We start from the raw sequence: 121,896 nt of genomic DNA, 5'->3' as shown, positions 1-121,896 counted from the left end.
AGCTCTGTCCAGCTATCAGTGGTGGAGTGACTGATACTTCCAAGCCCTACCATAAGCATGTCCTTGAGAAGGTCTGAGACATTTCCTTCCAGGCTGCCGGATAAATGAAAGGCATGGCAGCAGCTGCACTTTCCCAGAGTAGGTGGCGCTCGAGGGGATAATATACCTCTGGTGTGGATCATCCATCAGCTGCCTAAAACCTGTGTCCTCATCCTCCACCTGTTACAAAAAAGGCTGCAGACTCAGTGCCAGCACCTGTGTGACGTTCAGCTGCACAGCCATGGGAGAAGAAAGAGCTCTCCTTGGTCTTGACTGAAAGGACGGCGTCAAGGGGGATTATTAGGCAGGGACTGGCAGGCTCTAATGCTGCTCCTACTGCTCCTGCTGCTACAGTACTGTGCCTCATCAGAGGGGATGCAGAGGCGTAGCGGGAGAGCAGCAGGAGAGTAGGATGCCACATGGTGAGGGGGAGGAAAAGAAAGAGGTGGAAGAGGAGGCAGACGGGAGATACAGTTTAATGTGTCACGCCAGGCCTCCACTGCTGATTTCGTCTCTCACGCACGTTCATTATGCACTTAATTGGTGGAGTGGGGTGGAGGAATGTTGTTAGCGTTATTGTGTTGTTATGTTGTGAATTCATATATAGGGTAAGCATTGGCAGCATGCGCCGCACTGTACCTAAAGGAAAACATGGTCCTTTCCCTGAGGAGTTGACATTAAAGGCCATGATTCTGCCAACACGAGTGATTTTATGCCCACGGGATCCCACAGTATGACTACCCATATACGTAAAGTTACTCATGATTTTGTCTTCACCTCAGAAGGGTTCGTTTTTATGTCATGGCAGCTCACTCAAGCTAATGGAGACAAAGGGCACTGTAGATTTTACTTCAGTGTAGCTAGCTGAGATAAACCCCAGGTGGGGGGTATAGCATTGAGCTCATCTGTAGCTACACTGAGGTAAAAACCCTGGTGCCTGTCTTCACTGGGATTTTACATCAAGATGCACTTTTTTGTACTGAAGACATAGTGTTTGCAGAGTTGGGCTCCAAATGACAGTTAACAGCAGACACCCAGAGGATGTTTCCATTTCTGAGGAGAAGAGAAGCACTTATGGATCTCGCGGAGAGAGCCACTCATTGGTTTGGGAGGGTAGTTTGTGGGACAATTGTTTCATTTGCCTAAGGTTATTAATTTACTCATTTAAAAATTATATTTGGGGAAAATGTGGGTCCAATCTTAGGGTGATTTATACTCAAAAAACTGTTTGGTTTCCTGCCATTTTGGGGATGGATTTTGAATTCTGGGGGAGCTGGGATTGGGGTCAGTTTTAAAAAAAAATATCTGATTGTTTTTAAAAAAAGATTTGAAAACCTAACCCTGGCACTTGCTGCAATTGCCATCACCTCTAGCAGGGGTTTCTTGGTCTTGGTAGCTGCAACAGCATCACACAAAATCTACCTACCATTCAAAAGCAGCCCTTAAACTCGGACCAAAAGTGCATTTTGGTTGCATGCTTTTAAAGGCTGCTTTTGATGAATGGATCTGAATTTTTCAGCTCCCCACCATTCATTACATGCTGCTGTTGACCCCTACCTACCTTTAACTTTAGAACTTAGTTTTCATTTCTATTTCTTTAGTATCGGGGCTGGTGATGGGAATTTTATTTTTAAAACAAACTGCTGTGTGCTATTGCACTGTGGCTGACCCCCTGCCTACCTTATGTTTCCTGCCATAAGTGTTTCCAGATCCAAATAAGCCTCCATATCTACTGAAGAGTAAGTGAACTTGAACCCATATATCCTGAAAATCGGAGACTTAGGAGACTGGGGTTCAAATCCCTGCTCCATAACAAATATCCTGTATGACCTAGCACATGTTATTTAGTCTCGTTGAGCTTCATTTCCTCAGCTGTGGAACGGGGACAATAGCCCTTCCCTACTTCACTGGGGTGTTGTGAGGATAAATCGTTAAAAGATGGTGAGGTGATCAGATACCATGCTAATGGGGGCCATGTAAGTGCCTAAGATATTTGAATATTGACGTATTCACCCATCTTCAACACGCCAGTCCAAATACATGCACATATCCAAACTTTCTGCAGTTGTCTGACTCTCCACCTTACACATCACATTCTTCTTGCCAATACTTTTAGGATTTATCTGCACTACTAAAAAGGTGCATTTTTACTATGGGGGTAACTAACACACATGAGCTATCTTGAGATAAAAACTCAGTGAAGACAGGCACTTTAATTTTACTATGAGATAAGCAGCCCTCTATCCCCTCCAGGGGTTGACTGTGGTGAATTTACCTTGGGGTAAAACTATAGTGCCTGGTCTTCACTGTGTTTTTACCTCAGGATGGCTGACATGTGTTAGTTACACTGAGGTAAAAAATACACATTTTTCTTTTAGCAGTGAAGACAAGGCCTCAGATACTTCTTCTTTATACTGCTCTTTTCCTTCACACAACTACTACCCCACTGTGCCCCAAACCTGTTTCCTTCCTCTTTCCCCTAACTGTGGTTGGTTTCCTGTCTAACTCCACTGGCTTGGACTTGAAAGTCCACATTGTCAGTCTCAGCACCCCCCCTTTTCATTCCCTCTGTCTCTCTCCCAACCAAGTCTGATCTGACCCTCTGATTCCTCTAGTTTCCTGATATTCCATCAGGGCCATTGGAAGGTCCTCTCAAAAAGTTTCAGAAGTCCAGGAGGCTGGCTGCAGCAATGCATGCTTCAGGGCATTCTCAGACCAAAGGATTTCAAAGGGCAAGTCTACACTACAGCACTACATCGGAACAGCTGCACTCATGCAGCTGTGCAGGGCACTCATGCAGGGCACTCATGCAGCTGTGTCGCTGTAAGCACATCTGGTGAAGATGCGCTATGCCGACAGGAGAGTTCTCTCCCGTTGGCATAATTACTTCACCTCCTCAAGAGGCAGAAGGTATGTTGGCAGGAGAGTGTCTCCTACTGACATATCGCTGGTGTGGACAGCCCTTAGGTCACTGTAACTTCAGTCGCTCAGGGAGTTGTCTTTTTCACATCCCTGAGTGATATAAGTTACATCAACATAAGCGGTAGTGCCCTGACCTGCAGTAATGGCAATGGAAGCAGAAATAAAGACAGCAATTGGCCAAGCAGAGCCTTCCAGACCAGATGAGACCTCACAACGGGCACCAGCAAAAACAGAATAAGCTGAAGGAAGAACAGACCTTGGGTGCAGGGCATGTGTGTAGCTTGGGAGAACGTACCTGAATCAGCTTGTATCATTGAGTATGTTCCCATTCACTTGCATCATGGCAGGGTTCAGGTTTAAGCCAGCTCTTATTGCTTGTCAACCAGTTTGCCCATTCATAGATCCTGACTGTATTGTTTGTAATAGGAGCTATAATGATAGTGGAGATAAACATTAATTGCATAAAATCGGGCAATTAAACAGCAATTCAACTGCCATTGTTTAAAAGGAAGGCTCATCATGATGCCACTGAGAAATAGGATTATTGATTAGAGCAGTGGTTCTCAACTAGAGTTACATGTACCCCCTGAGGGTATTCAGAGGTCTTCCAAGGGGTACATCAACTCATCTAGATAGTTGCCTAGTTTTACAACAGGCTACATAAACAAACTAAAATGTCATACAGATAATGACTTATTTATACTACTGTATATATTATACAATGAAATGAGAGTACAATATTTATATTCCAATTGAGTTATTTTATAATTATATGGTAAAAATGTGACAGCAAGCAGTTTTTCAATATTAATGTGCTGTGACACTCTTGTATTTTTATATCTGATTTTGTAACCAAGTAGTTTTAAGTGAGGTGAAACTTGGGGGTATGCAAGAGAAATCAGACTTCTGAAAGGGGCACAGTAGTCTGGAAAGGTTGTGAGCCACTGGATTAGAGCACAGGACTTCGCCTAAATAAGCCTAGCCTAAATAATCACAATTCTGCCACAGACTAGCTATGTGGCCTTGCCCAGGTTACTTACTCTCTTTATGCCTCATTTGTCTCACCTGTAAAGCAAGTATTTCAATCCATAACCACACTTGTAAAACACTTGGAGAGAAGAGTGATATATAAGTACACAATAATATTACTGACTTATTACTGTTATTTCCAGTGGAATTACTATGTACTTGCCACAAAGTAACACATACGGTTTCATGTTAACTATGTAATAATTGCCTTGTGTCATGACTGTAGGTAGGACACCGACCCCTCTCTTCAATAATGTCTCTCTTGTCTTTAATTAAAGGTGAATCCTTTGTGTTGGAACATATTCAGTGAGTACACGTGTTCACAACCTTCCAAGTAATTTACCATTCAACACACTAATGAAAATCAATGGCCTCAAACAATTTATTTATTTTGTCCTGTACATGCTTGCACCTCTCTCTTTTAAGTTCCAGTTTCTATTTTTACAAATTAAAGTGTTGAATTAAATATGTTCAGAAATATTTGCTCCAACCATCTCTCCTTTTGATCTAGGGACATGTACCCATCTTTCTGTATGCCCTTCCCTGGAACAGTAACCCTGGGGGATACAATAGAGCATAGAGATGATACAATTTAATAAAGTCACAATAAAACATCCAAGGCCTTTCATACTTTTTCACTTTCTTTAACTCAATTTATTTTTCATTTCATGGACAGAGATTTAGTCCTGGTATTAGTTTATGATTTTGCTGAGAGAATTACTCAACACATACAAAAGGAAATATTATTTTTATTATTTATTTTGGGCCATGTATACCATAGGAAAAAAAACAGAGTTGAAATCACTTCAGTACCGCTGTGTTTTTCATTACAGAGTTATTACATATAGAAATTACCTCCAAATTATCTGAAATGAATGGAAATTATGAGGTTTAAATTCCCCAGGTTACTGCAAGCACAGCACTGGAAATTTATTTTGTCATCTTGCTGAACATAATTGCTACAACAAAATTTCTTCCATTTTACTACTGCAGCATAACTTATTTATACTAGTGTTGTTGTAATTTTACATCAATACGATGCATGGGAAGGAGTACACAGGTGGTAATTGAAAACAATAATTTGTAGTGTGGTCCAGGTGGAACAGTTGGCTCAAAAAAGACTCCAGTTACTGTTGTGTAAAAGCTTTGCATCACTGTGTCCTTTTACCATGGTATTATCAAACCTCTGGTCCATCAGGCACTGAGGTTGCCTAATTATCCTAAATTACATTTCAAAGTGTCAGCTGAGGTGAGGGGAACAGGAGGTCTATCATTATGGCATTGACCTGCAGACCACAAGCAGGAGGCAAAAACAATGTGTTTGGGGACATTGTAAAACTGGAACCGGAAAAACCATAGACCTGATCCAGAAATCAGTAGGGACTCTGGTAAGTCAATGAAGTTACCCTGGTGGAAAACTGCAGTAAAGGGAGATCAGAATCCAGCCCCACATGAAAAAAAAGGTGACAAGGAATCCCAAACACTGCTCCTTGGTTTCCTAAAATACTACTACTTCCTATTAGCATGAAAAATGCCTGCTTTTTGGTTGTAAAAGGAAGTACCATTATTTGATCAGTTTCAATTAAGAAACACAAACTTTATGTTGAAGTGTTAAACCCATTGATGTTTCATACATCGCTCCACTCCTTACCAACAAGAATGTGCAGTTTGGGTGCAATATACAATCACTCCCAGGCCAGACATCCTCACTTTTAAGTTCCCTAATTGTTGATAGGAATAATGAAGCTGCAGATGTTTATACTGAATCTAGAGGCTGATGAATTTGCCAGTTTGAGTTCAGTTGTCCAAGTTAAAAAAAAAAGATAAAAGAATTACCATAAATCTGCCCTATTTAAAGACCACAAAGCAGGGAGATTTTAGAGAATACAAGAGAAAGACAAATGAGACGTCTTTCTTTTGTAATGTCCGCAGTCGAATTTTCATGATCCTTAAGAGACAGGCTGAAATGTTTTCTGTCATAAGTTTAAGTGGAAGATTGTATTGCCACGTCGATATCCTAGAGGCCTTTGTTGTTTCAAACAATCCCAAGGAGTTTAAATCCCCGTGAAATCATGGTTGGGGGAAGCTGATTGAAACTAACATTAGAAAGCAGAGGACGACAGGAGCATCGCTCTGGTTCCCAAATTTCAAGGAATGCATCCGATGAAGTGAGCTGTAGCTCAGGAAAGCTTAAGCTCAAATAAATGTGTTAGTCTCTACGGTGCACAAGTCCTCCTGTTCTTTTTGTGGATACGGACTAACACGGCTGCTACTCTGAAACCTGTCAGTGCCGGGTTGAGGAGGGATTCCCTCCTGCCCCCTGCAAACGGAGTCCCGAGTGCGCCTCCCAACCGAGATAATGTTCGATATAGTTACACCACGGGACAACTTTTTTAAACGGGCTCTCGCCGGGAAGACACCAGCCCGTCTCTAATCGCGTCCCAGCTTTTCGCACACTTGTGCCAAGTGCAGCCCCGGGACCTCACGGCGTATCTGTCCTCGATCTATTCCCTGCAGCCATGGCACTTAATGCGCAGCGTTTTGCAAAGACACAAGCAGCAATCCCTGCCTTGCATTCATTAGCAAGAGCGAGCACGCCAGCTCTGCTGATACCCCCCCCCCCACACAAACACAACGGAGAACTTTACCGGCCCCCCCTTGTTCTTTGGGTTTCAGTTAGATTCGGAAACCCGGGTGTTCATTTCATGGCATGAAGGAACCCAAGTGGCATCTTCTCGTGCTTCACGCACTGAGTCCCTTTCACTGTGTGTGTGTGGGGGGGGGGGAAGAGAAAGTGTCTCCCCCACACACACTCCCTGTCGTTCATCCCATAATACACGTTGTATTGCTTTTGCCTGGAAAGTGGTACAGAAAAAAACAAACACACAAACACAATCCCTAAGTAGGAGAGACAGAAAAGGAGCTGCCTTCTGGTTAGCAAGAGAGGCGCTCGGTCACAACTATCCTACCCCCTTTCAAGTCAGTGGAAGTTTTGCCACTGCCCTCACGGGGGGGGGGGGGGCAGCATCGACCATTCAGTGCTTGGGTCCAAGATCCAAGCAGGCTGCCGTTCCGTCTGCAGGGACATGCCTCCCACAGATGCGGAGGGCCCCATTCTGCATCCCTCACTTAAAGCAACGCTCCCGTCTGCTCCAGACTGAGATGGGTGGGTTTTTCTTCGTTGGTTTGTTTGGGGTTGCGTGGCTTTCCCCCCTCCCCCCTCCCCTTGATGCGGGAGGGGGGGCAGGATCAGGCCCCCACATTTCAGCTGTCACTCAGTGACTGTTCGGAAGGAGGCTGGGGGCACAGAGCTCAGCTGGAAAGGCCAAGGGGCAGAGCACTGGGGATGACAATGTTGCCGGAATGTTACTTCCCAAATCCGGTCCCGAAGAGGTCAGCAAGTGACGGAGACAAAAAGTGGGACACCCCCAAGTCTAAAGAAAGAGCGAACTTTGCATCCCTCGTGGCTCTGCCAAGAGGTTCTGGGGAGTGGTAGCAGATAATGCCTCATCCTCCTCAGCGTTCATTTGACTGACAGTCTGAAATACACCAGGGTTCCCACGTAAGGCTCATCCTACCTCACTCACGACAAAGCAAGTAAGGTGATTTAACGATGCTCTCCCTCTCTCATATTAATGGCTAACAACGCCACAAATGAAAGAGACCCACCAAACTGCTCCTCTGATTGATGTTTTGCAGCCCCGTTTACTGCTGCAAAGTGAGTTGCTACAAAAATATATATATATACACATGTCGAGTTATTATATCACCCACAAATTTGGTGCTACAATTAGCTAATTTTCAGAAATGGTGTAAAAGCATTGCAGACAAACATACAAGGAAGCCCCAAAGACCTCTTATCTTTTTTTTTTTTTTTTGTAATGGATCTGAAATGAGACCTCATAGAAATACTTGTACAATATGTGAAGGCAGAGCTGTCACCACGGGAGCTTTATTAATATGTATGTAAATATGATCTAATTAGATTCTGTGTTTCTATATGTCCTCTCAAGGCAGAGCGGCTAACTAAGCCGATCGGATCAATGCCCTGTATTTATACTCCTTTTCACAAACACCACCACTTTCAAAGGAACGAGTAGACTTGTTTATGCTGAGGTTGATTTCTCCCCCCACTCTGCCCAGATCTGTATAGAAAACCATTTACTCCTAACTTAGCACGAGCTTTTCAAGTGAATAAACCTAAAGTTACACCAGACAGAATCTGCTGCAGAAATTGTTATTCTGCTGAAAAGTTGTTTGGCCAAAAGGGAGAGCGTGGAAACGGATTTAAAATGCGTCCAAGTGACAGATTCATCTCATCCTCTTGCAAGAATATTGGGAGTTCCTCTTTTTACACTGAAGTTACAGTTATTTATACCCACGCCAAATTTCAGCAGAAGACATCACATGCTTTAAAAAAAAAAGGGGGAGGGGGGGAAGAAACTCAGAAGCTAAACCACGTATGCATGCCCAAAGCTCTTCAATCGCCCTGCCTTGTTGTATATAGAATAAAATCGAATATTTAAAACTGTATTGGTTTGTTTTCCCTTAAAGAAGATATTACTGGGTGAGAGCGATTTGTTATGATCCATGTTATAATAGGAGCAGAATGATCAGCACGTTGGGGCAGGATTTTTGTTTGGTTCTGTTTCTAGTTTAAAATAAAGAAACTAACATCTTTAAAGCCTGTACAAAGACAGCGCTTCTTTTTTCAATTATTGTTCTGGTTCCTTTTTGTTAGCTGCCTTTCCTAGCTTTAATGTTTGCGTGCGTGTTTTTGTTATGCGTTAAACCAGTGCGATGGGGGGAGAGAGCGAAGAGAAAAGGAACTTGGACAAAGCAGTAAAATAATCAGTGGGACAGAAATCCTCTGACCATAGCGCTATTGTGGCTGGCCGCCTGGGGGAAGGGAGGTGGGGGGGCAGTTCAGCTAGCCCCCAGAGAGAAGCAAGCCCCTCTTGTTTGTCTGCTGTCACCGACTGTGACTTGGATATCGACAGAGAGGGAAAACAAAACAGTGGGCCAGCTGCAGATGGAGGCGGGGTCGAGGGATAGGTCAAGGTTAGAAAGAGACTGCTATTGATCTGGCTTTGAACGCGAGACAGGGAGAGCAAAGAGACTAAAGGGGGAGCTGTGAGACAAGACATTAACAGCTTTCAGTGCTAATGATCACAAGTGCCAGACGGGAGAAAAGAGGAGACTGAAAAATCACTTTGGAATTTTTTCCTCTATTGGGATATATTTTAGAAGGAGGTGGAAGAGAAGGCAGGCTTTAAAAAAATAGTTCAGATAAGCTGTGTGTAAGACAACGCCAGCTCTTACACTAGTCCTGATCTCACTTCAAAGGAAGAAAGACCGCGTCCACCCCAGGCTAAACCATGAGAGGCAATAAGGGAACGCAACATGGTCAATCATTTATGTGTCCTTATCTTTGATTTGAATGCCCACTGTAAGACAGTGGTGAATCAACAAATGATGCCCAGGAACTTCCTGATAAGGCTCGCTTTAGATACGTGCAGCTTCCTACAACGATCTGAAACCGGCCAAAGTAAGGCGAGATGGACTTTGCACCCACCCCACTCCCCTGGCTGCCAGTAACGCCATTCGCGCTGCACCTTTACACCAGGAGCAGCCAGTGGGTTTGCAAATGCCTCCCCCAGAATCGCGAGACACGTTTTGTATGAGAGTCACACACTCAAAGCCTGTTTGCCACGCCAAGCAAAGTGCAAGGATATGTGTGTGTGTGTGTGTGTGTGGGGGGCATGGAGGGACTGAGAAAGAAAGAAAGAAAGAAAGAAAGAAAGAAAGAAAGAAAGAAAGAAAGAAAGACTCTTCTTGGAATTAATGAAAGCGAACCCTTATAGGAAATGGCCGTAGAATATGACTCAAGTATCTAGAAATGCATAAAGTGCAGTGTGTGTGTGTGTGTGTGTGTGTGTGTGTGTGTGTGAGAGAGAGAGAGAGAGAGAGAGAGAGAGAGAGAGAGAGAGAGAGAGAGGGAGAGGGAGAGAGCCGGAAGAAATATTTTAAACTTTTTTTGTTTGTTGCTTTTTTGTCTTTTCTTGGGACTTTCAGCTGCATTCCTGGAAAGGCTACAACCGACGCCTGTGGCATCCATCATGCTGACACCAGGTGGGGCTGGTGCTTTTCAAGCTTTAGGCAGAACGGGGGTGGAGCTGCAGGAAGAATGGTTCAGCAAAAGATCCCCTGAAAGGCACAGGAGGGGACACTGCTGCTCCCCCAGCCCAGGTTCCGCGGAAGGCATTTTCCCTCCCCTCTCTCCAGTTGCAGGCTACCTCGGACCTTTTTCCAACTCAGGCCCTTGCTGTGCCCCCCATTTCTCACCCGATTGTTTGCACAACTTTTTGCCAGGGCTCCGTGTGTGTTGGGGTGTGTGTGTGTGTAAGGCAGCCAGAGGATCTCTGAATTCCCGCCCAGCCGCTGCGAGTTGTGTTACAATCACAATGTTAATTTTCTTTAACAAACAAACGCCAGGAAGAATCTAGGCAACGTGCTAGGGGGTGAACTGGCTTTTCCAGAGTTGCTATTAACGGAGAACGATGGCCGAGCCAGGGAGAAGAGGACAAGGCAAGATTGGCCCTGTGTCCGCCCACAAAACCCATCCCCAGGCCTGGTGGTGGGATTTCCTTGGCTTTCCCCATGTGACATCCCCAGGTCAGAACTAGGATCTATGGAGAGAGTGGGGCTGACGAAGTAGAAATCATAGATCTGAGAGGGTCTCTCTCTCTTTCTGTAGGGGGAGGCAGATTTCCCGACAGTTGCTGGAGGAGGCGAGTGTAGCTGGTTAGCCAAATTCTGCTCCAAGCAGATTAAGGGCACGGAGATGAATTTTGGTCCCCTAAGGCTCCCCTGCGACTTCACACACAACAATATTCATTCAGCGTAGAAAGCGAATGACACGAATGCGGAATGTCTTGCCCAGCGTGCGCAGGGGGAAGGCTGATGATTTTTCTTGGCTTTCACTGTACTCCCCCTATGTGGCTTCAAAGTGCGCCCCCCACACGTCCCTCGCTCTGTCCAGACCTAGTGCTGAAAAGCACTTCGCAACGAAGAGGTTGCTTTTCTGGGGTGGGGGAAAACAGGGGAAATACGGGGGGCGGAGAAGAGGGGAAGAAGGAGAGGGCGGGGAAAGAAAAGTTGGTTTCCAAGAATCTTAAAGTTAGAAGCGCGCTCAGCCGGGCATTTTTACCTGCCTGTGAAATCAAATGAAAAGTACATGCAGTGTCTTGTCCCGCAGTGATCTAAATGCCTCTGGATTCTCCCTGTCTTGGGCGAGTGCCACTAACTCACACAAAGCTCTTCCCTGTCAGGAATTTTCACACCAACAACCACCATCGCCACAAACAAAGGCCGGAGAGGTGTGAGTGCGTGAGAGAGACAAAAAGAGCCTCTCGGTGTGTTTCCCTGTAGTTTCCCGGTCGCCTCACTCATAGATCAGGGAGAGCAAAATCTCTCCCTAGCCCACACAGATATTTGTATTAGTGACAAACTGCTTGAAATACAGTGGGGATGTGCCTGCAGCTGAGTACCTGCGGTGCCGTCTGAAGGAAAGAGGAGCCCGTCCCAGCCCTTTACGCCAGTGATCCTAGAAATGGACCACAACGAAGCAAGACCCAGAATCGAGCCCGGACCATGGAGATCCTATGCCATCATTAACAACAGAGCGGAACGATCACCCAGCCTCAGCCCCGCTGCCTGCGTCGCCCTGGGCTGTCCACTCCGATCCTGACCTCTCTTAGCCCGGGCGGCGGTGCCACGCTGCCTGCCATAACCCCCCTGGCCGATTTAAGTCCAATCAAGGCACTTTGCCCCAGGGAGATCCCCAAGTCACTCCCATAGTGAGTCCCCAGCCGCGGTGCACCACCCGCTAGACCCTCACCTCCCCAGCCCCACGGGCGCTGGTCTCAGCACAGACAGGTCACTCAGAACAGGCTAGGGGGGAGTTCAGTTTGAATGATTATTGTTTATCACGATGGCGATTATTGATCATTATTATTTCGCTGGCACTCGGCGTGCCGGGGAAGGAGGCAACGCACAAAGCCCGGAGCTGCTCCCAATCCGTGCATGTGCTTTAGTTTGTGTGTGTGTGTGTGTTTCTTGTTCTCTTGCAGGGTACAATGTTAAAAAGCCACCGCTAGTCGCCCCCAGTGCTCCTACTCTCTGGGTCTTTTTGTCTCTAGTGCAGATTAAACGTCACGTCCGCACTTGAACTTGAATTTTATCCCATTGTACAGAGGCAGCCCCAGCCATAGAGAGACAGAGCGCTCCCAGAGAACCAGGACTCCGCCATCTTCACATTGCAATATATAATAGTAATAGCCAGCACCAACCCAGCTGCACTGGGGGCTTTCTTCCTTCCAGTCCCAGTGCCAGGCGAGGGGGAGCAGTGCAAAGTGGTGCAGAGGCATTGGCAATCCAAAAGCACTTGGGCAAAGCAGTGCCACTTGAACTGGGAAAGAGGAGACACAGTTTTGGCTACCCCTTTAAAAAAACCCAGCAAGGGTCAATCTCTGAAAAAAAATATTTTTGGGGGCATTTTTGTGTGTGTGGGCAATCCCCATTCTGTACTTAAAAAAAAAAATCCTGATTTTTTACCCTCCTGGTGGAAGAAGTGCACTTGCCAATTTGCCAAGCACTCTGGAGAGAGAGAGAGAGAGAGAGAAAGTGTCACTGTTGGTGCAAATCCTCCTAAGTTCAAGAAGAGATTTGGAAGTCCAAGTGGCAGAAGCAGAGGAGAAAAGACAGTGAGAGAGAGAGAGAGAGAGAGAGAGGAAAAAAAGAAAGAGTTTTTCCTGATGATGATCTTTTTTTAATTCAGGGGGATATCCCACCCAGTGCACCAGAACAACAAAAAAAAAGAGGGTTTTTCTTGTCTCCATTTTATTTTTTAAAAAGAAGAAGAAATCAATAAAGAAGAAGACGAAAGAGTGAACGAAAAAAAGAGGAGGAAGATCCACTCCCCCACACATCCCCCCCAACCCAGTACAGCTCTCCGGGCGATGCCAGTGTAAATGCCAGGGCAATGTCCCGTCGCAAGCAGGGAAACCCGCAGCACTTGTCACAAAGAGAGATTATCACACGTAAGTTTGAACTTGAAACAAGAACGATCAGAAATCAAGGCTCAAAAGGGGGGAAAAGTCCAGGAAAAGCCAAGTCTAGTAAGTCACTTTAGAGCCAGAAAGAGAAGGGGGGGGGGGGAGAGGAGAGGAGAAGGGAATTAAAGGGGGGAGGGTGTGTGTGGATGGGAGGAGGGGGGAACTCGAGAAAACCAAAGTTTGCCGTGAATTTGCAGGCTGTGGCGGTGCGGGAGGGAGGCGGCAGGCGGCGTGGGGCAGAGAAGGGGCCGGGGAAGGAGCTGGCGGTGGGGTCTCGGTGTTTTGGTTTGCAAAGCGCGCGTGCTGGCTGCAGTGGGAAGAGCCGGGGAAAGTTGGCGAGCACACGCGGCGGTGTGACAGCCGGCCGGGGGAAATGCGGGCAAGGGGAGCCGGAGGGGGGGGGGGGGAAGGCGGGCAGTGAAGGAGAGCGGCGGGAGGACGGAGGGGGGGACGGGGGACCCCACGGAGCTTGCCGCCGGGGAGCCCCTCTTGGCCGGCGCGCCCCAGGAGGCGAAGCCGGGACCGTCCCCGGCACGATGCGGGAAGATCGCCGGCTGGGGGGCTGGCGACCGGGGCAGCCCTTGGGACGGGGGCTGGGGGAGGCGAAGGCGGAGAGCAGCGGCCGCCCGAAACGCTTGTCAGGCTCCAGGTAGCTGGGAAGGCGGCTGTCCTCCCCATGCCCCGTACGGAAGGAGCTGCCCAGGTGCCAAGGCACGGGAGGGGGCTCCTGCCCCTCCACGAGGAAACCGGCCACCGACCCAGGCATGGCAGCGAGCGGGCCGGCGAGAGCCAGGACCCAATTTGCAAGGGGGTGAGGGTGGGGGAGAATTACCCCACGAGGATTCAGCTGCAGCAAATAACAATAATAATAATAATAATAATAATAATTAATAGTCACAATCACAATGAAGCAGGAGCTTTAGGTCCACGCTGGGAACCCCCCCGCCCCCGCCACACAAAAGCCCGGGCAGGAGTGAGAGCTGCACTTTGCAAAAGCTCCCATTGTAAAAGAAAGAGAAGATAATAAGATGTAACAATCTCTACGAAGATCCGGGGGACAGCGCAGTTTGTGTGTGGAGATGTGTGTGCGCGCGTGCTACAGAAGCGGCTGCAATTGCACCTTCTCTGTGCACGTTTTCTTCCCCTCCCACCCCCGTTTTTAGCGTTTATTTCCCTAATTCTCCATGCACAATTTTAGTGCAGTAAAAATCAAACCTCTTCTAGGTGCAGTGAAGATTGCAGGCAGGGTTTTCCCTTGCATGGCTCTCCGAAATCCCACAGTCTGAGGTGGGGAAAAAAATTTAGCCAAATAACAAGCAAACAGCAACAACAAAATAAGTCCCGAACTTGCTTTTAAAGGAGTGTTGCGCATGGAGCAAGCCAAGGGCTGAGTCTCTAACGCTGCAAATCCGAATATTTATGTTATATTTTAAAAAATTTAAATAAATAAATAAATAAATAAATATATACGAGAGTCTCCCCTCCCCTGAAAACCAAGAATAGAAGCCATCTGCCAGGAGCATTTGGTGCTTGCGATCTCTCCTTTGTTACAGCTGATACATTTTGTTTGTAAGAATTTATTGGAACTTTTTTTATTAGATATTTTGGGTGGCGTTTGCCTTCTGAAATTTCAATTTCTTATTTTTTTTAGCTCATCTGGTTACTTCTTTTTTTTAACCCCCCATTTCTCCCCCCCCCCAACCAACACCTGGTGCAACAAAATGAAGATGCATCTGATATTTGACTCTTTTTTGGGGCCGGGGTGTTTTTAATTCATTGTTATTTTTCATTGTTATTTTGCAACCAGATTTGCATGCCCATAAAAAAGGTGACTCTCCCCCCCCCCTTTTGTTATTTGCATTTAAAAAAACCCAAACATCTGGTTTGGAAATTGCATTTTCCTTTTTTGTGGGGGGAGGGTGATTGTTGATTTTTAAAACCATCTGCATCACCTATTGCAATTTGTACTACTTATTTTCTGTCTCATTTGCAAGGAGATATTTGGTTTTGAAAGGGGCCGTGGACTGTGTGGATAATCTGGTTTGTTGCGTACGTTTGAATTTGCTTAAAAGGGCGAAACATATTTTTGGGGGGGAGGGAGGGGAGCCAGGTAGGTTCGCTCTTCAGTTTCATCTTGTTTTCATATCGCCTTATTTGAAAGGATATAATGAGACAGGGAATCATTAATAGGGGTTCCAAGAAGCAGCGGGCACAATGGGTTTGGAGGGGAGCCTGCGAGGAATGGAAGGCAAAGCTGCATGCAGTTTCCCTCCCTCCCCTCTTGTATTTATCTATCTCTCCATCCTGAGGAAGCTGGCGGAGAAATCAGGATGCATATTGAATAGTGGCAGAAAAAAATAAAGGTATCAACTGGGGGGGCGGAGGGAAGCAGGAAATGCGGGCATTTTAGCACACATACACTGAGCCTAAGCTGCAGACTTTCAGAAGGGTGCTTTGCCAGACAGGAGTAGTCCTACCAGTTTTCAGGAAGCTTTAATTCATTATTAAAGAGCCAGTGTCTGTCCTGTGAAAAGGAGAGTTTGGAGAGTAGCTGGGGGGAGGGGGGAAGCCTAAGCTAATAACCAAAACAACAACCCGGAATGAATTTGATATTGTTGACTGAGATGCATATTTTTGATGTTTAGCTCTGCCTTTTTGGCATCCGCCAGGAGAAATGGTTTGCAGGGTGGATGGGAGTCCTGTGCCAGGCCAAAAAAAAAAAAACAAAAAAAAAGGAATTTCTTCCATTGAGGCAGGTTTTCTGACACTGTTCCACTGCTATTTATTGGGTTTCACGTTGGTGTTCAAAGAAACATGTAGACAGTGAATGCAGATAAGCAGGCTGCACTATATATAAAATATTTGTTTATTCCAAAATTGGAACAGTTATTATTATTGATAATCTTCAAAATTGAGTGGCCTATTTGCCATTCTCTAGGTTCCTCAGACAGTGTTGCAATAGATTTCCTTGCAATGCAAATAAGAGAAAAGAAATTTAAAACAAAAGTCTGGACCTTTATCCAGTGATGGAGACAAAAAACTTGTACCCGAGCTAGTTAAATTTATAGACAAAGTGAAAAAAAGGTGTTATACAGAAGAGATGATGATATGCTGTAGAACTGCTCCAGATCAAGAAAGATTATTTTGGTTTAACTGCTTATTTTTCAGTTTAGCAATTTTTAAACTAGAGAAATGTGTTTTAAAACCTGAACTGTATTTTGGAGTTGAAGGAAATGTGAAAGAGACTCTATATGAAAAGCCTGCTTCTGCCAGTTTTGCAGAATAAGGCAAAATAAGCAAAATGAATAAAACAGTAGAAAATATGGAGGAGAAAAGCATAGTAAAAGAATAAAATTCCAGATAGAGAACTAGAGTTCCCCAATGAGATTTCTTCCATAACTGGTCAACAGGTTCCCTAAGAATATTAATAATTTACCCTATCAATTCGTATGTTGTCAAAGTAATTTAAGCAAAAGAAAAAACTAATAAAATTTCTAGTACATAAAAGTTTTGCAAATTGCTTCTAAGTGCAAAGAACTCCACTTAAGATGCATGTAGATTTGCTGCAATTAATGTGCTTTTTGCTGTCAAAGAAAACAATTTCACCTAGTGTCACACATTGAGAATGTAAGATATTACTAAAGAATTAGCTAGGAAATGATTTTTGGAGATGGCTGCGTTTTTCTTAATACCCGCATAGCTGTGCATACAAAAGCATAATGTGTTTTTTAAAGACATGTTACATGACAGCTTTAAATAAGACAATACAAAAGATACGTTCTTTATCAGTCTCTGGGATGCATTTTATTTAAATTTATTCATAATTTACTCATGAGGTAAAAAACAGTTCATTTTCATAGCCTTCCTGGCTTCAAAAAATACCATATTTTAAAAAGCCAACATGTTGTGGCTGTGTGTTATGAATCTGTATTGCTTCCTAGTTTTCGCTTGATTTGCTTAGTGATTTAAATAGCTGTACGATAGATTAGAAGGTGTTTCATGTTGTTTCGTTGGTAGACAAATACAGAGAATATTTTGTCAAGCTTATTTAAACATTTAGCAAACAAGTCTAAGGTTTTCCTACGTGGCTGTGTTTAATAATAATGGTTTGTTGAATCCTTGTCTAGGGCAAAATGTATCTTGCTATGTTGAACAAAAGGATGTCTTGTGGCATATCTGACAATAATTATGATTTAGATGAGTGTGTGCTAGGTAAAATAGTGCAAATTATAGATATCAATGACTGGCTTCCATTGACACCTATTCTGTTGTTTTTATCAGAACTGTTTGCTTTTAGCGTAATCTTTTTGTTTAAAAATGCTTTGCAAAAGGCATTTATTTCCCTTTCACATTTCCTATCTAGATTGCTTTGCGCTGTGGATTGTTTGTTGATATAAAATACTTTCCAAAATAAACTTTGCTGGCTTTTAGTTGAATTGCAAGTCTCAGTTGTGCCCTCTGGGTTTAAGTGACATGTGTTGACAACTAGGGGGAGCTCATAGCCTGTATCATAGTAGATTATGGTTTGAATCATCCAGTACTCTAGTGCTGGTGGGTGGGATACAATAGCTTGGGAAATAATAGCTGTATCTGAGGCAGTTTATGTTGCTGCAAAATATTTTAAGTGTAAAGTTGAAATATTGATTTTTATGCAAAGATCTATATGGTACTCGATGAGTGGGATTGCAAGTTAGATAAATCTATTTTTAAACAAATCATGACTGGTTAACGGATTCCTGCAGTTAGAAGTCTTTAATTAAAACAAGTTTTTAACAGTGTTTTTTATCATCAACATATAATCTTTAAATTCTCAGTTTGTTTTTGTCAGATAGTGACCAGGCTGATGATAGCCATAGGTATGGATTCATTGTAAAAAGACCTGTGCATCTATTTATCTGCTTCCAGCATATGTATAAGCATACAGCGAATATTAGATAGAGAAGAAGACCGTGTACATTAAAAATGCACATGCACATTCATACAATTGTATGTGCTTACATGTCATAAAGCTTGAAATCCCACTCGATTGTATCAAATTTTGGGGATAGCTTGTATTGCTTTTGATCCTTGAGTCCTTTTAACGTACAGGCTGCAGTTCCTGTAAATAAAAATATGCCTTTCCCTAAAGAAATAAACACAAGTCATATACAACGTTTAAAACTTTCCGTGGAATGAGCGATAAGCTAATATACAGGGCTTCTACCATTCACTGTTTTAGTTTGCCTGTGCATTGTTGATAGACTTTAGTGGGAAACTTTCTTGCCCAAACATATAATTTAATGGCATACACATGGAAAGCTTTGATCATTGGATGTTAGGATATAAAGTTTACCTCACCAAGTCCGAGAAATTCATCAAGTTATAGTTTTGTTAACATAGCAATGACTTATTCTTATTTTTGGGCACAATATGTGGGTGGAGGTTATCCCGTGACAGGAAAGAGTGTTTTATTCTAACCTGAAAGAGAAATAAATTAGGTCAGACAAAAGATCAGGGCTGTCATCAACTGTAGAAAAAGCCTTCACTCTTGAGTACAGAGGGCCAGCAATTTATCTGATGATTTCTCTACTTCATTTAATGTTTGAATTGAGCTAGTTGGACGACAGCAGCCAGCTCATTTGACAGACCTGGAAGATGAAGAGCACAGTGGCTCAAACACTGATGATGCTACCATTCTCCAGCTCTGGGAAAACCTTTTCTGCAGAAACCTCAAACTTTGCTGATTGTGGCTTTGCTTCAATTCCACGACTGTAAATTTTTACTAAGAGACATAATACGTCCCCCCCGCCCCCCCCCTTTCCCCCACATACATAATAGTTGGGTAGAAACCCTCTGAGATTGAAAGACGTTTTAAAAAGTCTCGCTGAAGAGACTTACTACAACCAAAATGGCTCTCCACTTCCGCTGAACAGTTTCTCCTTTTGGTGGTTGTTCTGCAGCGCAGCAGTCCTCTTTGGTTCTCCGGGCCCAACACATTGAGTTAGAATTGTCTGTAGCATTTGGTCTTTCAGGGTTAAGAGTCGGGTAGCCTCAGAGAAGGCTAGAGGAAAAGTAAGCTGCCTTTTGGGGCTGAATCATGCTGCACAGTAAAGTTACGGGTGCCATAAAAGCGCCTTGCGAAGTGTGTGCCGCTGTTCTATGCGGATAGATTTATATATATCTTTGTCATGAGGGGGAAAAAAGACATCAATAACTGTGTGAAGCATTGATAAATGTATGATTCATTCAGCTGCTGCTACCACATTACCTTCCTCTTTCATGTTTATTTACTTTCATAAAATGTGTCTATGCAGGCTGCACACTGCGCACTGTTCCTCTGCACCCTCAAAGGCAGTTGTGTATTCAGAGTAAGTTACAGCTTCTAAACATCAGTTAAATTTGCTCACTGCTTTCCTCCCCAAAAAGCTGTTGCCTAGCCTATACCGTATCCCCTTGATAGAGCTCTAAGCAGCAGCAGCTTTCCCCAAGGAATATATAAAAAATGCCTAAAGCAGGCTATTCGAAAACAAATTAAAGCAGAGGGACGCACTTCACGCATCGCAGGCACGCGCCAATGGAGGGGGTTAGAAGAATACCATCATTTTACGGGCAAAAGTGACACCAGATCGGGGATTTGATTAATGGTATGGCATTCACAGGGACTGAGTTCTGTATTTTTGACATATGCAAGTCTTTTGTGTAGTTGCCTCAATGGAAGAAATTCAATTTTTTTTTGTCTGAAGCAGCTGATAATTTGTGTGTGTGCTGTTATGTGCCCAGGGTACTTTCCAGAGACTCAGTACTAGACAGCACATTATAAAAAGGGAATCCAAAGTTAAGGGGGAGAATAAAAAATCACTAGTTTACCTAACTTTTTTATGACCCCTTCCACTAAGCCACTGGCATAAGCCATAAATTCATTGAATGTTGTAATGAATATGCTTCAATGAAAGTCAAAAAAATGGCTCGAGAAAGTTGTATACGAGTAACAGTGATTTATGCCTCATTCAGAACACAATCCCTTTGGAGACTGAAATTTTAAAAGACAGTATAGCTGTGTGTTTAAATCCACACGGGAAACAAAATACCTAATTTCGACCATGCTTTTTAAATATTTTGTTAAGCGTCTGTAATTCAGGGATTCTTTTCCAGTACAGTTAAAAGATTGTACTTCAGTACAGTTTTTTTTTTCTTTTCTTTTGTGTATCCAGTATCTTTTTTGTATGTGTGTTTAGTTTTAAATAAAACAGATCTATTCACTTGGGAACAAAGAATGCTTTTACATCACATCATCACAATCCCTGTTTTATCTGTGAAGATTTACAGCTTTTGTGGTCTGTAAAAGAACCGATGCATTTTAGGCTCTCAGTAGCAGTGAATTTTTTTTTTCAAGAGCATCTAGTTTATTTAGGAAAGCATACCTCACCCCTTTCTGTAACATTATGTGTGTGTAGCTTCTGATTAAATTACATCTGAGAAATGCCCAAGATTCAAGTACGCATTTGGATATGCCTGGCTTTTGTTTTGTTTGGTATTTTCATTGTTATTACTATTTCATTTCCATTTGCATTTTTCTTATAATGTAATCCTTATTACATTTTCTGCCGTGGCAGAGAGGTTTGTTCTGTCTCAGGTGTGGACTGAGGGTTAAGCTGCGCTCTGAGAGGTTCAGGATACTCCTGAAATAGGTGTTTGATGTACTGTGTTGCAGAAGAGCCCTGAAACTCACAGCTGTGTGTTCTGTTTGCTAATGCATTAGATCTAAATGGGTTATTCCCCTCTCCCCTCCCCGCATACTAGTCCCTGTGCTGTCTAGTGATCAAAAATCATTAACATCTGAAGGCTGTGCAGTGGGCTATGTGAAGCAGGGATCTCTGTCCAGTACCTAGTGGACAGGTGTTCATATCATAGCAAAAAACGCCCCTCTCTACCACAGTTGGAACTAATTGGCATGCTTGTGTGACTGTCTTAGCAGACTGAATGGGTCAAAGAGACTAAACTGTCCTCTACACCCAGAGATTGTCCCTTCAGGTCAAGGTTGAGGAACATTGGCCGGGCAGCTTGGGGAAGCTCATACAGCGGCTGCCTTTGCTGTTCTGTGGATAAGTGGAGAATTTGAATCTCTTGGGCTGTCATCATGGACTTTTCACAGGCATGAGGTTCACTTAAAAGTAATACAAAAATATGAGTCTCTCTGTCAGTAGAGCTTTATTCCCCGTTGCTGTTGTTTTTCTCTTTACTAATCCATCCTCAGCTTTCTTTTTATGAAGAATTGATCTTTAATCGTGTGGATCAGAAAAATTAAATATTGATGGCAGCTAAAACCAGCCAGTGCTGCTGAGTGTGATGTTAGTGCAATTTAGACATCATACAATATCTAAACACTGCAATTCACAGCTGCGAAGATGAAAATAATCTGTATGCAGGTTATTGCTAGACTTTGGATGGTGAGGAGATGAAGCCTTTGCTTTCCAAAGTATTAGTTGTAAGCAGGTAAAATCATGACACTGGGTGCTTCCGATAACCTAGCCAGTGTGTGTTGTCTGCTCTATTTCTATAAGTGCAATGATATTACAATAAGAGTGACATGCAGGTGTTGTCAGTGGGACATCATTCTAAAGTCTAGTTTGTGGGTAACACCTTAAGGCAGTGGTTTTCAACCTTTTTTCATTTGCAGACCTCTAAAAAATTTTGAATGGAGGTGCAGATCCCTTTGGAAATCTTAGGCATAGTCTGTGGACCCCCAGGGGTCCGTGGTCCACAGGTGGTAAACCACTGTTTTATGGTTATGACTACCTTTCTCGGATCTGTTAGACATAGTTTGCGGACCCCAGGTTGAAATCCACTTCTTTGAGGGCCCAGTCTTTCCTTTGTGCCTTTTTACCAGGATGAGGGTAAAACATTAAAAGTAGGGATTTGGTTTCAAAGCACTGTAGAGTTGCCTGGGTTTCAGTGCAATGACTGTCACATGGATCATGCAGCTGGTAACTCCACGTACATGGGGCATAGGCAGGAGGGAGCGTTTGCCATACCCTTGAAGGTAGAATTTCCCTGTAGGTGGGGTGCAGCTGGCAAGTCGCAGTCAGATCTGGTTAATCTGTGCTCTGCTCATCTGGGACTGTGGAAGATTTACATGGTAACCGATCTTACAGTACCCATGGCAATTGGGGTACCTGCTAGCGCCTCTATAGTGAAGGCTGTGGTGTGTTTCCATCAACCTCTGCTTTTATGGGTTTGCAACTGAGCTGTAGAAACGATTCCTGGGGAAGAAATTTGACATGCAGGACCTTGTTCCGTGATCAGTTTTTTTCTCTCCCACTTCTTTAAACAAAATAAAATATATTAACATATCTTATGTTTTATGCTGTATGATAAGGGAGGGAATATAAGAAGAAGGGCAGTTTATTGCTTTTGGGTTCTTTTGTATTTTTAGTACTTAAGTACAACTAAAATATAGAAAGAAATGTAACACTCCCTATTATAGGCCTCATCCAAAGCCCAGTGGGAAGTCTTTCCATTGAGTTCCAGAGCCTTTGGATCAGGCCCAGGCTGCAGTAGCTGAAGCTCTCTTGGTATTATGAATGAGCTTGAAGCATCTGAAAGTCAGAAACCATTGCAAGTGTAGTAATTTTAATATTGTGTGTTGCATAATATACACATGTGTATAAATGCTGTAATGGTGCCACCGTGCTAAAAAGTGTCGTGTCACTGGTATTGTGATAGAGCCGTTGCAGTCTTGGATGAAAAAGCACTTTATTTTTAATGCAGATTGGTGCGATAGATAGTAACAGTGCTTAGAGATTCCGCTAGGAGTCTGACAAATACAGTGCTGTGAATGAACATTGTCTAAGCACATGAAACCATTGAATGACACCAGTTTCAGAGGGTTCCCACTTTGGACACCATCTCTGCTCCATGGATCGCAATATTCCCCGTGAGCGATTACTGACGGGTTGCTTGGACAATGCATTGGGGTGTGGTGAGAGGCTGGGCACACCTTAACCCACCTGGCTGGAAGCAATTAGTTTTCACTTTGCCCTTTTCCATGTGAGGGCAGCAGGCGTTTTTTAGTTCCTTTCTCTTTTTTGTGGTTCAGCTTTTCCTCCTTTTTAACATTCTATTTTAAATAAATAAAAATTAGGGGGAAAAGAACAAACAAAAAACGAATGGTGAAACCCAGCAGCCCAGCAACAGAAATGAAACCACAGAAAGCAAAGTTCAAATAGTGCGAAGGAGCGTCTCATTTTAAACCCACAAGCAGAGTCAGAGTTTTCATTCAGAGTCTGGCCTAAACTGCCCAGTTGAAACTGCAGGGATCTTAAATGGTGGAGGACTTTACTTGTGGTGTTGTCCAAGCTTGGCACATAAGTTAAGGCTGGATGTGTAGCCTTTTCTGTCCTTACCTTTGTGAGTTTACATCTGTCCTGTAATGCTATTTGAATATAGGGTTTTAGTGGCTTATCTTTGTTGAGAGGAAGCTTTTTTTGTTGTTTTCTGAGTAAAAAATTAATATGCAAATTGATTGGGATAAAACGCATTTGAAGATATAGTCAGTGTTTTGCCTGACATTATTTTGTGACCATTTCCGGGCCCCGTAGAAAGCTGTGTGTGTGTGTCTTACATCGCTTTGGATTGATAGCTACGATACCAATCTTGTTCCGGACGATTTGTTAAACTAAAATCAGAAATACAGTTGAGTGAGAATCTTTGAATACTTTGGAATCCAATTACTACCGATCACGAGGGTTTAGTGCACCCAGAAAATGAAAAGTTGATTTTCTGTAACGTGAAGACTGCCAAAATACGAAAGAATACCAGATGTTATTTTAAAAAATACCAGTGTAGAATCCTTGGAAAAAGAGATAGAGTATAAATGAACAGACATATGTGGACGTAACTAATATTCAGATTTATTGTTGAATTGAAAAGAAGGAATTTTGAACAATTTTAGCAGCTAACAACTAAAAGATACTTCGTCTTTTCCACCCAAGCATAGTCAGAACCCTTATCAAATGAAGCAGTTTTGCTATATTTTCTGAAACAGCAGAGGAAAAAAATCCTGTACATCAAAAAGATAATAAAGTTGAGATCCATATGTGTTTTTATTTATCAGTGACATATATCAGAGTTAAACCTTTGTAATTTGAGAGGCATATTTAATCTGAAAGCTGAACAGGGATGTTATATGAACCTGGTAACAGGCATTTCCCCCCCTCCCTACCACTTTTCCTTAGTTCAGTTCAGCTCTCATTTTTATTTTGTCTTTTGCAGGTCTTTGTCCCATCTCCCTTTAGTGTGTCTATGTTTTAATATTTTGACACTCTGCTCCCATTAATAAGAATTCTAGCCAGAAGTGGTACACATATTTCTTAAAGATCTTTTTCACAGTCCTTTTTGTTTGGCTCTAAAATTATATATGCAATTGGTAATTAAAGGTGCAATCTTTCTTCAATATAAACAGTATTGCTCAATGTTAGATCATTAATGGGAACAGAAGCACTAAATAATTATCTTTTGCATTCTGACACACTGTTCACAGAAATTCACTCTCTCCCCAGCAATCTTTGTTCAGCACAGGGTTATGATTACATATTCACTATGGCATAGCATCTTTTCAGAAAATAAATTGGTAAATTAATTATGTAGCATTGTCTTTAAACTCCTTTTAAACTTAGATTAAGGGGGGGAAGTAATTAATGGTTTTCAGAACGTGTATTATGCCTAGAGTTTAGTTACCTTGTAGATTTATTTTGTTATAAGTTAGTAAATTCAGAGCCCTACAGTATATATCTTCTGTCAATAGGATGTGACTTGCTCAGACATTTTTGTTTCATAGGATGCTAGTCCTGCTCTTACTACCGTAGATATACGAAGCACAGTATTTGTTCTCATTTTGCATACTCTAAGCCAGTGGCTCTCAACCTTTCCTGTCTACTGTACCCCTTTCAGGAGTCTGATTTGTCTGGCGTACCCCCAAGTTACACCTCATGAAAAAAACTACTTGCTTACAAAATCAATCATAAAAATACAAAAGTGTCTCAGTGCACTATTACTGAAAAATGGCTTACTTTCTCATTTTTACCATAATCGTAAAGTAAATCAATTGGAATATAAATATTGTGCTAACATTTCAGTGTATAGTATATAGAGCAATATAAACAAGTCATTGTCTGTATGAAATTTTAGTTTGTACCGACTTTGCTAGTGCTTTTTACGTAGCCTGTTGTAAAACTAGGGAAATATCTAGATGAGCTGATGTACCCCACCCTGGCTGAGAACCACTGCTCTGAGCTGGTTGTGAATCCTGATGCAACTTGCGATACAGCTGGTGGAGGTACTAATCAGCAGTTTATCTTGTAAGGTGAAGGCAGGGGAGAAGCCTCCTCTAAACTTTTTCTGTGGCTCAGAATGCTCAATAACTTCCTAATTATAAAGCATATTTCCCCTGTTCCTTCATCCCTTTTTGTATACTTTTTCTGCAGTTTGCTATGTATCTGGGCAAAACTCCCGTTGACTTCAAGGGAGGAGGATCCAATTCTATATTATGACATGCTGTTTACCCACTGCTTTGAGAGATTTGCACGCCTTCCCTTCTCCAGGAAACTGAAAAACAAAGCACTGATGCTAATGTAGAACTTTTTCCCTACTATTCCCTACTCCAGATTCAATAATGTTGTCTCTCTACTTGCTGATTTACATACTGCTAGTTCCCTGTGTACTGTTTGGGCCAAATCCTATACTCCTTTCTTAGGTAAAACTCCCTCAGGTAAAAGTCAGTGGAGATTTTTGCCTGAGTAAAGACTAAGGTTTGTGGGATTTGTCAGTTCGGCTGTAGAACAAACAAAACAAAACAAAACATTTTGCTCTAGAAGTGGTTTGTGAACTACAATTATTTTAGATGTATTAATTAGCTTAGAATACTTAGTGATTGATTATGAAACTAATAGAAATTACATGTTCCTTTGAAACTGACTTGGGTGATCAGATAAAGAAATATTTTCTGAGGCTGAAGGTTTTAAAGTAATTATTTGAAACCCACACACTTTAATTCTCTATCAACTTAATAAGAAAACATTCTGTAACCTGTAGAACCATACTGAAATTTGGTAGTAGAATAATGAGCAGAAGATTTAAAGTCCAGCTAATATTCCTACATGGAAATAAGTGAGTTTCTCTCTCTCTCTCTTTCTCTCTCTCTCTCTCTCTGCAAATGCTTTTGAAAAGTCCCTGACTTCTCACCACAGGCCATATCACCTTACTCACATGAGTAGGTTAATGTAACTAGTGCTATTTGGCTGCCACTTAGCCTTGCTGCTATCTGTGTGTTTGGATAAGTGCTATTTGTGTGTGCCATAGGGAGCCCAACCATGCATTCCTCAAAGCACCCAAACACCCATGGTAGTCAAGTGAGAGTTTTGAGTGTATAAGGATTGCTGGACAGGGCCTGTGCTGGATGGCAGGGAGATGCAGTAGGAATGAGAAGATGAGACAAAAAAGTAACCCTTTCAGAACGAAACTTGAGCATTGCAAAATGGCTCTTTGCTGATATTATTGCGGTGCTGGCAGCAGTTAGAAGGAGCTGTCAGTAAAGCTACGTCCCCAGGTCAGCCTATCGTTTTGTTTCACAGACAGTCTTGGTTGCAAAATATATTGAAATCATTATGGGGAGGGGAGGAAGATATGGAAAAGAAAAGAAAGATGCAACCAGGCTGTTTTGGCTGACCTCATGGTGCATCATTCAGATTCTATGAACGTTCAAACCAATCTCTCTCTCCTCCCCACCCCCTTTCCCTCTTTCTTCTTGTCCATGTAAAGCAGAGGCTGACCATGTGGAAACGGTGCTTGCCGACGAAGATGAGAGCCTGGCAATAGCGGAGCCGGGTGGCATCAGCATCACCCCAGGTGGGACAGACCCCGATTTGTTAACCTGTGGACAGTGTCAGATGAACTTCCCCCTGGGAGACATCTTGGTTTTTATAGAGCACAAGAAGAAACAGTGCAATGGCACTGGTGGTGTCTGCTATGAAAAGAGCCTGGATAAGAGCAGCCCTCCCCCCTCCTCCCGCTCCGAGCTCAGGAAAGTGTCAGAGCCAGTGGAAATCGGGATCCAAGTCACACCCGATGAAGAAGACCGTCTTCTCACGCCTACAAAAGGAATTTGCCCCAAGCAGGAGAACATTGCAGGTACAGCATGTTTTACACTCAATCCACTACCTAGGTAATCTTTTAAAGCAAGCCCTCTAGAAAGTGCTATGAAACGAAGTCTTCAATAGCAGGTCTTTATAGGAGCCATTTGCCTGGAGCAACCTCACTAGTCAGGGCTGTGGCAATAATATTGACCAGTTTTTTAATATGGCAATACCTTTCTGTGAAGGGCCAGCTGTCAGTGAGAAACGACTGTTTTCAGTGTTTGAAGTTGGTCTTCTGGGATAGCTGTAGGTACGGCCTGTACACACAAAAAAAGCTTAAGTCCCAGGGTCAGAGAGGCCATTTTGGTGGTGTCTTCCCCAAGTCGGAAGGCAGATAGTTACCCAGGAAAGACAACAGAACATTACACACTTGGGAAATTCATCCCAGTGCAGAGGCCCTATGCAACACTTAAAGCCTGTAGAAAGGGCCAAATCCTGATCCCATTGAAATCAATGGCAATTTTCCCATTGATTTTAATGGGAGGAGGATTTGGTCCTGAGGAATAAAGTGGGGCTTACCTGGTATATAGGGCCTTCCTCACTCCTCTGCAATGAGGTGAATTTCAGTCTCATTATCCAAATGACCTGTTGTTGGGGATGTGTTTACCGATGCCCTGTATATCCTGGATTTTCATAGGTTTAGGCGGAAAGGAAGGGAGCTATTCAAAAACATGCCCCCAAAGGGGTTTTTGAAAGTAGAGATGAACCCACGCTGGCCTGTGAGAGCAGATTACAAACATTTTCTTTTCTAAAATGCTTGAATTTCTTGGAGAAATTGGATGGGTAGATTAAAGCTGCCCTGAGGCCAGCACTTATTCGGCAGATCACCAGCGGTCTCGCTGACCAGGACATTACAGGGGACTGTATCTACCTGGATGAGCTGTTCTGAAACTTTTTCTGCAGCGTACACGGCACGGGAAAGCTTTTCTGTAGCATGAAGTATATATAGTGCGTTCCTTTGCTCTGCACCTATGCTTCCCTCGGTTACTAAGCACACACTGCTTATGACAGTTATGTGACTTGCTCTTTCTCTTAGTGCGCGTGTTTCCTGTACTATCTCAGCATGGGATCTTGAGTCAAACTTGTCTTCTTGGTGGACTCCACTTTCTCCATCCAATACTGAAGAGCAACAGGATGTGGTTATTGCTTTCAGTATGCTGGTTTCCTTAGGAATTGCCATACTGGATCAGATCCGCTGGCCCAGTATCCCTTCTCTGCTAGTGACCACAGCACAACCCCAATGGTCGGTGAGTGTTACGTGTCCTCAGCAGGGCTTGATCTACAGAAAATGTGTGTCGGTTACATCTGCTAGCTATAGCGGCTGTCTGTTTAGTCTGAGCTACAGAGACTTATGCTTTTAGCAGCAGAGGCTGCTGGTTCAAGCCCTGGTGTCTGCTGTTACATAAATGGGATTTGAACCGGTGTGCGCATCGGATGCTCCAGATGAGCTTTCTCTGTTGAGAGGAAGTATGTAACCACTGCTGGTGTGTGCTATGCCGCTCGCCCTGTGACAGCTGCTATCTTGGCTGACACTGGAGAGCGAATCGGGGAACCTCCAAAGCCAAACACATGAGTCTCTATCAGATGATCTGAAGAGCCAGGCTCTGTAGCTAGGCACTGTAACAGACACATGTCTTCCGCTCAGTTAATGCACTTAGCCCCCAAGTTAGATCTTGAGCAGGTACTTTTCTGTCTTTCCCGTTGGAATGTGATTAGTCAGAACATGCTCTCACCCCATTTCCTCACAAGAGTGCATTGGCTTTTGAAGTGGAGCATGTGAAGGTGGCAGGTTTTTGGGCATCAGAAGTGGCAGCATCATGAGCAGGTTGCACTGTGGTAGTTCTCCCACCCATGATTTCCATGATTCCAAGAGCCCCCTGTGCATGCATTTCCTGGCAGATAGGGCTTCTTTGTGGTCTAATACCTTATTAAAGGGCCAGATCCCATTGAAATCAATCGATTGAGGCATTGACTTTGATGGGAGCAAGAGAGAGCTCAAAGTGTGCACTTGGCACCCGATTTTGCAGCCACTGAACCCATAAATTGCAAGGTGCTGAGCACTCTGAACAACCATTAACCTCCGTGGGAGTTGAAGGCTTTTGGCACCTTGCAGGAGTTGCGTAGTGCCTGACAGGATTGGGCCTAGAGTCTTTTCTGTAGCTGTACGTTTCCAAAGTCATGCCCAAATGTAATCCAGAAAAAAAAAAAGCAAGCCAATCCAGAGCTCCTTATCTCTTTCACACTAACCTGAAGATCAAATGGAAATGTGTATGGGATATTCTGAATTTACAAAAATAAAAGGGGTTTATAGATTGATTGGGATTTTCTCTGCACTGCACGCAGATAGGGACTCACCACTAAATACTGCGGTAATAATGCTTTCTCAATTAGGAACTGAACTCTCAGATAAAAAGGTAGTGTCCTTCTATTTTTTTAAATAGCAGAGGATAGTTTTCAATAGTAGGATAAAAGCCTCACATTACAGCCATGGAGGGTAGCCATGAAAAACCCACAGAAGTCATTCACTGGAAAGGCTTTAGTGGGATATACCAGGCCCCTTACTTATATTTCAATAGAAAGGCTTTCTGCATTAGCCAAGAAAATCAGAATCTCCATTTAACATTAAAGGTATTTCCCAGTGAGAGGCTGTAGAGCATTGTTGTTAGATTTGTTAAAAAAAGAGGCTAAATACGATTTCGTAAAAGGGAAACTTAATCTCGAAGGCGGCTTTCCCCCACCCCTACCCCCTCCCGTTATTTTATTTTTTATTTTTGGGGGAATAATGCAGCAGCCTACAGTATTTTTACTTTGTATGTGACGAAAGATATTCTTAGCCCTTCTGCACGGTGACAGGAAGAATGAATTTTTTTATTCCACCAAGAAATATGTAAAATAATCCCTTAGAAGTACGGGGAGATATGTTTGTTCAAAGCATTTAAAATGCTATTTTAATCAAAGGCACCAAACACTCTACATGCTGTGTCAGCTAGAGGAGACCATTACATTTTAACAGCAAATCATGCTCCTTTTCCCCCCTCTTAACCAGCCCCCCTCCACACACACTTTGAAACAAACTTTTTTTTTTATTAAATAAAAAGGAAAAGATTAAAGAATAAAAACTTCAGTGGCTCAAATGTATAAAGTAATTTAATATGGCAGAAGCATTAATTATTTTAGCTTAATTGAATTTGGAGGACTGCAATAGTTGCATTTTTGTAGACAAGCTCTGTTTATTATTTCTTTGTGTAGATTAACAGTAAAGGAAACATAGATAACTTTCAGTTATTTATTGTAAAATAAATGTGTCAATTCATGTGTAAAGCAAGCTGTTCAAAGATAATTGAGTCTTTATATTTGAAGAGAGAAACCAGAAATCACCCGCTCGCCACTCCGACTCCCTGAAATATGCTGCCACCGCTGCTGCCCTCAGATAGGTCTCAGCTACTCTCCTTGATCCTGTGTTGTTTTCATAGACCTTCTTATTCAGTCGAAATGATTTGTGTGGCCTTCTGCTGCGTGACTAAGCTGCACGACATTACAGCCCTCCATGGCTGAGCGTAGCCAAGGTAAGTCAAGCAACGAGCTTGGCTGAGCCACAGAACCCTCTTACTCTCTGCGGGCGTGGGTGTTTCCGCCGGAGTGCCAGGAGGCAGCGCATTGTAAAACTTTAATCCTAATTCAGGGTGCTCTGAAGTTGTGAGATTTTTTTCTTTTTTGGAATGGTTGGGTTACAAAGTTCCATATTGCAAATTTCCAGCTGGATTTATGGCCTCAATTTCCAAAGCCCTGAATTTTGTTCTGTAACATTCCATGATTTAGCCAAGTTCTTCTTTCTTTGATAGACTCATGGATAGCTTTCTTTCGTTCTTTCTTTCTTCACAGCCAGGTGTGACTCCACTTAATATGCTCAATGAATCCTACTTGACCACATCACGGGTGGTTTTAGAATACTTGCATAGCTAACAAGAGCCAGTGGATCCTGGGGATCTGCAGGAGAGTGTGTGTGTGTGTGTGTGTGTGTGTGTGTGTGTGTGTGTGGACATGTGTGTGTGTGTGTATAACACAAATCCAGAACGTCTAGACTGCCATAGAAGAGGAGGTAACTTTGTCTCCTGAATCAGGATAGATTTAAAAGACCTTTTGATATTGAAATCTGTAGTGTTCTCTTAACTTGTAATTTGCTAGGCCAAACTTTGGCTGATCAAAGAGCTTTCTTTTTGTTATCACTGTCTATAAGGTATGCTTTTGAATGTTACATGGCCAGTGTAAAGACATGACTTGACTACAGGCAGTTTATTCTGCAAAATATTTGTTTATTTTAAATTGGCTAACCTGTTTAGAAACCCGTTCTCGCTCTTCTGCAGAAAGCACTGTATTAACAGATGCTTCAGATTGTTCCACAACAAAATGAAGCCAGGCCAGTGAATTAGCTAGGAGTTGTCAATCACTGTTGCATGTATTTTATAAATGTCAGTTGTTTTAGAAGAAGTACGAGAAATACAGTGGTGTTTTGTAGCTTGTCTTGCCTTCCCTGGATAGGTTCTGTGGTGTTTGTCTCTAGTTCACAAGTGTAGACCAGGAGCCATACATTTCCAGACAATGAGACCAAAACAACAGCAGAAATTCATTAAGACAGTGGAGTTAATTTCTGCAAAGACAGTGCTGGGAGTAGGAGTTAATTTGAATTCCTCATTCATCCAGTTCAGGCCACCAGTGCTGGGCTCCATCCATTACGGACTCAAACTAGATGTGCAAGGTGAAAAAAAACCCTCCCTGTCAAATGTGGGATTTAACTGCAACCCCTACTCCACGAATGTGCATTTCAGGCTTTTAAATGGTAAAACTGCCTGTAGAGAAACTAAATAACCGGCATGTGCTGGAAGCCAGAGATAAACACTGCTGCAGGTTGCCATGAAATAGGCTATTTGATATATTTAGAATTGTTATTTTTCTCCAAATTAAGATTAGTTAAATCCATGTGTGTTGTGTGAGTGATTGTTAACTCAATGGCATGGATTATCCTTTTTTCAAATCATGACAGCTAATTATTATTGCTGTCTAGTCTGAGACATTCACTTACAATGTACCATTATGGGCCCGTGCACCCATATTAACTATAGGACTCAGCCAGCCATCACCATGCCTTAGTACACCAGCGAAGGAAAATGCAAGCTGAGAAAACCTAGTTTGATCGCCCGTGATGTCAGACAGGTTGGGAACAGGTGGTCTGAGCAACACTGAGCTGGCATACGGTGCTGGAAACCAGTCAGCATTGGCTGATCTCTTTAGGAAGTCTGCTGTGGCACCTGATCCCACCACCAGTAGCTCTTCAATACAATAGCTGTAGCATGGATAATTTATCAGAGCAAGGAAAGGAGATGGCTAGAAATAGTGTTAAACAGGAAGAAAAGGCTTCCGAAACTAAATGATATGAGGGCCTAAGAAAACCAGCTTACTGTAGGAATCTTTTCCTTAGGCTTCTAGAGAAAACATTATGGGCTTGATTCTCCTCTCATTCTTGCTGTTTTCCCCTGGTGTAACTCCAGTGAGGTGACTGGAGTTACCTTAATCTACCCTGCTGTAAGACCAGAATCAGGAGCTATGATTTTATCAGACATTTATGAATATATTTTGCTAATTTGCATATCTAACGTTGGAAAACAGAAACCCCCCACCCCCAAGAAACAACAAAACAGCCCAGTCCTATCAGCCCCAAACCTGATGAGAGCAGCGAGTGCAGTGTTGCAATGGTTTAAAGAACAAATCTTTTGCCTCTGGAGACCTCGGTGGAGGCCCTGACTTGGGTCACAAGGGGAAAAACAAGTTGAATGATCTCATCTTTGTTTGTGCACATCACCAAACGAGTGCAAAATAAAGCATGTTAGGGAGTCTCTTTAGTCCAGAATGGAGAAGAGAAAATCAGTCCTGAAGTGCATTTATACAGCAAAGTGAGAACAATTGCACAGTGCCTGCCTGCATTATTCCTTGCTCTCTCCAGTGCCATAACTGTGGTTCCACTCATCTGTCAGCTGTACACACTAATTCTGAGAGGGGAATTTCTCCAGTAGCAACTGCAGAAATATACTACAGCATTAAGGGTTTAAACCAGTTTCTAACTGTGAGAGACCAGAATCAGGCCTATGTGAAAAAGGCAGATTATCCCACATCTGCCTGTTGTGGGGTTCTTACACTTTCCTCTGCAGTCTGGTGGTGGCCACTGTCAGTGACAGGACACTGGCTTAGATGGACCTTGAATCTCGTCCAGTATGGCAAGTCTTGTGTTCCTAGAATAGATTTCTTATTGGTTCCTCTTTGGCAGGTTAGCTGCTCAAAAGTATAAAACCTTTTGCCTGGTTCAGTTTCCACCGCCGTTGGCTTGGTCAGGAATTGTAACTCCTAATGGATGGGTTTCCACTTCTAAACACAATGCAGAAGTTGTCCCTTGAGGGGACAGGAAAGTTAATGGGGGAAGTTCAGAGATGCTCTTGAGCTACTTTCTGCTATTGAAGTAGAATAGCCTGCAGTAGTCCATCCTATCAAAGCAAACAAGGAGGCCAAATCATACTCTCCTTACTCTGACAATGACTTCTCTTGATTTCAGTAGGGGCTACTGCTGAGAAAGATGAGAAGGATTTAGCCTGGATGGCTGAAATTTTGCTGTTTAGATATTTTGGAGCAAACATTTTTTTAAAAGGATACTGCTGTCTATGAATTTGAAATCTAGACAAAATAAAAAAAGTAATTTCAGGTAAAACATCCACCTCAGATTCTCCCTGACAATTTTTGTGGTTTTATAATCTCATTTTCTTATATTTCATAAATGTTTTTGTCTCCTGTTGCATCATGATAGACCCACACAAACAACAAGGGAAACTGGCTATCTGACTGACTGGGCAGGAGGAACAGTGAAAATGATTACTCACAAAAGGCAGGTACATCACTGTGTTACTCCACTTTCACAACAGGGTAACTGTTGAAACCAGTGGTGTTACACTGAGCTGAGTGGGATAACGGAGCAGTGACTCAAGCCCAGCATGCTGTCAAATGCACAAAGTAAAAAAATGAAAAAAACAGGAACAAATATAATTTTTCCCTCAAACTCTTTCAGTTACAGTTATCTTGTGACTATGCTAGGTAAAACTTTTTCAGACAGAAATGTGATTTTTTTTCAAGTTGGAAGAAGGTCGTACTGTACTGGAGGTCAAGTTCTGTTCTGATACCAATGTAAATCTCGAGTAAATCCTCTGTGACGTTGGTGTCAGAGTAGTATTTGCACATTTTTTTTAAAAGCAGTGGGCTTGAATCCCCCTCATTTACATCAGCTTTACACTGGTATTACTCTTTTAATTTCAGTGGAATGACTCCTGATTTGCCCAGGACTAAGCAAAATCAAAATCTCCCCCCATTAAAATGTTTCTCTGCCTTCATTGGGACCTCTTTTACAGTTACATCGGGCGTGTGTGTGAGACAAGTGAGCATGTCTGATAATTATTACTACTGACAGGTTGATAGATTTTTAATGACAATATGATGGCAAAAGATGAACAAGTGCTGGTCATCCAATCATAAGTCATTTTCCTGGTGTTCTTGCAAAAAACCAGTCCATTGCAAAATAAAGACTTGCCCAGTAATTATAAAAACCTGCTATGACATTTGTTACTGCATTGAAAATAATAATAAAAATACTTGGTATGATTAGTGGAGTATTTGATCGTAGAAGTGAGTTTGCTGAGGAATTAGAGGCTGCGCTGAAACCTAGTTGGAAAGAACATTTACAGGCAGACCTTGTGTTGTAGAAAAGCCAGCCTGCAAGTACAAATTATTGGACTGTTTGAGAATGATGGATGATCAATAAAAACCACGGTTATGGTTTTATGATAAATAAGTAAATAAAAATAGATGCTCCTTTGCCTTTGCGGGACAGGACTGCCGTACCACAAGAGTAGGCTCCCATCATGTCTTGTGGAAGAATGTTATGATTTCTCAGTCCATGTCTGAACCTGTGCTGCCTAAACACACCGTGACCAAATCAGGTCACCGAGACACAGGTTGCCCTTTCCCAGGGTTTCTGAGATTGAAACATTTTTCTATCATAGCTAAAAATCATGAAGTAATCATACATTTTGTACTAGAAAGACTTAGATTTCTGTGTCATGTTATCTCATCTCACTCAGAGGGCATTGATTTTAGGCTGAATTTCAGACCTGCGAGCATGTAGGCGAGTAGGGAGTTGGGGGCGGGGAGGGCAAGAAGCAGAAGAAAAAAAGTCATATATATGAAATGGCGTTGCTTAATTGACAAGGCTGGAAATAAATCCAGAGCCCCAGAGAAACTGAGTAGTTTGCAGTTTGAGAGACGGGCACGTTGATTTCAAGCAAAAGCATCCGTCTTTAGCATCACTTCTTGTCCCCATTCCCTCCCACCTTCAGATTGGTAATCGGTGGGCTGTGCTGTATAAATCTTTAGAAAAAGTGGGTGGGGTATCTGGGGACTTAATGTCTAAGCTCAGGAGCTAAGCCGGAAATCCCAGAGATGTAATGAAAACAAAACGGACTTTTCACTCGCGCTGTGGCATTCTGGCAGTGAGAACGCTTTCGTGAGCCAATGTTTTCATTGTAGGTTTTCTCGAGAGAAGTAGTGGAAACGAATCGTTAACCCCTTAACAGGAATAAATGTGGTTGCAGCAGATGCAAAGCATTCTTGGCTCTCAGTTGGCATGTTGGAGGGCTCCGGGTGGGTGAGGAAGTTGGGAGGAGACGCCACTTGTAAGAAATTTAATAATTTTAATGGCAGATGTGAAGTGGTTTCTTGGTGGTTGCTATTTTTTTCTTTTTTCATTTTGCATGTTTGCCTTTGCAGAATATTTGAGCATGCTCAGCACTAACCATTGCTGAGTCCAACATCTCGGGACCTTCAGTATTGTGTTCTTGTGCTCGTTAGCGTATATCTTGAGCGAGAAAGGTGGGGGACACTGCTTGTTGGTCTCTCAGCAGGGTCATGAAAGTCACAGATGGAAAAGACCAAGCTGTTGATCCTTGTCCCCTTTGCAAGAGCAGGGTATCTCTATCTATTGCATCCTTGACAAGATTACAGGACCAAGGACTTCCATAAGAACACATTAGCAAAAAGAGGATTTTTCCCGTCAGTAATTAAGCTAATTTACCTTAGCAGCTGGTTTTTGTGAAGAAATCATTCCCCTCTCTCAGCTGATTGTACTGCATTTTATTTTGATATTTTCTTTCACCTTTTGATCACGGGTGGCACTTACCATACCGCTCTCTCTCTCCAGTCTCTCATTAGGGTCTTTTATCTGCATTTATTCTTGCAAACAGTGTGGCGCATCAGACCCTTTTCTAGCTAGAGAGCATCTAATCTAGCCTTTAGAAACTTGCAGAGCAATTAAAATCATTAGACATCTCATTCCTGCTGTCCTAGATCCTCCTGTCCAACCTCGCCATGCAGGTTCTTGTAAGCTCCGTCAGTGCCATGCATAATTTGGGCATAATTGCACAGCTGCTGCAAGGGGGCTGTGTCTCTGCAGCTGACCTTGGTCAGTGCGTCTGGCCTCTGAATAGATGTTCGCCTTCTTTCTTTCCACTTTGACAGCTCCCCCCCTTCTCCTCTCCACACTCTTGCCCAGCCCACTCCTTGTCTGTTCTCATTTGATACACACCAAAGTGGAAAGGTATTCGTGAAGAAAACTGCCTTTGCAATGCACAAGGGCGGCTGGCGGACGGAGCGTTCCAGCTTGCTCTCTCTCTATGTGCTTCCCTTTGGAACATTTAAAAAAAGACTAAACGTTGTTATTTAATAAATGACTCATCTGGATTTTTACACCAAGCTGATGTTTTTTACTGGTCATTTAAAGAGGGCGGGGTGATGGGGGAGGAGCGGATACAGTAGAATAGCAAACAGGGATTAAACTGCCAGTCTCCTTTTAAGACATTTATTATTTTCAGAGTCAAACTCGTAGCCAGCTAATATAACTGTAAAAGTTGCTGTTTGAATTATTGGCTAGGAATCCTGAAATATTCGATTATAGCTGCTATTATTCTGCGCAGACAAATCCAGATTAGAATTTAGCATTTACTTGTTTTGTTTTATTTATTAAAAGGACTCTCTGCTAATTTTTTCCCTCTTAACCACCCCCCCCCCCTTCCCATTTTCTAGAGTGCCCTGTTACTAGCTCATAAAAAGAGTTTGAAACTGAAGCGAAGTTTCCGGAGTAAGGTTTGCTTTTTCTTTCACGCCCCCTCCCCCCCCCGCCCCATGGTGGTAGCTAGACTTGGCCCAGTGCCAACCTGTCTTTCATCAAGTAAAGAGCCATTCCAAGTTGAAATTTATAGAGCAGAGTCCAGGTTCAAGGGCTGAAGCCCGCCAACCGCTCCAGCCTCTTTGTTACTGATTAATTCTGCAAGCAGTTCAGCTGGTTTGCTCACTTTTGCCTCCTCTTCACAGCGCTGCTGCATTGCTTCCTAGGCAGCAAGCGGTGGCTGCAGCTGCTTCACCCCCACTTTTCAGCAGCGATTCCCCCGTCTCTGCTTCGTTGTTTTAACCACTTGAGGGCTGAGTTGTGCAACGATGTCTTTACACTAAAAAACAAAATTTCTCTGCCTCCTGTTATATTACCACAGCTAGTTTTAAGTGTCTGGGGCTTCCCCTTTCACATCAACTTCCATTAACGACTGCTTCTTGGAAGCATTTGGACCCAAAGTTCCCATGCTTTAATTAGTATATTCAAACGCATGCAGCGGGGTGAAATAGTTTCTTTCAGCTTTACCTGCAAAGGATGTTTCCTGTCACAGCGAGCAGTTTCCTGCATGGCCGGGTTTTAAAGAGGGACCTCGAGGTGGGAAAGGGGCATAGGTCAAAACAGCAGCAACAGAAGGACAACTGCAGAAAGGTAGCTTAAAATGGTTATGGCCCCAATCCTGCAACAACGTTAGTGTGAAAACCTGGCCCTTGTGAAGTCAATGGGAGCTTTGCCATCAGCTCCAGTGGGGCCTCAATTTCATTCTTAGCGTGCACTTAGCTTTCTGAATGTGAGCAGCGTCATTGAATTCACTGGGATTACTCGTGCATAAAGCTAAGCACATCCATTAAGTGTTTGCAGGATTTCTGGCCTGCGTTCGTATTTTCAGCCCAAGTGGACTGTGTGTGGGAAATGCATGGGGGTAGATAAGGAAGCTGTAGCGGGGCCGTCATGTTTAAGCGCCCTGGGGAAAACCCTGTGCTGCTATTACAAATATCCGAGGACTAACGTGTTGCGAATTGTGACACGATTAAGTTCTTAAAAGTATCCCAAGAAAATAAAAGACTCAGATGAATGGCTGGAGATTCATACCTGTTTTTCACTTCTTTTTGTCTTTTACATTATTCAGAAATAAAATGGAGTGTAGGTGGTCATTTTGTTGTGGGTCTTCTTTACCCCCAGGCACAAAGAAAAAAAATGTCTACTTTAAAATAGTAATTTAAGGAACTCAAGAGTCCTTAAAGAACCGCCCACCCAAAAAACCCAACCCCCGCCACCAACCCCAAAACAGTAGCTGTCTGAATCCCCTGTATGCATCCTTACAATGAAGCTCTTAAATTCTTGTTTAAACATTTCCCCAAAGCTGTTCCTTAGGAAATAAAAAGGTACTCTGTTTGCCTATAGCAGATTAAAAGTTTTCCTTCAATGCGACAGCTTCTCAAGTCTAGTGTCGGAAGCATGTCTCTATTTTATGATATTGTGAAACAGGTCTGGACCAGACACAATGCATTTAACTAAGAGAGAACAAGGTAGAATTTGTGGGGTTTTTTATTTTTATGGGGTATAACCAGAGGCCTTTTCTGTGTCTGTCTGTCTCTTAAAACTTTTAAGTTTACAAATGGCAAGCACATGTAAACCACACTTGAAAATTTATTAACAAATAGTTCACCTTAAAAATCTAAAGTTCGGCAAAACTGAACTTTTTTTAGTCTAAGGACTGCTCTCTTTAATGACCTGGCAGAGAAATCTGAAGATGGCTTTTTTTTCTTTATAAAACATTTATAATTTCAGCACTGGAAAGTCAAACACGCACAAACTCTAAGAAAGCTTTCACATCTGTCTCAGCCTGTGTGCTGATTCCCGGGGGTCCCATTTATAACAATCTAACAAGATAGAATCTGCCTTTGAATATCAGTAAATATGGCTAAAGATCACAAAACTGTACTCATAATTGTTCGAGACTAAAAGGCAGAATATAGTGTTTGATTAATGTTTATGGTACAGGGTTTCTTTGCAGAAAAAGATAAATCACTTAACCAACCTCCCCTCCCCCAATCACCCTTCCCCCAGACTCCACCGCAGAAACCCTACCCCATTTTTGCAGCGTTCATCGTTTAGGGACATGTGCTTTATTTTAGATTTTGAAGTTGATCAAGGGTGCCTAATTGTATGGGGGAATTTTTCTTGAAAGAGAGGCATTATGTGATTTCACTGATACTGTACAGGATCTGGTTTATTTACTGGGATTTATTTACCACCAAAAATTATCCATCAGTGTTCCCTCTAGGTCAGGGTACGTTGGCAGAGGAAGTCTGGCCTGATGCTGTCCTTGCTGGATCTTCCCAGCGGACTTCAGTCTCCAGAGCTCTGGATCAGACCCCTAAAATTGACTAAATATATCCATTGGGGGAGAAATGCATAGAAATGGTCATAAGAGGTCATGAGCAAGGACACTTTTTTGTGTTTGAAGGGTTAGTGTTTGTCATCTAAGTGCGTATATTGTTGCAGTCTGTACAGCTGTCATCAAAGGTTCCGATTTGTTCAAAGGGATAGAGAACTATAGCATTAGTTACGTGGGGGTGGTATTGTACCATCTTGCATTCTGTCCCTCTTCTGCTTTTTTCAGTGCCTCTCTAGGGATACCTGGAAGCTGATTCCCATTGTCTCCACTTTTCATCTGGAATGCTGTATTATTTAGGGGAGAAATGCAACATCTATCTATCTATCTATCTATCTATCTATCTATCTATCTATCTATCTATCTATCCTCTGCTAGTTAGCTCTTCTGAAAATCTTCTTAAAATGGTAACTTGGACTTTAAAATAATACATTTATTGGTGTTTAAAATTTTTTGGCATTTCACAGAGGGAATGAGAAGAGGACTCAGAACTCTCCTCCATTATAAATGCAGCTCTAGATTCCCTTGAACTGATTTGATGAAGTGGCAAAGACGGTTTGCCCTCCAGAGATGCTGTATATGCAAAGAGGTGGATAGATTTGTGCAACAGCATGTACGAATGTATATTCAGTGCTGTTCTCCCTCACACGCTTCTGCCTGTGCAAACACAGGCTCTGGGCCCTACCAGCAAAAAGTCTGTCTTGAAGAGTTGGGGGTTGTAGCCTGGCAAAGGCTAGAGGCTGCCTGTGCAGCCCAGGAAGTGGGAGGAGCCTGCTGTAGATGGGGTGTGGCTAGGATACCCAGCAAATGAGCTGGCTGATCCATGGTAAATTTAACAAAGAGAAATGAGTGTTCTAGAGAATTAGGGTTAATGTGCGCAGAGGTAAAGCCTGCAGGGCAAGAGGTGAAGATTGTTTTTTATTGGAGAGACCAATGTGACCCTTCTGGGTGAAATGGTAACTAGTATGCAAAGAACCTTCATAGCAGAACACCTTCCCCAGTATGCAATTATGTGGGAACCTTTGCACTTTGAAAATCATGCTTGAATATCGCTGCTTAGCACTTGCAGCCACTAGGATATATTTGCTGATGTGGCTACGACCCAGGCAGTTCCACCAGTGGTAGCAGTTATGGAAGCTCTAGTGTAGAGATTTCCATCCAACCGCCAGCGGTTTAAGCTCAGAGCAGGATTACTTGGCTTTATGCTTTAAAACACTGGAGGCCATTGGTCCTTTCTCTGCACTACAGCTGTCCCTGATGGAGCAAGGGTGGGATGTTTTTGTAAACATCTAGTGAGCACCAGAGTGTATGGTGCTTCTTCCCTTCCATCTCTTTACAAACATCAACAAATCGTGGATGCCTATGTGAGGAAAGTATTTGCATCCCCATTTTATAGACGAGACAGAAAGATGATAATGGCTTGACTTTCAGAGGTGCCTCCTCATGGAGTGAAATACAATGGGAGCTGCAGGTACTCAATACCAAAAGTGACATGTCCAAAGCCACAGAAGGCAGTGGGTGTCAAAGACAGGATTAGACCTCAGGAGTTCCTGGCCTTCAGTTTTGTGCTCACACTGCTAGACCTCTCTGCATATTTTGCTATTTTTGAGCAGCAAGACCATATCCCCTCCAGGTTTTAGTGCTGTTATTGTGAAAACATTCCCCCTTCCACACACACACCTCCCCAGCACATGTGAACACAGGTAAAATCACAGACTGAAGTTTAAGATCCTTTCTCTCCTTCCCCCCTTGCAGCCCTTCCACTGGTTACATGTATAGGGTGAATACTGGAGGGGGCTTGAGGTGTCACTTCTCAGTGGCACAGCAATGTTGCTGCTGTGGGCCCAAAGCCAAAAGATGGTTGCTGCTACTTAATTGAGTAAGGATCTAAGTAAATTTTCACTTGGCACCTTCAGCAGTCAAAGAAAAAAGGAATACTTTTTCAATCCACAATAATTTTTCTTGTAGCTGTGGGCTAGATCCTGCTTCTATTGAAAACATTAGGAATCTAGCCATTAAGTTCAGCAGGTGCAGGATGGGATTCTCAGCTCAACCACGTACACTGGTCCAAAGCTTGAGTCAGAATTCCTGCACTGTAGATACCCACAATTCCTGTGCTAAGGGAGAAAGGAAAAAAAAAAAAAAGAAAAGATCTGTGGCAAAATCGTGCGACGCCCACGTAAATATTGTTTGTATGAATTGGGTCCTTCATCTTTTGTTAGCAGCAGCTTGTTAATTAACAGCAGATTAGTGCTGCTTTCTTCTGACACATGAATATATTTTGGGTTAGAAAATACTTGTACTCAATAAAACTGGGTGACTGAACAATTCAGAAAGTACTAGCGAAGCTCTGTAATGGATTCCCTTTTTATCCCTCCACACCCGCCCCCCCCCTCCTTCTTTAAATGCAAGCAGATTTCTGCAGTCTAGTGCAGAGGAGACACGTTAAACACAGCTAATAAATCATGTTTACTCTTGGAGTTCTTGGTAGTGAAAAATCTATTGGCTGTTTTTACTTCCTTATTTCTCAGCATTTGCTTCCTACCTGTTTTTGAGTGAGTGCCCAGAAATAGTAGTTTTGTCAAAGGAGTGGATTTTGCCAACCAGCAGTTCGCTCTGCCAAGTAAGCTGCTGGATTGCAAAACCCAGTGACACTGAGCTACCTCCCCCTGCAAGAAATGAGGCTGTAGAATATGGGTATTAAAACCTGCAGTATGGGGAGATGTAACTGGATACTAGCAGTTTGTGAGATCAATTTAAGGAAATCAGAACATATATTACAGAAGCTTTTTTTTTTAAAGCAAACTATTTGTGATTGTGAAGGAGAAAGGACTGATGATAGCAGTAATAGGAACCAGACATTTTTCTCTTCCCTTAGTCATTCCCTGTCCCACATCAGGATAGGTATGGATATCGTTTCAGTGTTTTTTTCCTCCCTCCAGATACCCTCTCAGATGTGAGGGAAAGGTGACTCAGCTTTTATTTTAACTGAGTTTTGACTCCATCCTCTTCTCATATGCTCTGCTGTTGTGAAGGAAGCGGGTTGTTTTTCTTTTTGTTACTGTGCCTGTTAGGGGTAGGAGTGGTGGCTGCCATTCCATTTCCTTTTGGATTCCAAATGGCAGGCCAAGGGCTTGATCTTGCAATCTGTCTTTACTTAGGCAACACTTCCACTGATTTTGACAGGGGTTTCACCTGAGTAAGGACTGTAGAATGGGGCCTGAGCTCACACCCTAGAAGTGGAAGGTAAGTCCCTTTTTCACAAAGACATACAGGGCCATATTCATCCGTGGTGCTGCTCCGTTGCAGTCAGTGAACTACGTCTTCTAGAGATGCCCAAGCATGCCTGTGTCTCCAGACTGTGGGCCCAAAGCTGCATAATCAATGTAGGCAAAGCTCCCACTGATTTGGAATTGAGATTATTTTAACTGTAGGGCATGATCCTGCAGTCTTTTATGCCAGCAAAGTTACTGTTGAAACCAATGGGAGCTTCACATGAGTCAGCGCCCTTGTGAGTTTTACTCAGGCTAGGTCTCCGCTACAAAATGTACGTTGGTATAATTATGTCGCTCAGGGCTGTGAAAAATCCACCCCCATGAATGATGCAGTTATACTAACCTAACCCTGGTATAAATAGTGCTGTGTTGATGGGAGAGCTTCTCCTGTTGACATAGCTACTGCCTCTCATGGAGGTGGATTAACTAGGCTGTTGGGAGACGCGCTCCCATCGGCGTAGTAGTGTCTTCATTGAAGCACTACAGTGGTGCAGCTGTATTAAGTGTAGCGCTACCCTCAGTTTGATTGAAAAACTAGAAGAATACTCCTTTCCTTCCCGCCAAGGCCTCAAATGCAATTCTTTGGTCACACTGGACGGGTCTGACCCTTCCCCCATGGGAGCCTGTGGAAGTTTTACCTTCGATTTCAATACGAGTGGTATCATGCCCTCCATGAAAATAGGAATTTCTGTGGTGTACCTAAAAATCCATCATTGTAATATCCACCCCAGGGTGGAGGCTCCTATGAGGCCCTTTCTACCTGGTGAGCTTTTTGGGGAGAGCGTACAAAGTGAGTGGCCACTCAGAGGGGCGTCCATTTTCTGTGCATGCTTGTTGAAGCAGAATAGGGGTGATACTGGGAGCAAGCTGGAGTCAATGGCTGGGAACACAGCACACTGGAAGGCTGTGCCCTTTCCATCGCTGGGAGACGGTGAATTCTATATTCCCAGTCCCAACTCAGTTCACTGCACAGAGCCTGTTAACTCAGGCTTTGTTCTTACACCTTAACTGAGCTCATTATTCGCAGTAGATTATTACTGTAAACAACCACATGTCCTGAGAAGCCAAATTAATTTTTTCCTTTGCTTTACTAAGTCCAGAAATGCCTGATCAGTTTGAGAATGGGAGGAAAAATAAAACAGAATCAAAGTTTGTATATTATGATTCCTTTAAATTTCTGGTGGGAATACTCTGCGATCAAAATGATATTTCCATGAGGCTTTTGCTGCCAGTTTGTTTAATTACATTAAACAGTGGTATAAACCTCAGCAGAACAGAAACCTCTCTTACAGCCAGTAGAATATTAAATCATAAGGAATAATGATACTAGTGTTAACTGGTTATAACAATCGTTATCAAATTAGTGCTCTAAGGTGTTACTTTGTTTTGCCACTGCTGATATGCATATACATTTTGCCTGATCACCTGTTAAAAGACTGGAAAATGGATTGAATTCTGTTACAGAAAAATCAAGAAGTTGTTTTAAGTGATACATCAGAACACAGTTCGTGATTTCGCAGTCTTGATTCCACTCATCCTTTAAGGAAAGGTTCACAATATGTATATTGAAATGCCATCTACATCCAGAAAATCAGGGTTAAAAGGACTACTTTGTTAAAACTAATTATAGGATGGTTCAATTTTTGTAGTCAGTGACATTTCAGAAACTTGTCTTGAAACCAAAGAGGCCATAGAAAGATTTTGTTATAGTGTGATACAAAGCAGTGAGCTCCAGTTTGAGTGTATAGACACTTTCATTAAAAACAAAACAAAAAAATCCACTGGCATTTATTTTACTAGGATAATAAAGATGAATTGACTATAACTTCCTTATGCTGAACATGGCTAAAATGGTGGTCTTTTGCTTGCCCTCTGATGGTGCAGAACTTCCGTCTTGTTCTCAACTTGATTTTATTTTTTTAAACATCCTTCTTGATATAGTAAATCATTTTGGCTTCAGTTTCAGACAGACATACTAAGAAAGGGCTTGATTTGGCTGTACTCACAGTGGGACTACTTGCAGAATAAGATACTACTCAAAATGAGTAAATGAGGTAGAATCAGGCCCAAAGAGAATATAATTACAGCGGCATGTCATGTGGTCAAATGGTTCTTGCTTTCTCAAGGCTGAATTTGCTGTTATCCTTCTGCACCGGTGGTGAGGAACAAGGGTTGTTTCTTGATTGTGCTAGTCTTTTACCTTCCCAGATGGAATTTGATCATCCAGTCTTCATTTAGTCAACATTCCTAAAGAGTCTGCTGCTGCTCTGATTGAAGCACTGGGCAAAACTATAATTGATTAATTTATATAACACCAGGATTGGGTCCAAAATTTGTAACACACGGCTTCCTTTTGCAAATAAAATTTGATTCATTCCTTGATTATTTCACCTTTTAAAATCCCTATAATAGTATTTTCCTGCTTTTTTTGTCCACCTTAGATGGCTAATCAAAACCAACCTGCTTGGTTAATTTTCTGGAATACTTTCTGTTCATGTATCATTTTGTTACTTACTCAGATTTTTTGGCTGACCATTGAATTGAGAATTAAGCTTAAGATCCTGCTATTGACTTTTAAAATCCTCAGGAGTCTTATAGCTTTGTGGATTGTGTCAAATTTCCTGTTAGTCACTTTACCCACTTCATTTGTACATTCAAGGTGTCAAACTTTGGGACATTTTAGGTCCTCACTAGTGGAGTTTTCTTCCCAGAGAGATCCACAAATCAAAGTTCACCCTTATTTTTTAAATCTATATTGAATATTTTCCTGCTAACTACTTGCCACTCTTTGATATGTTTTAGTTTGCTTATGTGAAATGTCATGGTGATTGTGAATAGTGTTTATACACGGGGGAAAATTGTGGTTACAGATTTGTACGTAAAAAGTCGGGAAAAGCAAAAGTGAAATTGCTAGTAGTGTAATTAACTCATCCACATTGTACGCGTGTGCAATTTTTGAAGACTAGAGGGGGTATAAAATGTATAGCTTAATATCCACATTATAAATACTGGGTAAGTGAACATTGCTGTTAGCAGGAGACTAACTGGAAAAAGAAGTACGTGGTACTCTCCCAAACTTTGATCACAAACCAAGCCCTGCCCATATGCTAAGTTGCAGCCCTTGTAGATGTCAATTACAGAAGATAGCACAGATCTTCTTGTGTATGTTCTCTACATACAGTGATATGAGCTGATCGTCCTCCCTCCACTTTCTTGAGTCAACAGTGAAACAGTTGACATTGTTGATACTTAAACTGTTGTCATTAGTCTTCAGAGTTAACAGCTGCGGAGCTGAATAGGGGCTGTTCACAGCTCTCAGAGCTAGTGTTTCACAATGTCTATAGCCTCAGACAAACAGCACTTCATTGATTTACATCCCATTCACAGCAGAAAGTTTTCTTTGCAACTCTAATGGCTAGAGAATTATTTATTTTAAAGGAGGCTTGGATTCTGGAGCACCAGTTGGTATCGTTCAGACCATGAACAGGTCCAGTTCCACCCCAGCCATGAGCACCTTAACATTTCCATTTCCTTTGTGCCCATTCATGGCTTTAACATTGCATCAATATAGGGTTAAACATTATATTCCCTTGGTTTCTTTTAAGCCAAAAAGAAAAAAGGAGGGGACAGAAAAAAAGAGACAGAATACCATAACTTTCTGCTCTTGTTCATTCCTTTCATTCTTTTGTTGGTCCTCTCGTCTCTCTTTGCCTCTCCCTTCTCGCTCCAGCCTTCCTTTCTCCTTGGTCTCGCTCTCTCTGTGCATTTCCCACCACCACATTTCTCGTTCCTCAGGTCTCCTGAGATTCACCATAATAAGAAAACCACTTTTGAGACCAGGCAGCTAGAGAGCTGCTTAAGCCCCACTACAGTCTAATTCTGCCACCAGGTTTTTTCATTGGTGAGGGGTGATTTGTAGGGGCAGATGAAAAAGTGGGGTAGAGGAGAAAGGAAAAAAAGGGGTGAGAATAGAATGGGGACAAATTTAGGGGCAGTTGGTGGGAGGAACTTGTCCAAGCTGCGAATTCCTTCTGCTTTCTTCTCTAAGGGCCAAATTCTGCATGAGGATGCTTGTGTGCATTGAAATACGAGCAGCTGAGAACAAAATTTGGTCCCAAATGGACAAGTTCAGAAGCCAAATGGTCAGCATAATTGACCACTGGTTAGTCCAGGCTCCTGTCCTGCTTACCCATGTCCCTTCGTTTTTGCATCTTAAAATGAGAAGAGCTGTACGATCTATCTATCTATCTATCTATCTATCTATCTATCTATCTATCTATCATGTATATGTGTGTGTGTATGTCTATATCTATATATATACTATGTGTGTGTGTATCTTTGTATTTTTGCCCACATGCAGCCCTGATTTCACCCCCTAATTCCCTTCATTAATTCCAGGATCGGATAAATTGCTCTGATCACCTATTGGGGCGATATGTTTTAATATTATGATTATATCAGGAATATTTGCTGAATATTCAGGACTAAAAATTTAAATCCCCACAAGGATTTGTATAACCATTGAAACTCCTCAGGACTTAATTATGAGAGCTGGGGAATGAAATCAGGGGAATATTCATGCACTGTTTATTGTCAATCCTGTATTTTTTTTTTTAAAAAAAACTTCCACAATCGGAGTGATTATTATTATTTATTACTTTATTTCAGTAGCACCTAGAGGCGCCAGCTGAGATCAGGGTGCCATTGTGCTAGACACTGTACGTGCACGTAGTAAAAGACCCTGAAGAGGTTACAGTCTGAATAGACAAGACAGACAAAGGATGGGAGGGGAAACAGAAGCAGAGAGAGGTGAAGTGACTTGCCCAAGGTCACAGGAGGTTAGTGGTAGAACTGGGAGTAGATCCCTACTATCCTGACTCCCAGTCCAATACTTGCTTTACTGGACCACACTAGCTCAAATGAGAAATGATTTTGATGTCCTGTTTGTTAATGCTAGATACTTTAGGCCTGATTCTGCCCTCATTTACCCTCCCTTCCCTTCCCTTCCCTTCCCTCCCCTTCCTTTCCTCGTGTCGCTCCCTGATATTTAATACACCCCTATAGAAATGTAGGCAGCTACCAATGATGCAAACACTCTTGTCTTGAGGAGGAGGGAGCATGGTTTAATTTGGACCATAATAGTTTTGGGTTTTGATGAGTAATTCTTTTCGTATATTTAATGGAGGGGGTGAATTTAAAATAACAAATATTGGTTTATTTCTTAATTATTTTGCATTTAAACTCTGAGTGATTAAAAAAATAACAAAGATAAATGAGCAGGTTTGGTTCAATGACCCAGCCGTGACATTAGACAAAGTAGAGTGTAAAGTCTTTGACCTGATTCTCTAGCCATGTCTATTGACCATCTAACAGGCATGAGATCTAGAGTGTGTTTTATATGGATACTGATGAGTGGCATACAAAATACGCACCGTGACATCAGTTGTTGCCAAATAGTGGGACAAATAACAATTAACATACCTGTCTTCTAAAGGGCAGGTTTGGGCACTCCATAAGCAGTCTTCAGGGATATTAGGGGTCACCTATGAAAATTCAGATGGTTTGTTGGGTAAGTAAAAATATCTCATCCTACTCTTTAAACATGAACACCCAAAATAGACACACAAGTATATGGATGATCAAAAACATAGATATGTATACAAGGAGAGGATTTGCATGCACAAAACGGATATTTAGGCATTTAGTAACCTTACATGGGGTGTTTTAAGCTCAGTTTATTTATGTTTGTAAAGTGCTTCCAGAGCCTTGTATGGAAGGCATTAGTGAAATGAAAGTTGTTTATTATTATTATTATTTATTTGTTTGTTTGTTTGTTTGTTTTATTATAGCATCTGACTACTACTAGGACCCTACAACTTGCATGCACAATTTGGGGCCCTTAAATTTAGAGAGTGATTATAAAAACATGACCCTAATACTTTTCACGTTGACTCCTTGTACTGAATGTGTGTATTCAGCTGATCCACTGAAAGATCATTTTCTGTCCAGAAGTGAGTAAATAGGGACTTTAAAATGCCTTTTAAAGACAGCTTAAGTAAATCTTTGTCTTACATATAAATATGTGTTCTTATGATAGAGCATAAAAGCTCCAAAGACAGAGCTGCAAAGGAACTGACTGTGTGAGCTGTTAGTTGCTTCCAAGGCATTTAAAAAAAAAATACTGCTATTAAAACAAAACCAAGGAATTGCATAGGCAAAAGACAATGTTTACATTGTGTTAAGGATCTGACATAAACTAACAAAAGTCAGGAAGTGTAAAGCTGAGGTCACATTCACTCTTTTTAACCAGCTCTGTTGTGCTTAACCACTGCAGCATATATGTTATGTAACATAATACTTCAGACTCCTACAAATGCTTAGCCACAACAGGGCATGTTAGGAAGAGCTTGGCATTGTTCAGAAGACAAAAGTCTCAGCTATAACTTTGCATTTCCTGAATGATGATGTTTAACCTTAACTTTTTTACATTTAGGCTTTTTTCCCCCTTACAGTGCTTAAATAATAGATATTTTTTGTCTCTATAAAAATGGATCAGCTATGGGAGAAAATCCCATCAAATCCATTCTGCCCTTTTAGAAAGACTTCGTCTGTGGCAATTTTGTGCAATTTGTGGTTTCATCCTTGTTCTTTTTTTTTTTTAAATAGCATTGAAATGATACAGTTTGAAGAAATCAGCTAATTCTTCAATGATTCCTAGAATATGTTTTTTAGATTTTAAAATATGGGAATAATTAACCTCAGATTGTAAAAATCTGCAGAAAAGCCGAACAGGCCTGTGTAACCCTGGGATCTAATAACAAAGAAGGTGAGTCCGATTTCTGCTGTCTTAAAAGAGACCCAAGGAATGATGACCTACATGCCTTGTCCCTGGAGCAGCAGTTAGAGCTCAGCTATCTGGTGCTCAGTTAATGTGGCACTCAACTTATCTTGTATTTGAAATTTCAAAACAGTGGATGTTGTCGGCTGTTAATTAGATGTATTTTCACTGCAAAATGATTTTGGCAGTTAATACTGCTGTTATGTGCTTCAATGTGAATCCTTAGTGGAGCTATTAAAGTGTGAGAGCCTGAATTTACCAGACATTTTGTAAAACTGCTGGCTTTTTGTAGCATTGTTCATAAACCCTGTGGGGAGGCAAGGACCTTTCTCACTTGGAGAATGCTGCCTGCACATTTCCTACCAACTGATTAGTTGGTTGGGACCTTCTTGAACTCCTCTTTGCCGCCGGGCTCCCAAGGATGCGCACTATTCCTTACCTGGTACGTTTTTTTGTTTCCAGTCTATGGCCACACCCAAGGATGGACTTTGTAGCATAGGGACCACACATAATACTATAGGGCTTGATCTGGTTAGTGCAAAGCACCCTCGATTCCTGCCTGAGTTATATACAATAAGGTGAGGGCTTTCCACATTTTGTAAGTGCTGAGCACTATGCAGGAACAGACACCTAAAAAGCAATGCCCCAGAACAGACAGGGGAGTTATTCTGTATTTTCTGATCAGTTTGTAACCAGAAAACTCCCAACCTTTTCCAGGGTAGATTTGACAAAATTGACTCGCACTTAATAAGCAAACAGTACATTTAATTATGGGGATATTTCTTCCCCCCCCCACCCCAGTCTTACTGTATAGTTGTTTTCCCCTTTATAATTTAAAATAAAGTGGCTAGTAGAATATTGAGTCAATGAAAAGAAACGGGATTTTATTTTTTTTCTTTATTTGCTTGAATTTGAATTGGGTTATCTGCCTATCTTGTTTATGAAATTTTGTGCTGTCTTTGCTGCACAGACTGTGACTCCCAAATCTTCCACAGCTCCATTTCCATATTCCTGCGTGCTTGTTCTTTGTTAATCACTTGGCAAGCGCTTATTTGAATATTAAAAATTTCTTTAATCATCAAAGGCAGGAGCACAGCTTCATGAATATTCATATTTTTTTCCTCCTCAGACTGGATTCTAGTTCATTACCCTGCAGTAAAGCCAAACAGTCATCAATCGCGCTCATTACAGCCGCTGGCGTTTTGATTGGCTGCCTGCTGCTGGTAGCTTTCTCCCTCCCTCTGCCCCCCACCTCTCCCTTTCCCTTCTCTATGAGCTGTCGTGTACCTGCCAACAACAACAACAAAAAAATATCAACAGTGCAAAAATAAATTTCTCTGGTTGAAAAACAACTTTGCAAACTTGTCAAACAGTCCTCGTCACTTTTTTCTGTTTTACCCCCTCCCCCCAAAAAAAATTAGAAGGAGAAACTTGAGCTTTAGAGATGAATATTTGTCAAGAGAGTTGACGTAAGTTTCATTTGCATAATGACTTTGTACTTCTGCATTAATAAAATTTGCATATGAAGCCATGTTAATTACTCCTGATCATGCTTTTTGCATTCATGCATAGTAATTTTCTCCGACTTGTGAGAATTAATGTCTTGGCATGGGGGGGAGGGAGAAAGAGGGGGAGTTAGGGTACTGTCAAGTTTCTGTGCCAGTGTCCCTCACTCACACTCTTTCTCCTTCATGCTCACAACGTCGCTGTTCTTCTGTGACTCATTTATGCATTATCAGTTGGAATCCTTGGGATAAAGAAACGTATCTATTCAAAGGGAAGCCTCGTTTGCCAAAAAAACCCCCAAAAAAACAAACCCCACGCAGAACACCCGTCCTTTACAACATTGCATTTCATATGTGTAGATAAAGTTTAGCTGGAGAAAGAATAATATAAGTCAGGCGGTGTGTGAATCTGAATAATCACAAATTGTTGTGTGCACTTCGTCTTGAAAGGTGGCGTGGCTGGGGTGTCCGTACCTCTGAGTGTTTGTGTGTGAACATGCCTCTCTGTGTGTGTGTGTGTGCATGCACATGCGCGTATGTACATGTTTTATGTGTGTATCTGCATATACTCTTCTGTGTGTGTGAGAAAGGGGTATTTGCCTCTCTGTGTGTACATGCCATGGTATGTGTGTTACCACTGAAAAAGATTAGAGCCTCTATGTAAACCTCAGTACTGTGTGTACTCTGTGTGTGTGCTTGCTTCCTTGTGCCTGTGTGTGTCCCTATGTCTGTGTGTGTGCTCCTATTCATATATGTGCCTGTGTATGTGTGTGAGAGAGAAAATCCATGGTTAAGAGATTATAATACTAGGTGGAAAAGGCCCATATTGTAATATGTAACACAGATGAAACAACTCGTTTTAGGAAAGGCTTTCAGATCAGCGGGAGAGATTATCAAATAGATTCTCATTGCACTGTCGGATGTGTCTGGCTCATGGCTGCTGCATGGTAAATACAGAATACCAGACTTCTCAGAAATAGCTGCAGGAGTGTACCTGAACACAATGGGATGGTGCAAAGATGGGTTTGCAACCTACACTCTGAATTTCCTGCTTGGGACTGACATCTGCCATTATTTTAAGAGCTTTTTTATATAATGTAACTGAATCTGTCTGACTGCCTATCTAGCTGTCTACCTGGACACGTGGGTACAGAGAAGCAAGTATGTACATACAGAGGCACGCATGCACTTGGAAGAGAGGCTTAAACAAATGTACACACACAAAAACGTACAGGCAAACACAACGCACCAAGAAAGGAATATAAAAATACACACATATATACATGCACATTGATCAGAATATAATACATAAAACAAGATCTCTCTTAATTTGTTGGCTGTCTTAAAAACTCTGATACATTACGTTCCAAGGGTAGGCTACAATTCCACCCTTGTACCACTCTGTTGTGCTTGGGTACTGTTCTGCAGATGTGTCTGAGAGAATTCGGTTTTTTCATATACAATACAGTATGTCCAGCAGTGCCTAGGCAAGGTGAGAGGAACAATGAAAGGATAACATTTATGCTGGGGTTGTGACTTTCCAGGGTTTTATCATTGTCAGCAAGATCCTTACACTCATTTCAATTTTGGGGGATTATATTTAATTTAACTTAATTTCTTATACTCTTAGACTCAAAGGTCAGAAGGGACCATCATGATTATCTAGTCTGACTTGCTGCACATGGCAGGCCACAGAACCGCACCCGCCTGCTCCAGTAATAGATCCCTAACCTCTGGCTGAGTTACTGAAATCCTCAAATCATGATAAAAAACCTTGAAGTTACGGAAAATCCACAATTTACACTAATTTAAACCTGCCCCATGCTGCAGAGGAAGGCAAAAACCCTCCAGGGTCTCTGCCAATCTGACCTTGGGGAAAATTCCTTCCTCACCCCAAATATGGTGATCAGTTAGACGCTGAACATGCGGGCAAGACGCACCAGCCAGATACCTGGGAAAATTATCTGTAGTAATTCTTCTTTGTAAATGTAAAATTAGTGGGGAACAAAAATGACTCTCAGATGTATCTGGGAGTCAATTCAACAGTGATATATATGCAATGTAGAGCCTTTTTAAAGTGTAAGGAAAAATGTCTCCTCTCCCATATGCACTGGACATCTTTTATCCAGACTGTGATCTCTCTATGTCTGCTTCACACTATTCTACCTGCAAAACTCCCATTGACATCAATGGGAGCTACACATGCAGAATGAGTAGAAAATATGCTATAGAGATCTGCAGTGCAGGTGAGTGATTCTCCCATACTGACTGCAGAGGAGAATTATGCCTCAAACATCTAGGCAGGGATATATAAAATACACTAAAACAATTAGATCAGTTTTTCTAAAGTAGCTTCTAAAATTGCACCCACTTTTTCTTTACATCCAGGCTTCCTTGAGCCCAGATTGTGCAGGCTGGGTGTCTAGATTTCTAAGTACAGTATCTGATTTTCATGTGTAAATGTGATTTCCTCATCCTGGTTTGAGTTTTTTATGTATACAAAACTTGGATGTGAAGAAGCCTGGACACAGTTTGACAGGCCAGTTATGGACTGGGCACTTGTCAGATTTTAGTCCAGAGCCTGCAAACCTACACGTTAGTGTGATTGGGCCAATCTGGAAGTCTCTACTTTGTTTCCACTCTGTCCCCATTCTGGCAAAATCTTACAGTGATGAATGAGACAGTTCTAGCTCTTAGTTACACTGGTGTCAATCCAGAGTAACTCCAAGCCATTCATTGAAGCTACTCCAGAATTATAATAGTGTGATTGGGAGCAGAATTTATCTCAGTGGGAAATTTGCTGAAGTAAAGAATGGGTAAATGCTGAGTATCTGATCTTTTGAAATAGGAGGGAGTTCATAGATTTTTTAAGGCCAGAAGGGACCATTTTGATCATCCAGTCTGAGCTCCTGGATAACCCTGGCCATAGAATTCAAGCCAGTGATTCCTGCATCGAGACCTGTAACTTGTGGCTGAGTTGAGAATGATCAGTATCTCACACCACTGTCTTAAAAGGGCAGATTTCTGCTTTTCTTGAATATGTTTATATTTAAAGCAGTTAAACTGATGAGGAGTTACCCTATCTTTGTTTTCATCTTTAAAACACTCCTTACGCTAGGGCTGCCTGGTACCCACTGAAAATGGGTTGGATGTGCAAAACCCAGACACATGCTTTATGTACTTATTGGGGTGCTGCTGGGCACCAGCTCCGCAATTTATACAACCAGAAGGAAGCTTTGTTTGTTTAAAAAAATGCACTAATTTTCTCTGGCCACTTCCCTTGAACCCAATGGATGAGGTCTCTCTGCGAGTTTATTTTCCAGGCACTTGCATTTGCCAAGGTGCCACCTTGTCTGATCCTCAGATGCTTCAGAAAGTTATTAAAAATGAAGGGAGCAGTGAGAAAAAAGATGGCACCACCTGGTCTGTAACTGCTGACAGAGGAAGGCATGGCCTTGTGCTGGTCTGTAAGCCCTGGGAGTTTTCCTCTCTCACAGCACCAGTCTGTGCAGTAGTGGCATTTAAGACCTGCCAGGGTTGTGTTTTATTGTTTATTGCTTCTCCCTTCTTTACTTGCTCTTTGCCCCACTTTTGCTTTTTTCACCTGTTAGGAGTGTCCTTTTTGATACTTCATTTCCTTCCCTGACTAGAGCAGGACACCTTGGACTAGAACTTGGACTCAGTGTGCCTATCTGAGGGCTGTATTGCATCTTTTCATGATCCTGAGGGCTGTGGCTAAATGGAGCAGCTTGCAGCCATCCTGATCCTTAACAGAGAGTTGTGGTCCGCTGAGATTTTAGGAAAGACTGCTGTGCTTCGTTTTGATCCCAACATTTGGGTCATGCTGCATGCTGGGATCTGTGCTCCTTGCAGGCCTCCCCTCCGTATGAAAGCTGAGCTCACCCACAGGTAGTATAGAATTCTGTAGGCCCATATGGCCCATAGAGAGAACTTTGGCCACCCCTAGACTCCCTTGTAAGCTTTGGTTCTGTTGAAAGGTGTAAGTGATTGGAGTACACGTGACCTGAACTCCTTCTGTATGTCCCAGTCTGTCTCTTAGAAACGTTATGGTGCAAAGATTGTGGTGCCGCACATGGATAGTTGGAGGTTGCAATATAATTTTGAATATTAATGTCCAATAGCCACCCTGTGTACTCAGATGTCACGCTCACAACTCTTCCCACAACACACAAGTTCCCCAGTAACCAGGTGGCTGAACCAGGCCAGCAGAGTGCCAACCTAATTCATTATACTATTTTTTAAAAATAAAAGTGCAATTATTCAATAGCTTTAGGATGCCTTCCCCCGTTCGCAGGTCTTTATTGCTCTATAAAAATACTTCCCTTATTATTGTACTTTAAAATTACTATGAAGCGGCCCCTGTGTGTATATGTCTGACATCTGTTTCTTTTTGCCTGGCACACAGTCATACTCAGAATGTAGTACAGATACAATGGTTATCTTTACCTGTTTTTGAAACATTTGCAGTGAGATCAAACAGAGTGTAGTACAGATACAATGGTTATCTTTACCTATTTTTGAAGCATTTGCAGTGAGATCAAACAGTTCCAAAAAAATGCCCCATGAGCCACAGAGATGGCTTCTATTTAAAAGCAGTCCTTGTAAAAGAGCACAAATTTTATCCTCGATGCTTGGAGCTCAAGTATTTACACAGGGAATTTAGATTCTTCACTTGTGGTTTTGGCAAAAGCTTCACACAAATGTTTTGCACTGGTGGTCTCTTAGCCATTTAAGATAAACGGCAAAATCAAATGCAGTCCTTGCAGACTAACGCTCTGGATGCTGTGCCAAGGATGAAGTATCCCTATTTGCCTCACATGTGTAACTGTCAGATCAACATGTAGGCATAGTTTTCGAACTGGGACTCTTGAGGTGGAGAGGATGCATTATAACATGCTGCTTCTAATGTTATAGGGCTTGTGGCAAAATAGTTCTTGATGCCCGGGTGTGTATATGTTTATGCATGTACTTGCATGCACAGACAGAGTTGTCACCATTAAAACAAAATAGGTACAGCGTTTGCCAAAAGATACCCCACAATTAACACACTTGTTTCCTGATCTAAATGTAGGGGAAAACCTGTGGTTTCCGAGGTACCACTGTGAGGTAATTGTTGGCAAATGCCAGCTTTTGAACGGTGACCACTGCACCACATAGCTTTATTTAGAAGCTACCCTGGATTAGTTACAACTCCTTGTTGAGTAATTAAATAAAAGTCATGGCTTTAAATAAATATAGCGCCAGATCTTCTGTTGGAGTATTTGTGTAATTCCATTGACTTCAGTGGAATTATGCTGATTTACAGTAGTGTGTGTGTGTGTGTGAGTCTGCATGTGCATTTGTGCATAGGTATGTGTGTGTATACACATATTTTAAGATTTTTTATTTTCTTTTTTTAACTCATAGGGCTCCTTTCTGACTAGTGCCTGGAGAAGAGAGGGTTTCCAGGGAAGCAGGAGAGGATTCTAAAAACAGCTTAAATAGCAGAAGATTTCTAGATGCGTTAAAAATAAATAACACAGTTTGAGGCTACAATATCGTTTTTCAACTATTAGGAAAAAGGTTGTTTCATTCTTTATAGGCTTGATAGGGAAACAGAATACACAAATGGGGCATGCAAAATGCGTAACTGGCTGCAGCTCAAATGGGAAGGAAGCACAGTGGCCCATGAATGCTTTATTCTGGGAGCTTGATTTCTGGCACCTCTGTGAAACCATTTGAGCTGTAAGTCGCTGCACTTTGGCTGCGCTGGTGGGTTGATCGTGTTTCAGCAGCAGCTCGGCAGAAAGCCTACCCAGTTTTGTGTCAGTTAAATGCATTAACACGCCATAAAACAAGAATCCCCCTTTTGATTCGGTCCCTAAGCACGTGCTGGTGGGTCTGGTAACTGCCTCCAGTTCTCATCTGCACCATCTTTGACCTTCTCTAGCTTCCCTCACCGGCCACCTCATCCCCTTTCGATGTCTCCCTCCCTTGGGCCCCTCCAGTCCGAGTTTGTTTTCAGAAAATTGCCTGTAGCAACCTGTGGTTTTGTAGTTCTTCAGGTCTCTTGCTTGCCCATCCCCCCAGCCTGGCTTCTCCTCCCTGGCTTTCCAACGAGCCACAACGGTCTCAGCCTGACATATAAATTAGTTAACTAAAAGTATGTAGCGAGTTAGGCCTAGTTGCCCTCCGCCCCTCCTGTTTTCCCTGATGATGCCTTCTCTGTCCCTTCAAACTTAGATCCGACTGACAGTTTTTTCTATTGTTTTTTCTCCAGGGCCGTCCAGGCCTGCAAAGCTGCCGGGGGCTCCCATAGCTGCCTCCTCCCACCCTCACACATCAGTGATCACGTCACCTCTCCGCGCACTGGCCTCTCTCCCGCCCTGCCTTAGCCTGCCCTGCTGTGGTGCACGTGCAGTCTCAGTTGGCGGGACTCAGACTGAGACTCAGACTGAGACTTCAGGCACATTTGGATGTCATTGTCAGTTGTCAGGTAATAGAAACCTTTTTTTTTTTGCTATCTGAAGGTCAGTAGTGCTGCCAAGTGATGTCATCTGTACTGTGGGAGAGTCGTCTTTGCTGGGTTGTGTGGGGGAGGCAGTGAAAACGTAAACATTCCCTCATCACTGAGGTTGGGGAGTGGGAAAAGGGGTGTGAATCCATTCCTCCCCTTCCTCCCCTGCCCCCCATTTACCCATTTTCAGATGTCACCACCAGCTGCTGCTGGTCTGTTTATGCCACATTGTGAGCAAATGTCTGAGAATCCTTACATAATGTGATACCCTGGTATCAAGATTTCATCTCTCTGGGCTGTTTATTTTAAGCTTAATTGGATAACATTTAACATCTGAGGTCTTTTTTTCCTAATCATTTGTATTAAGGGCTTTCCTCAGAGTCCATGTGCATGCAGGATGTATGTGCTCCATGCACTTTTTCTCCTTGGCTTTTGAGAAAATGTTCCTCATTAACTTTTTTTTGTCTTCATTTTTTAAATCCCGAGTCTTGTCACTGCCATGAAGGAAAGGCAATGTGGAGATTAGTGGAACCCAGGTTGCCAGGGAGGACTCTGACATGTGACTGACTAAAGAGTTGATGCCTGACCCTGCCATTTCAGACACCGGGATCTTTTTGAAATCAGTGGGTGTTCAGAGTGCAACTTAGTTGAGGGGTCAGGCCTGTAGTGAATTTAGGGGGTTAGAGGTGAAAATGGGAAGGGCCTAAAAGAAAATTCAGCTAAGGCAAAATCCTAAAGTGCTTAGACAGGCAAAACTCCCATGTGTGCCAAATTCTGCAGTCCCTATTCGGACAAACTTACTTGGAGTTTCACAGAATAATGCTGAGTAAATACTGCATAAGGACTGCAGAATTTGGACAGTCAGGAAGGACTGAGCAGAGTGAGAAGTGAGTAAAGCCTTCAAGAGTTGGCCCCTATGACCTCTTGGAAGGGCCAGCATAAGCTTGCTCACATACAGCTTTTCGTTGTAGCATGTGCAGATAAAACCCTACCACAGTATAACACTGACTATATATCAAGAGAGGGTCCCTATGGTTCAGTTTCTTTGGAAAATACCTGACTGTATTTCCTTAAATGTCTGCGGTCTTTCACTGGGCGACACTGGGGCTGAGGGAGAAAGTTAGGAACTTCAGATTTAATGTGATGAACAGATCAAAAGTTTTGCAAGTATTTTAAACCTTGAGTCTTGAAGGATGAAGAGTTCTCAAGAGGAGGTTTAAAAATACACAACAGAACCTCCAAGAGCCTGATCCCAAAGCTTGAAGTCCATGAAAAGACTCCAGTTGACTTCAGTGGATGCTGGATTGGGTCCATTGTGCAGTCAGTTTTCATACATCAACTTTGCTCTAAGCACAAACTCTCTATAACCAGCATGATATGTTGCACAGTGCAAAGCATTCAAATAATGTCTGCCAGCGATACGTGAAGTTGCACTATATCCAAGTTCCCTATAAGCAGGTTGCTTTCTCAGTGGGGTTGATTCTCCACTCTGTTAATATGGCTTCACTTCATTGGCTTCAGTGGACTGACATTGCCATAAAGCTAATATAATCAAGCCCTTATAAACAATTAACACACTATGTGGAGGTAGGCAGGTTTCCTCCTGTAACCAGTAAAACATATTGGAGGTGAGCTCATATTGTCTGTTCCCCTCTCTTTTTTTTTATATAGAATAGACCCGGGTGTCTTTGATATGTAGGTAGTTGTAACAATGAACTGATACCCTTATTCCCTATTGCTTCTAAAACAAACATAGACAGTTAATGGAGAGAGAAGAAAGTAAAACTAAAAATAGAAAAGGAAGGAAGGACTAACTCATTACAGCACGTTGGAACACAAGGCTTTTCTATTTTACGTACTTGCATTTTATAGTTGTGCGCTGTTAGTGTTTGGAATGATCTATTTGCTAAAAGAGTGATGCCAGCTTTGTGGGGAGATAGACCTGTTATCATGGCTTCCTATAATTACTGCTACAGTCTATGGCACTTAGAGAATAGGTTATATCAAAGCACACGCTAAGTGTTTATGACAGTAGTTGGTCCAGTTCTGCTTGAAAGAAGCATTTTCTTCCCTTGGAAAGGAGGCGCATATCTACTTAACCCTTTATTGTCTGCCATGTATAATGCTGAGAACATAGAGCAAGGTCTTTCTTACACCCAAAATGTTTTGTGGAAAAGAAACTTTGTGTTGACTGTATAATAATACCGGTGATGATCTCAGTGTTGTTTTCTTTCCTCTTAAGAAAACCATTTACACTGGAGAGTCACTTACTCCAGCTTTAGGGATCTGCTTGTGTCCCTGACTCGATTAACTCTTTATTCTGTCAGCCTTGTTTCTGTTTCCGAGGAATTGTTTCATTCTTTGAACAAAAGCCATTAACATTTCCCTCCTCTCTCCTTCCTCCTCCATTTCTTACCTTTTTGTATTTTTCAGCTCTTGCTTAAATGCTTAGTAAGGACCTCACATTTTTCAGTGTAGCCTCAACATCTCTAAATCTGAGGGCAAGCAATTGCAGGTGCATCTGTAGGCACGTAGTATCTCTGATTGTCACTCACAAGTCAGGTCCTTAGGAGTCTGTTTAATTTGTGGTGGCATACATGAGTTGTTGGCTGCATATGGGCATCCACATGTCAAAGCTGCTGTTGAAAATTTGGTCCTAGATATGATTTCTCTTGTACACAAGACACTGTTAAGTTGTGCAAATGGGAATTCATCCTGCATCATCTCAGACTGTTTGTGCTCTTTAGAAATTTTGATGCTGATAATATTCAAAGTAGTCAATAATAACCACAACAAATGGATGCTATGGAAGTTCTGCTGTGGTGTGTGCTGGGCCACTTTTTGATTACTAGTTGCATATTCTGTTACGCTTTTGTTAATTTTTTTGTGTCTAAGTCAACACAGGATGTAGAATTAGCCAGTTAGAGCTTACATATTAAAATATTATTATTTTAATATCTACACATATCACTGTTGCAGTGTCTTTTGTGCCTCAGAAGCTTCTGTCTGTTGAATTGGGCTCTCTTGTTTTAAACGTTTTTAGTGCCTATTTAATTAGAAGTTGGAACAGAGTCATGAAATTCACAGAGTTGTGTAGCTTGGATCTAAAACATAAATGGGCACAAAATTCACTTTGCTTTGTGTCTTGCCAGATCAGAATGCTTTTTTTAATCTTTTTTATTTTGTTTAAATCAAATCTGACAGCTTAGCTTAACTGTAAAATACATAACAAAGACATGCAAATGATTATTGAGTGACATAATTGTATGTAAAAATATATGTATATTTGTGTATACTGACGCTCTGGAAAACTTTCACTGAAGCCATTTTTCACAATACATCTTTACTATAAATACAGGTGTCTTTTTCAAGATCTGATTTATTAATATTGTACTTTGAGGCTGAGATTTTCAAAGCGGCCTATGAAACTGGGATGCTCAATTCCCATTAAAATAAAAGAGAAATGGGCTATGAAAATCTCAGCCCGAGAGTACATGACATTTTATGACATACTGTAGAAACACAAAAAGTCCCTGCCCTGAAGATGGTACAATCCAAAGGCGCTATAAATGGAATTGCAGTTGGTACATTGCAAGGCACATTGAAACAACATGGGTCTCTAATTTACCCATTATACTTGTGTTATTGTGGGCCTGATCTAAATCCATTGGCACTGGCCCTGTGAGCATGGGTTTTATATACATATATAAAAATAATTAAATCTATCTAATATGCATATATCTAATCAATCAGTGAAACAGCTTCCTTCCCACACAGACATATCTATAAGGAGGTAGAAAGCTATTGTAATACTTCAGTTGCATATTTAAAAACAGTAAGTGGGCATTGACAGCAGTGATTAACGGGCAGAACTGTGAGGTTCAAGGTCTAACACAGAGGAGCCATGGGGCCCTAGATCACATGGTTAGAACAATTTCCCGTTAATTCAAGGCATTCGCCATATTAGTCATTAAGACATTCTAATAATTACCCAGTAATCTTGTAAAGTTAACATCAATTTACTTTGCTACTAGAATTTTGCTCACTGTATTATTTAACTAGTCTGGTGTTTTCTTGGCATGGGTTAAAGTGACAATAAAGTTAAAAGAACTAGCTGTAAGCAAATAATAGGTTTTAACAGTAGAATATTTTTTCCTCCTTTAGTTATATATCACTATTCATTTTGTGTTGGTTTATAATCCGAGTCGGGCAATGAGAAGTGCTAGAAAAGACCACACTACTGTAAAAAGCTTGATGCAATTAATACAGTCTGTCTAGAAAGCAATATTATTTCAAAAACTTTTATGTTAATGATATGGTATGTGTTCTGCACATTTCATACTAGAACAAGAAGCAAGCTTTTGTTTCATATCAGACTGGGTTTTATTAACACTGGAAGATCAATGGAAAACAAAACAATAATCAGAATGGAGAATGCAAACTCATCCTGCAAAAGCCTCCTCACTCATCAAGTCCCAGGACGATGGCTGATATGTTACTCCTCCCCCTCTTACTGAGTGGAATCTGAAAAAAACCCCCATCCAAATTAGACTTCAGATCTACTTCCCCCCCTTTTTCTTTGGAGAGGAGAAAGAAGAGTTGGACTGTGTGTGTGAATGCAGACAAAGAGCTACAGCTACATTAAAATCATTTGCAAATGTTTCTTCTCATTATGCTGTGAAAAAAAAAGATTCACGCAAGAGTGGAACTGACTAAAATTTGTGCTCCGAAGAGATGTCTCTATTAGTCACTGATTAGTTATATTTATTTACTTATTTTAATGAAATATTTAATGCATTTTGAAGAATTTACTTCATGCAGTGTTTAAAGTATGCACTATCTATCTGTCCATCTCATATCCAATCACAAACTAGACCTCAACATAAACCTATATTTAATACATGGTATGTTGATCAAGAGATGAACAGGAGACTATAAGACAGCACAGAGGCAGCTAAAATTAGGGCGCTTCACAGGGCAGTGGTGCTGGCAATATAAGTGAGGCTTAGGCTTTGTTCTAGAAAGACACCCTATCAGTATAACTTAGTAAGTCCTAATTATGTAAAGTTAAAAACCAGTGGGGCAAAAGGGGTATTTAAAGTTGCTTAAAACTAGATGCCTGCAATTTCCAGACATCCAAGGAAAAAGACAGGTGCTTAATTGCAATATTAATGGGTGGAACTGGATCCAGTAATCTCAAGATAAAGGGGTTCAAGGAAACATTGCCTACCGTAGAAACAATGGCTCCAACATTTAGAGAGTTAACGGGATTGCATACCACTACACCAAGCCCGAGAGTCTGAATTCTTCAAACGTTCCAAATGTAGAGCTAAATCAAAGAATTCTGTTTCAAATCCATACAAGATGTTGCTGTTTTTCTCCTCTGACAGGAGAAGCATTTGGAAGTGCAGTTTCTTTCTTTTTTTATAGCTGTCTTAAAAAGGAGTTTGGACGTTTAGCACAGCTGGTGCTCATTACATTATGCACTATCAATAAAATAGCATGTGTAATTAATTTTTAATGCAGTGCTAGATGCAGTGCTTTAAAGCAGTTACTGTATGGGGAGAGCTGACATTGGTCACCGACATCAGAAATATTAAAATAGAGGGCTAGATTTTGCATTTTTAAAGGGTGTATGTGTGTGTGTGTGAGTGAGTGGGGAAGGGCTAATTATTAACCAGCAGTTCTCTGGCCATGATTAAATTTAAAAATATTGCAACAAGATAGATGGAGGTGTTTTTTAATTTATTTATGGGAATGGATGAATTTTCCATTACTGAGGGGCTCAGTGTATGGTAAGTGATGGCTTGTTTAGGAAAAAATGTTTTCAGAGCAGGTAAACACCATTAGGCTAAGCAGTAAGTTTGGTGGATTTGTATTTTTTAGTGACCGGTCTTTGTTAAATCCTGACCATAGCTTGTCAATATCAAATGAGAAGCCTACTGAAAAAGGCAAAGTGGGATGTGAGGTTAAACGAAACTAAAGGAGACACATTAGAGTTCCTTCAGACCCCTTTTTTAAAAAAGAGTTCTTTCTTGTGGCATCTCATCGGTCACAATAAAAATAAACCCCAAATTTCTTCTCTTGAATCATTTCATATTTGGGAGCAAGGTCAGTTTGAATGAGAGTAAGTAGAAGGATTAGGAAGCAGCACCTTTGATGGGGGAGCTGCTGCTGCTCTGACAAAGGACCCACTCACAAACAACCCCATTTACACTTCTGCTTTTTTCTCTGCAAATTGGGGCTCATGCCATACTTTTCAGGAGGCCCAAAATAAAAAGAGGACGCCCCTACTAATAGGAATGTAGGTGGGGCTTAGGTGAATACATAGCTGCACACAGAAATCATATCAGAAAACACCTCCACTGCCAGTAGCAAGAGCAGACGTATTTTTCTAATTGAAATATTGGGACATTCTTACTCAACAAAGAAGGGATCCACTTTATTTTGCAGCAGGAGCAACAGGGTAACTACTGCAGATAATTTGTGCTGTAAGATCAACCGTTTGATGGCACTACCTTCCCCCTACCTCTCCACTCTTTCCCTAAATGCAGCCAGTCTCTTCGTAAACACTTCATAAAAAAATGTTAAAAACATGAAGAGGGGAAGGCTTGTGTGAAACAATAATCTGTTAGGAAATGAAGGATCAAATTAGGATTCGCACTGCCTGTCTGCATTCATTGGGCTTGCCTTTTGGCTGTACAGTGCACAGGGTTTTTTTGTTTTTTGTTTTTGTTTTTAAAGCACTGAGATTTTTAGACACACAATACGTAGATGTTTGCAATTATTCTTTATTTCCCTCAGTAAAATCCCATTCATTTGTATGTAGCATATGCCAAACCGTTTGCTTGCATTGCTTCACCTGGCATGTGTAGCACTGAGTTATTCTGTCCCTTCAGAAATGTTTTCTGTCATTGCTTTTCTTGGCACTTTCGATTTGATGTGTGTGTGTGTGTGTAAGGAAATGTGCTAACTAGGCTTTTCAGACTCAGTGAGGAGGATTAGTGTCCTGTGTGTAGACATATCTCTCACAATCAAGGGCAGGTAGTCTAATCTAGGAAATATCATTTTGATAAATGTTATCAAGCCTGTGCTGTTTGGCCCACAAACCAGTGTGAAAAGCATTGGTAAGTGTACATTTCTTTGTGAACCTTTTAGTTTTTTAAAGGAGCTGTGCCAGATTCCCCACTGCAGTATCACAGCATAACTCCATTGAAGTCAAAGGAGTTTATTGAGTTACCCATTGCACTTCTTTTGATAGAAAAATGACTGCGTACATATTTGAAGCATACATTTTTGTTTTCTTCTTTATTTGCTCTATGGTTTCCATACATTTTTTGTAACACATAAGTGTATCTAGTACACTGGAGTGTGGCATGTCCCTTATGTAATCATCTTCTTTCTGCCCTGTGGATGTTGTTGTTCTTGTTTTGTTTTGTTTTTTTTAACCAATGTCCTTGCCTGTGTACTAAAGACAAGGCCATTCACCATAGCAAGGACTGGGGAAGGAAGGTCTGATGAATCAGTAAAATGTGTACTTGGAAAAATCCCACATAGAGAAGGGTTACATTTTTTATGAATTCAGCTGTAAGAGTCAGAGGTCCTGGGACTTTTGGAATGAGGTTAATGCAGGCGCTGAGTGAGTATCTGAGGAGACAGGGCATTTGGAATCTTTCCATAAAACTGTACTTCTAAAATTATTCTTTGCTAATAAGAACCTAAGGAATCCGTGGGTAGAGAGAAGTCAATGTATACAACACACCTGCTCCCTTTAGGTTTGTTTAAACACCACTTCCTTATTTTGGGCTATATCCCACTTGATTACTCACATAAACAGTCCTGGTGGCTTGTAAGGGGAGCAGGATTGGGCCCTTTGTCTTTTTGTCCTTCAATCTCACTCCTTCTGTATGGGTGGTTGACTCTTTAACTTTCATAATATTGACAGATTATTTTGTTTTCTTTGTCTGTGTCTTGAATTGCTTGCTTTGAGTGGTTATAATTCTTTCAGAACACAAATGGTCCATTTTAGCATAGAACTGCTCCTTTAACCTATTTTTATAAAGCACTCCAAAGATGATTCAGTGTTCACAAAAACATACCCTTGCCTTTTGTTTATTTCCTGGGTTTCAGTAAGCCTCTAAGTCATTCACCTTCAGGAGGATTCTGGGTAATTTTTGAGTACCCACTTTCATGCCCTAACACTGAGCCATGCGGTAGCTTCCATGAGCCAGGCAGAACAATGATCATACAATGCCATCAGTCTGTGTGTGGAATTCTTGTTGACAACAGGGGGAGCACATGTGGTACTTAGTCCTGTGAGTGTGTCTTCCTGAGAGGTGCCTTAGTGCTTTTCACTTCCATCAACTTAGTGGTGTTACACCCATTTTTTCAAGCTGTGAATTTCGCCTGTGCAGCCCAGGAAAGTATATAGCTCTAAATGAGAACCAGTAGATGGTTAGGAAGGATCTGTCATTTAAAAATAAGTTATGTAAGAAATAAAAATTAACAGAACTGAATAGGATCTTAAAATAGCAATAAACCTGCTTACATGTAATCCATCTTTAAAAGAACTACTGTTATTTTAGTTCACATCTTCTAAAAGGTCTTTCTGGTTTTTTTCCTCCCTCCAGTAGAACAGGGAGCGAATAAGTGCACGTATTATGACCTAACATTGTTTAACATTTAAAGGGTGTCTAAAAATTAAGTCAGAGTGTTTACAGATTAATTAATCCAAATCCTTTAAAAAAAATGTGTGCCGTTGATAGAGCTGGGAACAGGATGTTTGTGGTTTTGCCTATAGTGAGGACAACATTAAAATAAGTAACTTTACCCTTATGCAAAAGTCCTATAGAATTTAATAGAAAATAAACCCATTCTATAAATTTTTAAACCTTTTCATTGAATTAAAATAATATCCCTGTTATAAAATATAAAATTCTGTAGTATGGTTAAAAAAGCCCTATAGTATGGATATAATTTTCTATTACATTCAGTTGGCTTGTAGAATAATTTTGATAAACCCTATTAAATTTCTGTAGAAATCTATTGGTTTTATCCTTATACAGTCTGCAGGGCTTTGCCATAACGGGTAGGGTAAAAGATGCTATTGAAATGAGAGGCAATAAAGCTCTCTTATTTCTCCTCTTCACCATCATTGTCAAAGATCATTAGGATATAGTCAATACATTCTTAAAAGCACAATCTCTTGAAACATTCAGTGGCCACTGGCCAGCAAGTCTTCTTTTCAAGGAGCAGGCAGATGATCCGGGTTGGGAATGGGCAGTGGAGGGTAGGTTTTTTGTGATTATAGAATGCCACAACATAGCGTCATCCAGACCTTTGAGGGAAAATGAAGATGTACTGGGAAACAAGCCATTGCCTTTTAATGTCGGGTTGAAGGCTGCCTTGTATAATTTTCTCTGTCCTTTCCCAGTAAGTCTGCCAGGACCATTGCACATCTCTCTGAGATGGTAATCAATTATTAATTTTTTTTATTACACCAGAATTGGCAAAACCCAATAAGTCTTTTGTCTGTGGTTGTTTATATTGTTGGTAGTTCTTTTTCTCCACCCCCTCCCTTTCTTCACAAATTCCTGTTATCTCTGGTGAAACAATCTGGTCAGCTGAGATTGTTAGAGGAAGGTTGTCCATGTGATTGTATTCCCCTGGGGATAGCACCAGTGACCCTGCTCCTCTGTAGTTCTCTTGGGAATGCTGGAGCATATTGCACGCAGACAGACAAAGAGACAGACCCCTGCCCCAACAGCCCACCATGAGTCAACATTTTTGTTGCTTTGATATGCGATTAGAACAAGCTCTTCTGTCAATGGCCCGCTTGACTTGTGGTGACTGACCCACCAACTTAATCCACACCTAATTTTTATTCTGGAATTTCCTATTTTAGGGACCTATTTTAATATATATATATATTTAAATTATTCCCTTCACTTTCTTCGCTTTCTTTCACCTTAGGATAATTTCTCTTTATTTGCCCTCCCTGAATTACTTTTAAACACAGTTTTCAGAACCTCCTCTACAAAAGTCAATCCCAAAGTGAAATTGTTTTAATTTTTTTTAAATGGAAGTATCAGCTGAAAGAAAACACAGCTCACAACATGCAGATTTATTGAGCCAGCATGAACTTCTTTAATAAGATTTTTTTTTAAAAACTGGAATAAGAGCACTATCCCTTTAAATCTGAACTCAAACTTTACTGGATATTTTACAGAGCCTGGTTTCATTTATAGTGGAGCCAGACTTGCTGTGTGAGAGCGGTCCGCATGCTGGAATTAGTCTTAAGCTTGCTTCTGTGGCGTTGCCAAATTCCATGTTTGTGTTTTATTTAGAATTCTTTTCACGGCCAGTCGAATCTGTTCAGGCACACACAGGCGCTGTTGCGCCCCATGGAGAAAATAAGCAAGCTTGCGTTTTCTTTGGCATAGGCCATGGCCACAAAAGACTGCGGTCTAAAAAAACATTTTTTAAAAGCTATTTTAACCCATAACAGATGTATAAAGTAGGCACACGCATGCCAGTTTCCTTAGTTTTAATTAAAAAATAATTACAGCTTTAATGGGATGCTAGTGACAAATTTGGATGAATGGTGGGTGACATTATCTCAAGGCTCACTTCAACTTATAAATTAGTGTATTTCTCTTTGCCGATCATACAGATGAAATTAGATGAAGGAACAGATTAATATTTTTTAAAGTCACATTTCATCAAAAGAAAAAAATATGGACTCCAGTACCACATGCTCTCATGAGGTTGCAGTATATGGGGAAAACATTTTCCCCCTCCTGATGAATGGTTGGAATGGATTTGGACTCTGCTTTGCAAGTTACCTGTCCCTTTCATAATGTCACTGGTGGTCACGTTGCCAAATTATTGTGATTAATGTCAGCAGGCGATTCTATTTATAGCTACATCTAACTAGCTGATACAGTTTCTCTAAACCAGGGAATTTTAAACATAAAACCATACGTGAATTCTGTGTGTTGCAATGGCAATCCCTAGATACGTCTGCTCACATGCTGGCCTTTTGGATTGTATTGCTTTAATTCTTCATAACTTGAGACTATTTTCTATTTGGGGCTTTTAAGAAATACCAGAGACAGTGCTGGACCTGTGTGCAGGTACCAATGATTTTTATTTATGAAAAAATAAACAAGGGAGCAATAAATATTAGATGGGCTAACCCCAAATCTTATTCCAGTTGTTATTACAGACAGGTGTACGCCGAGCTGGGAAAGCAGGAGGAAAGAATTGTTATGGGAGGTGACTGGATTGGTGGATACTTAACGAAGAGGAGAGGATGGACTGCTTAATTCAAAAGGGTGTATTCTCCCCTCCCTGCAAAAGCCCAGCTCTGTATGGGCACTAATAAGAGAGAAGACTCCAGAGTCAGCAAATTCCTTTATAGCAGAGGGCAAAATTCCATTTCCAGACTCTCATGGACTCTCATGGCTTTCCTCCAATATTGTGCTCCACTGGGTAAAACTTTCCAGATACATGCACTACCAGGCATGGGCCTGACTTTCCAAATGGGAACATGAGGTCAGAATCATGATCCACTGGGTGGATCTGTGAGGGTAGTTTTGCCCATAGAGGACCAAATCATGCTTGCTGGACTCATAAGCATTCCCACTGTCTCTAGTGGAATGGCTTGGATGCATAAGATTTGGTCTCCAATGTAAAGGCAACTAAGAGTTGTTGAGGTACATATTAGTACAGGTAATAAGAGCTCATAACAGTAGCTTATCTTAGCCCAGAATTTCCTGCGTTCTGTAACTTTTCCTTACAAATATATCTGTTGTGTTTTTCCTGGTTAAAAAATCAGCAGATTTCATTTATGATTTTTTTATTAGCTCATTGTGATTGGCAAGCAACATGCATGCATGCCTGACATCGGATTGACTTGGGCACCATCCTGTTCCTGTTGAAATCATGAAAGTTTAGATGTTTATTTCCAAGGGAGCAGGGTTGGGTCTTCCATGTTACCTGCTGACAGCAGCCTGCCATATCAGGCAAGACAGACTCAGCAGTAGGAAGTCACATTGTCTGGTCTGCTTGAAGAAGTTTGAGTTCATTACAGTGATCTATCCTGCTTGGTTTTTCTATTCTAATAAAAGAAGATCCTCTCTTGTTGGTGTGCAGTATGCCCATTACCTGAATCCAAGCCAAGCCAGATTCTCCAAAGATGTGACTCCTAGGATTTAACCACACTAAAAGAGAGATTTTCCTTTGTCAATTGAATGAGTATTTCTGTGGCAATGTTTCCCTAAACCCGAATAGCTCAGAAGTAAAAATTAAGTTCCAGTATTAAGAACATGAGTCATACAGCTGCAGATGAGAGTCATTTCAGCATTCCTGGAATTTTTGGAAGGGAAACATTACATTCAAGTTAATCCTTTCAATTATACCTTATTGCTAAAATAATCCATCAGGCATTCTGCAGTAGAACCCCTCTGCTATTCGATTACAGTTCAGGCCTTGAAAATAGCACCTGAAAATTTTCAGACTCCTGAGATTCAGTGTCTTAATTTTCTTTTTGTGTTGCTACACATAGGATGGTCTATTGCCTTTTTAATTCACTTCTTAGGATTTTTTTTTTTAATAAATAGGGCTAATTTGATTTGTTCTGATGTGTCTCAAGTATCTAATTGCTGCTGTTGAGAATGATTAATGTCCAGTTGAAAGGATTCCACATCCATAAATGAGAATTGAAAACAGATGCTAGTTTGATGAAAGTGTGCGCCCCATTCCTTGTCTGCAGAGGCTCACAGAGCAGGCTGCTGAGATATAGCTATCTATCAATAGATAGATGTTAGATGCCAAATACAGTTCATAGTCTCACACACATACACATTTAAAGCTGAGCGACCAGTTAACAACAAACAATTTATCGAGGGACTTTAGTGTGAGCTGTAAACGAATATCCTCAGATTGTCATTCAGAAGTATTTGACAAACTTTAATGTCATTTTTAAAAAAAGCCTCCATGGACTGATTGCAAATAGTTCTCTGTGAGGATTTAATCTTCAGTATTCATCAGTCGAGTGCTGCTGGTTATTTGTCAAAAGTCAGATGAGTCACACAGAGCCTGATTTTCAGAGGTGCTCAGTCTCAGGTTTAAGTCAGTGCAGGCTGTGCGACCTCACAGTAAATCGGGCTCATGTTGTTGGGATGTTACTGGTGGGTTGGACAAGTGCACAAGCACAAGCAAGTGCACAAGCACAGGAAGTCAGGCACATCTCAAAGTTGGCTTCTGCAAATGAATGTGTCTGTGATTTTGGAATTTGCTAGTAAAATTCGATTGCATGCAAATTTGTGAAAAGAGGCAGATTCCAGGACAATTTTTATCGTATCCAACCAGCTTTGAGGTGCGCACGTGCGCACACACACACACACACACACACGTGCAGAAAGAGACAGATTTTATATAGCAATAACTACAAACAGTACTTATTCTGCAATACTTTTCACTTCAAGAGTATATCAGCTTTATCCGTTATAACAGTGGTTCTCAAACCAGGGCTGCTGCTTGTTCAGGGAAAGCCCCTGGTGGGCCGGGCCGGTTTGTTTACCTGCCGTGTCCGCAGGTTCAGCTGATCGCGGCTCCCACTGGCCGTGGTTCGCCGCTCCAGGCTAATGGGGGCTGCGAGAAGCGGCACGGGCCCAGGGATGTGCTGGCCGCCCTTCCTGCAGCCCGCATTGACCTGTAGCGGCGAACCGCGGCCAGTGGGAGCCGCGATCAGCTGAACCTGCGGACACGGCAGGTAAACAAACTGGCCCGGCCCGCCAGGGGCTTTCCATGAACAAGCGGCGGCCCTAGTTTGAGAACCACTGAATTATATACAAGGCAGATTGGCTTCACCCATCTAATACAGCCATCTCTGAGGTAGCAGGCATGTACATCTCAGGGTGGGGGAGGAGAAATTTTGGCCAAGAACAAAAGGGCAGAGGCTTCTGAAAACTGGTAGGATCATCAGTGTTCACAAAGAGCAGACAGGATTTGTTTTTTAAAGTGACAGTAAAAGGATATGTGATGTGCTGTTAAAATGTTTTAGAGGGTGACTGAAAAAAAGTCTAATTGAATAGATAATTAGCAATTTGGAATTTATTCTTAAAATGGGCTTTATATTTATATTTTAGATTCAGTCATCATTTATATAATGCATTTAATTGAAAAGCTATATCACAAATCTCCAAAAGTAAAAAGTTAAATGTATGGCAGGCTATTGGCTGTGTGTGGGGGTGCACATGTGTGTGTGAGGGAGAAAAAGAGAGACGGGCAGAGAGAGAGCCTTAAGGACAGTGTGGATATTAGCCTCTCCAAGGCTCATCCTCTACCAGCTTCTGTGCTGCTGCAGCAGCATAAAAGTTGCAAAAAATGAACAAGACTTCCATGGTGACCTTCCATTTACCTGTTATATGCACGGCAATGTAAGTATATTTCCAGGTATGTGAGAACAGCGGAGAGATTTATTTTGCATTTGTTTGTGTTGTAATATTAATTTTATGTAACTGTATTTTTAAAAAATACCTTTGTTTCTTGTAACTCTTTTGAAGTTGTAAGGAATTGAGCCGCAAAGAACAGCAAAGCGGCATTCTTACCCTGGGGAGTTAGAGTTACCATCCCTTCTGGGGACTAAATTCACCCTTTCAGTTTGTCCCTGCCCATTATGTGCCACTTAATTCCACTCAACTATGCTATAATCTCAACTGCCCCTCACCAATATACCCCACAAAGTGATCGTTAGGCTTAAAGTGGACTGAAATAAATGCTAGGCCTTCCACTGTCTAACAATAGCTTCGTATTAGTTCAAAACAAATGTTTCTTTTCGTCTCCCCTCTGTCCTCCTTTCCCTTTCTCCCTCTTCTAAGCTCTCCTTTCTTGACATGGAAATACATTCAACTGTGGATGTTGTGAATACAATTACTACTCTCTAAATTAAGCTAATGAGACTCAATAGTGAGTTACATGTCTGTGAACTTTACTGGTTATGTCTGCATTGTATGGGAGGAGCACTCACTAAACGTCCAGGGTGAAATCTTGACCGCATCAAAGTCAATGGCAAAACTCCCACTGACTTTAATGGGACCGGAATTTTACTGTCAGAGTCCTGGCATGGTGTCCACTGCACTGGGTGGATTCTCTTAAGGGCTGTATTGTGTTTGGTTGTCTGGTTTGGAATCCAAGTGAGATGCTCCCAGGTCACTATAGTAGGAGCATGAAGATTTAGATGTTTTAGATGAAGATGATTTAGTTGGGGTTGGTCCTGCTTTGAGCAGGGGGTTGGACTAGATGACCTCCTGAGGTCTCTTCCAACCCTAATCTTCTGTGATTCTGTGAAATAAAATTACCTTTTTGAGTTTGGCAGCTGTTCACTGTTCCATTGGGCCAAACCAAATCGCCAGACACAAACAATCTTTGAGGAGTTCCTTGTTTGGATTTCCAAATTTGGATGTGGATTTTGCCGTGCAGGGCCCATTGCTGGTTTGCGTACAGTTTCTGAATGTGGTCAGTTGACTGGGTACCAGTGTATTATGAATCAGAATCTTTTTGTGCCGTTTCTTGTTTTATTGCTCTCCAAGGCTTTTCTATGAATAGTGTATATGACCCCCAGTGAATGCTGGAATTCCACACTGCTGGCAGTGTGAATGGTGTGGAGGCATCAAGAACTGTAAAAGCACATAGTATATCCAGAATTAGTGGCTCAGCATCAGAAAGCTCAAATCTTGTCTTCACTGGGAATCCACTAATGGCAGAATTCTGTTCTTAGATTTGTATGGTGAATCATGAATCTGATATTCTGTGCTCCTCATACGTCATATCCGTGAGTTTGGAAGAGGATGACGATGGGACCAGACACCCAGAAAAGCAGTACACCCTGAGACCCAATCTGTGGGAGAGGCAGCCTTAGCAAATCAGCCACTGTCCTTTAAAGCTGGGAGGAAGGAAAACTCTCCTTTCCAGAGGACTCCAATGGAAGAACCAAACCATGTATTTAGTGAGAGCAGAATAACTGCACCAAGAACTATCATGGATGGATTTGAGAATTTGGCCCTGACTTTAATTGGTGAATAATGGAAGGTGTTAAAAAACAGACGTATGGTTTCTGCATTTTATTTCCTAATCCCTAGGATTTGGGAGACCCAGATTCAGGTCCCTGTGCCTCCACATGTTTCCTGTGTGACCTTGGGAAAGTCATGTAGAGTTTGTGCCTCAGTTACCCATCTTAAAATGGAGATAATAGCACTTCCCTACCCCAAAGGAGGGCGGTTTCAATAAATACATTACAGATTGTGAGGTCCTCAGATACTGCGGTGATGGAGGTCATCTAAGTATTTAAGATAGACATGGAGAATATAGTTAGTTTGTAGATACTGCTCTTGCTGTGCTCTATTGGATATTATGGAAACAAGACTAAAGGTTATTGATGAGACTGATTGGGATTGATATTTGTCTGACTATTATTGTTTTATAATCTTCACAAGCATACGAGAATTACATCTGTGTATCCGATTCTGCTCTCAGGTATAACAGCACAAACACATTGCAAATGAAGCTCATTGGAAATCAGTGGGGTTACATGGTTGTAACTGAGACCAGAATTTAGCTTGGCATTGCACTGGGTTTTCTTTGTTAATTCTAGCTTCTAAACCTGGAAGAAATGGCTTTTTTATTACAGCAGTGCTTTAAGAGACCCCAGGAAAGCAAGGTGGAAATATTTGAGGCTGCCAACGGCTAGTGGCAGTTTCGGCCTAATAAACTGCAAGTAAATAACTTGGTGATTAGCCGGAATTGGCAGGCCACTTAAACACAGTGCTGAGTAGGTAGATGGTTTTCCCTATCCACACCTTAATACAATATAACAGCATGGATAGATGCCTGGAAGACATGTGAGCCTCACCAGGAGCAGTCACCCAAAACTTGTTCTGCAACTACTGTGACATCTCTATTTGTGAATTATAATAATAATAAAAATAATAAGCATTTATTTTAGTACCTCTTGTCCCAAGGAGCCCTGAGCACTTTCTGATTGAATTGGGTGTAAACAATAAGCTTGAGTTAGTCATTATGGGAAAGACATTTTTGCAGCTGAGAGACAGAACTGGAAGTGGAATTGGGTTCTTTTCTCATTTCTGCTACACATTCCCTGCGTGAGCTTGGCCAAGTCATTTCACCTCTGTGTCTCTCTGTTTGTATAGCTGTAGTGGGGAGAGCGCAAGGTAATACCTATCTCACAGGCAGTGTCGTGAGGCTTAATTCAAGATGTTCAGATGCCGTAGCAATGAGAGCAGCGTATAGAACAGAATTAACCAATATTCATAAAGTACTTTGAGATTTGGATGCAAAAAGTGTTGCTAACAACAGTGTGTATAGGATACAAAGTGTGATTGAAATGGTGAAAAAATTAACTCTCTTAGAGCATGATCCAGAGCCCACTGAAATGGTCAGAAAGACCTCCATTGATTTCATTGGGCTTTGGATCAGGCCCCTATTCCATTTGTAGTCCAGCAAACTTCACTTTTTTTTTTTTGGTGGAGCAGATTCTGTTCAGTGTTTTAATTTCATTCTCTGCCTTTCCCCCATTCCTCTCCTCTGTGCTCCCTTACATCTCTGTCCATAGTGACAGCCATCCTGAGCAGTGAGATGGAGAGGACTCTGCTGTAATTCTTTTTACAGCTTCTGTCAGTTGATGCCATTTCTTTGGCAGCATGTGCATTAGGCTCCGTTGGACAAACTTGTTCTATATCCCTCCCTCTGTTGCTATTGTTTTTTTTTTGCTCTTGATGCCTTTCCCTCAGGGAGATTGCTGCTTCAAGGAGCAATTCCCCCCTCCTCCCCCATGTAGTAAACTGAGATTGAGAAATGCTAATTACCAGAGTGGATTGGTGTTGTATTCCCGAAGAAACATGAGGCATAAAGAGCAGAAAACATTATCAGGCTCCCTAACAAGAATAATACTTCCCAGTAATGTGTTGCCTCTCTGGCAGCCACAGTTCACCCGTTCTTCTTAGTCATTTCATTAGTAAATATTTTTGGTAATGCATGGTGTGATTTTTGTTTGTTTGGAAAGCACCCCAGACCAGTTTATTATACATGTATATTGGACTGGTTTAGTATTAATAAATAATCAGCATCCTGTTGATCTGTGAATTCTTTTGAAATTAAGTGTAGGGGGAGGGGGGAGGGGAATAGTGGCTTGTGTTTGCTTCATTTCTTTATTTCTTTTCATTTTGAAATGTGGTCTTTAGGCTGCTCAGAAATGGGATCATGTCTCTTTAAAACCTCACAACTTTTGTGAAAATATACAGGTTGGTCATCTTTGCTGATTCTATATGATCAGCCTTCACAACACCCTGGTGAGATGGGTAAGTAGGTTTATCACCATTTTACAGATGGGGAAAGAGGTGAAGACTGATGTAAGTGACCTGCTCAGAGGCACAGACTTAATAAATAGCAGAGCTGGGCACAGAACTGAAGAATTCCCAGCTTGCAAGCCTCTAGTCAGACCACCTCTCTCTCTGTAGTAAACTACACACATGGCAAAATATACAGAAGCAGAAACTGTTCCTGTCCCAGCATGTTTGTGAGATACAACAATTTCTGCTTCAGCAGGTTAAAAAAAAGGAAATAAATAACGTTATGTTCTACAGATGTGTTTCTAGTGGCGTTTATAGTCAAATCATGGGATCCATTCAGCTTTTATTCTGACTGACTAAATGAGAAGTCAGTAAAAAAGGCCATTAAAGTTTAAGTAGAGCTAGTTTTGCCTTGCTGACACTGAGAACTAGTGAACTTGCACTTGTTGGGGAAGCAGCCTCTACGGGTTGGATCCACGGTGGGTATCCCAGTGATTGTTGAGAGATCAGTAATCCAGAACTATTGCTTTGTGTGGTGTTTCTGTGCGGAACTGAGAAAGAGGTTCCGGCCCAATTCTGCAATACTTACCCACAGTGGATAGCACTTTTTGAAGCGATTAGTTGCAGTGAGGGAACTATGAGTAATGTTACTCATCTTGAGTAAAGGTTGCAAAATCAGGACTTTTATGTAATGCATAAACCTAATAACCTAGCTTCTGACTTATCATTACTAATATTTGGGCTTATTTCTCATGGGTCTTTCCACTCACTCGGTGACTATCACTCACTTCCATGCTACTCTTCCAGTCCATAATTACATCTGACTGCCCTAAAGTAACAGCTGTTCCTGATGCTCTCCAGCCTTCACCACACCTGATCTGCATCAGGCAATGTGGGCACTCTTTCACCTGCACTCTTTCACCTGCATTTGTAGTCTGTTGAGACTGCCCACTCTCTTTTCCTTGAAGAAATAGGGAGTGGCAATTCAACCACAGCACTTGTTACTCGGAAATGGGTGATCTGTAACGCTGATGTCCCCTTCCTGGGAAGCACACTGGAAAGGGATGATCCATGCTCAGAAATAAATAAGCAAATAATCCAAACATTGGGTCATGTGTTCTGGTGTGTTTCCAAGTTCTTTGTTCTGTATTTGGTTTGTAGTGAGAAAGAGTCTAAGAATGTTAGAAATACAGATTTTCTTTTTCCCTGTTATCATGTACTTCTATTAAAGTACTGGTCTACCTTCCCTTTTGACGTTCAGCTGAGGGAAACTGGACATCATAATGGTGGGAAATTTGAATGTTTCAGAAAAACAGTTCAGTCTGGAGAAGCACACCATGATTAGTCCTTATTGTTCATTATTTATATAGTGGCCATACCCCTAGGCCCCCGTCAGGGTAAGTACCCCATTGTGCTGGAGACTGTTCAAACAACAATAGAAGACACAATATCTGCCCTAAAGAGTTCACAGTCAAAGTTTATCCAAACTGCCTGAAATGTCAATTCTGCAGAATTGAGCTTGAAATTGTAAGTGAGCTTTCTTCTATTTTCTGGTACCAGTAAAGCTAGAAATTTTCTCATAGTATCTCAATATTGCCACTTCTGATCCTGGCCAGGCCCTGAAGGTTTGGAGGTTTAGGAGGAAAAATCATTTTAGCTTCAAGAAAAGGTTTAATCAATTCAAGTTTTGGGGGCTTCTGCTGGGTCTTATTTTAACCATTCCCAATTGCATTAAAAAAATGGAGAATGGAAGCAAAACTTGATGTAGCCCAAAGTCCTCAAAGATATCCAAAGGTTAGAAGAACATTTTTTTTAATTCAGTGCAGAGGAAGGAAGGTGCATACACATTTAAAAATCTACTGACGAAAAGCACTATATAAGTTAGGTATTGTGATTGATTATTATTTTTGTTCCCATTGCCCTTCTCAAAAAACACACAAACAAACAAACAAAAAATAATTGCCAAATTACTCTTGAGAGTACCCCCTGGTATTCACGCTTGGCACTTTTAGAATGTATTTATAATATTATGTAAGGTAATATTGTACCTTGTCAGTGCACCTTTTATCCTAAAGCACTTCACCAAATGTAAATATGCCACACTACTGAAATGTAGCTACCACTGGGGTGGAGGCAAATATCTCACACAGCACTGTCCACAAGACATTGAGAGGAGATGCAATTTTGGCTAAGGACATCTGGGCAAACCCCATCCATTCTGAAAGATGCCATGGGAGCTTAAGTGTCTACACAGAGCACAGTCATACCTGTTTTTTTAAATGCATCATCTGAACCCCCAGTCAAGAATAAAGTTATCTTCCTCTGAAAGAGCAGGGGATGACTCAAACTGATCTGGATTTGAATCTGTGGCTCCAGGCATTCCTCATGATCATCCATCCTAAACCAGTCATCTCCTCTGCTACTGAAAGTGTTGGGGCCAAATTACAAATCAGTGATCAGTTAAGATCTTTTAGTCTTGTGAACTGTCCCATGGAAATGTGTTTGTAACTCCTCCTGAAGGCAGCAGTAGATACAGACATCCAAGCGCTATTCCTTAGTTATTTGCCTCCTCAGTACTGAACATTAAGATCACAATTCACTAACACAGTATCTGTTAAGATTTGAACATTGCAAATACATAGATTTTTTTAAAAACCAAGTCATTTGCAAAATATTTTCTCTTTACTTGCCAATGCCTGAGTTCAAGATTCAGGTTTCCCCTGCTTCATTTGATGTCACCCCTAGCACATAAACCAGGAATTCAGCTCCTTCCGCTGGTTCAGGTGTTCAGGATGGAATTGACTGCTGCAGAGAAACACAGAAGCCAGGGGTGCAATTCTGGCCCCACTCAAACCAATTCCTTTGATTTCAGTCGGGTCAGTATTTCACCCCGGGACTCTGGTCCTAGTGGGTAAGGAGGAGAGGCGACTGGAGGGACAATATTTCTGTTTCACAGCAACTTTTGGAAATTTGTTTTCATTCTACTTTGGAACAAAACCAAACCTTTGAATGTTTTTGCAAAAATGGAATTGTGTTGAAATGTCAGTTTTTGGATCAAAACCCGATCTTTTTGATTGGCGGGGGGAATGTTATGGCATTGGCTTCGGAGCCCCTGCACTTTCTGTTTCAGAACAGAGTTTTTCATCCCAGAACACAACGAAGGAGTCAAAGCAAGGATTTGAACCTTACCTGTGTTTCCCACATCCCAGTTCAGTGCCCCAACCACCAGGCCACAGGGCGTGAAAGTCTCTTTCCTGCTCACAAAATCTTCAAACCAATATGTCTCTGAAAGACATTTTAGCTTCGGCAACAAAGAAATTGCATCAAACGTTCTGACCAGTTTTAGTAAAGAGCTTTCAAGATCATCTTTAAATAAAACCATTCATTTAAACACACAAGTCAGGATCTTTGTGTACAATAGAACGTAATAAAAGCTAAAAATGTATGAAGATTGCATTGCTTGGGTGATACAATTGCCCTGAAATAGCTTTTTTTAATGTGCTGAAAACAAGAAAAACATGCCATTTACCTCCCCCATGTCCTGCACATTTTAGCCAGATTCCAAATAGGATCTGAAAGTCCAGAACATGGGCCATTCAGCCCTGAGCTGCTAAGGATGCCCTCTCAGACCTGGGAGGGAAATAGTGGAAACATACCTTGTAGAATGAATGCACTTGTCTATTGGAGAGATGTAACTTAATTTGTCAGCTCTCACAAAACGCACACTCATTTTATTTCCATTGCTGCACTTTTGGCTAGAACTGTTCAAACCCTGCAGGGTTCCATTCACAATGGCGTACGTGGAGCAAACCCTGCTTTCAGGTTCATGAGGGGTTGATGGTGAACCAGACCCTTCAGGTTTGCCTGGAGGTTCAAGTCTGATTAATTTAGAACTTCAGACCTCTTCATCCCTCCTAGCTCACCCTCACACCCACTTAGACCATGGATTTCTTACTTAGGATTTGTTGTCTTCAAGGAGTTCCTGGGAATATTCTTTCCTATCATAGATTCATAGATATTTAGGTCAGAAGGGACCATTATGATCATCTAGTCTGACCTCCTGCACAACGCAGGCCACAGAATTTCACCCACCACTCCTACAAAAAAAAAACCTCACACCTATATCTGTGCTATTGAAGTCCTCAAATCGTAGCTTAAAGACTTCAAGGAGCAGAGAATCCTCCAGCAAGTGACCTGTGCCCCATGCTACATAGGAAGGCGAAAAACCTCCAGGGCCTCTTCCAATCTGCCCTGGAGGAAAATTCCTTCCCGACCCCAAATATGGCGATCAGCTAAACCCTGAGCATATGGGCAAGATTCATCAGCCAGATACTACAGAAAATTCCACCTTTCCAGGTTTGGAGGGGAAAGAAAGAGGGGACTATGGTTAGCTGTTCCTCATATCTTCTGTTCTTGATGGGACTTCAGTGAGGTTGCATGAAGCTTAATTTCTCAGTGTTTGTAAAGTGCTTCTAGAGCCTTGGATATTGTAGATGGTGCTACAGAAGTACAGTAATCAATTGTCATCATTATTGTTATATAGTAAGTTCAGAACCTGAGACTTTGCCCCAATAACACAATTTGAAATAAAAATTTAAAAACTACAGCCTCCAGGTCTGTCTTCTCTCTTTCACTCGGTACGTTACGAAGTTCATCAGTAGTTGTAATTTAAAACTTGTGGAAAAAATTAAATAGGGATCCAGCAAGGGCCACACTTGAGAGAACAAACATTGAAGTATAGTCCATAGGTGACAATGTTGCGATCTGTAAACGATCTTCTCAGCCAGTTTCACATACACGGCTCCAAGAAAACCAAATGGCAGAATCTTGTCCATGCTTCACTGCCTTGACCTCACATTTCCAAGGATCTGGCGATAATTTGAAATCCTCTGGATGAAAGGGTGGAATCAAGCCTCACAACAGTATTCCGACCAGTTTCCTCTGCTTGAATGACTTTGAGAAGTAATTCCTTTTTTAGCTGCACACTGTTGGCCATATTCTGCTCTGACTTGCACCCTGTTGACTTCAGTGGGAATTACACCCATGGAGCTGAATATCCTATTAGGGTCAAGATAATAAAAGTGCATAATTTTGTGTACACTCCCGACTTCCTTTGTGACTAATTTTCGCTTCGGCTTTAGGGATACTTTAAAATGTCTCCCAGACTTGGCACAAAGCAGCTCCTCTCCTCCCCACTGCCCTAAGGCATCATAAGAAAAAATGATAAAAAGCTGTGAATGATTGAGCAGAGCAGTCTCTCTCCTTAGTTTTCCCAGTCACAGTATCATTTCTTCATTAAAGTGCAATGTGGAATATGTGGCTTGATTTGGTGCAAGCCAAACACACTTTCTCTCCCCCGATGTTAAAAATGATGAGAAGTCGAAATATTCTGATATGGGTCTAATTGAATTGTAAGTGCACGTGCCTCATGTGTTGTTATCGTTGCAGAAAAGAATCTCCCATCCTTGATACATTTTTTGGTGTTTCTGTTAACACACAAAAATGAAAAAGTAAGGGGGAGCTCTTCCACTACAAATATAACCACATGCTATGGGATCTTTTGGAAACAATCTTCTTTTTTTAATTTCTCTTCCAACCATCCTGATTATTAAGATATTCATTCTTATAAGGGATGTTAAATAATTAAGCCTATGGAGGGGGCAACATCAACAAACGCTGGAATATATTTAAATAATGAAGAACTTCTTTAATTTGTACATGTAAAATAATTGCAGGCCGGTGGCAGGTTAAGCATTCATATTTATTAAAATGTACTTTCCTCCCTATTTAGAAGAGGAAGATTATCTTTTCTTTTACTCTGCACCAGCCCCCATCACTTAAAGGCTTCCTTCTTTTCAGTCAAAAATCAATTATGCTTTGTGGTTGCTTTCCAAAAAAACACTTTGGTTGTCTGATTTTCTTTCAGCTGAGAGTGCTCCAGTCATTCTCCTGGAAGCAGGAGAGAGGGGTGTAAAAAAAATAAATACTGGGTCTGTTACCAAATATCTGGTGCTTCAGTATAGATTCCAAGCGATTCAGTATATTGACAGCAATCAGGATTCTCAAGCTGTTGAAACTTCCCCTCTAATTGAACTGGGAAAGGTAAACCAGTTTCAGTGCTCTGCACGCTGTAATTGCAATAATTTAATTTAGCTATTTAACCTGTAATTCAGTGGTATTTATTAAAGAGCATAGGAGAAAATGAGGCCATTAGGAGCCAGAGATGAATACATTGAAATGAAAATGAACACTTCTAACTGCTAGTTGACCTTCGTTTTGTAGCAGTTTTTATTAGGCTGGTCACGGTAATTACCGGGATGTGAATCATGGAGAAAAGTGAATAATTCTGTAATGAACATTTTTATTCATTATCTCACATTTTCAGGAACCAGGAAAGTATCGTGTAAAAGTATCCGTGATGTTCTCCTTTTGTTTGTTTTTCGACAAATAATGGTTTGTGGACAATAGCCCAGTGCAAAACATTATTCCACTGAGCGAATTTGTGTCATGCTAAATTGATGGGCCAGTGGTGTTCAGTATGCAGTGCACAGGGCTTCATGGTACACTTAGGGAGACAGAGTTGTTTGTAAATTGAATGGGAAAAACAATAGTAAACACAGGACAAGCAAGTTGCATATATTCAAAGCCAGAATAGGAAATTTTTTGGACATGATTTATCAGATTAAAAGTTTGAGTGACTCGTGTTGAATGAGGAGAGCAGTTCCTACAGGGCCTGATGCCATCGCCTTGGCTCATGGAGAGTAGTTCCTTTGTTTATGAATAGTCCCACTGATAACCATGGGACTGCTTGTGGAGTAAACTACTACACAGCATCAGTAGAGGTGGCAGAATTGGTCTTGTAGGGATAGATTGTGCCTTCATCTAACACAACCTGGCAGGGAAGTAGTAGGGGAGCATCGTCTTCTCTGTGCAGCTCACGTTAAAGCTGCCAAAGCTAGAGTGGTTTTGGGGAGCATAGATGTTTTCCCTGGGAGCAGCTGGGTGAGGAGAGGGTGGGGAAGGGGAGTCATGGCTCTGCCCCGTCCAGTGGTCAGGGGAAATGGTGGCTGTGCATGGTGGAAGTCAATGAGAAAGGAAGTATTGTGCACCCTATAAAAAGATGTTGCAAATTATTCCTCCATCGCTAGGAGCCTATGTACTGCCCTTTACTATAGCCTGTGTGCTAAATGTACAGTATAATCTACCAAGCATCCTACTCATGTCATCCTTTTGAGCCATAATGTTTCATTAAATCCTATCTTTATATTGCAGCAAATTATTCAGGCCTTTAGCTTGAATAAGGATGAAAACTTGACACAGGTTTGTCAGTTGTGCCGTGATTGATATTTTGTTCATTGTTCTTGCAAACTCTGGTTGCTCTGTATCTCTCTCTCTCTTGTTTTCTTGCCATCCCATTGCTATTTATCCAACTGGACTCCACTAGGAACTAGCCTACTTCACTTGCCATAGTTCACAAGTGTCACAGTTCTCTGCTGTGACAAAGCGTAATCAGTGCGTGAGGTGTTATGGGGGACAGTTACCTTGAAAGGCTGATAAGCTGTTGAAATTTCTCCAGCATATCTTCATTACTTGTGGCTACAATAATTCTAACTTGTGATGGAGAGCTTGTTCTTAATAATATTAATAGCAATTATGCACACAGGTATGATTGCTAACTTTTTCAAACACGAATCAGTGCACCCAATAGATGGTCCCTGCTAAACACCATTGAATCTACTTAATTGTGATCACAAAACCTATACTAGATACCATGATGATGAGCCTCAGTTGTGCTAACTTCTCATTTCCGGCATTATATTTATTTATTGGAGTGTTACTTAGTTCATATGCTGACTTTTAAAAGGAATAGGGATGTGAGTTTGCTTTAAAAACCCCAAGCAATGCACCCTCCTGATATAATTTCCCTAATTTCTCTCATTGTCTTTATTTTGAGTCACATCCTGGTCCCATTGAAGTCACTGACCAGTCTCCCATTGACTTTGGTGGGGTTGCAGTTTGGCAGCCAGTGCACTATAGGTAGCTTACGAACAATTACTGTTACGCTGTGGGCCACTTGCTAAGATAAGAACTACCAATGGTGTCAGACATCAAAAACTGGTGTAAGTGTTAAAGAGGCGTAACTTGGAGAGTTTTGTCATTCGCTTGGGCATGGAAAATGAGTGTAACTTAAATGCTGGGGAGGCTGGAGGAGAGTTCATATGGAATAGCAACCAAAAAGATGGTGTAAGATAAAGGAAAGCTCTGCTTTAGCCGACATTCTGCAGTTAGCTGCTTTTCCCTTTTGATTTGTAATCTACACTCTTTCTGCACAACCTAGTATGCCAGCTTGGTGAAAACTAGGCCACTTACACCCACTTTCTCATTCAACTATGTCTGATATGTGATTTAACCCTCTGGTTACATCACCAAAGAATGTGGTCCGGAGATTTTCATGGGAGCTGAAGTCACCTCTGCCAGTTTGGGATTAAGCCCTCTGAGTTTAAAGTGCCTTGTCAGGGCTTTCCTGTGAGCATTAGCTGTCTTTGACTCGAAGGATAACTTTTTTTTAGGATAACAACACATTCTGCTGATTCATTATAGTTGAACAGAGATGTACCAATGCAGATTCCCCTTGCCGCCTCCCCTCCCCCCCATTTCAGTGATCAGCCAGAGAATTTCACTTCATTCCAACCTCACAGTTTCTAGTTGTGTTATTAGCATTTTTCTACTATGGTGGCCAATTAACTACTAAATGTAATATGTTAATGCTGACTTCATATTGTCTGGGTAGTCATGGATTTTAAATTGTTTAATATAACTCAGAATTCAAACAGCGGAACAGATACTGGACTGTATTTCAAAGCTCACTTAGTTAATTTGGCTTTATTGATCCAAATTAGTAAGAGCGAAACCTTTTGTGGTTCTATCTATCTATCTATCTATCTATCTATCTATCTATCTATCTATCTATCTATCTATCTATCTATCTATCTATCTAAATGTTTTATAATTTTTCTACATATACATACACAAATGCTTCAGTTGTGAGGGTCACATAAGTACTGATATCGAAAGAGATACAAAATAAACACACATAATATATTTCTGTCTCTCTCTGTCTATATGAATATATATTTATTTAAAATATGTAATTTACATAGTTTGACCAATAAAAAGATTTTGTAAACTCATGCCAGTATGGGATAACTATACTTTGTTAGCAGAGGATCTCTTAAGCAATAGCCCCTGCTACTGGGGACTGTACTGTGAGATAATTGACCTCCAGGGGCGTTATGTGTCTTGAGTTGAAAACAAGGGTGCACCTAGTGACATCAAGATCAGTCATCTCATCGTCAGTCCCCAGTGGAGAGGGCTGTTACAAGTTAGAACAGGCCACTGGAAAAGATGCCGTTGTTTTAAGATGTTTTAGGTTACTAAATTTTTATAAATAATGTTCCTATATTGTGCAAACAAATATTGGTTGGGGATTAAGCTATGCTAAATACTCTGAACATTCCCAGGCACTTCTAATGTAAGGGCTAACTAGCTAATTGGTGGGGATACCTGGGGCGGTTCCATTGCTGCCATGGAACTGACTGGCAAGTGGGTGCAACTCTACTTCCCCAGTGGATGTCACGCACCTGTATATGTCAGGGAACAACAAAGGTAATGAATATAGATTTTAAGGACAGAGAACCAAATTCTACCTTCACATCCCATGCAAACTGCCAGGGTTGAATTCGGCTTAGAGCATGAGCCAAGGCTCTGAGTGTGTGAATGGATTTAACTCAGAAAATGGGTATGGCCCCTCTAGTCAGATCCTGATCACCCAAATGATAATAAGCTAAGCTGTCATGTGCTGGAACTTTGAAACTCTTCATCTGTCCGGTTGCTTGGTTACAGAATCATTTGTGATGTATTCTGGTAAAAGGGCGGGAGGTGTGGGGGGAGAAGATTACATGTGCTGTTGAAAATGCAATGAGCACATTCGATCATATCTAATTCCCATTTATATTACTGTGGACACCCCTACTGCCCAGCTGCCCTCTCAAAGATGCAGAGCTATGGGATTTTTCTGACGCATGAATGAAGACTGGGAAGTGGGCCAGAACTCTGTTCATAGGCTTCTTCATCATTTATTACCTTCTAGTTTTAATTGTTTTCCTGCTTCTTTCCAGATATTTATCTGGGAAGAACTGTACTATGCATTGCAGATACACGAGGTGGCAATTGAAGATTGCTTGTTTGCTCAGAACACTATACAATAGACGCATCTTAAAAAATAGAGGAAACTATTTACATTAAAGGAAGAGGCCCATTTGTAAACCTTTTAGTACTTAAAGTGCACAAGTTTGACTTCTGCCTGTCCATTACAAGGGGGTAGAATATATAATAATCACCATATGACTGCCACCTGCATTCTTACAACCATCAAAAACTGTTATTTCCTCGTGCCACCATTTCACAAATCCTATTGTAAACGGAGGGCTAAATTTATCCCTGGTGTAAACCTACAGTCGGTTTAGACCAGGGCAGAATTTGGTCCATTGTGCGTATGATGCCAACTGGGGTGGAAGTAAAATAAACAAAAGGCACCCAGAAAGACCCTGATTACAGGAAGGAAAATAAAGAGGTAGTTGTGTGATGGGGGGAATGACATTTGGCTTAAAATTATGTAGGAATCAATAGGAAAGCCCAAACTGAATATGTTTGTTATAGATTTGTGTTTGAAATCTGCTCCATCCACATGGATTTCTATGTACTTTTCTCAGAAAACTGCTTAGTGTGCTCCCCAACTTCCATTAATTTCAATGGGAATCAGGTGTCCAAATTCCCTACACAAAATTGAAATCTCACCTGTGTGTCTTTTGGATTCACTGTTCATCCTGTGATCATTTTCTCACTCAGGCAAAACCAGCCAATCGTGTTTCACAATTTTCATGCAATTTTCTGGCTTAACTCTTTTCTGCTGCGTTTCAGCATCATAGAGGCACTGCTTTTCCCCTATAAAGGAATGTCCTAGATGAGGATACAAGGTCTTTGGCAGGGTAGCAAGAGAACTTTAGTTTTGTCAGCCAGCTTCCAGCTCCTACTGTTGACCCAAACAGTAGGTAGAACCCAGATGTGAACAGGTGAAGGGATGGAATTGTGTGAAATGCAGCTCCAGCCTTCACTGGTTATATCGTTTGGCTTTCAGAGCTTTTATACTGAGAAGAAGATGTGAGAAGACTCTCAGAATCTTAAAGGGAGGTCAGGGCAGTTGACTGAACTAGGACTGACCACTTTGGTTTAAGTCCTCTTTGATTTGATAAAAAGATACAAGACCACTTTTATTTCTGCTTAGAGGGCTGGAGAATTAGGGGATCTCTCATGCCACTGTTCCATTATCGTTTTCAGGAAGACAAGGTAGTTTTCTGCATGAAACCTAGTTTCTTCCCTCAAATATGAGTGCCAGAGTACATTGAGAACATTTGTGCATGGATTAAGAGGCCTACAAAGTGGAAGAGATTTCTTATCATTTTAGGATTAAAGACTATTAGATCTAAGTGATCTTGTCCATGTCCTGGACAGAAGAGTTGGCTTAGGGGTGGCATTTTCCGATTTTTGTAACCCAGAAATTAGTCCATTATTTCTCCCAGCATTACATTGAGTTTTAGTGTTTGGCTCTTACCTTGGAGTGTTCATCATCAGGATTAGTCCATATAGACCACAAAAAGGGTAGTGACTTAGCTGTAAATTTAGCTTCTGAGACCCAGATTTACTTTTGCATCAGAGGCTGATCTAAAGCCCAGTGAAGTCAGTGGGAATATTTTCATTTACTTCATTCAGTGTTGGATCAGGCCCTTGGAGATACTGGATTGTTCTACTGAATTATTGAGAATGGATTCCTTGTGCAGAGCAGAGTCCATGGTGCACAGATCAGCATAAGTAGACATTGTGCCAGATTCATCCACCTGAAGTTACACCAGGGATAAATTTTGGCCCAGTGAACAAAAAACTTCCTCATATCCATTATGGATGGATCCAAATCACAGTAACCAAACTTACAGGTAAGAAATTACATTGCCTGCAGATATGAAATGGAATAATTCAGTAAATCTGTGAGTTATAGAACAGTTGCCTTGAGAAAAACGTATACCAGTTGATTTTATATATATAGTAGGTATAATTTTAAACTTCATAATCATCAGTTTATGTGAATCAGCTTATTTGATTTAAAAATACAAAAAATTGTCAAAATATTCAAATAGTAAGTCTGTGCTTATACGTTGGAGAGAAGGGATGTGTGGCTCAAGTGAAGAATGCATTATTTTCATTTCTCTCCTGAGCTCCTATTGATTGTTACTGGTAAGTACCATTTACATAGTACCATAAAGGCTCTCCCATTGACTTCAGTGGAGCTGTGATTTCACCCCTGGAGTGCCCCTGAGACAAAGTGGCTCTGGTCTGCCCTTTGCTCTGGGCTTTGCCTAAAAAGGCACAGTGTTATTCAGAGACCTCGTTCAGCAAAGTACTTAAGCATGTTCTTAACTTTAAGCAGGTGAATAGTTCCATTGACTCTAATGGGTTAAATGGGATTACTCTGGTGCTTAATCTTAGGCACATGCTAAGTATGTGAATCAGGTCCATAAGTACGAAGATAGAAAATACCTACGGAATTATGCCACTGTAACACTGTTGCCTACAGTGTATTCTTAAGTACTTTCCCCGCAGTTTTGTTTTAAATGACACAAGTGATAGGAATTCCATCAGTTCCCTTGGGAGGTTTATAGACCTTACTTTTAGGAAATATTTTCCTGATAATCAGCCTGTCCTGTCGTTGGCACAATTTTAGCCCATTACTTCTAGTTGTACCCCCTTGGATCACCCAAAACAATTCCTTACCATCCTTGCTATCTACCCCATTCAAAAACTTGTGGGTACTTATCATGTCGCTTCCACAGTTGTCACCTAGCCAAGCTTTGTGGTTAAAAAATGCATGTTTTTCACACGTAGGCCTGGTTCCTGCATGCTTCCGGGTTCTTCCTGCAGCTGCTTGCCTCTTACATCCATTAGTTTTATCTTTGTAAATCTGCTATGCTGTTGCGTCTTAGATGGAAAATAACTTCTTGCTGTAGGATCATATAGAGTTAAGCAACTGGTTCAAACTGACAACGGCAAGGCAATCCAGAGTCAAGGTTGCCACTTAATCCTCCCTTCACTCTGTTGTGTCTTGCTGTTTCAGGAGTCTTAAAAGAGTGATCTCTCTTGATCACTGCTTGATCCAGGAACAAAGGGGTTGAGTTATGGACAGTACTCCTTCCTCTGAATTTACATGCTTCCGTCAGCCTTAGTTTTCCACTTTGGGCCAGAGTCTGCTCTCATTTACACCATGGTAAATGTTACTGATATCTGAATCTGATCCATGGTGTTACTTTAAACATTATTTCAGCATTTAATTCTCTTTGGGCTTTGTTTAAAGTGAGTTTGAAAAAATAATAGTGATTCAACATAGTGTATAATTCTGAGCATCTTGATACTGGAAAGATGTCAGTAAATGGGAGGGAATTCAGAGAACAACAACAAAATTGATTAAAGGGCTGGAGGGCTTGATTCACTAGGCAAGGTAAAAAGAACAAAGTATGTATACACAAGTAGTATTACTATAAAGTGGCTAAGGGGAGGGTGGATGGGAATACGATGCAAGCATTTGAGGAGCGTTCTGCAAATAGCATTGTGGGAGAAGAATACCTGAGGGTGGTCCAAGGGCATAAAAGCCCCAGTTCAGGAAGGCATTGCTATTCAGGAAGGGCACTTAAAGTCAATGGGATTAAACCACATGCTTCAAATTCAGCATATGCTTAAGTGCTTTCCTGAATGGGGGCTCATAACCATGAGTAAAGGATAAAACTAATCAATGAGAAATTTAGGCTCAATATTAAACCATGACTTACATCAGGATTTGGACTATTCTTCCAAGTAGAGGTGGTTGAAAAAATTCAAGTTTTGACAATTTTTGAACAAAAAAAATTCTGATCAACTCTCTCTCAATGGGTGGTGATGAAAGCCCCATTGCTTGGGACATTTAAAACTAGCCAGGGAAGAGCTCCAGAAGGCCCACAGTATCTTTCAGGAGAAAAGGGCTGGACAAAACAACTTAAATAGGTTTTTTCCATTTCTAATTTCTGTGGGCCAAATCCTCAAGTCATTTCTTACTCTGACAAAACTCCCATAGAATTCAGTAGGAGATTTGCCTGAGTAAATTCTTGGTAAAAATTGAGGGTCTGATCCTGTCACCTGTACTTCAAATAATATTGTACTCTGATTCTGCTGCCTTTTTTTATATTGAATAGTTCTTACCTGCACAAGCACTCCCATTGAAGGCAACATGAATGAGCATAGCAGAATCTCATTGATTTCAATCTGGCCTTGAGTAGGATTTGCCCAATGATTCCATTATATCTCATAGTAACTTTGTCAGTGGAAATGAATTAAATACTCAGGCCTGGCCTACGCACAAAGTTGCATTGGTTTAACTAAAGATGTATTCCAACTGACTTAGTTCAACTTTGTGTGTGGACACTCTTAAATTGATGCAAACCTGGCTTACATTGGTTAAGTTAGCTTCTGTGACAAGCTATACAGACAGAACCAGTTTTAAACTGATGTGTCCACACAGGGATTTGCATTGGTTTAACTAAACACGTTTCATTAAACTAGTGCAAATTTGTGTGTAGACAAATCCTCTCTTTCCCCTGGCAATCATATCAGGCTGGTGAGTCCTTTAGACCTGATCTAATACAAATGGAATTTTTACCATGCAAATCTTATTACCTAACGTGCCAATGAAACTAATGGGATTTGGAATAGAAAAAATCCTCTGGATGTGACACGGAGTTTGGAATATAAACACACAGCAAAAAATTTAAGGAAATGGAGCTGCTATTCCATAGGCTTAGTTTTGACTTAAGGAAGGGCCTGATCCTGTGAACCCCTGATTTCAGTAGCAGCAGAGGGATGCTCAGTACGAGGCGAGAGATATTGAGTACCACACAAGCTGCAGACATACCAATACTTGTCTCATTTGTTTCAAAATGCATTTGGGGGAAAAAGCAGGAATAAAAATACACCAAATGCACCACTTCAAGGACAAACATCCAGAGGAATTTATATTTTTCCAAGGGGAACCATTTTTGCTGTGGAGGTCGGCAGAAAGCATCAGGAACACAAGATACATTTGGATGTGTTTTGACAATCTCTAGATCAAAAATGGCTGAACCTATTCAGATGAAATTTTGTTAAAATAAAAAAAAAACAAACCCAAAAAACCCATGGCTCCAGGCTGTGAACCTGTGTGGCATGTCTTGGGCTAAGGATACTGCAGATAGATGCGTTGTCAACCCCTGCAAAGCAAGGTTAGCAACAGAAATACTGCAGTTCTTTTAACTATATCAGTGCTACAGATGTGGATGTAACACAGAATAAACCACAGAGGGTCTAATCTCGCTGTCCTTACGCAGGCAAAATTCCCATTGACTGTGCTGGGAGTTTGGCTTGTGGAAAGCTGGGTGGGGATTAGGCCTAAATCACATTTTTGAAAAACCCAATACATTAAGCCCTTTTGATGGTTCAGACTGTTATTTGGTTTTCTTTCACCCTGGAAGTCCAGGTATAATAAATAATACCTTTTTAAAAAATTAAATTAAATGAAACAATAAAAGACACTTCAGAAAAGTGGAGGAAAGAGGAGAAGGTCAGAGAGAAACAACTGAATTTCGATGTTCATTTTTGTGGAGTTGATGGTTATTATTCCCAAAGAAAATAATGTCCTTTTTTGATTTGCTTTTAACATTCTGCCCTTGGCATCTGTTCCATCCATTGTGGACTAACCTAGATCGTGTTCTGACAATGGGTTAAAGCGAGCACTTATTGAAGAGCATTCTCTACTTAATTACTTTTCTTTCTTCTGGAAGCTATTTTTTTATAATCACACGTTAATTGTGCATTAGCAGGCCTTTCCGATTAGTTGAAAACATAATGAAACCTTTGTAAACAACAGAGAGAATGAGAGAGAGAGGGTGGGGATAGAGAAAGGGAAGAGAGAGAGGTGTGCAGTGGAAGCAATGCTGCTGAAGGGGAGTTTTTAAAGCCAGAAATAATATTAGGTGTCTAGATGCCATACAGTTTTGTACCTGGAAATTTGTTCTTTGAGTGACATCCTTCATTGGCCAAATTAATCAATTTACTTTACAAGAGATTAAATGTATGGTGATGCAAATTGCTGTCAATCTCCAAAAGCAAGGCAGCAAATACACCAAGTTGGAAAGTTGTGTAGGATTGCAGCTGTTCCCTAACAAGTCAGTGCTGTTCCTAACGTGCATTCAGAATCCCCGCTTGGTTTTTTGTTCTTTTGTTTTTCCTTCTTCCAACCTTAGGTGGAAATATAGTGGTTGAGTTTCTTACTGATCTTTCAGTGATCTAGATTTCTTCCTCTTCTACGTTTTATGCCCGTTTGTTTTCAACAGCTTGTTTTTGCTCTCCTGGTGCCCCCAAATCTCCCTCAGGTCAGTGGAAATTTTGGTTGCACAAGGACCGTAGGATTGGATATCAGATCTGTAGCAGGCTAGGAGACATCAGGAACCACTAAATTGTCTGTGCTGTCACATGAAGATCATTCTTAGTGCCTGATTCTTGAAGTTGCTGAGCATACGCAACTTTTATTGACTTTAATGAATCAGCAGAATCAGGCCTTTTCACTGAGTTGTTTCCTCTCTCTCTCTCTCTCATTTTTTTCCTGAAAAAACTGTGCCTTAGACATAATTCACATTGGTTGTTTTTAAAGGGACCATCCTCCATTTGCCATGCTCAGTTTTGAAGGGGCAGAAATTCCTCCCCCCTCCCTTTCTGGTGGTGTTGCTTAAGCACCACGCGTACAGGGATTTTGCAGCTCTCCGTGTGTTATTAGAAACCGTGTGGCTGGGACAGTTAAAATGGGAGTGCTACTGTGTGCAAGAGCAATATTCACTGTAAGCTATCCAAGGAAATCCTGCCAAGGCAGTATATGAACAGCAGCCAAACAAAACACAGGCGCCTTTCCAGTGAAAACCAGCACACTTCTGCAAATAGAGGAAAAATTGACTTTCTGATTTGGAGTGTTTCTACAACTAAGAAGAATTACTACAGTGATTGTTCTAAAAATATTTTTAGGCAGCACATTCTCAGAGGGCTTGGGATACTTAGCATTCTTTAATTGTGATTCTCTTAGGTGATCAATCTGGATTGTACAGAAATAAAATATGACGTTTGTAGGGTTTGGAGGTTTTTTAAGCCTGAATGGGCACTTTTTTCTGCAGTGTTGTAACAGCATAAAACAGCAGTTTTAAGGAGCAGAAATTGTATTTTTTATCTTTGCACTTCAGGAAATATATTTGTCTATTAATCTTTTGCAGCTATGCTCCACACAGATCACATCTAAACTGCTTGATCTAGAGCAGCCCCCAAAATCCCAGCCTCTGTGGCTGAACCTTTTTTGTAGTTTGTAGTATTTGATAGCATTGTCCCCTTAATAGTTATACTTCTCATGTTTCTGCTCATTCTACTTCTCTGTTCATGCAGCCTGGGCTTTTCCTTTACAGGACTTAGAATTTTCTAGGAGCAACTTTACTGTAAGATGCGACCGTAGGCATTCTGGCATTCAAATAATTTCCATAATGATGGAAATTGACTGGGATTCCACAAGTTTGTTTATTGCCAGGAATAAATAATGTATGTGTTCTTTTTTTTTAAACTGTTTTGCTAGTTTCAGCTACAGTTCCTGCACAGTCGTCCCCCCCCGCCCCCCCCCCCGCATAATAGTGTAGTAAAAAAAAGACAGCAAAATTTGTCAGGGACTGATATTCAGCTAGTGCATTTCCTGTTTTTTAACATGTGCATTTACTGAAGAAACAAAAAGTATTTAACAGAGATGATCCAAATTAACCCTTAGCGTAACTTCAGCTGACATCTTTGGGCTTTTTGCTGGGATGAACTTGGTCCTGTATTCTTAACTAACTGCCATGTAGCGGGCCAGATTTATCCCTGCACTGAAGTCAATGGCCTGAGAATAGCAAATCCCAGGAAGAAAAAAGCCTGATCCAAAGCCCATTGAATCAATGGAAAGACTCTCACTGACTTCAGTGGACAGTGGATCAGGCCCTTAAAAATAAACAATTTTTTTGGCCCTTTGAAATTAACTAATTGAATTTAGGGTAGTATTTTTATTCTTAACAAATATTAATTTATCCAAGTTTCCCTGGCCAAGCTCACAAAATAAACTTTCTACCACTAGACAGCTCGATCCTGAAATCCTTACTTGGGCAAAACTTCCTCTGGAGTGAATGGACAGGGTATAGACTGCAGGATCAGACCCCACATATTTGAAAGGGTAATAGAAAAGGTTAAGGAGGCCCTTCTAGTGCCTTGTGCTTTTCAGCATCCTCCCCTTTGGGAGTATTGCAACCATGTTCACGGTGAGAAAAATGAAGATTAAAAAGTCATCGTTCCAACCATGAATATAAAGATTGCTACCCACTGTGTTCAAATTAGAACATTTAATTTGTGTGACATATGCCATATCCAGTCACAGCAATAGTGTTCTGCATCTTTAAACGTTGACTCATAACAGTGGAACCAGGTGAGGTCTGGCCCCAGGTGCTGGCTTGTGCATGCATTGCTGAACAATTTTCAAGGCATGTAGATTGGATGGTTGTAGAAGAAGAGAAAAAAACAGCTTTTTTCCCCTAAATGTTTGGGTGGGTTTATTACAACAGTGGGAAGCTGACAGACAGCACATTGATGTAATTCAGTTCTGACCTGGATCCCTTTTCTGACCTTCCTGAACTGGGCCTCCTTTTTGTACAGAACCCCAGTTATTCCAACCCTGGTGATTGGTTTGGTGATATAGACAGCTGAGACCATGGAACTCATTTCACTTGTGTCCCTTCCATATTGAAACGTTGAGTTAACTATCATTCATGGAGAGTGCCCTAGTAGACTTGCCAAGGTAAAGAGTAAGGACTGAGGAATGGGAATTTGCAGGCACAATTCCCAGTATCACTTACCACTGCTACACAACTAGTCCATATATTGTTATGAAAAAATCACCCAACAGAGAAGGATTGTGCACTAATTATTTCCAGTATAAAACCAAAGATTTCATTTAACTATTTCACTTTCAAAAGCAGTGGGCAAGCATATTTGTGCCTCCAACCGTTTTTTCCCATAATTTTTCCACCCCATTTTTTGCCCCCATGGCTTTACACCTTTAGTGGCTACCCTGCTTGCCCCGCCCTGTTTACGGCTCTGTCCTGGTGCACTCCCATTTAAGTCAATAGGGTTGCATCAGGGTAAATTAGAAGAGAATTTGGCCTGTGATCTGGGCTGAAGGTGTGTGGTTTCTAATTCCAGTCAGAGCAGTCTGATATAGCAAAAATTACCAATACACGAGGAGGGTTTTATTCAGAGACATCTGTAGGTTGGCAGCTGTGCCAGTCATGTCAATTCTTTTAAATAACTGAAGCTATGAACTCGAGAATGTTAGCGTTTTTGTTGGTGACAGTGTTGTGAATATTGGTGCACTATGACAGATTTATTTTTTTTCCAAGCAGATTTAGGGGGTGTAACACATGCACATGTGGGGGGTTAGAGGGAAGGCTGGTCTCATTTTTTTTAAAAACACCTCCTTAGCATTTTGCATATATCAGCATCCTAGCAGAGTGGTTTGCTAATCACACTAGAAGATCCACTTTAAATTCAGGAATACTGAAACTTTGAAACTGTAACATTTTGACTGGTGAGAATGACCAGTCTTCTTTTCTGTTTTGCAGTGAGCTAGTTGAAGGAAGCTGGCATTGTCACACAGTGAAAGCTCTGCAGAAGTGCCGCAGGTTTTTCATATGGAAATGTGAAATAATGGGGTGATTAAATAGAGCTGTATATTAAAGTACATCTGACATTAGAATTAGCATAATGTGCTCTAGCCCTAGGCTGAGTACTTTATTTGCCATCTGCGTCGGACCAAAATCCCCTGGGGAAGCGCTAAAATATTCTGAATAAACTCAGCCCGAGTTCTTATTGAGAGTAAAATACCATTTGTGGCACGTCGTATTGATTCGTCTTAATTGCGGTGCAGAAAAGAACATTCAGTTGCTGATGACTTTTGTACTCTGTGACAAGTCGGCTGGAGTTATTCTAACACTGCAGTTGGTTAACCTGAACAGACTGCCATGCTCGGAGAAGGAGAAAACCTTATTTTCAGCAGCATAACCTGAAGTATCATCTCTCTGCTTTACTCCTTCTTATCTTGATGCATCATCCCTTTTTATTTTTAAGAGTACAGCCATCAGCTAAAAATAAAAATGGGACTTAGTTCAATCAGTCCGAGGAAATTCAAATTCTTACCCCCCCACACACATCCTCTGTAAAAAAAAATATCCAGAAACATCTGACCAGCTTTCATCTAAGCGAGTGAAAATCAGTGGAACTTGTCCTTGAGGATACATCGCCAGAACCATTAGTTCAAGAGATTTAGTCTGTATATTTTATAAAAGCCAAGGTTTCTCCTGTGCTTAAGCCCATGGTCTTAGTCTGTTGTAGTGGTTTGATTTTTGTTAACTCTCCACTCAAATAGGTTGCTGAATACCTTTGAAAAAGTGCTTATAGCATGCACAAAAGATAAATATTTCATCTGAAGGAAAATACTTTGGTGCTTCATGCAATTCTGTAACATTCATAAGGTCCAGTTTTTACCCTATAATTGCCTATCATTATACACAATTTACATATTCAAACATTCTCTACAAACCTTAGTCTAGCATGTTTTTATTACAAATTCAGATCAAGGGAATAACCTTTAACTTCAGAGACAAATGAGACAAATTTACAAGTGCATGTCTGCTGTTTTCTTGTGTTTTATAAATCCCTGTAGACCTGAACACTTTTGCTATAACGCCACTCAGAACAATATACATATATTACTACTTGTTTGTAGTGCTTCAGTAATGAGTCCCCTTTGTATTAGATAACCTATATAATTCAGTATCTAGGCTCTCCATAACGTCAATTATCTCCTCATAGCTAAATGTACATTCCATTAAAACAAGATTTACAGCCCTTATAATACTTCTTAGGATTGAACATGGAAATTTTGTGGATTTAAAGAAGCAGAGATGGGAGTTAGCATTTGTTAAAGAAGTAATGAATTAAAACAAAAGTGCTATTTCATTTACTAGCTATGAATAGATACCTAATACCCTAAAGAGATAGCTGCAATAAAACAGACACAAGCACCGAAAGAAAAAAATGTAAAATTTGTTTTCACCCTTTGGCTTATTTTATTGTCTCCTAATTTACTCTTTATTTTTCCATTAAATGACATGGACAATTTCCTTTATGTCTCCCTTCAAGTTCGTGATCAGGTTTCTGGCCTCACAATTGCTGCCTGAAAGATCAGAAAATGGCACCTCAGAAAATTCTGCTGAGAAAACAAAACAAAACAAAACAAAAAAACGCTTGCCAGTTTTCAAACAAAGCTACTGTATAGGAAACAGATTTAAAGGGAAGCTGCTGGCATATTTCATATGTTGTAGAAAAGACTGACATTATTTCAAATGTATTTGAATGCCTTATGCAAAAAAAAGCCCTAAAAATGTCCTTGAGAAGTACAGTGGTTTTTCATGAATGCTATAAATGGGATCCTATATATAAACCGCCATACCATAGATACATCCAGTAGCCTTTTCATCTCACTAATGGGTACATTTTCCCACCCAATATTAAGGTACTGATGATTTTCACTATTTTATAGGCCATGTTTCTAATGCATCCATCCATCCACTCTCTGTTAACTGGTATATAAGGTTCATAGAACCTACCTAAAAGAAGCAAAACTGTTTAGATGCTGTGTATATGGAGTCAGTTGAAACTGTTGTATCACAAAGGGCTAATTTAAAAGTTAGCTCATTCACTATTGATCTCTCAATATTGATTTTCCTGTCCTCTCCTTACCTTTCGCACCTCTCCCTTTCTCTGTTTTATAAATTGCTTTGTATTTTAGAGTTTAACACCAATTAGATGAGTGTGGTCCAGAGATGACTAACGTGCTCTCCTCTTCTATTTTATGCAGTGCTTTCCATTCAGGGAACATTGTATTGTGAGGTCCAATTTTTGCTATGCATTTTTTCTTTTTTTCCACTACAGAGGAGGGGAAAAGTGTTTCTTACTCTTAAAAGTGCTGAGCATCCACCTTCTGTGAACCTCAGGCCCCTCCAAGGTGTCGCACCCAGAAACTGAGGCTCCCAAAATCACAGGTCACTTCTGAAATTTTAGATCTGGATGTATAACACTGCTATAATGTGGTATGATAAAAATTAAGCTGAAATGTACAGCTAATGGCTTAATGTACTGGCCCCTGGATGTGCAAACTTGAAGTTTGATTAGGGCACAACTGAAAATGAGTTGTTGGACACGCAGCCCTGTCTCTAGCAGAGATTTGTCTACATCTACCAAGAGACAACATGCACCGACCCATATTACACGTGGCTCTAGCCTGAGCTGTTAGCCACTGATTTTTTTTATGAGTGTTAAATTTCATCAAACATATTCAACAATTTTTGGGAAAAAAAGTTTAATGAAAAAAATCAACAACTCTGTTCATTTGTTCAGTCTGAGCCAGATTATGATCTGTGTTGTGCCAGTCTAATTTAGCCTCTGTGACGGAGGTAAATGGAATTACTTTGGATTTATATCCCTGCAAGTGAAAGCAGACTCTGGCTCAGTGTATGCTAGTGTACAGTAAGCTTTACATCACTAGTTCTCCTTAGGATTCTTGTACTCTGTTCCTGTTGACTTCAGCAGGAGATACACATGCGTATCTGAGCATAACTTGGCCCAAAGTGACAGCTAAGGTGTGTGACTGGCAGTTGGTCTTTTTGATTTTCCCTGTGTTGGGTAAAAGAGTTTATTTGGCAAGAAGATAATGTTTATTATTGATTGCAATACAGATGCTTTGGTGTCCCGCTGAACATTTGCTCAGTGAGGATCCGACCCAGTGCCTTTTGAAATCAATGGAGAACTCCAGTTGACTTCAGTGAGCATAAAGAGTAGGCCCTATTTGTGGACCAGCTCTTAACCCTGCTGAAGACAATATTTTGCTACTGGCTTCGGTGTGGGAAGGATTTAGCTATACATAAAAATATTAGTATATATTGGAGCAAGAAGTCATGAAATCAGTTAGTGCTATTGTAAATTTTCCACCTGGGAGAAACAAATTCTCTTCTGAATATTTTCTCATTAATTAAAGGCCATGTGGAGATGGGCGAGCCTTGACAGAGTTGGAGAATACTCAGGAAGTATGAAAGCTTATCTGAAGCCTTTCCAATCACAGCGGAGCAATTATTATTATTAATCATGTTTATTAGGGCAGTGCCTAACGACCAACCAATAATGGGGCTAGGCGCTGTACACAGAGTAGTAAACTAGGCAAGACAGATGCAGGATGGGAAAAAGGAGTATAATATGCACAAGCAGAGTGAACAATGTCATAACACCAAATGTCATGTTAGTTCCATTTATTTTTTTATGGGGAGGGATTTAATTAGGATGGTGGAAACTAATGGAAAGAAAAAGACAAGTGAAGGGAGAGGGGATATAGAAGGGAAGGGAGGTGAGGACAGGACAAGGATATAGAAGGTTGGAGGGTAAGTGTGGAGTGAAGTTGAAATAAAGAGACTGCCATGGATGGGGATGGAGAGCAAACAGCCTTGCCTTCTTTCTGAATGCATTCCCATTATTTCCCCTCCCACCTCCCAAATCAGTTTGATCCTTCTCCATCCCCAATTCTTCCCTTCACCTGACCTCATTCCAAAATTCCCCCTCCCCAGATTCCAGGAGGCTCCTTGGACACTCATTTCTGCTCTCTTTCTCCTTTACCTTCAATTCCTTCTCTCTGACCTTCCAGCAGGCACCTGTTTAAATCCCTAGGTGCAGTGGGATGAGTGGTCTATCAGGCACTCTTTGCCTTATCGAGGCCAGCCAATGTAATCCCAGGTGTTGAGGCTACCCTGTGACAGTGACACCCCAGAATTCATGTCCTCCTGCTCTTAAACCAAGATGTCACATGACTGAAGACAGCTACTGGCTCAGGAGAATGCTAACTCTGATGTGCTCTGAGGTGGACTTTAGCAAAGCAGGTAGGTTAGTTGTGAGCCAGGAGAGGGAATGAATATTTATCTGAGTTGGGAACTGAGTGGTTCAGGAAAGTAATAATCAGGTCTGGAGACATTCTATCTAAGTCATAAGAGTCCAACATTTTCTGCCATCTAATGGCTGATTTGTTGTCTGTGTGAAATGCATTGGTAGTCTTAGTCCTGTTTTCAATAGACAAGTGTCAGTTTCACAGGAAACATCAGTGCTCAATAGGCAATGCAAGATTTGAATGGACATGAAGGCTATTGTCTAGTAACACCCAATAAGCCATCCCTTCAGAACAAGGCTGACATTGGCTGGGTTATGTAGGGAAGTATGCACTCTACTAGTAGTCTATGGATGGACTGAAGATTTAGGGGTTGTGTCATTTCATCAACTTTCACTGGCATCAAACTGAGCTATTATTAAAGAAATGTAAAAGTCAGTAGTCAGTCTTTGTTTAAAAATTTGGGGTTCAGGTTAAAGCACTGGGTTGGTGGTGCTTTGGAATTGTAGATCTAGGTCCAAGTCTTGGCTTTCCCACATACCATGTCACGGACACTGAAAAAACCTCCCAGTGCCTCAGTTGCCCTTCTAGAAAACAGAGATTAAAATACTTCCTTACCTCACAGGGATATTGTGGGAAGAAATTCATTAACATTTATGAGGTGCTCACATATTATGGTGATGAGGTCAAAGAATTAAGTAGATAAATATTCTAGCTTGCTTTGGATAGCTTAATTAATGGCACAGTTTGTGAAACTATTTCAGGTAGAAAAGGCACTAGGGGCAAAATCTTGCTCTTGGATCCATATCACAGATCTCTTTGGAATGCTCCATAGAGCTGGCATGTGGGTGATGCAACAGGGGTTCCCACTGTGGATCCTGGGAAGGATTTGGTCCCAGCCTCGATGTTCTGTCAAACGTTATGTACCCATAGATCTTGTTCACCATGAAACACTAAATCTTTTTAGTGTTTAATGTCCTTCTCTTTAATGTCAGCTGGTCTTATAAGGAGACGTGTTAAACCAGTGCTTTCAATTATGGCATTTTAATTTAATAATAATTCAATTAAAGGTGTGTTTTTATTGAGCATCTACGCTACCTTTATAGGTATTATTAGAGTAACCAGCATAATAAGAAGGAGTAATTATTTAAATGCTCATTAAAAAATCAAGTGGCAGAGGGCAAGAGTAACACTGATGGAATGACTGTAGGAACCGGATACATGTCTGTTTACTGAGTGTTACAGTTAATGGTGTCCTTTCTTTAAAGCTTGCAAATTTCTACTTTTCCTGAACTTCTAAAGCTGCAGTAAAGCAGCATTAAAATTCCTTACGTTTTTATTGCTGCTGTCATAACTTTGTAAAGCATACCAGAAACATTACCTAGAATGTATTGCTAGAGGTGAAGAATAGCAGTAGTTATATGCACCCAACTTTGTGTATGCCACAGTCCTAGTGAGGGTCATGGGTGGCTGATTAAAGGGGGGAGTTTATTCTCTTGTTACAGCTAATGGAATTATTCAGTCCTGCTGAGAAGAGGGTTCGTAAGGCAGAGAATGTCTCTGTAGCCCAAACAGAAAACAATGAATTCTCTCAAGTTCTGATCACACTATGATTATTGTTTAATATGGCACAGAATATTTTAAGGCGTTTAGGGGGAAATTCACCTCTGCTGCTGATGGCTCAAGGTTGAGCCTACATAGGGAGGGTGTGAACTGATTGCACGGGGAGGGCCTCTACATCACAAAAAAGAGTTGTGCATTGGTCACAAATAGGCCTGCAGAGGGCCGGTCAGGGGATCCATGATTATGCAAATGCATTGGAGCAGCTGACCCACAAAATCTAGTTGCTCTAGCATTGAGCTAGGCATTAAGCAGAAGTTCAGATGGGTGGAATTTACTTCACCTACCTGTCTACTAGGTGCCCAACATAAAACCAGACTTTTATGGGTGGGGAGGGGGAAAGGAAACTGAATTTAGCTCTGTTTTTTACCATTTATTAAAAAGAAAAAAAGTCTTGTTATTGTTTTGACATTTTGAATGAAACGTAATCAGTCACGTAGCAAGGGAGGGAACAAATGTTAATATTTCTGGCAAAGACCACCTTTAGCTATAATATGCAGAAAAGACAGAAGTGTTCAATAAATTCACGGTCTATAATTACCTACTCAGGGGAGGGGATATCTGATACTAGAGAGCTCTTTAATTTAACAGACAAAGGCATAACAAGATCCAGTGGCTGGAAATTGAACTCAGCAAAGTTCAAACTGGAAATAAGATACAATTTTTTAATATTGGGGATAATCAACATTTGGAACAGACTACCAAGGGTTTTGGTAGATTCTGCATCACTTGGAGTCTTTAAATCAAAAATTGGCTGTCCTTCTAAAAGATATCATCTAGCACTGAGCTCTGTGGCCTGCTTTATGCATGACATGAGACTGGAGATCATAGCAGTCCCTTTTGGCCTTAAAATCTATATATCTGTGAATCTATAAACATATGTCCCCGGTCATGTTACTTTCTATAGGTGCCCATCCTATGCTCTGGGTTCTCATCCCACCATATAAATTACAGCATGGGGGACTGATCTTCTCATCATAAATAAATACCCACCAATTAATAAGGATAATAAAATAAACTCAAACACTCCTTCTCTCCCCCAAAAGACATTGAAATCAGAAATGTCTGCTTAAAGATGATCGTGTCATGCCCACATTCTTGAAATGTGTTCATTCAGGCCCCATTCAGTAAAGCACATTGCATATGCTTAACTTTAAGCACATGAGTAATCCCATGCCCGTTCAATGAAGCAGTTAAACATATGCTTAAATGTCATTGACTTCAGTGGGATTACTCATGTGGCTTAAAACTAAGCATGTGCTTAAGAGATAGTGCATGGCATAGCCACTGTAGCAAGTTGTTATAAAGCGGTTATTTAACTTCAGTGAACTGGGCAAGAGACTATGCCATATATCAAAAGTAGCCTTATAACAAAGGGTTTTACAGTGTAGGTGCACTGCATTATTAAATATACGAATCATTTTTGAGAAATACATGACTGTTCCTGGGCATGTTTAAAATATTTAGCAAGTTTTAGACTATAAAAATGTTCGGAGTGGATCTTCAAAGACTTTTTGACATTGTTCTGTACTTAAAAGTGAGCATCTACACTGCTCAGGGCAACTTCTAGGCAAGATAACCATGAAGTGATAATATGGAAATGAACATTTTATTTTATTTTTTAAAAAAGAGGCATCTAGGGAGAGCCTTTGAGGGTTGTGAAAGTTTAAAAAACAGAAAAGAAAAAGCTGTCAGAGCCATGGTAGCCAGGTAGCCTGCAGTCAGTTTTGCCATTGTGTAGGGGTCTCCTGAACAGAAGAGTTTAGGGGCATAAAAGCGAAATAAAACAAAAAGAGAGAATACTGTTTCTGTTATGACTGATATCTCATAAATCTTGTCTCAGCAATAAACACTAATTTGCTCTGTTTGAAAGAAAACTAAAAAGGAGTCGGGGAGAAGGAACTTTCCTCACTTGAATTTCACAGAGGTGAAGTTTTGGAGAACAAAACAAAACATCTGAGCTTCATATAACATGTAGTAGCAAGCTCCTAGCCAGCTGCCATTTTGAGGCTAATTTTTTTAATCAGCCATTTCAGTTTTAGATTAGCCTTGATCCTCAGCCTGCCCACGAATTCTTTTTCTTACATATGTGCGTTTTCTGAAGTAAACTTTTTTTTTTAACCGACAGCTAATTTTTTGTTCTTGTTTTTGTTTGGATTTTGTCAGTTCTTGTACTAGATGAGCAAGCTTTTAAGAACACACACACACACGCACGTGCACATGCACACGCACACAAAATTTAAAATATAATGCACAGTGTGACTTTTAAAAATGAAAGAATCGAACAGCTGTGGGTAATAAATCGATTAATTAGAGTGGATAAAATGGAGGTGAAGGGTGCAGAGCACTCTTTATTTTGAAGATACATGACCTCGTAAGACACTGCACTTCGTTTGCTATTAGATCGCACTTGAGAAAGGGCTTTATTAAATCCATTCTAGGGTGAGCTGAGGTAAAACATATTGTTAAAAAAAGCTTTTGACAGAATATGTTATATACTTCAGTGTGCTTCAGTGATTTCTGTCACTTTTTATACTACACATGTTGCTGTTCAAGAAAAGTTAAAAGTCTAGACATTTTCATCATATTTCTATAAGAAACAGAAATTTAAATAGTTGAAGTAATAATGGGAGCATTTAATGTTGCTTCGACTTCAGAGTTGACATAAAACCCTATAACTGCCTCATCGCTAAGTAGATTTTAAAGGATACTGTATCTGCTCCATTTGGTGTGTGCATGCAGCTCTTACTAATGTCAATAGGAGTTCTGTATGCATGTTAGAAGGAGAATATAGCCCCCGCACTTTTATTTACAATAGCTATTGTTACAGATTAATCACAAAAGTTTAGCATATTACTCCTAGTTATCTCCCCTCCGAGCACAAAATAAGAACCTGTGGAAAAAGATCATGTCAATCAGACAAAAGTGTATTCCACTCCAGGTTTCTTTTTTGTAAAGGGCCAGATTCTACCACCTTGACTCACATGAATAGGCTATTAAAATCAGTAGCAGTGCTCGTGGTGTAAGGAACTACTCCCCCATAAATAATCTAATGAATATATAGTTAAAAATAGGCCTATTTATGTAAGTCAAGGTGGTAGAATCAGATATAATTTTCTCTATTCTCCCTTTTTCTAGGCACTCAGATGCTATGATGATAAGGCCAGATAGATAGGTGGATAGATCGATATCCCCCATCTTCCCTCTGTCTAAGCTTTCCTCATCAGCAGCCATTTCTGGAAGCTTAGAACAGTGGAATAGAATCAGTGGCAATTATTCTTCTCATGGTGTGTTTTGGCTTAAGTTTTCTTGGTCCCTATAGGCATGTCTAAACTGCAGTTAAAAACCTGCTGCTGGCCCGTGTCTGTTAACTAAGGCTCGCTGGGTTTGGGCTGCAGGGCTATAACATTGCAGTGTAGGTGTTCAGGCTCAGGCTGGAGCCCAGACTCTGGGACCACATGAGAAGGGAGGGTCCCAGAGCCTGGGTTCCAATCTGAGCCCGAATGTCTACACTACAGTTTTATAGCCTCGCAGCCAGAGTCAGCTGACACAGGCCATCCACGGGTGCTTTAGTGCAGTGTAGACATACCCTGTGAGTCACTTAGCTTTAAAAAGGCAGTTTTGATAGTACAGTTGATTCACCTATTAACACTTTTGATTTCAAGCATAACGGTTGAGCAACAGGCTTCTGCGTAACCTAACGTAACCTAATACCTACAACTGGAAGTGGGTTGTAAAATTTAGATCCAGAGCCAAACTCTTGCAGTTGTTATGAGCTGGGATTTGGTTCAGTTCATTATGCATAGGGCAAGACAGACGAAGTTCAGTCCTGGTTCTGTTCTTCAAAAAATTTATTGCATTTGGGTTCAGAGCTCTGGTTTAGGTCCATCACTGCTCAGAATATATTAAGTCATAGAAAGAAATCCAAAAATTCAATTTTAGTTTTTCCATAAAAGGTAGCTACTTTCAAAGACACACTTCTAAAAAAAAAAATGTCCCAAAGCATGATTTTCAAGCTGACGTGTGTGTATGCATGTATAGGGGTTAGACTGCTGCGGGAGCACTAAAGGGGAAAAGACCATGTTTTTGAAGATAGTAAAAATTTTATATTATGTCCAGGGTTGGAATATTTTAGATAGTAAAATTATGACTGTAGTGCAGACTTGTCTACACCTGTCTTGTATGTAAACTGAATCAGGGTTAAAGGAATGTTTCCCACCTTATACAGTTGTTTAAAGGAGGCTAGAAAGGCAAATAGAGAGCCATGTTTTTGGCTCTGGTTACTATTTCTATGATGGAGGGCAGGCTCAGGCTCAGAAATTCTTGGGATCCAGTTCAAGCACTGCCCGACATTTGTTACTGTTAATTGCAACTGTTCTGTTAGCTTTGATTACCGGATATTTCACTTGAGTGGCTTCTTGGTGTTTTGGCAAAGAGAATGTCAAAGGGATACGTTTTCCAAGCTCCTGTTGACTTTAATGGGACTTGTGCAGATAAATACCCACATACTGCTTTAAAAATTTCGGGGACAGCATGATTGAAGCATGTATACATTAAATACAGCAAAGATCTGGGGTGACTGCTGAGTAAAGTGTATACAAATATAAAATTAAAGACTGAACATGATACCACAGCCTATTTAGGTACCATAAAACAGATCTACCTACTACATCACATTTTCTTTTGACTTTATACATAGCATTAGATGCCTTGAAACAAATATTTTTACATGGAATAAATGTGTGAAGCGAGTTTCATCCCTATATGCCAAAAATCAAGGTTTTATATGATATAGTATATAAAGATATACACAGAAGGCAAGTATGTGTAATGTATGTCATACATATTCAATGAATAAAAATGTTGGATGAGTAAATACGCTGGGCAACATGTTATATCAATCAGTACATTGCAATTAAATCCCCTTTCAGAAATTCCAAGGACTAAATCTGTTAACAAAATAAAGTACATGCCAATGGTATTTAAATATTCTCCACTGTATTATTTTTTGAGTGTTCTCTCTGTTTTTCTTTTTTAGGTAAAGATGAGCCTTCAAGCTATATTTGCACAACATGCAAGCAGCCTTTTAATAGCGCTTGGTTCTTGCTTCAGCATGCCCAGAACACACATGGATTCCGCATCTACCTGGAAACCAGCCCTTCAAACAGTTCCCTTACTCCACGCATCACCATCCCTCCTCCTCTGGGACCAGAGACTGTTGCACAGTCCCCGCTGATGAATTTCCTTGGAGACAACAACCCTTTTAGTCTTTTGCGGATGACGGGCCCTATCCTACGTGATCACCCTGGCTTTGGTGAGGGTCGGCTCCCTAACACACCTCCACTGTTCAGCCCACCGCCTCGTCATCATCTGGATCCACATCGCCTTAGTGCCGAAGAAATGGGGTTAGTTGCCCAGCATCCCAGTGCCTTTGACAGAGTTATGCGTTTAAACCCCATGGCAATTGAGTCCCCAGCGATGGATTTCTCCAGAAGGCTTCGAGAACTGGCAGGAAACAATTCTACCCCTCCTCCAGTCTCACCGAATCGCACCAACCCTATGCATCGCTTGTTGAATCCTTTTCAGCCTAGCCCTAAATCACCTTTTTTGAGCACCCCGCCATTGCCACCAATGCCCCCAAGCAGCACTACGCCGCCGCAGCCTCAGGCAAAGAGTAAGTCCTGTGAATTCTGTGGGAAAACATTCAAGTTCCAGAGTAATCTTATCGTGCACCGACGCAGTCATACAGGAGAAAAGCCCTACAAATGTCAACTCTGTGATCATGCTTGCTCCCAGGCCAGCAAGCTAAAACGTCATATGAAAACACATATGCATAAAGCTGGCTCCATGACAGGCAGGTCAGATGATGGACTCTCCACCACAAGTTCTCCTGAGCCAGGCACAAGTGAGCTCACTGGAGAGGGACTAAAATCCAGTGAGACAGATTTCAGGAATGAGAGTGATCCCTCCCTGGGCCATGACAATGAAGAAGAGGAAGAAGAAGAGGAGGAGGAAGAGGAGCTTGAAAACGAGAGCAGGCCAGAGTCAAGCTTCAGCATGGACTCAGAGCTAAGTCGTAACCGAGAGAACGGTTCCAAATCGCTACCAGATGAAAAATCCCTTGTCCTTGGAAAAGTTATAGAGAATGTAAGTCTCGGTGCCATCCAGCAATACAATGACATGCTAGCTGAAAAACAGAAGAGGAGTAGCTTCATGAAAAGGTCTTCTGATCAGCGAGACCTGTGTCCTCGAGACCTCTGTCAGAGAGACACAGGCGATGAAGACTCAGTGGCAGGAGAACTTGACCGCACTGAGGAAGGGACGGTCAATGGAAGAAACTTTGGCCCAGGTGAACCCTTCCCAGGCTTGTTCCCTCGCAAGCCAACACCTATCACGAGCCCCAGTTTAAACAACTCTTCTAAAAGAATAAAAATAGAGAAAGATTTGGACTTACCACCAGCAACAATAATACCTTCTGAAAATGTTTACTCCCAGTGGCTGGTAGGGTATGCAGCATCAAGGCACTTCATGAAGGATCCGTTTCTAGGATTCACAGACTCCCGACAATCCCCCTTTGCAACTTCTTCTGAGCATTCTTCAGAGAATGGAAGCCTGCGTTTCTCCACTCCACCAGGTGACATGCTGGATGGGGGTCTCTCAGGGCGCAGTGGGACAGCGAGCGGAGGCAGCACTCCCCACATCAGTGGACCTGGTCCCGGTCGACCCAGTTCAAAGGAAGGGCGGAGGAGCGATACATGCGAGTACTGTGGCAAGGTCTTTAAGAACTGCAGCAACTTAACGGTGCACCGCCGGAGCCACACGGGAGAGCGGCCTTACAAATGCGAGCTCTGCAACTATGCATGTGCCCAGAGCAGTAAGCTGACACGTCATATGAAAACGCATGGCCAGATAGGGAAGGAGGTCTACCGCTGCGACATTTGCCAGATGCCCTTCAGTGTTTACAGCACCCTGGAGAAACACATGAAAAAGTGGCATGGAGAACATTTGCTGACAAATGACGTCAAAATTGAGCAGGCAGAAAGAAGCTAAGACCCCCACTGGGTTAAATCAGGGGTCTAGGTAACATTTAATTTGTACAGTTTAACTATTGCCAACTGAGAAAAGCTGACCTAACTTGCCTCCGTAAACATAACTTAGCATAACTATAGTAGGTGCCAGACCTTGGCACTTAAATATAACCTGTGTCTACAAAGTTCTATTAAACCTGAGGGTTGATTAAGGCAGTAAAATTGTGGAGCCTTTTAACTGTGCAATAATTTCTGTATTTATTGGGTTTTTGTAATTTTTTGGCATGTGCAGGTACTTTTTTTTATTCTTTCTGTTTAAATTTCTTTTAAAATTTTGTTGGGTATCCCTTTTTAATTTTACCCAGTAGTAGCCTGAGATTACTTGCATTGTAGGGGGAGAGGCATATCTTTTTAAATTATAATTTTGGGGCCGCTGCTTTGTTGAAATTTAAGCTAAGCATGTGTAATTTCTTGTGAAGAAGCCAACATTTTAACTGAATTCTTTCTTTTCTTCTTCTTCTTCTTCTTCTTCCTTTTTTGTAAAATAACCTTGGAGATTAGGGAAAATAAAATTGTACAGCGGATAACAATCTTTAAAATTAGCACTTTCTTTTGGAATTGGATCTGATATGTAGCACTGACAATGTCGCTAAAGATAGAGGCCTTTTCTATGTAGACTTCAACATTAAAGTTATGTCAACTAAAAAGACATGGGTGCAGGTATTTTCTGAAGGCAGCTACATTGAACAAAGCAATAGCATTCTTAATTGTGGATTATTATCAGATAGTTTATTCGGGTTATTAATGATATGTACTGAGATGCCGCCATTTTGTCACTTGTTCCAGGTTCATTAATTAAGATAACCGAAAGAATCCTCATAGTTGTAATAAAAGCTCTTTTAAGGTATTTTAGCATCTTCTCCACCCTTGGATGAACGAAATGCCATTCTTTTAGTTTACCACACACACACAAAACTAACCGAGTTTTGGATATATGTACAAACCCCTTACTTAGCTCAGTAGTATACTGCAACTAGAATCGCTGTAATTAAGGCAATTGTAACTAGGGCTGATTGGTAGTTTCTCAATCTGATAGAATAGAATTTATAAGGTATTTGGATGGCGAGTAGAAAATATCAGGATTATCTCATATAATGCACAACAATGTTATTGTAAGGAAGGGGAAAAATTAATCATAATACCTGTATTGGCCTGATTCTGCTCCCACTGAAGTCAGTGAGAGTTTTCCCATTGACTTAATTGGGAGCAGGAGCAAGCCCTATATGAGCAAAGCATTGTAGGGAAAGAATGCAGCTGCTCTGTTTTCCAGTTGTTTTATTTTTTAGCATATTAGGACTAATGATAACAAAGAGTGGACAATTAAGGTTAGACATTTTGATTATGTTGACCCGCACTTTAAAACTTTTGTTTGTGTTTAAGAGAAAATGGCTTCTGAACAAGAAATTACAGCATATTCTTCTCCTTGGCCCAAAGGTGGGTTAAACTGTAAGGGAACAGCTGAGATTAAGTGTCAGTGTTGCTAAGCATGGCATTCACAATACTGGCACTATAAAGAAAAATAAAATAAAAATAATTTATTGGACAGTTTTTCTACTGCCATTCAATTTGACGTGAGTGCCTTGAAAACTGATCTTCCTATCTGAGTCTCTTGAGACAAATGCAAAACGTTTTTGTGAAATGAAAAGACTTTTAAAAAAGTAAAACAAGAAAAGTACATTCTTTAAGGGGAAAAAAAAGAGCCACATTTACTTAAAAAAATTACTGGTTGAAGATAGTGGACATGAAAATGCCATAAGACCCAATCAAATGAAGATGCATACCCAGCACAACTTCGGACATCCATTAGCTGAATTATTCTCAGCTTTTTTTTTTTTTTCAGGACAACGCTGCTTAGGAAATGGAATGGAAATGATTTACTGCTGAATTAAAACTCATATGACACAAATTACAAGTTATCATTGAATGAGAAAAAAACAATTCAGGAACAATGGCTAATTTTTTTTAAAAGTTAAATTTAGTGCACTCTGTCTTAAAATACGTTTACAGTATTGAATACATACAAGGGTAAAAAAAATTGTGTGTATGTGTGTTTGAGCAATCTTTTTTTTTTCAAAGTTTGCTTAATAGGTTATTAAAAAAATGCCATGATGGCCATGTGTATATTGTTTTCTTTTGGTGACGGGGTTTTAGTATATATTATATATATTAAAATTTCTTGATTACTGTAAAAGTGGACCAGTATTTGTAATAATGGAGAATGCTTGGGCATTTTACAAAACCAGAAAGAAAAAACAAAAAAAAAACACAAAAACAACAAAAAAAAAAACCTTTTCTTTTTTCCTTGAAAATGTTGCAGTAAAATTTAAATGGTGGGTCTATAAATTTGTTCTTGTCACTGTAACTGTAAAGTCTTGAGTTTTAGTAAAATTTTTTCTGCCTTGGGTGTTGAATTTTTATTTCAAAAAATGTATAGAAACTTGTATTTGGGGATTAAAAGGTGATTGCTACACCATGTAGAAAAAGTATGTAGAAAAAAGTGCTTAATATTGTTATTGCTTTGCAGAAAAAAATCACGTTTCTGACCTATACCTATTTTTCTCTTCCCCCTCCCCCCCTTCTGGAATGGATATTGATATTGGTTGATTCATATGATGTAGGCACTCGCTGTATTTTTACTGAAGCTTGTAATTTTTTAACTGTACGCTTGTCCTTTTAAAGGGATTTAATGTACCTTTTTGTTAGTGAATTTGGAAATAAAAATAAAAACAAACAAACAGGCTGCCAATAATATATTTTTTTAATTTGGCAGGATAAAATATTGCAAAAAAAAAATTTGTATGTTAAGTCCTTATTGTACAGGAAAAAAAGGGGGGGGGAGGGGTTGTTAGACGACCTTTAAGTAAAAGAAACAAAACAAAATAATTAAGTGCTTTTTTTCATTTTATTTTATTTTTTTTTTTTTGTTCACAAATGATTTTAGTTGTATATATATATTTTTTTTTGTCAGAAATGGCCTACAAAAAAAAGTGCTGTTCCCACAGGGCTCTAATATCTTCAAAGTTGCCTGGGCCCCTTGCATCAAGGTTTTACCAGGTATGGGTGAACCAGGCTGAATGGTTATTGCCTATTCATGTTAAGGGAAATTCAGTTTTTGTAAAGATGTTTGAAGTAACATTCCACAGATTCCCCTTCTAGAGAGAGAAAGAGGGGATTTTTTTCCCCCTTGCAAATGATTAGCTGTTTATAGCATCTTCTCTACCACCACTGCCTCCCACTCACTTCCCTAACTCCGCCCTCCAGAATAAAGTAATTTTACTCTTTAAAAGCTGTTACACCTGCTTTGACACAGCTAAAGTGACCTGCTCTTGGTACAATTGTAATTTGGATTGAAGTAAAATTGGTCCAGGCACAGCCTTCGTTTTCCCTGTCAGAACAGGACCTATTCCATGTACAGGTCTTGCCAGTCCATGTTATTATCTGCTTTGCTGCTGTACTCCTAACTGTACATTCCATAAATTTCTGAATGTTTGAGGGACTGGGATGAAATTCTGTGCCTTTTGATTTCTCTTTTCTATTCTCTCTCTCTTTTGGTTGGGATGGGGACAGGTAGTAGAAGTGGCGATGACATTCTATTGAATATTTTAAGGTGGGAGAGAAGGAGGAAATTGCATTGTTTCAGAAAAAGGTGGTAAAAAAACACCATGCCAAATTCTTCCTTCACTTTCATCTGTGCAATGCAGTTGAAGCCATTGGGGTGGCATGGTTGTAACTGAGAGCAGAATTTGACCCAGCTATCTTGCAGATGTTGCCTTCTTGCTTGTCTAGGATACACCCTATCCTAAGATTTACCTATTGGTGAAGTTTTGATTTCAGTGACGCTGGTGTAAATCAGGATTAATTCATAAGATTTACTCCTGATTTATACCAGTGTAACTGAGATCGGAATCTGGCCCCTTAAAGGTGTATACTACTTTATAGTGAAAACTCTAATCTTTGTTACAATGGTGTAAATCTGGAGTAACCTCATGGAATTCAGTGGAGTACCCCGAATACACACCAGTCTAATGAAGATCAGCATTGAATCCTAGGTTTCCAGTCTAAGACCAATTCCTTGAAAGAAAAAAAACATCAACTTTCATTTTAAAGCAAATTGTTGGGAGCACCACTAGTCCTATTGTTTCTTACTAAGGTAGTTAAACCAGCATTTGTCTAATCGTGTGACTTAATCATTCATAAACCAACGGTAAGTCACCCAAAAAGCACAAGGAATGTGTTTCTACAGACTGTAGTGACAATGGAGACCCTCTTCTTCCTGTTTAGGAGAATCATACTTTACTAGGCCATAAGCACAATATTACATAGACATACAGTAGCTATTATGCTGCCATATTTATATTCACAATTCAGTTTAACATTTTATTAAGTTGAAATTTATTACTTCCAGTGCCCGCTTCTGTTTCCGTTGAAGTCAATAGCAAAACTTCAGTTGACTTCTGTGGGAGCAGGAGTGGGCCTGTAATCTCATTTTTGGGAAGGAAAATATTTATATGAAAAAAAGGGGTCAAAAATCAGCATTTCATCCCAGTCCTGAGTACAAGACAGTCCAAGGTTTTGTTTATCACAAGCAAACTCATTTTTATGGTGCTCTTTGTATTTTAGAACTGCAAAGCAAAGTAATGTTGATTTAAGTTGTTTGCATTTGTACCGGCAAGGCAAAATATTTTTATTACCTTTTTCTATTACTTATTGTATGAGCTTTTGTTGTTTACTTGGAGGTTTTGTCTTTTACTACAAGTTTGGAACTATTTATTATTGCTTGGTATTTGTGCTCTGTTTAAAAAACAAGAGCACTTTTTTTTTATTATGGATAAAATGTTGAGATGGCTGGAGGTCATTTCAATATGGCTTAGTGAAATATTTATTGTTCCTTTTATTCTCTGTACAAGATTTTTGGCCTCTTTTTTCCCTTATTGTCACAATGTTGAGTTCAGCATGTGTCTACCATTTCATTTGTACGCTCGTTCAAAACAACGTTTGTTCCAGTTTCAAGTTATAAAAATAAATTGGACATTTGACTTGATCTCCAAATCTTGTCTTTCCTGTTTATTTTAAATTTGGGAGGCCCTGAAAAACTGAGGATCATTATAGTTCATTAGACTTATGGAATATCTTTGTATCAGTTCAGTTAGGTATCAATTCAGGAAAGCATCCCTATTCAGGAAGGGCATTTTAGCACTTGTTTAACTTTAAGCATGTGCTTAAATCCCACTAAAGCCAATGAGACTTGAGTGTATACTTAAAGTAAGGCATGTGCTTAAGGGCTTTCCTGAATTGGAGCCTTAAGCAATGCAAGCTGGAGCAATATTTTAAACACTTAAAATGTCCCAGAACAAGTAGCTTTAAGTACTGGAAGGTAAGCGTGATTGTTTCTGTTTTTTCTGAGCTGAACTTTGCACTCAAGCCCCCACCCAGCAACATACTTAAGGATATACTTCACTTTCAGCAGGTGAGCAGTCCCAGTGGTTAAAGGTTGTTAGGGGCTTTACTGGATCAGGGCCTCTGTTCTCTGATGTAAATATGGAATAACACCATTAACTGAGAGCAGAATTTGTCCCACGCAGTATGGGCTTCCAAGCAATATTTTACATACACCAAAATTTACCTTTAGATACACATTTGCCCTTCTGACTGAGTGCAGGGGGAGTTACTTATATGCATCTAAAGGCAGAATAAGGCTCAGTTTGTGGAGTATTGTAAGGATGGAGACAATAATAGCTCAACAGAATCCACCAGCCTCTTCTTCCCTATCAAGCTAACACTTTTAACAACTGTAAGAAAACCTTGACTGGGATAATTGTATACAAAACTGCTATTAGACAATTCAAGATTTATTTGTAAAGCTTTGAGGGCCAGATTCTTAACTCACTTAGGTCCTGATATAGCAAAATATGTAGGTAGGCGCCATATTTCTAAGCTTGTGAGTAATCTCCTTGTCTTCAGTAGGACTACTCATGCTTAAATTATGCTTTGGTCAAATACAGGTTACTGGGCTCAATACAGGTGTAAATGGGTGAAATTTAATGGTCTGGAATATAGAGGAGGTCAGTTTAGATGATCTAATGGTCCCTTGTGCCCTTAATATCTATGAATCTATTGAAGTTATCTGCAAAAAGAAAAGGAGTTCTTGTGGCACCTTAGAGACTAACCAATTTATTTGAGCATAAGCTTTCGTGAGCTACAGCTCACTTCATCTCACGAAAGCTTATGCTCAAATAAATTGGTTAGTCTCTAAGGTGCCACAAGTACTCCTTTTCTTTTTGCGAATACAGACTAACACGGCTGTTACTCTGAAACCTATTGAAGTTATGTGTGTGCTTACGTGTTTTGCTGAATCGGGGCTCGACTGATGTAATAGTTAAACTATTCTAACTGTTGTGGTAGTGTGAGATGAGAATCAGGCTCTTGGACAATTAAATTGAATAAAAGTTCATGCTCTTACAATTTCCAAAATGCCAAGTAAGGTACATTTTAAAGGCACTCTGCAACAGAAGAATTCTTTTAAAGGACACTGTATTTTATTTTTAAGTTTCATATATTTTTCATTTCAGTGTGCATTTTCCCTAAACAATAAGGCCTGATTCTGATCTCACTTACTACTGTTTTATACCACTTTGTAGCTTTACTGACTTAAACAGAGCAACTCCTCAGATTCGCTGGTGTGAATGAAAGATCAGAATCAGGCCCATTTGTTAGACTATTAATGAAAAGCGAAACAACAAATACTAGCAAAGCAAACATGTTCACAAATTCAAATGAATATCTGTGGAATGTTTTTGCAGTATTTGCCAAGCTTTGATCCGTATTCTGATTTTTCTTGTGCATGGGTATAAATCAGGAAGAATTCTATTGAAATCAGTGGAGTTACACCGGTTTAGTAAAACTGTTGTGAAATCAGAATCCGGACCCTAGTATTCAATGTCTGATACGCAATGAACCAAAAAGTATTTTAAACTTAAAAATCTTTTAACTCATTTTTTCTTTTCAGAATCCCTTTAAATTACCTCTTCCTTAGCATTATTGTAATAAAGGAACATGAGGTTATCAACCAATTTAATTTTGAAGGGCCTGATTCTTACTTATATTAATTTGAGACCAGTATAGCTTTATGGATTTAATAGGCTTACTCCTGATTTACATAAATATATATGAGATCAGAATCTGAGCCAGTGAGTTTACTGGCAAGAAATTTACATAAATTTTAGGGCCATACTGCAGAATATTAGCAGAAAATATAATAACTAGTATTCACACCATAAAGTGGATTCTAAGGGTTGCATTGCATTCTAAGGCCAGTCAGGGAACAGAAATGTACATATGATCTATGTGTCCAGCCAAAATAGCTTGAAGATTGAGCACTCACAATGAGAGATTTGTGAACAGACCAAGAATTTGTTGCAGAAATAATTCTGAATAACAGATACATTTGAGAAAATTTGATCAATTTGTAAAACAAAGAGGCAAAAGAGGCAATATTTGTCTGGTGGATGATTTGCTATGAATTATTCTCCCAGCTCAGCTAAACACTGACCTTTAGTTATTCAATGACAACATGTATTCCATTTTCTGTCAGATATTCTTTCCTGGAAAGGATCACACATGTTAGAGATGGAAAAGACCTATTCGTTCGTTTCGTCCATCCCTTACCAAATGCAAGATTGTTCCCTACAATACATTTCCTAGATGTTACTATAGGTGGAATAGGATAAAACATCATTTCATATTTTAATTCTAAAAATATAGGGTTGTTAAAAAAAAGTGTGAACCTATTCTGTCCCTGTCACTCTTCCTGTAGGTTTTATCATGACAAGTTACAATATGGGACTACTCTGTTGGTCGAAGTAATGCACATTTTTAAGTGCTTAGGTGGATCAGGGCTTTGGGATGAAAACTAGTTCAGGAAAAGACAGTTCTAATTATGCTTTCCAATCAATTGCTGATCAAGGGGCAAGTATGCTACATAAAGATGAAATACCCAGTACAGATTTCCTTTTCTTCACACAGTTTAGAGGTGTGTGTGTGTACATGCCTAGATACTTGAGACTATCTCCTGCAGCAAGTTAAGACCATTTAGATATTTTCATGTGGAGCTGGCAAGCTACAGCACTGATTAAGGTTGAAGTCACTGGTATATCAGAGCACATCAAAGCTAATGAAAATGAGAAGGAAAGCAATCATAGTGTCGTGATACATAGAGTGGCAATCAATTAAAATAACTTCAAAATATATACAGTGCTCTTTAAAAAAAGGTTTTACCATTGAGAATTATTGTTTATCAGTTAACCCCGTGCTGTACTGTGTGTGTGGGGTGGTGGTGTTTGTGTTTGCGTGTATAATATATAAAATCAGATTCAGATCTCTGGTACACTGATGAAAATCTAAAATACTGAGATCACTTGAGTTACTCCTGATTTACAGTTGTGTAACTGAGATCAGATTCTAGTCCACACATTGTGGCCCTGGTTCATTCCTGTGTTATCCAATTTTATGCTGCTGTAACTCCACTGAAATTGATTATAATTGAATAATGCAGTGGTGAATCTCTATGTATGTATTTGAAACCCCATAGAGAAACCTTAGTTTGCACAATGATTTTAAGGATGTAAATCCATCCCTACTGAACTGTCCTGTGGACACGATCAAAATCCTTCAGCTGTTGATTTCTACTGGGAGAAACAGTAGCCCAGCAAGCAGAAGTTAGGAACCAGTACACTAATAGTCCTGTTTCTCAGCTCCAGAACCTAGTTACCAGCTAGAAACAGGATCCAGCAGAACATGGTCAACTGGGATTCCCACTAGGGTGCAGATATAAGGCACAGTGGTGGTGTAAGTAAAACATTCCTTCCTGCAAAACTTACATGTCAAGCTTACAATGGGGAAGATCTTCCATGAGACAGTTAGTTGCTGGTTATAACGTCTTTTGTTTACTCTTGGGTTTTGCACAACTCACTCATCATCTGGCCAGCACATAAACTGAAATTAACACAAAAATTCAGCCCCAGAAAAAGAAGTGGAAGTAGTGATTTCTGAACACCTGATCTGATATTCAGGGGCCACTGTAAAACACATAGCAATGCTGCCCTTCTGTTCTTTTCTTAAAGACATAATTCTATAAATAGTTTTTTCTAATGTGCATGTAATTAAAATACATAATTAAGCTGCTATAACTATTTCATTCCTTTGGGGGAAAAGGGAGCGGGGAGTTTATATTTCTCTTTCACTTCTTCTTTTTTTGTTTATGTGAAAAGTGTATGTAAATTACCCTCTTTTCCGTATCTTTTACCAAATTTGGAAACTCATAGTTCCCCTGCTGTGTGATGCAGAGGAACAACTAAAAGTAAGTAGGAGCATAAAAGCCACAGTAGGATGGGTTATCTACTGTGGAAACCATAGAGAGCAAACACTATTTAGTGAGAGCTCCACGGCTTGGGGAGGTGACACATTTCTGGAGTGGGGCAAACTCTTGCTCCAAGGGAGCAAACTCTTTATATGACGCCTCCCATTGTGAACCAAGGCCAATCCCACCAGCAGAGCCAGGGGAAGATGATATTAATATCAATGGCAGTTTTGCCAGTGTGAGGATGGCTAAAACAAACTAACCAGAAACAAGCACTCTGCAGAAAATGCCTTGAATTTTTATTACAAATGCAACACAATTTAACTTTATTGAGCAAAGCACTGTTCTTGCAAACTATCCCAAAATGATCTGTAGAGTGAAATAATACAATGACAGAGTTCAATCGGAAAATAAGAGCAGAGGAAGGGAGATGTTGAGATATAAGCAAAGGAGAAAATGGTTTTCAGTAAGGCTGTCGATCAATTAATTAATTAATGCTCAAATAAATTGGTTAGTCTCTAAGGTGCCACTAGTACTCCTTTTCTTTTTGCGAATACAGACTAACAAGGCTGCTACTCTGAAACCTGATTAATTGCATTTCACTCATACAATTAACTCAAAAAATTTCAATTAAAAAAAATTAATCGTGATTCATAGCAGTTTTAATCGCACTGTTAAACAATGGAATACCAATTGAAATTTATTAAATATTTGTGGATGTTTTTCTACATTTTCAAATATATTGATTTCAATACAACACAGAATACAAAGTGTACAGTGCTCACTTTATATTATCATTTTTATTACAAATATTTGCACAGTAAAAATGATAAAAGAAAGAGTATTTATCAGTTCAGCTCATACAGGTACTGTAGTGCAATCTCTATCGTGAAGGTGCAACTTACAAATGTAGAATTTTTTTTGTTACATAACTGCATTCAAAAACAAAACAATGTAAAACATTAGCGCCTACAAATCCACTCAGTCCTACGTCTTGTTCAGCCACTTGCTAAGACAAACAAGTTTGTTTACATTTACGGGAGATAATGCTGCCTGCTTCTTATTTACACTGTCACCTGACATGAGAACAGGTGTTCACATGGCACTTTTGTAGCCAACATTGCAAGGTATTTACATGCAAGGTATGCTAAACATTTGTATACCCCTTCATGCTTCAGCCACTATTCCAGAGGACATGCTTCTATGCTGATGATGCTCATTAAAAAATAATTCATTAATTAAATTTGTGACTGAACTCCTCGGGGGGAGACTTGTATGTCTCCTGCTATTTTACCCGCATTCTGCCATATACTTCATGTTATAGCAGTCTCGGATGATGACCAAGCACATGTTGGTGACCAAACACTTTCACTACAGATTTGACAAAATGTAAAGAAAGTACCAATGTGAGATTTCTAAAGATAGCTACAGCACTCGACCCAAGGTTTAAAAATCTGAAGTGCCTTCCAAAATCTGAGGGGATGAGGTGTGGAGCATGCTTCCAGAAGTCTTAAAAGAGCAACACCCAGATGCAGAAACTACAGAAGCCGAACCACCAAAAAAGGAAATCAACCTTCTGCTGGTGGTATCTGACTCAGATGATGAAAATGAACATCTGTCGGTCCGCACTGCTTTGGATCGTTATCGAACAGAACCTGTCATCAGCATGGACCCATGTCCTCTGGAATGGTGATTGAAGCATGAAGGGACATATGAATCTTTACCGCATCTAGCTTGTAAATATCCTGCAACACCGGCTACAACAATGCCATGTGAACATCTGTTCTCACTTTCAGGTGACATTGTATATAAGAAGTGGGCAGCATTAACTCCTGCAAATGTAAACAAACTTGTTTGCTAAGCAATTGGCTGAACAAGAAGTAGGACTGAGTGGACTTGTAGGCTCTAAAGTTTTACATTATTTTATTTTTGAATGCAGTTATTTTTTGTATCTAATTCTACATTTGTAAGTTCAACGTTCATGATAAACTGATTGCACTATAGTACTTGTATTAGGTGAATTGAAAAATACTATTTCTCTTTTTTTTACAGTGCAAATATTTGTTATAAAAATAAATATAAAGTGAGCACTGTACACTTTATATTCTGTGTTGTAATTGAAATCAATATATTTGAAAATGTAAAAAATATTTAAATAAATGGTATTCTCTTACTGTTTAACAGTGCGATTAATCGTGATTAATTTTCTTAATTGCTTAACAGCACTAGGTTTCAGCTGAGATTTGTAACCAGATGGAGAATTGATGAATCAAGCCTGTTAGATGGTGGATACAATTTTCAAAAACAGCTAACTGATTTAGGAGTCTAAGTCCCATTTACAAAGTGTCTGAAGCCCAATGGCAGTTAGACACCTAAATATCTTTCAGAATCTAGGTCTGAAACACTTAGGAGCCTAAGTCCCATTTACTTTCACTCTGTCTTGCCCAGTGGGGAGAGAGAGAAAAAAAGAAAGAGAGAGAGAGAGAGATCTCCAATGGATGTAAAAGACTTCAAAGTTTTGCTACTTAGTGTCCTGATCCTGGAATGAAAGATACAGAGGTGGAACTGTGAGCCCACATGGAGCCAATTGCAGAACTGGTGTCTAGTGGCCTGATTGCCTTCTCATTAGAGTCAATGGCAGAATTCCCACTGATTTTAGTAGTGCAGGATGAAGCCCTAAAATAGAAATCTAAATTTTTGGCCAGATTTCAGCAGTGTTCTTTTAATTTTACATGAAGCGAGAAGCACTGAAAACTACACCAGATATCAACCCCTTCAGTGTTTGGGGAAGTTCAGATCTAGATCAATACTTTAGGCCAATCTCCTTAGATATCTGAGAGAATAAATTTTAGCTCTTATGGTTATGTACAAAAGCATGAAAATGACCCAAGTGCATTCTAAAGGCTAAAAAAACAGATGGCAAATAAAAAGTACTCAAAATGTATTTTAAAATGTCTCATGATTTTAAGACAATCTCTTGATTTTGGTGGCTTGCCTTATGATTTTTAAGGTTTCACATTTAAGGTTGGGGTACTGTAGGTCTTCCCCATCTCTGATTTCCATTATACTCTCAAGCAAGTTATGGAAAACTGATCCTTTCATTTCAGTCTGCATAACAACAAAACACACAGATTAGCTCCTCAGCTGGCATAAATCAGCAGAGCTCTGTTGTATCCAATGGGGTTAGCTTGATTT

General features: G+C 40.7%; 1 protein-coding gene across 9 annotated transcripts; it reads left to right on the top strand.

Annotated features, from left to right (window-relative positions):
• The first annotated feature begins 12,200 nt into the window (after positions 1-12,200).
• BCL11B (BCL11 transcription factor B) lies at positions 12,201-111,027 on the top strand. 9 transcript variants are annotated; one of them, XM_074956198.1, is made up of 4 exons: positions 12,201-13,091; positions 26,904-27,269; positions 57,823-58,038; positions 107,297-111,027. In XM_074956198.1, exons 1-4 carry the CDS (start codon positions 13,034-13,036, stop codon positions 109,306-109,308), a joined length of 2,652 nt encoding a protein of 883 aa, XP_074812299.1. In that variant the 5' UTR covers positions 12,201-13,033; the 3' UTR covers positions 109,309-111,027. The 9 variants fall into 9 exon arrangements, with proteins under 9 accessions (XP_074812299.1, XP_074812298.1, XP_074812304.1 ...); XM_074956197.1 differs by having other exon boundaries at positions 26,901-27,269; XM_074956206.1 differs by lacking the exon at positions 12,201-13,091 and adding an exon at positions 13,159-13,169.
• The last annotated feature ends 10,869 nt before the right edge of the window (positions 111,028-121,896 follow it).

The sequence above is a fragment of the Natator depressus genome, chromosome 6 (genome assembly GCF_965152275.1).
Source record: "Natator depressus isolate rNatDep1 chromosome 6, rNatDep2.hap1, whole genome shotgun sequence".
Taxonomy (NCBI): Eukaryota; Metazoa; Chordata; order Testudines; family Cheloniidae; genus Natator; species Natator depressus.
The sequence above is the reverse complement of the archived record's forward strand: the minus strand, read 5'-3'. Positions and strand labels throughout refer to the sequence as shown.

Coding starts and splice junctions, on each gene's coding strand:
- BCL11B (XM_074956197.1), top strand. CDS start 13,034: ATGTCCCGTCGCAAGCAGGGAAACCCGCAGCACTTGTCACAAAGAGAG. Junction 13,092..26,900: donor ACAAAGAGAGATTATCACAC/GTAAGTTTGAAC, acceptor GTCCATGTAAAG/CAGAGGCTGACCATGTGGAA. Junction 27,270..57,822: donor CAAGCAGGAGAACATTGCAG/GTACAGCATGTT, acceptor TTTTTTCTCCAG/GGCCGTCCAGGCCTGCAAAG.